At 48.6% G+C, this 138,870-nt stretch overlaps 9 protein-coding genes across 12 annotated transcripts; 4 read left to right on the plus strand and 5 right to left on the minus strand.

The window, feature by feature from the left end:
- Window positions 1-1,624: 1,624 nt before the first annotated feature.
- On the minus strand, window positions 1,625-28,122 carry LOC139158143 (excitatory amino acid transporter 5-like). The gene is given in 12 exon segments (XM_070735562.1): window positions 1,625-1,729; window positions 1,829-1,919; window positions 2,709-2,843; window positions 4,969-5,163; window positions 7,861-8,094; window positions 10,076-10,175; window positions 10,649-10,871; window positions 13,812-13,854; window positions 14,698-14,910; window positions 19,262-19,341; window positions 27,803-27,954; window positions 27,957-28,122. Coding segments are annotated over 12 exon segments (1,737 nt in total).
- A 4,187-nt stretch (window positions 28,123-32,309) lies between these two features.
- POLE4 (DNA polymerase epsilon 4, accessory subunit) lies at window positions 32,310-37,148 on the plus strand. Its single transcript, XM_070743216.1, has 4 exons — window positions 32,310-32,558; window positions 33,180-33,264; window positions 34,015-34,056; window positions 36,967-37,148. The coding sequence occupies exons 1-4, from the start codon at window positions 32,346-32,348 to the stop codon at window positions 36,978-36,980; spliced, it is 354 nt and encodes a 117-aa protein (XP_070599317.1). The 5' UTR covers window positions 32,310-32,345; the 3' UTR covers window positions 36,981-37,148.
- Window positions 37,149-38,711: 1,563 nt separating this feature from the next.
- Window positions 38,712-55,522, plus strand: LOC139158144 (uncharacterized). The gene is made up of 8 exons (XM_070735563.1): window positions 38,712-38,757; window positions 39,922-40,001; window positions 41,623-41,734; window positions 50,395-50,519; window positions 51,213-51,468; window positions 52,170-52,354; window positions 53,556-53,593; window positions 54,561-55,522. Exons 1-8 carry the CDS (start codon window positions 38,712-38,714, stop codon window positions 54,721-54,723), a joined length of 1,005 nt encoding a protein of 334 aa, XP_070591664.1. The 3' UTR covers window positions 54,724-55,522.
- Window positions 54,729-62,447, plus strand: LOC139158145 (bone morphogenetic protein 2-like). The gene is made up of 7 exons (XM_070735564.1): window positions 54,729-54,853; window positions 57,199-57,560; window positions 59,982-60,121; window positions 60,718-60,840; window positions 61,262-61,460; window positions 61,843-61,857; window positions 62,063-62,447. The coding sequence occupies exons 1-7, from the start codon at window positions 54,729-54,731 to the stop codon at window positions 62,443-62,445; spliced, it is 1,347 nt and encodes a 448-aa protein (XP_070591665.1). The 3' UTR covers window positions 62,446-62,447.
- A 2,252-nt stretch (window positions 62,448-64,699) lies between these two features.
- On the minus strand, window positions 64,700-69,553 carry LOC139162632 (potassium voltage-gated channel subfamily V member 2-like). Its single transcript, XM_070743228.1, has 2 exons — window positions 68,228-69,553; window positions 64,700-66,147 (listed from the first exon to the last, which is right to left on the minus strand). Exons 1-2 carry the CDS (start codon window positions 69,476-69,478, stop codon window positions 65,899-65,901), a joined length of 1,500 nt encoding a protein of 499 aa, XP_070599329.1. The 5' UTR covers window positions 69,479-69,553; the 3' UTR covers window positions 64,700-65,898.
- A 1,714-nt stretch (window positions 69,554-71,267) lies between these two features.
- CD320 (CD320 molecule) lies at window positions 71,268-80,158 on the minus strand. 3 transcript variants are annotated; one of them, XM_070743242.1, is made up of 6 exons: window positions 80,014-80,158; window positions 76,871-77,326; window positions 74,004-74,063; window positions 73,653-73,810; window positions 73,334-73,479; window positions 71,281-71,796 (listed from the first exon to the last, which is right to left on the minus strand). In XM_070743242.1, the coding sequence occupies exons 1-6, from the start codon at window positions 80,054-80,056 to the stop codon at window positions 71,340-71,342; spliced, it is 1,320 nt and encodes a 439-aa protein (XP_070599343.1). In that variant the 5' UTR covers window positions 80,057-80,158; the 3' UTR covers window positions 71,281-71,339. The 3 variants fall into 3 exon arrangements, with proteins under 3 accessions (XP_070599352.1, XP_070599343.1, XP_070599360.1); XM_070743251.1 differs by lacking the exon at window positions 76,871-77,326 and having other exon boundaries at window positions 71,268-71,796; window positions 80,014-80,142; XM_070743259.1 differs by lacking the exon at window positions 73,653-73,810 and having other exon boundaries at window positions 71,622-71,796; window positions 80,014-80,141.
- A 6,622-nt stretch (window positions 80,159-86,780) lies between these two features.
- NDUFA7 (NADH:ubiquinone oxidoreductase subunit A7) lies at window positions 86,781-98,728 on the minus strand. Of its 2 annotated transcripts, none has more exons than XM_070731749.1 (4): window positions 98,620-98,728; window positions 93,743-93,792; window positions 91,477-91,626; window positions 86,781-87,023 (listed from the first exon to the last, which is right to left on the minus strand). In XM_070731749.1, exons 1-4 carry the CDS (start codon window positions 98,668-98,670, stop codon window positions 86,927-86,929), a joined length of 348 nt encoding a protein of 115 aa, XP_070587850.1. In that variant the 5' UTR covers window positions 98,671-98,728; the 3' UTR covers window positions 86,781-86,926. The 2 variants fall into 2 exon arrangements, with proteins under 2 accessions (XP_070587850.1, XP_070587859.1); XM_070731758.1 differs by lacking the exon at window positions 98,620-98,728 and adding an exon at window positions 94,599-95,054 and having other exon boundaries at window positions 93,743-93,935.
- Window positions 98,729-101,862: 3,134 nt separating this feature from the next.
- Window positions 101,863-103,044, plus strand: RPS28 (ribosomal protein S28). The gene is made up of 3 exons (XM_070731771.1): window positions 101,863-101,992; window positions 102,079-102,210; window positions 102,952-103,044. Exons 1-2 carry the CDS (start codon window positions 101,906-101,908, stop codon window positions 102,199-102,201), a joined length of 210 nt encoding a protein of 69 aa, XP_070587872.1. The 5' UTR covers window positions 101,863-101,905; the 3' UTR covers window positions 102,202-102,210; window positions 102,952-103,044.
- A 5,489-nt stretch (window positions 103,045-108,533) lies between these two features.
- On the minus strand, window positions 108,534-127,443 carry KANK3 (KN motif and ankyrin repeat domains 3). The gene is given in 12 exon segments (XM_070743272.1): window positions 108,534-109,073; window positions 110,037-110,128; window positions 112,998-113,198; window positions 113,372-113,514; window positions 115,327-115,546; window positions 117,504-117,594; window positions 118,595-118,725; window positions 118,728-118,872; window positions 119,627-119,729; window positions 120,652-122,421; window positions 123,816-123,914; window positions 127,356-127,443. Coding segments are annotated over 11 exon segments (2,988 nt in total). The 5' UTR covers window positions 123,853-123,914; window positions 127,356-127,443; the 3' UTR covers window positions 108,534-109,018.
- Between the last annotated feature and the right edge of the window lie 11,427 nt (window positions 127,444-138,870).

Raw genomic sequence — 138,870 nt, forward strand, 5'->3', positions numbered from 1 at the left:
AACTGGTTTGGGTGGTGCTGATCCAAGGGTGCAGCCATCTCTTTCGAATTTTATTTTTTCTTCAAAGCCTGCACAGAAACTGAGCTCCTGGCACTCTGCGTGTCTCGCCACTTGGTTTTGGCTCTTTTATTAAAAAGATCCAACCCCCTGTTTGAGCAGGAGAGAGGCCCTCTGCCCTCCCAGACCAGCGGCTGTCCAGCCTCTCTTTTCTGTTCTAGCACCAAGCCCCCCCAGGAATCAAATACAGGCCCCCGAGTGTAGATGATAACGGGTTTACTTTGTACAAGGAATATATATATATATATTTACAAATAAAACTTTTGAATAAAGAAAAGTCTCTAAATGTCTTTGCTGTAATAGGAGCAGTATAATCAGCTGGCAAGAGTCCCAGAAAGAGAAAGAAGCACAATAATAATTACCGAGCTGTAAATAGTCAGAATAATAATAATAATAATAATAATAATAATAATAATAATAATAATAATTTATTAGATTTGCATGCTGCCCCTGAGACTTGGAGCGGCTCAGAGATGCATAGGAATAATCTTGAAGCCTGGAGTTTTTCTGAAAGCCAAGAATGTTCTTTCAGACACAAGATGGAAGATCACAAAACTAAAAGGCAGAATGAAACACACTGCTCTCTGCACGGGGGCATGGCTCTGTTCACTCTTAAATGACCCACAGCACTACTCCTGAGGGACTCTCCTCTTAGCCAACCATTCATGTCTCCTAAAGGCCCTGCGTACTCTGGCATCCAGAAAAGGCCCCTCCTCTTCTCCTGAGTCACTCAGCACAGGAAATGCAAAGTCATTCCTCACAGGCAATGCTGACTCACTCATCCCAGGAAGTGCAGCAGGCCCTGGCTGTTGTTCCGACCCTGACCCTCATTTTCTTCACTGTCAATCTCAGGTGCCAAGAACATAGGATGCCTGTGCCATGCCTCCACAGTCTCTGCGTCCTCTGAGTTCATGATTACTTGTGTAGGACACGAGCGAACCACAACCCATCCACAAATTCTGAAGAAAAATTGTCCCACTGATGGATTGTTCTCCATGGACTCACAACTCTCAGCCTCTGCTGCCAACTGCGTGTGTGTTTGTGCGAGCAGGCTGGTGCCATCAAGGACAAGCTAGAGAGAGAGGAGACTTGTAGGAAACACCTGGCAAGCCCACCTGGTGCCTGGAGCCCCGGAGGGTTGGTTGCCGTCTGTCTGCTGGCAAAGTTGTGTCCTCTTTTGTGTCATCTCTTCCCCCTGCTTAGAAAAAGACACGACTTAGATTTTAGATCCTGGTCGGCCTGTTTGGAGGCGGCTCAGGGATAAAGGAGTAAGAAAAGTGGACAATTTTCTTTTGCTTTGGTTATCAAAAATGTAAAATTAAAAAAAAAGGAGCCGACAGTCCAAATGACCTCCAAGCAATATTCAGTTTTCAGAAAGTCCCAAGGTCTCCATGCTGGTGGCCCCAGATCTTGGCTTCACCTAAAGAGATTTCGGGAGAGGGTGGGACTGAGCAGAGGGGGGGGCTCCTCACTGTCCCTTCGTGGGGGCCCTGAAGAGTCAACGGGAGCCAACAACCTCAGCACCGGACTCCTGGATGTTGTGGGCGATGGGAACCGTCCGTGGCCTTCACACCTCGCAGATGCAGTGACCGTTCTGTGCAGGCAGGGCCTCCTCCATTCCTTGCGCCCCGAGGTCCTGAGGGTGGGGACAGGCATCGTTGTTCACAGGGTCCTTTGTGGGGGGGGGGGGGGGGAGAAGGAGAAAATGAATAGAAGCTGCTCCCTCCCTCGGGGCTCCAGGAACGTCCACTCCAACCCTTTCCGGGGTTACCTTTGGGGCGAAGTCCTTCCGGAAGATGTGAGCGATGATCCCGGCAGCCAGCGCGTCACCCAGGACGTTGGTCATGGTGCGTAACCGGTCCCTGGGGTGGGGAAGCACAGAGGAATCGATTGGGGACCCCTCCCTCATAGCAGATCACAGGAGGCAGGGGATTGGCCCTAAGGGTCTCCTTCAGAGGGGCTCTTCATTCATTCATTTATTTATTATCGTGCAGCATTGTTTGCTGGGCTTCTCAGGTAGAGGAAGGAAAAGGAGGCCCAAAGACCCCTCCTCCAAGGCCCCATTAGGGAAGGGGCCTACATATATATGGAAATGAATAAATCCAGTATAGAGGGAAAGAAGGAAGATAGAAAGAGAGAGAGAGAAAGAAAAAGAGAAAGAAAGAAGGAAGAAAAGAGAGAGAAAGAAACAAAGAATGACAGAAAGTAAGAGGAACGAAGGAAGAAAGAGGAAGGTAGGAAGGAAGGAAGGAAGGAAGGAAAGAGAGAAAGGAAGAAAGAAAGAGAAAGAGAGAAAGAAAGAAAGAAAGAAAGAAAGAACCAATCCCCACCCACCTCTCACTCTACGGGAGAAGGGGGCTTAGCTTTCTTCATCCTGTAAAATTCACGCTTGTTTGTTTCCAGATGTTTCATTGCCCAACAACCTGTGACAATGCTCCCTGTGTGTATATGTGGGTTGCTGCCTGCTTAGACTGATGGCGTTACCTAGCCAGCTCATGAAACATCTGCAAGCAAACCTCCAGCCAAGAGAGAGTGCCAAGGCCCCCCACCCTGAGCTCTGCCTCTCTCTCCTTCATCCTTCCCTGCCTCTTGCAGCCACCAGAGACCCGCAGAAGGGTGGAAGGGGGGTGGGGGGTGGCAGGGAGACTCACAGGGCCCAGTCGATGGCGATGATGAGTGTGATGTCTTCCGTGGGGAGGCCGACGGAGGTGAGCACGATGACCATGGTGACGAGGCCCGACTGGGGAATCCCGGCAGCCCCGATGCTGGCGGCCGTGGCTGTGATGCTGTGGGCACAGAGAGAAGCCGATGGCTGGGCTGCGGCCGTGCACGTTGGACCTTCTACAATGATGCTCAGCTGTCGGCAGTTGACCCAGCCACAGCTGACCCCAAGGCACATGGAACATGACCCCAAATATCATCCTCTTCTTCTTTTAATGAGCCCACAACGGACGCAGACTCAACCCTGACAAGACAGAATGGCTGCGGATTCTGCCTCCCAAGGACACCTCCATCTGTCTGTCCATCACCCTGGGGGGGATTATTGACCCCCTCGGAGAGGGTCCGCAATTTATTCATTCATTCATTCATTCATTCATTCATTCATTCATTCGTTGTTAGAGTTGAAAGGGACCATGCAGGTCATCGAGTCCAACCCCCTGCCTGAGCAGGAAATCCTACAGCACCCCAGCCAAATGACAGTCCAATCTCTTCCTTAAAATGTCCAGAGTAGGGGAGTTCACAACATCCGCTGGAAGGCTGTTCCGCTGGTTGATCGCTCTGACGGTCAGGAAGTTCTTCCTAATTTCCAGGTTGAATCTCTCCTTGGTCAGCTTCCAGTTGTTCCTCGTCCGGCCCTCTGGTGCCCTGGAGAATAGAGTGACCCCCTCCTCTCTGTGGCAGCCCCTTATGTACCTGTAGACTGCTATCATGTCCCCTCTGACCCTCCTTTTCTCTAGGCTATCCATGCCCAGTTCCCGCAATCTCTCTTCGTAATTCTTGGTTTCTAGTCCCCTAATCATTTTGGTTGCTCTTTTCTGCACCTTCTCCAGAGTTTCTATGTCTCTTTTGAAGTGTGGTGACCAGAACTGAATGCAGTACTCCAGATGTGGTCTGACCAGGGTGTTGAAAATGTTGAAGAGCACTGAAAATGTTGAAGAGCACAGGGCCCAGGACAGAACCCTGTGGTACCCCACTGCCTACCTTCTTCCATGTGGATATGGAGTCGTTGAGGACAACTCGTTGGGTGTAGCTGGTCAGCCAATGTTAATCCATCTGCATGTGTTGTAATCTACCCCACTTTTTTCTAATTTGTGGATTAGGAGATTGTGGTCAACTTTATCAAAAGCTTTGCTGAAGTCTAAGTATATGAGGTCTACTACGTTGCACTGGTCTACTGATTTGGGCGTCTTCCTCGATCCACAGCTGACCTTGGAATATCATCTTTTGGCTGTGGCGAGGGGGGCGTTTGCCCAGGTCCACCTGGAGCACCACTATTTGGACAGAGGACCCTGGTTTGGACACAGCCATGACTAATCATGGAGGTTAAACATGCTGTCAAGCCGGTGCAGAATTTGTGATGAATTAATGGCTTGCCACCCTATCTATAGAAGACCTGATGTTTGTGGGAACTTGGGAGAGGGGATTTCAGGAGGGGGCAGGTGCAGCCACAAAGCATTATCTTGAGTGGTTCAAGGCCATCCTACGCTCACCCACCTGGGCAGAAGTGGAAGGAGAACTGGCTACGCTGGCACAACCTGAGTGGGCAACGTGACAGGGTTGTGGGTGGGGGACAAGGGACGTGAACTTTCACCTGGGTGGGAAATTCAGGTCCCCCAGTGTGGGTGCCAGGATGGCTCCAGTGATAAATTGGAAATTTTGAGGAGCACTTTGACTCGGACTCTGATCTAGTTCGGATGTGACCTGGAACCTTGACCCATGAGAAGAACGATGGCAGGAACTGGGCATGGCCGGTCTAGTGAAGAGAAGAACCAGGGGAGATGGGATAGCAGTCTTCCAATATTTGAGGGGCTGCTATAGAGAGGAGGGGGTTAAGCTATTCTCCAAAGCACCTGAGGGCCAGACAAGGAATAATGGGGGGAAACTGACCCAGGCGAGATTCAACCTGGAAATAAGGAGGAATTTTGACACAGTGAGAACAATTCATCAATGCAGCAGAAGTTGCTTTTGGAAGTTGTGGGAGCTCCACCCCTGGAGGCTTTCAAAAAGAGAATGGACTGCCATTTGTCAGAAATGGTGGAGGGTCCACTGCTTGGGCCAGGGTCGGGATTGGCCATCACTGTCCTACAAGGTCCCTTCCAACTCTTAAGACTAATCCTAACCAGGGCAGCAACACCTGAAATAGTCGGAGGGCTGAGCTGGCCGCAGGGCAGAGGAGAAGGTGACCCTTACCTGATGGTGATGAGCTGTCCCAGGTCGAGGTCGTACTCATTCACCTGGGCGATGAAGATGGCGGCCACGGCCTCGTAGAGCGCAGTCCCGTCCATGTTGATGGTCGCTCCGACCGGGAGGATGAACCGGACGATGCGCTTGTCGATCCGGTTGTTCTCCAGAAGACACCGCAGGGTGATGGGCAGCGTGGCTGAGCTGGGAGGCAGAGCCGAGGTGGCGGATATGGTTAGAGGGCAGCCCTGCAGGCTCCTTCAGCTAACTGCTATCTGTAGTTCAGTGGTTCAAATCTCACCACCGGCTCCAGGTTGACTCAGCCTTCCATCCTTCCAAGGTGGGTCAAATGAGGACCCAGATTGTTGGGGGCAAGAGGCTGATTCTGTCAACTGTTTAGAGAGGGCTCGGAAAGCACCGTGAAGTGGCATATAAGTCTAAATGCTATTGCTATTGTTACTTGTTAGGGGAAGCCCCCCCAGCACCCAGAGAGAGGGCAGGAGGGGGGACACACAACAGAAACAACCAGGGAGGAGAAGAAGCAGTGTCATCAACACAACTGTAGAAAACGTCTCTGTGTATCCACCCTCCGTCCTTGACACAAATTGTTGTGTTTCCTACGAATGTTTGGATGCCTTAAAGATGTGGGAACGGACTATGGGGAAATCCCCAGGCATGAAGTGGAAAGCCAAAAGATTCCCGTCTTTCCCCCACTTGAAATTCCTCTGCCAGAGCTCCAAGGGCTTGGAAGGACCAAGGTGGACTTCAATGGAAAGAAGAACTAGAGGTGACACGATAGGAGCATTCCAGTATCTGAGGGGCTGCCCCAAAGAAGAGGGGCTAGCGCCAGAAGGTGGGAGAAGAAACAATGGATGGAAACTACCATATTTTTTGGAATACAAGATACAGGCCGCCTCCTAAATGAGGATGAAAATTTGGGTGTGACTTCTATGCTGAATGTGGCACACACACACATACATCGGCCTCTGCCTCCCAGCAATTTACCTCCTTGCAGCAAACAGCGTGTTCCAGTTTCAGCTTCAGCACAACCTGATTAGCACAAGCAGCTGATTGTCGGTTGGAGGGGCCTCCCGATCATCAGCTGTTATGGGCTGCAGGGAGGCAGAGGCAGATCCCCCCCCCCTTGTGCTAATCAGGATTGCTGAAACTGAAAGGGGATGTTTGCTTTTTGCCGCAAGGAGGCAAATTGCAGAGAGGCAGAGGTAGAGGCGGGATTTTTTTTCTTGTTTTCCTCTCCCCAAAAATGTAGGTGTGGAGCATCTTATACTCCAAAAAATATGGTAATCAAGGAGAGAAGCAACCTGGAATTGAGGAGAAACTTCTGAATAAGGAAAACAATTAATACGTGGAACAGCTTGCCACCAGAAGTTGTGGTGCTTCATCACTGGAGGTTCCTACGAAGAGGCTGGACGGCCACTTGTCTGGCATGGGAGAAGGTCTCTTGTTCAAGCAGGGGGTTGGACTGGAAGACCTCCAAGGTCCCTTCCAACTTTGTTATTCTATTAAGACTGTACAGGGAGCTCCACTGGAGGAGACCAATGGGACCCAACCTGCTTCCTCACCATCTTGAAGTGTTGACTGAGATACTTCCTGGAAACAATCACATTTGTCCTCAGGATGTGGCTTTGACAGGTTAAACTGCCCCTGAACAGTGGAGCTTCATTTAATGACTGACATACAGATGAATGTCTATGGAGATTCTCAACCATCCAAGTCATGGTTGCTCCCAAGGTGCCTTTTTTCAAGAGGCAACTGGACTTTCTGGGTTTTCTTTTGAAGATGTTTCACTTCTTATCCTTCTTCAGCTCTAAACGAATGGTGGGGAATGGAAGCCTTTACCTTCCTTTTAGACCGCTGGTCATTTGCATCCTTTTGACAGGGTTGTTGAGGCTGCTCGGAGGTTTATCTGTGTCCTCAGGATTACTCGAGTAGTGCAAGAGGTTCTTGTAGTCTGCAGTTAGTCTGGAAATCCGAGATAAATTGCAGGCTACTCTTCTGTCTAGGCAAGAAGGGCCCCCCTCCCAAGAAATGACCCCCACACAACCAGATTACTCAATTTTCAGCATATATTATCAAAATAATTCAAAGCAGGAATAGTTAAATTTAGCAATAGATATTTGGGAACGCTGGCAAGCAGTCCATGGCAATTACTGGCCATTATCACAGTCTCAGGCCAGAAGCCAAAAGCTCGTTAAAATGTTTTCTTTGATGCCGTCTTTTAATCACCAATTACTCACAGGGCCTTGGCAGGAATCCCGGAAGGGCAAATTGCAGCTTACACATGCTTTATTTTAGCAGAAAAAGTTCTCGATCACTATGTCAAATCCATGTTCCTTTTGTCGAATGTTGACGATCACGCTGGCTCATCACAAGACACCTCCTTATATAGCCACAAGGCATGGCCAAGTGTTCTACAGAGCTAGTCACACACAGCCCTCTTCCCTCAATCCATTCTTGTCTGCCTAGGATACCAAAACACACCCGTCTCTTGGTCCTCGGAATCCGTGATCAGCTGAGCAGGATGTGGACGGGCCACAACAACTACAAGAACCATTTGCACCACTCTGGTGACACTGAGGACACAGATAAAAATCTCCAAGCAGCCTCAAGGGCTCTCTAAAAAGGCTGCAAATGACCAGCTGTCGGCAAGGAGTATCAATCCTTCCAAACATCTTCAAAGAAAAGCCCCTTTTGGATTGGGAGGAATGAGTAGCTTATTCTGGATCTCTCCGTTGGCTGCCCTTGGAGACATCAGAGGCTTCCTCAGCCAGTGGGTCCTTCAAGTGGGCAGCATCGTGCCCGCTGTGCCCCATGGGAAGCAGAAGGCAAAAGATGGACCCCCTCCCGCACCCCATTGACTGTCCCTTTGGGGTTTCCTACCTGGAGGAAGTAGCCAAGGCGATCAGCAGGGCTTGGAGGATCCCCCGGATGAAGGGGAAGGGGTTTTTCCGGGTCAGGATGAGGAAGAGGAGGGGCAGGAAGCAGAGGGCATGGATGGCCAGCCCGGTCACCACCGTCATGGCGTAGAGGCCCAGCTTCTTGCCCGTCAGCGCTGGGTTTTCCATCTCCAAGATCTTCCCAGCGATCAGGAAGACGATCCCAAAAGGGAAGTACCTGCACACACAGGAGGAAGCGGGATTGGCCCAGGGAGACTGCAAGGGTGGGTGGGAGCAGAGGGCAGGATGATGGGGGTGGGGAGGGGCTGGATGGAGAGGGGAAGGCTGGGCGCATCCAGGACACCGGATGGCCACCAAGAGACCTCGTAGCAGGGCAGAGGTCTCTATAGTGGCCAACCTGGGATGTCCAGGACAAGGGACGGAGCCCCAAATTTTCTTAGGAGGTTCTGCAAAGGATTTGCCCCCCTCCCACCCAGAGTCCCATGGGCTACTTGGCCCCACCAGTAATCTTGACAAATAGCCATAAGGACTTTCTTCTCTTCCTCCTCTCACCTCCTTTCCTGCCTTCTTCTTTTCCTCTTCTCTCCTTTCCTCTCTCTCTTTCTTTTCCTCCGCTCTCTCTTCCTCCTCTCACTTCCTTCCTTCTTCTTTCCCCCCTCTCCTTTCCTCCCTCTCCTTCTTCTTTTCCTCCTCTGTTAGAATGCTAAGGAGCGCACAGAATCGGGCTCCTCCGGGTCCCATTGACTAAACAATGCAGGTTGGCAGGACCAAGGGATAGGGCCTTCTCTGTTGCGGCCCCAACTTTATGGAATCAACTCCCCCCGAGGTCCGTACGGCCCCCACCCTGCTGGCTTTTTGTAAGGATACAAAGACCTGGCTATGCCCAGCAGGCCTGGGGGCCCTAAATCAACCACTTAGCGTGTCCATATATTTGAATTTGGTACGTGTGGCTGGTACGTGTGTTAATGAATTGTTTTTTAAGTTTTAATTAAAATTTTAGAAATCGCTCGGTTTTTTCTTTGACTTCTTTTTATCGCTATTGCTATTGTTATTCTAATTTTATACTGTTGTGAGATGCCCTGAGTCTTTCAGGATTGGGCGGCATATAACTCAAATTATTGTTATTGTTGTTGTTGTTGTTATTGTTATTAATAATAATAATAATAATAATAATAATAATAATAATAATAATAATAATGGTAGAGAAATTAGTGAAATACGAAGATCTAAAAATCGAGCTGCAATGACTCTGGCATAAGCCAGTGGAAGTGGTCCCAGTGGTCCTTGGCATGCTGGGCGCAGGGCCAAAGGATCTCAGTGGACATTTGAAAACCATCGGAATTGACAAAATCTCCACCTGTCAATTGCAAAAGGCCGCTTGACTGGGATTGGCAAACAGAATTCGCCGCTACATCACACAGTCCTAGGTGCTTGGGAAGCGCCCGACTGGTGATGAAATACGAAATCCAGCATAGTGATCTCGTTTGCTGTGTACTGACGTAATAATAATAATAATAATAATAATAATAATAATAATAATAATAATAATAATAATAATAATAATAATTATTATTATTATTATTATTATTAGATTTGCATGCCGCCCCTCTCTGAAGACTCTAAACAAATAGACTTGGCTCATCTGGTCCTGTTTCCTCTCTCGATCTCTTTGGGAATTTCCCAAGAATTCCCATAAATCACCCACCTGCCTTCCTGCCAGGTGTGTAAACACTACACCTGGGCACCAGCTCTAACAAGGACCTTCTCCCTCTCAAGCCAATCAACGGCTTGACCCACTATCTGTAGAAGGCCTGAGGTGGAGGGAGACTTGGGAGGGGGGATTTCCAGGAGAGAACGGATGCAGCCACAAACCCTCCTTTCTTTTGAGGGGTTCAAGGCTATCCCGTGCCCACCCACCTGGGCAGAAGCGGAAGGAGGGCTGGCCACAATGAAACAATCTGAGTGGGCAACGTGACATGTTTGTGGGTGGGGGAGGGACAAGGGAGGTGAAGTTTCACCGGGGTGGGATTCGTGGTGGCTGCGGCAATAAGTTGGGACTTTGAGGAGACTCGGACTCTGATTTAGTTCGGATGCTACCTGGAACCTTAACCCTCCCCTCTTTCAGGTCTGGGGCCGACACCCCTGATGTAACTGCGGAATTTGGGGGGGGGGGGCGGAAAAGGCAGGCTCGAACTTACCACGTTGCCATGGCCACGATCTTCATCACGGCCTCGTTCAGGCACTGGCAGACGTTAACCAGGGGGGCTCCACGCTCCCCCATCTTCCCCAGGAGGAGGCCTGGAAGGAGGAGAAGCCAGGTCAGGGCCACGTTATGGGGGGGTGGGGGAGCCCATCCATTCGTGACTGGGAGGCCACCAGGAGAGCCCGGCTGATGCTCAACGGAGAAGCGGAAAACCAGACCGTGAGGAATGGAAGGACGGCAATTCCCACAAAAACACCACGAAGCCTTGCAGAGATGAAGACCACTCAGAGAGCCCTTCTTCTGGGGTGGCACAGTGGTTAGAGTGCAGCGCTGCAGGCTACTTCGTGCACACACAGAAGCAAAAATATGGCCGAAATCTCACGTGCGCCTCCCCTCACAAGATTTTGCTTCCTGTGCAGCACACTGATAGCGGCAGGAGCACCAACCCCCGCCTGCTCATGATGTTTCTCTCAGGGGGGGGGATAAGAGAAGAGGGCAGCCCCCTTTCTCTCCCCAAGGGACCCCAGAGATGGGGGGCCGCCCTCCCCTGCTAGCGGTGACCACGTACCAACCGTGGCCGAGAAAAGGACGATGCCCAAGACGTTCATTTCGTTGTTGCTCCCAGGGAGGGCCTCGTAGATCATTTCCGGCGAGGGAGTGATCTCCAGCACAACGGGACGCTGGACCTCCGGGTTCCCAGGATCGGGCACCAAGTAGATGAAGCTGAAAGACGAGAGGGCCTTCTTTGGGACCTTGGGAGATTTCACGACAGGGACGAGGACGGTCCGATACTGGAAGGCAAAGCGAGCAGGGGGGTCGGTTGGGATTTCAGGTGGGGGAAATCTCCTCTTAGGGTTGCAGGCTCAGGACCCAAAGGTATCGGGTGCAGCCGAAAGGGTCCAGGGCAGGCCCCCCTCCTCCCTCCCTCCCTCACCCTCCACACCGATTTTGGCCCCAGCCCTTCATCGGGACCAGTATCGGGTTACTACCAGTACGGGCCACACCATAGGTGTAGTAGCAAAAATGGAGCAGTGCACGCAGCTCCACATAGCCAACGTGTGTGCGCTCATCTGAGCGAGATTTTGCTTCTGCACATGCACAGGGAACAAAATCTTGCGAGGGGATGCGCATGTGAGATTTTGGTGATTTTTTGCTTCTGCTCATGCGCAGAAGCAAAAGAAATTGCTGAAATCACTCACGCGTGTCCCTTCACAAGACTTTGCTCTCTGTGCATGTGCAGAAGCAAAATCTCACTCAGATGCACAAGCGTGCACACACCAGGCGCATGGAGCTCCATGGGAAGCACATCGGAAGCGGCAATAAGTAGCAATCCCCGCCTGATCGGGACCAATGATGAAGAAGAGGGAGAAGGTGGAGGAGGAGAGGGAGTGATAGGGCCCCTGTCAGGAAGAGGTTGTGTTCCCCCACAGAGGAGGGAGGTGGTCTACATCAGCGTTTCCCAATCGGTGTGCCGCGGCACACTAGTGTGCCGCGAGACATGGCCAGGTGTGCCGCCAAGCTCCAGCTGGGCGGGGTGCTGCCGGTACTTCCGTCCTGGGGCTCCCGCTCGCAGCTGTCCCCCGGCTCCTGCTCGATGCCGTGGTTTTTGGCGCTCTCCTGCTGGGCCCCAAAGAAGGAAGGCAGGAAGAAGGAGAGCTCCATTCTTCGCGCCTTTTTCCCGCCTTCCTTCTTTGGGGCCCAGCAGGAGAGCGCCGAAAACTGCGGCATCAAGCAGGAGCCGGTTGACAGCTGCGAGCGGGAGCCCCAGGACGGAAGTACCGGCAGCGCCCCGCCCAGCTGGAGCTTCTCTGGCGTCGACGGCAAGTGTCCTTTGTGGCCCGGCGGGAGGGCACTGGCGATGGGAGCGGGGTGGGGGGTGGGGGTGGCCGCAGCGGCCGCAGGCAGTCGTGGGGAGATGGTGGCGGCGAGAGGGAGTGCTCTCTCTCTCTCTCTCAGCTGACTGCAAGCGGGAGCCCTGACGGTGGCGGTTGGATGTCGTACATGCTGGTGCTGCGGGCCTGGCATATACGGTGTCCAGCAGCACGTCCAGCTGCCGCCGTCAGGGCTCCCGCTTGCAGTCAGCTGAGAGAGAGAGAGAAAGAAAGAGAGACATATAAGAGAGGCAGAGAGAGAGAGAAAGAGAGACATAGCAAGAGAGGCAGAGAAAGAGAGACAGAGCAAGAAAGAGAGGCAGAGAAAGAGAGATAGAGAAAGAGAGAGAGAAAGAGAGACATAGCAAGAGAGGCAGAGAGAGAGAGAAAAAAAGAGAGACATAGCAAGAGAAAAAGAGAGACTTAGCAAGAGAGGCAGAGAGAGAGAGAAAGAGAAAGAAAGAGAGACATAACAAGAAAGAAAGAGATAGCAAGAGAGGCAAAGAGAAAGAAAGAGACATATAGCAAGACAGTGAAAGAGAGAGAGAGAGAAAGAGAGAGAAAGAGAAAGAAAGAGAGACATAGCAAGAGAGACAGAGAGAGAGAAAGAGAAAGAGAAAGAGAAAGAAAGAGAGACATAGCAAGAGAGACAGAGAGAGAGAGAGAGCAAGGGAGAGAGAAAGACATAGAGGAAGGGAAGGAGGGAGAGAGAGAGCAAAAAAGAGAGAAAGAAAGAAAGAGGGATGGAGAGAGAGAAAGAAGGGAAGGAAGGAAAAGAGAGAAAGAGGGAGAAATAGAGCGAAAGGGAGGAAGAGAGAGGTTTTTTTGTCCAAACTTTTCTTTAGCCCGCCCCTCCCCCCCCTTTCAGTGTTCCCCAGGATTTTGAAAATATGAACAATGTGCCGCGGCTCAAAAAAGGTTGGGAAACATTGGTCTACATGACCTCTAGGGCCCCCCCTAAATCCGGGATCCTCTAGGAGACTGGCTGCTCCTTGGTGTGTCTGACTCTCGTTGTGGCAGTGTTTTGTCTCACCCGGAAGCTGGCCAGTAATTAGCCCCAGATTAAAACTCAAACACAAAAGTTTCAAAATGAACAAGAGTCTATTTACAATGGCTTTTGTTGGACTGCACAAACAAAGACCAAATAATCCCTTTAAACTGCCAAAATCCAGGCGGTGAGGCCAAATTGATAAGATAAATTCCCAAACAGTTGCTTCTTGAGCCAAAGTCTACTTATAAGAATATTAACCCTAGAAATGTCCAATACTGCAGCAAGGTTTATCAGGCAAAAACAACTCTTCGCATGCTCTTCTCCTCCGGAGCCATGAACGGTGGATTTTTGCAAAGAGCACCTTCCAACTGCTCCCCCTTACATACACTCTGGGGGTGCAGACTATGCCCAGGTGTGCTCACTTCCTTCTTCTGAGCCTCCGTAACTGCTCTTGCCTCCCCCATATCCTTCTTACCCGTACATTCAGGATTGGATCCCTTATCTCCTCTTCCTCCTCCTCAGACCCTGGCAAATCCCCAGTTGGGGGTTCTATAGCCTTTGCAGGCTCCTCATACCCAGACTCTCCCTCCTCCTCCTCACTGCCTGATTCCTCCAACAGCCACACGGGCCAGCCGTGCCCAGATGGCCCCAGTTCATCAGGCTCAAAGTCCATTGCCGGAGGGCCTGGCTGGGAGCCAACCCCAACAGGCAGGAGGCACAAACCAGCCCAAATTTGTTACTCAAATTCAGGGATGGGGAGGAGGAAGCCAGGTCACAGAATCCCCTCCCTACTGCCTCCCAAGGTGTAAGGGAGTAGCAGCAGGTGAGACCCCAGAGTGGAGAGAAGCCATTGTGGGCCAGGAGCTCACCTGTTGGAACGAAGCCTCCACCAGGTTGGAAGGGAACATATTTCTGCAGAAGACAACACAAAGAGGAACGGGGGTAAGAGAGGAGCAGGGAGGAAGAATTAAACGTGTCCTAAGCCTTTTGAGTCTCTTCGCGCCCACGAGAGATCTCAGTCCAGCCCACCTTGAATGCCTTCTACTCTTATCTCCTGCTCATTTCCCTTGACTGTTAGTTGGCCAGATTCTTGCAGAGAGATTAAGTTTGCAATAAGTCCTTATTCTCATTTCAACTGCCTGAATCTCCTGATTTCCCCCATGCACCAATGATCACATCAAACCAGAGGAAATCCTTCTACACACCAATTCTACTCGTGCCTTCTATAATTTTGTAAACAGTCAACTCAAATACTCAAAATCCATCCCATCCCTAAAAGGATCTAATGGTAATGACCGTAATGATGAAACCATTAGAGCCAACCTTTTAAACACATTCTTTGGTTCAGTCTTTGTAAAGAACAACGACTCAGGCCCAGAGGGGGCTGCTAAGGTGGAACGGTGGCTGTGCTTGCCCCTGTGGCTCTGAGGGCTAGCGGAGTCCAGCACAATCCTGCTACTGCACCTGGGCAGGAAGTAAAATCGCGTGCGGACACGCAGGTGCGCCCGTGGCCCAGGTGCAGTAGTGTAATTGTGCTGGACTCTGCTAGCCCTCAGAGCCACAGGGGCGAGCACCCGTCACCACTCGACCTTAGCAGTCACTGAATCTGCACCATAGATAAATCCTTTGGCCGTGTCCTGACGGGTGACACTGCAGCCTTAGCTGACCACTGCCCTCCCTGCCCTAAAGCTGAAGGAGCTGCCTCGAACCTGCTGCCCGTCCAGGGGCCGAGGGAGGCTGGCCGGGCATGTCTACCTGATGAGGTCCAGCAGGGCGTCGGCTGAGCTGAGCACCACTTTGCCCACCGAGTGCTCCTCCTTCTGGGCGGCGGCTCCTGGGTGGATGCAGAGCACCAGCACGATGCCGGTGGTGACGGCCATGAAGGTGGTCCAGAGGTAGTAGGTGATGGTCAGCAAGCCCATCTTGCCACAGACGTGGGAGTCCATGGTGGCCAAGCCGGACATCAGGCTGCAGGGGGGCAGACGAGCAGAGATTGGCATGGGGACGGGGGCGCAAGGTCAGCTGGGCTGGGAGGCGGTCATCCCCCTCCTCTATTTACATGGGAGCAGCAGGGGCTCAGGTTGTCAGTCAGGTGAGGTCAAAAAAGGCAAGATGGCGGCCACAGTGCAATAGCAATAGCATTTAGACTTCTATATGATTTCATAATGCTTTTCCAGCCCTTTCTAAGCAGTTGACAGAATCAGCCTCTTGCCCCCAACAATCTGGGTCCTCATTTGACCCACCTGGGAAGGAAGGAAGGAGGGAGGGAGGGAGGGAGGGAGGGAAGGAGGGAGGGAGGGAGGGAAGGAAGGAAGAAAGGAAGGACCTGGGTGGCACAGTGGTTAGAATGCAGGAAGGAGGGAGGGAGGGAGGGAGGGAAGCAAGGAAGGAAGGAAAGAAGGAAGGAAGGAAGGAGTGGCAATAGCATTTAGACTTATATACCACTCCATAGTGCTTTTCCAGCCCTCTCTAAGCAGTTTACAGAAGCCGCATATTTCCCCCAACAATCTGGGTCCCCATTTGCCACCTGGGAAGGAGGGAAGGCTGAGTCAACCCTGAGCCAGTCAGGATTAAACTCCTGGCAGTGGGCAGAGTCAGCCTGCAATACTGCATTCTGACCACTGGGGAGGGAGGGAGGGAGGGAGGAAGTGATAGTGCTAGACTCAGCCTCTTGCCCCCAAAAACCTGGGTCCTCATTCGAGCCACCTGGGAAGGAGGGAAGGCTGAGTCCACCTTCAGCCGGTGGTGAGATTTGAACTGCTGAACTACAGCTGAAGGAGCCTGCAGTGCTGCACTCTAACCAAGGCGCCACCAAGGCTCGAAATGGTCACAAATCCAGCTCTCAGTGTTTCTCATCATGTCCTGCAGACCCCTGTGTGTGTGTGTGTGTGTGTGTGTGTGTGTGTACAAGAATGAAACATAAATTCAAAATTTTAAACCCCAGTCCTCAGGGAGGGGTGGCATACAAATCTAATAAATTATTATTATTATTATTATTATTATTATTATTATTATTATTATTATTATTAATAATAATAATAATAATAATAATAATAATAATAATAATAAAAACATCCATCCATTGTTGCTGCTGGCTGGAGCAGAGTGGGTGAATGAATAAATGAACGAATGAATAAAGAAAGAAAGAAAAGAGGGAAGGGGAGGGTCTCCCTGGGCAGGCAAAGGGTCTAGGGTCTCCCCCAGAGAGGAACCCCCCCTCTTTTGGAAGCCTGGACGGGTGAGGCCTGATCCTGGTCACCTCGGCCGATCCGCCTTCGTCAGAGGGAAGGTCTAATCTCCGCAGGGGAGGCTGATCTCCTTAGCGGGAAGCGGGAGGGAGGGGAATCGAAAGAGGCTAAGTAGTGGGGGGGCTGTGGGGGGGGGAGGGAGGGGCTGCTGCACGTGGGCCCAGAGCCGGGGTGGCAGGTGGCAGACCCTGGCTGACCTCCAGCAGCTCTCTGGGCTCACAGAAGGGAAACTGGCCGAAGAAACAAGCCGGAGCGGAAGGGAAACGAACAGCTCTCGACCCAGGAGGTGGGGGAGATTGATAGGCAGTCTGGCCTAGTGGGGAAGGCTCCAGGCTAGAAACCGGGGGTTCGAGCCCCACCTCAGACAGGAAAAGTGCCTGGGGGCCTTTGGGCCAATCTGCAGGAGCAGGAGGGGGCTGCTACTTACTGACGTTACGGGTGCGATGCGCACGCAGCCGAGTGTCGCCAGTGTGCACATGTGCAGGGCCCAGCGAGATTTTGCTTCTCTGCATGCACAGGAATCAAAATCTTAGTGAGAGGACATTATTATTATTATTATTATTATTAATAATAATAATAATAATAATAATTTATTAGATTTGTATGTTGCCCCTCTCCGAAGACTCGTGCACATGTGAGGTATCAGCCATTTTTCCCTGCATGTGCAGAAGCGAAACGTTTCCCAAATCCCTCTCTCTCTCTCTCTCTCTCTCTCTCTCTTGAGCACGTCCGTCTACCTGTGCATGCGCAGAAGCAAAATCTCACTAGGCCGTGCATGTGCGCAGGCAGGCGATGTGCAGCTGCACACCCACCTCCATTTTCACTACCGGAATGCAGTGCCGGCTGGCGACCCAATACTGACCAGGAGGCGGGGAGTTCTAGCCCCGCCTTAAGCATGAAAAGTGGCTGGGTGACTTTGGACCAATCACCAGGAGATGGGGGAGTGCTAGTCCCGCCTTAGACACAAGGCCCGCCTGGCTGATTGGGGACAGTCCCTGCCTCTCATCTCAAACCCTCTTCAAAGGGTTGTTGTGCAGGAATATTAGGTACGTTCCCAACCCCCACCCTGAGTTTATAAAAACCATTTCGCTTCTGCACATGCACACGAAGCAAAAAATGCACAATATTGACTGCCACCGGAGTGGTTGTGTGCAAATTGCACAATCTGGCAGCGGCTACCAGTGCACAGTCTGCTAACTCACTGGTAGTAGCCGGGCCGTGAATCCGGACAAGAGCAGTGAGTCACAAGAGGGGCAGAGAGGGATAATAATAATAATAATAATAATAATAATAATAATAATAATAATAATAATAATAATTTATGAGATTTGTATGCCGCCCCTCTCTGAAGACTTGGGTTGTCGATTATGGCAAGGAAAAAAATAACAAGAAGAAACGTTAAACTTGGGAAATAGCCATGAAGGCTGAATCAGAGCTTTTAAGACTTTTAAGACACCTGGACCTCTGCTGCCAGAACTCCCCAGGCGGCTACGGAGGATGTAGTTGGCGTTTTCCGGAACTGCGAGGGTCATCCGGAAAGTCAGGTTACAAGGCCCGTGGTTCTCATGTTCACGGTGGAAGTGGGCGTTCCTCTCATGTGGCAGGAAGCCAGCGGAAGAGACCGAGCGGTGCCAGGGGTCAGGAGGTCGTCGACTGGCCTTGTGGGGAAGGGGGAGAGGAGCCTCCTCATCCCGTTTCCCCCCAAGGGCGAAGGGGGCGCTGTCACACACTGCCTGGGTGTGAGTGGCAGGACCACGGATGCGATGGGGCCCGAGATTTTTCTCACTGATTGCTGAGCTCTGAATCTTTTGGCTGAAGGAGAACGGGCATGGGGCCCCTGCATTGATTGACCTTTGCTCTCTGGAGACTGGTGATATTAAGGCCAAGTTTCATCTCCGGTCACTCTACAGCCGAGAAAACCCCTGCTTTCAATCTCGAAACGGTCAAGAATTCTCAGCCAGCACCGACTCTGTCCATTCTGTGCGCTTCAAATAAGCATCTCGGACCCCATCGCAGCAGCGTTCACGCCCTTCGCACTCAGGTAGCGTGTGACAGCACACACTTCGCACTTGGAGGGGAATGGAATGAGGATGGTCATCTCTAACCTTCCCCACAAGGCCAGTCGATGATCTACTGACCCCTGGCACCCTCCGTTCTCTTCCGCTGGCTTCCGGCTACACGATACTCACACCAACGTCCCCCGCGGACATTCCCCACGAGAGATCTACATGTCTTGTAACCTTACTTTCCGGATAATCCTCGTACCTGTAGAACTTAATTGAGGTTGGTTAATTGAGATCTGTATAGAAGCTGGTTGAAGACGTTCTCTAGGAGCCTACATAGTAGTTAGTTGAAGCTTTCTACGAGTTTATGTTGAAGTTAGTTGAATTTATTTATTTGAACTCCACACAGAAGTTAGATAAAGTTTTCTAGAAGTTTATGTAGCTACAGATACAGGTTATTAGAGTTGGAGAGGACCTTGTAGGTCATCTAGTCCAGCCCCCCGCTCAAGCAGGAGCCCCTACACCAGTTGTTATTGAAGCTAGTTGGTTAGTTGGAAGTCTAGAAGTCTAGATGTAGATGTTAGTGGAAGTTTTCTAAAAGTCTATGTTGAAGCTAGCTGAAGTCAATTTGTCTTAAAGTGGCCAGCTTGAGGGACACTGTATTGGACTACCAACTCCAGGATCTTAACTTGGGGTCACCAACTGCCCCCCACCAAGAGACCAGGGGTCAAACAATAGCCTTATGCCAGCAGCTTTGGGCCTGAAGAGTTTGCCCGGCCTCAGATCGAACTCTGAACTAAGTTTACTTTCTCTCCTTCCCACAGGATCAGAGTTGTGCTACACAAACAGAACCAGCTGCGCCCGGAGAAACTTCACAACCCTGCAATTCAAAAGTTTTGCTTGTTGTTGTGACTGGCGGCCCCAGCTGCCAAGCAGAGTTCACTCCCTCCTTCCACTCCCAAGTAGCAATTATTCCCGCCAGCCGGCCGGGCGACCGAAAGCCTCCGGGAGCCTCTGCGATCCGCCCCCTCCCACACCTGCCCACCCACCCCAGGGGGCTGCACTCACCTGGAGGTGATGAGGGGCAAAATGAGCATCTTCAGCATCCGCATCAGGAGCTCTCCCGGGAAGGAGAAGTATTGTTTCTCCTGAAGGAGGAAGACAAAGAGGTCAGGCTCCTCCGCGGGGAGAGAGAGGCAGCTGCCGCCCAAAACTTTCTCAGCAACTTCAGGAAAGTGAGAAAAAGAAGATCTCTTCTCATGTGCAATTCCAAGCACCCAAGCAGGGGGACGCTGCTGACCCTCCCTGGCTGTCCTGAGCGGGGGAAGCTCCCCAGGCCGCCCCCCTCCCCCACCTGGAGCCCACCCCCCGCATTCCCTTCAGCAATTTTCTCTCTGCTCTCCCGCCCTTTAGCCCTGGGCCTGGAGTCTGGGGCTTCCTGGGTGCACGCCAGCTTTCCTCTAAGTAACTCCCCGCAACTACACCAGCTTTGGCACTGTCTATCATTTGTCATTCATCATTTATTTATTTATTTTATTTATTATTAGAGTTGGAAGGGGCCTTGCGGGTCATCTAGTGCAACCCCCTGCTGGTGCAGGAGACCCTACATCATGCTAGTCCAGTTATTATTATTTATGATTATTTATTATTTCGACTTGGATGCCGCCCACTCCCAATGGGACTCAGGGCAACTCACAACAATATAAAAAACACAAATACAATAATAAAATGAAATCAAATATTAAACATTTAACAATAAAAACCCCAATGATAAAGCCCACATGGCAAGGAGTCCAATCAGCCCACGTGCGTCACACTCATACACAATTCGAATGTGATGGACGTAATATTCACCACCCCTGGTAAAACATCAGGGGGATTCCCCCTCGCACCCCTGGCCCATAATCTTAGTTGAGCAGCATCTATTTTTCAGAAAGGATGCAGTTGGACAACTATGCAGATGTTGGATAGAAACATAGAAGATTGACGGCAGAAAAAGACCTCCTGGTCCATCTAGTTTGCCCTTATACTATTTCCTGTATTTTATCTTCCAATGGATATATGTTTTATCCCAGGCATGTTTCAATTCAGTGATTTACCAACCACGTCTGCTGGGAGTTTGTTCCAAGCATCTACTACTCTTTCAGTCAAATAATATTTTGTCAGGTTGCTTCTGATCTTTCCTCCAACTAACTTCAGATTGTGCCCCCTGGTTCTTGTGTTCACTTTCCTATTAAAAACACTTCCCTCCTGGACCTTATTTAACCCTTTAACATATTTAAATGTTTTGATCCTGTCCCCCTTTTCCTTCTGTCCTCCAGACTATACAGATTGAGTTCATGAAGTCTTTCCTGATACGTTTTATGCTTGAGACCTTCCACCATTCTTGTAGCCCGTCTTTGGACCCCTTCAATTTTGTCAATCTCTTTTTGTAGGTGAGGTCTCCAGAACTGGACACAGCATTATTCCCAATGGGGTCTGACCAGCGCTCTATACAGGGGGACCACCATCTCCCTCTTCCTGCTTGTTAGACCTCTAATATAACCAAAGTGGGCAGATGTTGGATACCCATCTGTCTGAGGTGGTGCAGGGTTTCCTGCCTAAGCAGGGGGTTGGACTAGAAGACCTCCAAGGTCCCTTCCATCTCTGCTGCTGCTGCTGCTGTTGTTGTTATTAGTGATCCTAAGCAGGGATTTCTCTCTCCTTTGGATCGGGGTGGGAGGCATGGGGGGTTTGAGCCCTGTGCCCTGGAGGCTACTCCCAACGCTGGGATGAGACATTGGGGTGATGTTGCCCCCCTCCACTGCAGAGACCCCCAAATACCCACGTCCCCCTGCCGGCTATATGCACACCACTGGGCCTGAATTTACCCATGAACTGACATCGATCCTGCCCAAGTTGTGTGAATGGGATGCATGATAGTCAAACTGTGGGGTTTAACTGGGGTTTTATAGTTTTAGACTTTTAGATTTGACTGCCTTTCATTGTATTTGTATTTGTATTTCTCAGGTTCTTGTAAGCCGCCCTGAGTCCTTTGAGTTTGGGTGGCATAGACGTTGAATTAAATAAATAAATAAATAAATAAGTAAATGAATGAATGAATGAATGAATGAATAAAATAAATGTCAGGGAGTTCAGAAACCGCAGTACATCAAACCCACAAACTAACCAGAGTCTGGGTCCATCTCCATATTAAGAAATCTAGGGAGAGGGGCAGCATACAAATTTAATAGTACATAAATAAATAATAAATAAATCTGGGCATTTTGTGCATGTAAAGCAGTGGTTCTCCACCTTTCTAATGCTGCAACCCCTTCATGCAGTTCCTCATGTTGTGGTGACCCCCAACCATAAGTCTAGCACCCATTCTCCCAACAAAGCTTGAAGTTGATTGGCGTGAAGGTCAAAGGGACCCTCCCCCACTGTCAACGCCTGATTGGTCGGATTATAAAAATATGTTCCAAGGTGCCAGAAAAGAAGCTTTAGTTCCTAACACCTGGGGAAATTTGCCTTAGGCGACCCCTGTGGAATGGTTGTTTGACCCCCAAAGGGGTCCCGACCCCCAGGTTGAGAACAACTGATGTAAAGGGAGGGTGGCCCCATTGAGGGCTGCAAATAATAATAATAATAATAATAATAATAATAATAATAATAATAATAATTATTATTATTATTATTATTATTATTATTATTATTGTTATTATTATTATTATCATCATCATCCCATTTTTGCCATCCTCTGACTGGCATTCTTTGTCCCTTTGCCACAAACCAGGCTTGTTTTTAGATATATACACATATTTTTAAAATCCCATCTTTATTCTGGTTATGAAGAGGGGATAACATCTTTATAACAAGACTACACAAACATACCTAACCCTCGTCTCAAAGGGGCTTTTGTTGTAAAGGCAAATGGACTTTCTGGTTTTTGAATAATAATAACAACAGAGTTGGAAGGGACCTTGGAGGTCTTCTAGTCCAGCCCCCTGCTTAGGCAGGAAACCCTCCACCACTTCAGGCAGATGGTTATCCAACACCTTCTTAAAAACTTTCTGTGTTGGAGCATCCACAACTTCTGGAGGCAGGTAGTTCCACTGATCAACCATTCTGACTGTCAGGAAATTTCCCCTTAGTTCTTTTTTAAAAAAAATAGAGTTTTATTTATAAACATGTATATATATAACATACAAAACAAAACGAAGACATTTAAAAACATGGGACGTTTGTGTAGCAAATTTCTCCTCAGTTCTCTCCTTGTTTAGTTTCCACCCATTGCTTCTTGTTCTACCCTCAGGTGCTTTGGAGAATAGCTTGACTCCCTCTTCTTTGGGGCCACCCCTGAGATATTGGAAGGCTGCTCTCACGTCTCCCCTGGTTCTTTTAAACTAGCCAGGCCCAGTTCCTGCAACCGTTATTCCTGTGTTTTAGCCTGCAGTCCCCTAGTCCTTTTTGTGGCTCTTCTCTGCACTCTTTCTAGAGTCTCCACATCCTTTTTGCAGCGTGGAGACTAAAACTGAATGCAGTTATTTTTCCTTTTAAAGCTGTTTTGCTTCTCACCCAAGAAGCCTCTTCAGTTCTAGAGCATGAACTGAAATCCGAAGGTCCACCTGCCTTTACAATAAAAACCATCTTTGGGGTGAGCATCACCAATTCTGGGGGGTCCAGAGCCTCCCTTGACATGTCTCATCTTCCCTCCTTCCTCCTTCTATTTTGCCCAACAACCCTGTCGGGTGGGCTGGGCTCAGACCTCAGAGAGCGGCCCAAGCCCCCAAATCAGCTTTGATCTGAGATGGGGAGGTGGGCTTTCCAATGGTCTCCCGCCTGCTGTTCCTCTTGAACGGAGAAGCACGGGAGCTGCCCTCTCCCTCCACCCAAATTCATAATCAATGTCCCACCATCTGCTTTGCTGAGGGGGGGCATTTTTTTCCTGGGAGCTGCAGCCCCTCGCTGCCAGCACTGACCATTGCAATATGGTCACTGCTGACGTTACAAACCTCATCAATAAATGGATTCATTAAAAGAAAGCGGTGCCACGCATGCAAACAGAACAGGAATTGTTTAGATTTTTTAATGTTTTTTAGGATTGATGTTTCCTTCTTAGAATTTTAAAGCCCTGTAGAAGAGTGGCATAGAAATCTAAATAATAATAATAATAATAATAATAATAATAATAATAATAATAATAATAATAATAAGTTACTAATCGCTCCCTATATCCATCCATCCATCCATGGTCTTTTTTGGATATGGGCCTCAGTCTGGACTTGGATGGATGGATGTGGATGGCTATTTGGACTGGGTCAGAGGAAGGGAGGGAGGGGCTGGAGCACTTTCTGGGGAGGGGTCTCCAGGAGGGAGGGAGGGTCCTTGCAGAGTAGCCTCTTTCCATTCAAGGGGAGAGCAGTGGGCAAACTGGCAGGGGCTGCTTGGTCTGGCTCCCCCCTCTCCCCATTGGACCCAGCAGGACTCGCCAGCCATGAAGCAGGTGGGGGGGCCTGGGAGGAAGACCCCCGAGTGGAGTGGGATGCCCGCCCACCAGGGACAGTGGGGGGGGGAGGTGGGACTGCAAGGTGAGGCCAGGGCGCTGTGGGGCCAGAGGGGCCCGTAGGCCAAGGGGTCAGAAGGGAGAGCCAGTTGGGGTAGTGAAGGCCTCATGGTTTTATTTATTTTATTTATTTACTGGATTTGTCTGCTGCCCCCTCCGAAAACTCAGGGCGGCTCACAACTTATCAAAACAATAAACAATATGCATATCTTAAAAAATCCAATTCATAGACCTAAAAAACTTTAAAAACTCTTAATAGCATTTAAAACCATTCATTCCCATTCACAGGGCAAGACGTTCTTTGGTGCGGCCAGTGCGCCCTCGGTGCCCATTGCGGGTGTCTGCCCGGCCAGTGTGTAGACACCTGCGCCCCCTTCTGGATGCGAGATTGCGCTTCTGCACACACACAACAAGCAAAGTCCTGTGTGAAGACGGTCGCGCGGGAAACATTTAAGAAATTTCTGCTGATATTTTTGCTTCTGCGCACGTGGAGAAGCAAAAAATGGATGAAAATTGCCGAAATCTTTTTTGCCCGAGCATCTTCACACAGGACTTCACTGGTTGTGTGTGCGCAGAAGCATTGTTTGTTTGTTTGTTTGTTGCCATAAACTGGGGTGGCTTACAACATTTTGATAAAAACATACAATAAATGAAACATTTCTAAACCAGTTAATAGAATAGTTAATTTAAAAATTATCTTAAAAAACCTAAACATTTAAAATCAAAGAGTCACACACCTACTCTCACACCAGAGGGCAGATGCTGGGGTCTGATGACCCAAGGCCTGGCGACATAAATGTGTTTTTAGGCTCTTCTGGAAGGCGAGGAGGGTGGGGGCAGTGCGAATCTCGGGGGGGGGAGTTGATTCCAGAGGGCCGCCCCCCCCACAGAGAAGGCTTTTCCCCTAGGTCCCGCCAGCCGGCATTGTCTGGTCGACGGGACCCTGAGGAGACCCACTCTGTGGGACCTAACCAGTTGCTGGGATTCGTGCAACAGAAGGCGGTCCCTGAGATTATCTGGTCCGGTGCCATGAAGGGCTTTATAGGTCATAACCAACACTTTGAATTGTGACCAGAAACTGATTGGCAACCAATGCAGACTGCAGAGTGTTGGAGAGATGTGGGCATAATTTGGAAGGCCCAAAACTGCTCGTGCGGCTGCATTTTGGACGAGTTGAAGTTTCCAAACACTCTTCAAAGGTAGACCCACGTAGAGAGCATTGCAGTAGTCGAGCCTCGAGGTGATGAGGGCATGAGTGACTGTGAGCAGTGACTCCCGTTCCAAATAGGGCCGCAACTGGTGCACCAGGTGGACCCGGGCAAAGGCCCCCCTCGCCACAGCTGAGAGATGATGTTCTAAAGTCAGCTGTGGGTCGAGGACGATGCCCAAGTTGCGGACCCTCTCCAAGGGGGTCAAAAGTCCCCCCCTCAGGGTAATTTAATTTATTTTAATTTGCGTTCCGGCCACTCCGGGAGGACTGAGGCCAGCTTACAATAAGATAGTAAAAAGAAAACAATTAAAATCACATTAATGCAATCATACTATATATCATACATCCCTATCATATCCCATAGGGGCCGGGGATAAGCAATGTCCATTTCTCACGGGACCCCCAGGCCTGCTGGCAAAGGCAGGTTTTCGGTGGTTTCTGGAAGGCCAGGAAAGTGGGGACAGTACGGTAGTTGGTTCCAGAGAGCCGGGGCCACCACAGAGAAGCCCCTTCCCCGCTAGCTGACATTCACGAGTCGACGGGACCTGGAGAAACCGTTTCTCTGATTTGGAATAAAACTAGGGAGCCCTGCGTGCCCTCTGGGGGTGTGTGGCTTTCTTCCGGGCGTTTCATAGCCCATCTAAGGAACATCAACAGTGTTAGAAGGAAGGGGAGGTTTCAGGCAAGAGGAGAAGGAAGAGGGTCCTTGGTGCTTTCTGAGCTTGGTGCCTTTCTAGCAGGCGTTGTGTTACCAAACTAGCTGACATCATCAGTGCACCTCTGCCGACAGGCTTGGGAGTCATTGAAATTTTAACATCTACCCCGGCCTATGATCGAATGGATAACCTGTGCTAGTATGAAACGTGGGTGATTGGTTTTTTTTTAAATGAATTGAGTTTTTAGAATATGACTCTTGGTGGATTTTTACGTGATTCCAGATTTGATGTTTTTTTTTAGTATTTTAAATGTTAGATTTCTCGCATATTTTGTACTTGTCTTGCTGTAAGAAGGGCGGCACGGAAATATAATTAAAAATAGGCAACAACTGAGAGATTATTATCAAAGAAAATGAGGCCACCTGTGGTTGGGTGGGGCTGTGGTCATTAGTGAGGCTGCTATAAAGAGCAGCCTGTGGGTTTGGCCATTGTGGAGGATTATCTGATCCTTGTGTTTCGTGCCTGCTTTACTGACTTTGACTTTTTGTGTGCTGATTTTTGCCTGCTTTGAAACTAAACCAGAGCAAAGTGTGTTTCACTTTGTGAAAGAAGGACTTTGAATTGCCTCACAGCTGCAACCAGTTTGCTTGGAGACCAGTGCTCTTTGCTATACCAAAAGAGGGCTTGGTTTAAGTGAATTTTCATTATAAAGAACATTGTTTTGAATTTTCAAACGTGTGTGTGTCTGAAATTTGTACCTGTGAATTTTTGGGAGGATTCTACCAGAGAGCCCGACAGAACAAATAATAATAATAATAATAATAATAATAATAATAATAATAATAATTATTATTATTATTATTATTATTATTATTATTATTATTATTATTTAGATTTGTATGCCGCCCCTCTCCGAAAACTTGGAGCTGCTCACAACAACAAAACAGTACAAATCCAATGGTTAAAACAATTTAAAACCCTTACAATTTATTTATTTATTTATTTATTTATTTATTTATTTGTTTGTTTGTTTGTTTATTTATCTTTTTGATCTGACAACTCGGGGCAACTCACAACATATCAAACAATATACAGTGTACATATCCAAAAATCCAATTAATATTGCTAAAAACCTTTAAAACCTTTAATAACATAAAAAATCATTCATTCCCATTCATACTAGACATACACACTTGTCAGACAGGGGGCTAAGGTCTGATGGCCCCAGGTCTGGCAGCACAGATCAGTCTTTAAACTTTTACGAAAGGCGAGGAGGGTGGGGGCAGTCTGAATTTCCAGGGGGAGCTGATTCCAGAAGGCCGGGCCCCCCACAGAGAAGGCTTTTCCCCTTGGCCCCACCAAGCAACATTGTCTAGTTCAGGGGTCTCCAAAGCTGGCTGAGGAATTCTGGGAGTTGAAGTCCACAAGTCTTAAAGTTGCCAACGTTGGAGACCCCTGGTCTAGTTGACGGGACCTGGAGAAGGGCGACTTTGTGGGACCTGACCGGTCGCTGGGATTCATGTGGCAGAAGGCGGCCCCAAAATACAATAAATAAATAAAATATGGTAAACAAACAAACAAAGAAACATCTGCAGGGAAGCCACCAAACTCCTAGAGACCCTCCTCAACCCGTCTCCCTTCTCCACACTGACGACACTCCCTAGTAGGGTCACAAAACGTCTGCAAAGCAACGAACTACAGCTGTTTTTCCTCCGTGGGTCGAACGAGGCGGACTGGCATGGAGTGGAATTGTTGGGTCACCCTCTGTCTGAAGGGTTCCCCCTGATGCTGCAGAAAGGCAAGTGGACAGTTGCTGGAGTGACTTATTGATGTCTTTCGTGCCTTTGCATTATTTGTACTCATTCATTCATTCATTCATTCATTTATTTCGTCCAATGCACAGTAATACCCAATGAAGGTTATAGAGGTTATACTCGAGTAAAATATATTAGAGAAAGGATAGAAGTGAAAATTAAGGAATAGAATATATCAATTAGAGGATACATTATGAAAGTAGTATAAGAATAGAATAGTAGATGTGATATATGAGATATATGAGATATATACATACATATATATATATATGACTATATTGTTTGTTATTGTTTTTTAAAAATTAATAAAAATATTATTTACAAAAATACCGAGGGGCAGCCATCCTCACCCCCCCACCCAGGGCCCGGCAGACCCCCACCTACCAGATGGGAGAGTTCCAGCAAGCGGAGCAGGAAGCCCAGCAGGCAGCCGGTCACCACGGAGAGGATGGAGAGGGTCAGCAAGCCATTCTCGGCCCAGAAGGCCTTCAGCCTCTGCCAGGCCTGCCTCGGCTGCCCCCACATGCTGCCGCCCAGCCGGACCTCACCGAGGGCACCAGGAGGGACCCACGGCCAGGGCTGGGTGCATCCTCTCGGCCGGGAGGGTGGGCAGGAGGGGACCCTCCCAAGCACAGCCAGCGACCCGCCTGCCTCGCAGCCTGACCGAACGCGGCCTCTGCCTCCTCATGCCGTGGCCTCGTCATCTGTCGTAATCCGAGTCTAACTTTGGAAGTAAGGCGAGGTGGCTGGAGGGGGGCAGCCGAGGTCTAAAGGGCAGCCGGGTTCCTCCGGCCGCTGCAAAGACCGGGCGGATTAATAGACTGGCCAGCTGCCCAGAGACGCCCGTGGCAGCAAGCAGTCTGTGGCCTCCCCTGCAGCAGCACTCTGTACGTGCTCAGAGGACCTGGCACCCTGATAGGAAGAGCTTGCCATTTTCCCTTCCCACCAGGCCGTTTCTCAGCTCTCGGGAAGGGCAGCGTCTCTCGAACCCAGAGGTTCTTTCCTTTCCTTCCTTCCTTCTCTTTTTCTTCTTCTTTTCTTTCCTTTCTTCTTTATCTTTTACCTTTCTTTCTTTCTTTTTTTCTTTGTTCTTTCCTTTCTTTTTCCTCTTCTCTTCCATTTTTTTCTTTCCATTCTTTTCCTTTTTTAATCTTTCTTTTTTCCCCTCCTGTTTTCATTTTTCCTTTCCTTTCTTGTTTTCCTTTCCTTTTTTATCTTTCTGTTTTCTTTCTTCTGTTCTTTTTTCTCTTGATTTCCTGTTTCTTCCCTCTCCCCCCTCCCCCCCCCCCTTCTTCTCCCAGTGTTTCTCCATTGGAACCAAAGGCATCTAAGGAAGCCCTGGAAAAACCCCACCTGGCATTGCAGGGGGGCTCGGCCTCCAACTGTCGGTTTCAGGACCATTGAACGTTACAGCAGCACTTAAAAAGGGGAGTGACCACCGCTTTCTCACTCTGATGACAATTACAGTGACCCCAAAGGTCAAAAACTGGACCCTAGGCAACTGGGTCGCATTTATGATGGTTGCTGGGTCAGCGGATCCCTTATGTGTGACTGCCCTGGACGGCTTCTCACAAGCAAATTAATGGGCGGGGGGAGGAGCCAGGTTCACTTAATGACGATATGATTCACTTAACAACCAGGGCAAGAAAGATAAAGGTAAAATGGGGTCTCCTCCTCCTCCTCTCTCTATTCTCATTGTCAGGATTGCTATTTATTTACTTGGGTTGGAAGGGACCTTGTAGGTCATCTAGTCCAACCCACTGCTCAAGCAGGAGACCTCACACCACTTCGGACAAATGGCCGTCCAGTCTCCCCTTGAAAGTCCCAAGTGTTGGAGCTCTCACACAACCTCCATGGGCAACTTCCGTTCCACTGATTGACGGCTCTCACCAGCAGAAGGTTCCTCCTTATTCCCAGGTTGAATCTCTGCTTGGTCAGCCTCCCTCCATTGTTCCTTGTCTGGCCCTCTGGTCCTTCGGTAAACACCCTGACTCCCTCTTCTCTGGGGCAGCCCCTCAAGTACTGTATTGGAAGACTGCTGTCATTCATTCATTCATTCATTCATTCATTCGACTTCTATGCCCCCCAATCCCAAAGGACCCAGGGGGGCTTACAACAGTAATAAAAATACAATAGAAATAGATACAAGGGGATAAAAAAGAATTCGAACATTATCTGAAACTAAAACATTATCTAAAACTATCCTGTCCCCCCTGGTCCTTCTCTTCTCCAGACTGGCCATGCCCAGTTCCTGAAACCTTTTAGTTCACAGTCCCCAGATCAGTGATGGTGAACCTTTTTTTCCTTGGGTGTCGGAAGAACATAATTCAATGCCTGGGGAGGGCGAAAACAGCTTGCCCGGCCCCTCGGAGGCCCCTTGGAGGCTGGAAGCAGCCTGTTTCCCAGCTTCTGGTGGGCCCAGTAGACCGGTGTTTTACCCTCCACAGGCTCCAAAGGCTTCCCTGGACCTGGGGGAGGGTAAAAATGCCCTCCCCCACCCCCCCAGAGTCTCTGCGCAAGCCAAAATTCCGCTGGCCAGCACTCACAGGCCCTTTGGAGTTGAGCTAGGGCAAGGGCTCCTGTGCCAGCCGATAGGGCTCCATGTGCCACCTGTGGTATAGCCATAGGTTCGCCATGGCTGCCCCAGATCAGCCTGGTTGCTCTCTCCTGCACTTTTTCTGGAATTTCAATGTCTTTTTTTGTAGGGTGGTGACCAAAACTGTCCGCCTTGTGTCGTGGGCTGCAAGAAGCAGAGCTACAAACTGGAACTGTTTGAACAACAGGCAAATCCCTGAGATTTTTTTTCCATCCTATTTTTTTTAATGTTTTCTCCAACACAAAGTTAAGAAACATTACATAGTTTCCAACACAAAATCCATCTTATTGTCAAACATATTCATTTTTTTCCTTTTTACTTTGTAATCATTCAACGGAGGCTCTTGTGTCTCTTTCTTTCACAAAGTAACTATAAAAAGCTATCATATCTCAGATATTCAAAACCTCTTAAAGTATGGCTTTCCTCTCTCTCATATCAAACCATTACGCTCTGGGTTGACCCACAGGGCCTTAACCCATCCCCAGAGCAGAAGGAGCCCACCCAAATAGGAATCTTCCGAGTTTCCTTCCAAACCCCTTGGAGTTAACAGCTGAGGTCATGTCAACGTCTTTCCATTTATCTGGGCTTAACCAACTATATATATTCAACATGTAACCCAGGATGCCAGGTGCTTCCTGACACCTGCGAAAACAGCCCCAGCACCGTTGCCCGGGTGAGTTGGCAGCTTGTGCCAAGTTTTAATGTATTGAATGTGCACGTCTGCCCAACTCCAAATCCTGGATTAAACGGTGCTTAAGAGCCAGATCAGAACATGGGAAGTGTGAGGTAGGCAGCAGATTAGGAAAAACATTAACACAACCTAGAGGTGATGGGGGGCGGGCGGGGGGGCACTTTTAGGGCAGCAACGCCATTCATAGTGTTGGTTATGACCTATAAAGCCTTATATGGCATAGGACCAGATTATGTACAGGACCACCTCCTGCCGCATGAGTCCCAGCACCCACTCAGGTCCCAAAGTTGATGTTCTCCAGGGCCCGTCAACCAGACAATGTCATTGGGGGCGGGGGGGCTAAGAGGAGAGCCTTCTTGGTGGGGGTCCCGGCCCTCTGGAATCAACTCCCCTCTTGGGTGCCTAGATAAAACACATGTTTTGGGAATGCCCGGTAGTGCAGAATTTCTGGGGAAAAGTGCAAGAGGATATTAATAGGATGTTAAATATACGATGGATAAGGAAATGGCCCTTAGTCAAAAGCCACGAGATGGGAGAATTTAGAGAAATAAAACAAGCAGCCATAGAAAGCGCTCAGGCAGTTGGGAGGATGCGACAAAAAGGACAATGCAAAATTGGCACCGGTACACGGTGGATCACACTCAATTTGAGATTATGGATGAATTTGGTTCATGAAACTGACTTGCGACAACGGATGGGACGATGGGACAAGGTAAGACGATAGATGGCGAGTAGAATCCGAGACCAAGCTACGAGGAATAAATTGGAATCACTTTATAATATGTAAATAGATACTTTGCTCTGGGGTTAAAATGGTTTGTACAAGAAACACCCCCGATTTGGTGGTGGGCTGGGAATGTTTGTCTGGTGGTGGGCACCAATCACAAAGCACCTGTTTTATGTCGTGTGTGTGTGTTTATATTTGAAAAAACCAATACAATAATAATAATAATAATAATAATAATAATAATAATAATAATAATAATAAAGCTCTTCCGGAGATTCGCACCCCCCACCCTCCTCGCCTTCCCTAAGAGCCTGAAAACTCTTGGGTGCCACCAGGCTCGAGGCCATTACACTCCCAGCCCCCTGGACGACCAATGTTATGTATGTCTGTGGTTTGAGTGGGAATGCTTCACTTGTTCATAATTGGGGATTTTAGTTTAATTGGATTTATGACACTGGATGATATATTTTTTTCTTTTATGTGCTGCGAGGCCCCCTGAGCCCTTGGACAGGGGCCGCCTAGAAGTCCAAATAAACAAACAAACATGTTTGACTTTCTGCAAGAGTTTAGAGATTCTGGGCGTTGAAGTTTGCAGAGAACGGGAAGAAGCGGGATGTGTAGGATAAGGGGGGGCCGCTCTCCTTCTGGGCTCATCCAGGCCTCGGTGCATTTGCAGCCCCCGCCTCATTGCCAGTTCACACAAGCGCCCCCCCACCCCCTCCAGAATTCTTTGCGAGCCATTATTTCGCACATTCCGCCAAGTTCCGCGTTGGCCGCGTGGTGGCGCCCGCGGGCACCCACCCTTCCCCTCTCCTTCGCTTCCTCCCTCCTTCGCAAGGCGGCGCAGGGGGAGGGGCAAGCAAGCGATGGCGTCACGAAACGCAGGCGCAGTAGCAGCCCCGAGCTGGCCAAGATGGCGGCGCCCGTGGCGGCGGGAGCAAACGCCGCGGCGCCGGAGGAGATGGAAGCGCCGGTAGCGGCGGCGGCGGCAGGAACGACGCCGGCGGCGGCTGGGCCTTCGCGTCCGGCTCGGCTGCCGCTGTCTCGCGTGAAGGCGCTGGTGAAGGCCGACCCGGACGTCAGCCTGGCCAGCCAGGAGGCGGTCTTCATCTTGGCGCGCGCCGCGGTGAGTGGGCGGGGCGGCGCCTGCCCGGGCCAATCGGGAGCCGCGTTGTCTGCGTGAGGGGCGTGCTTTCCCTCTTGTTTCCCCCGTCGGACCGCCAGAGGGCGCAGTTATAGTCTCGCTCTCTCTGGGCAGCGAAAATGTTGGGATGGGGCACCACGCGGAGATTTTAATTTAATTTACTAAATCTATAAGCGCTCTGCTCAGGACTTGGGTTGGGTAACGAGGCTCCCGGCTCAGCAAGCGGTCAAAAGCCCTTGAGTGACACTCCGCCGGTGGTGCCTTCTTTGCCTCTCCTGCCTTGCAGGGAGGGAGCTGTGGTCGCCAAGGTTGGGGGCCAAGTCTGCAAAGTAGGGCCAAGAGGTGGGAGGTCCCTCGCAGGGAGGGAGACCCCTGTGCCCCCCCCCTCCAAGTGCCAGCTGGGGTGGGGTCTCTGGCCACTGCCCGGCTTCTCCCACTAGGGGCCATTGCCTTCAGCCCCTGCAGGGGAACCTCTCTGTGTCTCTTGGCTGATTGGCCTCCCTCCTTCGGAGTCTTCAGAGAGGGGCGGCATACAAGTCTAATAAATTATTTATTATTATTATTATTATTATTATTATTATTATCATTATTCTTCCTCCCCAGGAGTTGTTTGTGGAGACCATCTCCAAGGACGCCTTCATCCACACGCAGCACGGAAAGCGGAAGACCCTGCAGAGGAAGGACCTGGGTGGGTCAGCCTCCTCCTCCTCCCTCCCCCCTCCTCCTACCACCAATGGCCCCAGGCCGGCGGTTGACGGGTCAGGAGGACGTGTCATTTGGGGAGGGGGAAAGTGCCCTCCTGGAGGGGGGGGGTCATATATATCTCCATGCCCCCCCAGGCTTCCACGCTTCTCCAGGGTCCATCAACTGGGGCTTCACTTGTGCGTTGGTCATCTGTCCAGTCTCTGGGTGGCCTGGATCAGACCCATGGCAAAAAAACAAAAATAAAAATCACCTGGTGGTCACATTTCCAACCTGCTGCTCAGAAAAAGCTTGTGGCTTTTAATAAAATACATGGGCCGTAGAAGTTTCTTCATTTGTGCCGGCTCTTTAATATTGGGTGTTAAAACTCTGCTCTGTCCGTTCGGATGTTTGTGGTGTTGGATGAATCTTCAGACAAATGGTTTCTTCTAATGTTTTCGGGGTTTGGAGATTTTGTATTTGTTTTATTCTGTACGACACCCTGGGTTCATTGGAGATGGGCGGCTTAAAATGTGAGTGAGTGAGTAAGTAAGTAAATATAAATATTAAATAATATAAATATATATATATACTGTACTTTTGCTTACCACAAATATTTATTTATTTATTTGTGATTCCCCCTCCCCTCCCCATAGACTCCCCTGGAGTCAAAAAAACGATTCAACCGCCTGCTCACCAGCAACAAATCTTAATTTCAAACAAACAAACAAACGGGTGTCATTTTTTTCTCCCGCAGACCATGCCATCGAAGCCCTGGACGAGTTTGCGTTTCTGGAAGGTGAGTGGCCTGTTTGTGGACCTACCTGGCTGGAAATAAAGCTTTTCTTGTGCCCTGAGCAGCCAAAGAAGCCCACCTTCGGGATAACTGTGGTGATTGACAGCTTGATTAAGAAGCCTTTCTGGGACTTGCAGTGGGAGAGGTTCGGGGCTGGGACAAAAAGTAGCATAAGTAACATAACTGTTAGGTTTTCCAGCTCCGGCCACGGTTTCCTTTTCTAAGGAGTTTTTAAACTGTTTTAATATTGTTTTTAAATTGTTGTACGCCACCCTGAGTCCATAATGAGTTGGGTAGCATATAAATTTGATATGTAGGTAGGTAGGTAGGTAGAAAGAAAGAAAGAAAGAAAGGAAAGAAAGAAGGAAAGAAAGAAAGGAAATGAAGGAAGGAAAGAAAGAAAGAAAGGAAAGGAAGGAAGGAAAGAGAAAGAAGGAAAGAAAGAAAGGAAGGGAAGGAAGGAAGGAAAGAAAAGAAAGAAGGAAAGAAAGGAAGAAAGAAAAATAAAGGAAAGAAAGGAAATGAAGGAAGGAAAGAAAAAGAAAGAAGGAAAGAAAGAAAGGAAGGGAAGGAAGGAAAGAAAAGAAAGAAAGGAAGGAAAGGAAGGAAGGAAGGAAAGAAAGGAAAGAAGGAAAGAAAGAAAGGGAGGGAAGGAAAGAAAAGAAAGAAAGGAAATGAAGGAAGGAAAGAAAAAGAAAGAAGGAAAGAAAGGAAGGGAAGGAAGGAAAGAAAAGAAAGAAAGGAAGGAAGGAAAGAAAGGAAAGAAAAAGAAAGAAGGAAAGAAAGAAAGAAAGGAAAGGGAGGGAAGGAAAGAAAAGAAAGAAAGAAAGAAAAAGAAAGGAAAGCAAGGAAGAAGGAAAGGAATGAAGGAAAGGAAAGAAAAAGAAAGGGAAGAAAGAAAGAAAAAGAAAGAAAGAGAGAGAGAGGGAAAGAAAGAAAGAAAGGAAAGGGAGGGAAGGAAAGAAAAGAAAGAAAGGAAATGAAGGAAGGAAGGAAAGAAAGAAAGGAAATGAAGGAAGGAAGGAAAGAAAAAGAAAGAAGGAAAGAAAGAAAGGAAGAGAAGGAAGGAAAGAAAAGAAAGAAAGGAAGGAAAGGAAGGAAGGAAAGAAAGGAAAGAAAAAGAAAGAAGGAAAGAAAGAAAGGAAAGGGAGGGAAGGAAAGAAAAGAAAGAAAGAAAGAAAAAGAAAGGAAAGGAAGGAAAGGAAGAAGGAAAGGAAGGAAGGAAAGGAAAGAAAAAGAAAGGGAAGAAAGAAAAAGAAAGAAAGAAAGAGAGAGAGAGGGAAAGAAAGAAAGAAAGGAAAGGGAGGGAAGGAAAGAAAAGAAAGAAAGGAAATGAAGGAAGGAAGGAAAGAAAGAAAGGAAATGAAGGAAGGAAAGAAAAAGAAAGAGGGAAAGAAAGAAAGGAAGGGAAGGAAGGAAAGAAAAGAAAGAAAAGAAAGAAAGGAAGGAAAGAAAGAAAGAAAGGAAAGAAAAAGAAAGAAGGAAAGAAAGAAAGGAAAGGGAGGGAAGGAAAGAAAAGAAAGAAAGAAAAAGAAAGGAAAGAAAGGAAAGGAAGGAAGAAGGAAAGGAAGGAAGGAAAGGAAAGAAAAAGAAAGGGAAGAAAGAAAGAAAAAGAAAGAAAGAGAGGGAAAGAAAGAAAGAAAGAAAGGAAAGGGAGGGAAGGAAAGAAAAGAAAGAAAGGAAGGAAAGGAAGGAAGGAAAGAAAGGAAAGAAAAAGAAAGAAGGAAAGAAAGGAAAGGGAGGGAAGGAAAGAAAAGAAAGAAAGAAAGAAAAAGAAAGGAAAGGAAGGAAGAAGGAAAGGAAGGAAGGAAAGGAAAGAAAAAGAAAGGGAAGAAAGAAAGAAAAAGAAAGAAAGAGAGAGAGGGAAAGAAAGAAAGAAAGGAAAGGGAGGGAAGGAAAGAAAAGAAAGAAAGGAAATGAAGGAAGGAAGGAAAGAAAGGAAAGAAAGAAGGAAAGGAAGGAAGAAAGAAAAAGAAAGGAAAGAAAGAAAGGAAATGAAGGAAGGAAGGAAAGAAAGAAAGGAAAGGAAGGGAGGAAAGAAAAAGAAAGAAGGAAAGGAAGGGAAGGAAGGAAAGAAAGAAAATAAAGAAAGAAAAGAAAGGAAAGGAAGGAAGGAAAGGAAGGAAAGAAAAAGAAAGAAGGAAAGGAAAGAAAGGAAAGGGAGGGAAGGAAAGAAAAGAAAGAAAGAAAGGAAAGAAAGAAAGGAAAGGAAGGAAGAAGGAAAGGAAGGAAGGAAAGAAAGGAAAGAAAAAGAAAGGGAAGAAAGAAAGAAAAAGAAAGAGAGAGAGAGGGAAAGAAGGAAAGAAAGAAAGAAAAAGATTTCTGAAAATGTTTGGACAACTTCATAGTGGGTTGGAACTTGGGACCTTGTAGGTCATCTAGTCCAACCCCCAACTTCCGAAGGCAGCTTTTGTTCCATGGGTCGATCCTTCTCACCGTCCTCCTTATTTCCAGGTGGACCCTCTCCTTGGTCAGTTTCCACCCCTTCTTCCTGGTCTGGCCTTCAGGGGCTGTGGGAAGCAGCTGGACCCCTCAAATATCGGGAGGTGGCTGGACTAGAAATCCTCCAGGGTCCCCCCCAGCTCTATTCTCTATACAGAGGCTGGGTGGCGCAGTGGTTAGAGTACAGCACTGCCAGCCACTTCTGCTGATCACCGGCTGCCAGCAATAGGCTCCAGGTGGACTCAGCCTTCCGTCCTTCCGAGTGGGGGGGGGGGGGGGTCAAATGAGGACCCAGGTTGTTGGGGGCAAGAGGCAGATTCTGTGAAAGCACCAAAAAGCAGCACATGAATCTAAATGCTCCTAAATGTTCTGTTCTAAATAGCAAAGGGAAGAGAAATGAGATGAAATATTTTGCCCCTGGGATTCTCAAAAGTGTCTTGTGTCTTTTGGGGTGGGGGGGGTGTTATCCAGGAACCCTGGACTGACCCCTTTGGAAGACCCTGTGCCCAGAAGGACCCCCTTGGAGTGCTGCCCCCCCTCTTCGCCTGTCAAGAGACAACACCCCCCTCCGAACAATCCCTTTGTATAGAGCCCTGTTGTGTGATTTGTACATAGGCGCTGTGTTTCCTCTTAAATACATGTGTTTTTTGCCATATCCGTCTCGTGGGCTGGTTTTTACAGGGCTCCGAAGCACCTGCCTCTGGGGGGATTCACAAGGGGGGAGGCCGGGCCCCTCCTAACCCCCCAGGCCCACATCAAAAGGGAGGGGGATGAGATGGGGGTTTTGGGGGGGGGGCACGCAGCCCCTCTCTGCTTTCCTCCTCCTCCTCCACCCATTTCCCCTTTGGGTGCCAGTGGTCAACTTTGCTCTGCACTTGCTGGGTCTCTCCACGCTGCTGTGGCCTGTCTGAGGCTGGAGAGGGGTGGGGGCAATGGCAGATCCTGCAAGCTAGGCCCCCACCCCATTTACAGCCCACCTGGTAGCATCTTTTGCAGAGCCCCCTTTCCTGGAGGTAACTGGGATTCCACGAAGCACAAAACGTAATGGAGACATTGTAAAAATAAAAGAAAACACAAAATAAAATAACAAACAAAACAATATATAATACAAAATAAAATATATGATAAAATAATAGCCAATAATAATTGCATTTTTATATAGTTGTAAGCCACCCTGAGTCCCAAGGGCTTGGGCGGCATAGAAGTGAAATGAAAATAAAATAGATAGATTAGCGATGGATTTGCGAGGCCCAAAAGGTTCAGAATTCTTTGCAGTGGGACGGATGCTATCAATGGATTCGGCATAAGGAGAAACAGGAGCAGAAAGAGCTAAAATTGAAGCACATTATGTAAATATATATATACAGAAATGCACAACGTGTAAGTGTAAAAGTCTATAGAAGGGTACAGTGTGTAAGTATAGAAATATTTAGCGTAATAGTATAAAATATAAGCATATTATTCATTTTATCAAAATAAGATTTAAGTGTAGCACAATTAAATGTATATCAGTTTTAAAACTGTAACGAAGCCCGAAAGAAAAATATGCAAGAATGTAGCAATGCAGAATTACTTACTGTATCTATTATGATTTCGGGTTTTTTAAAATGAAAAATTAATAAACTTTATTTAAAAATAAAATAAAAATATAAAACAATACAACGCCACCCAGAGTCCTTCGGGAGTTGAACTAATAGATAATAATAAATAAATAATAAGTTTGAGTGAAAGGTTGGGGGGGGGGGGCGTTTCCTTTGGGTGGGTGGGGGGAGCTCCCCTTGCAGAACTGGGGAGGGGGCTGCTCCTGAACCCCTTGCCGGAGGGTCTGGGGCTGCAACCCCTTTCTTGGCCCACCTGCAGGGGCTCTTTGGGGCCATTGAAGTCCCTGCCTTGCTTCTCATCTTTTGGGTGATCAAAGAGACCCCTCCCCCGTTTCCCTTTCTTCTCCCAGACTTCAAAGGCAGCTGGGGGGGGGGGAGTCCAGGTGGAGCCAGGCCAGCCGCCCCCCTGGGGGGAATGCAGACCCCATCACCTGGGCAGCTTTGAAGTGGGGCTGGTGCCTCCTCCCCTGGGCCCAGCCATCCTCCCTCCTGCCTGGGGGTGTCCTGGCTCCAGAGGTGAACGACACCCCCTCCCCCATCCTCCTCAACGGGTCCCCAGTATAAATCCCCAGGACTGACCCTGGCACAAACCGGGAACCCTTCCTGGCTGGAACCATGCAGCTCCTAGCTTGGCTGACCTTCCTCCTCTCCGGCCTCCTGGGTAAGTCCTTGCCCCGTCCGTTTCCCCCCCCCCCCAGACCCATTTGAGAACCCCCAAAGGCCTCCCAAGGGCTACTGCAGAAGCTGGGAACAGGAAGATTGCAGGAGACCCCCCCCCCGCCCCCCTGAGCAAAGTTGGGACCCATCTGCCTTGCCCATGCTCCTCAACCAGCATGCCTGGGGATGATGGGAGATGCAGGTGACAGTGAGGAAGAGAGCCAGGGGAGTCCAGGGTTGCAAAACAATCAGGAGGGCCCCCTCCCACACCTATTCCTGGTCAATGTTTTCTCGGGGGGAGGATTTAACAGAAGAATGGAGTTGCAGGGGACCTTGGAGGTCTTCCAAGACGGGCTACAAGAATGGTGGAAGGTCTTAAGCATAAAACGTATCAGGAAAGACTTCATGAACTCAATCTGTATAGTCTGGAGGACAGAAGGGAAAGGGGGGACATGATCGAAACATTTAAATATATTAAAGGGTTAAATAAGGTCCAGGAGGGAAGTGTTTTTAATAGGAAAGTGAACATAAGAACAAGGGGACACAATCTGAAGTTAGTTGGGGGAAAGATCAAAAGCAACATGAGAAAATATTATTTTACTGAAAGAGTAGTAGATCCTTGGATCAAACTTCCAGCAGACGTGGTAGATAAATCCACAGTAACTGAATTTAAACATGCCTGGGATAAACATATATCCATCCTAAGATAAAATACAGAAAATAGTATAAGGGCAGACTAGATGGACCATGAGGTCTTTTTCTGCCGTCAGACTTCTATGTTTCTATGTTTCTATGTTTCTAGTCCAGCCCCCTACAGCCCTTCAGTCAGAGGGTCGTCCAACATTTTCTAGTGTTGGAGAATCCACAACTTCTGGAGGCAACTTCTGTTCCACTGATCAACCCTTCTGACTCTCAGGAAATTCCTCCTTAGTTCTAAGTTGCTTCTCTCCTTGTTTAATTTCCACCCGTTGCTTCTTGTCCTGCCCTCAGGGGCTTTGGAGAACAGCCTGGTTCCTTCTCCTTTGTGGCAGCCCCTTAATATAATAGCAGAGTTGGAAGAGACCTTGGACCAAGTCCAGAGTCACAGCTGAGATTAGAAGAAGACCTCTCAGCTGTGGCCAGGGGGACCTTTGCCCAGGTCTGCCTGATAAGGACTCTCTCCTCACAGTCACTCACGCCCTCGACACCTCACGGCCCGACTACTGCAACGTGCTCTACATGGGGCTGCCCTTGAAGAACGTTCGGAGAGTACAATTACTCCAGAACGTGGCCACTTGAGCTGTGGTGGGGGTGCCCAGGAGACCCCTGACTCCACCAGACGTAAAATACTACAATTAGACAAATTACAACTACGTGGCCTCCGATCTGATCTAAAATCATGACCCACTGACCAAACCTACACCACTGTTGATTCCCATCCACGTTTGAATGTTTGTTTCCTGGAGGACAAGCGGGTTTTGGGGGATGGCCTGTCCAGGACCCCCACAAACTTCAGAGGTTGTGGGTGCTTCCATTACTGGTAGCTTTTAAGGAGGGACTGGACAACCATTTGTTTGAAACGGCCGAGGGGAAGAAGTTGGACAACAAGACCTTCAAGACCCCTTCCAAATCTCTTTATTTTATGAGATTTGATGCATCCTGCTGCGACTGAGCCTCTCATCAGTGGAACAGCTTGCCTCATGACACGTGTGGATGCTCCATCGTTGGAAAATTTTCAAAAATAGACCGGGCAGCCATTTCAACCAGGATGGTGTTACGGCTCCTGCCTTCAGCCGGGGTGGCACAGTGGTCAGAGTGCAGCACTACAGGCTCCTTCAGCTGTAGTGAAGTTTATTTTATTTATTTTATTGGCTTATTTGTTTTGTCAAGTACATATTGGTGGTATACAGAGATATAATAATATTTATATACATGATATTAGTAATAGAGAAACATGAGGACAGGGGACGGAAGGCACGCTGGTGCACTTATGCATGGCCCTTGCTGACCTCTTAGGAATTGGGAGAGGTCAACAGTGGACAGTGTAAAGGTAAAGTTTTTGGGGTCAGGTGATACTACAGAGTCTGGTAGTGAGTTCCATGCATCAACTACTTGGTTACTAAAGTTGTATTTCTTGCAGTTCAGTTTAGAGCAGTTTATTTAAAGTTTGTATCTGTTGTGTGCTCGAGTGATGTTGTGGTTGAAGCTGAAGTAGTCATTGACAGGAAGGACGTTGTAGCAGATGATTTCATGGGTTATGCTTAGGTCGTGTTTAAGGCGACGTAGTTCTAAGCTTCCTAAACCTAGGATTGTAAGTCCAGTTGTGTAGGGGATTCTGTTGTGAGTGGAGGAGGGCTCTTCTCGTAAAGTAGCTCAGGACATTTTCTGGAGTGTTTATGTCCAAAATGCACTGTGGGTTCCAGACAGATCGAATCTCACCACCAGCTCCAGGTCGACTCAGCCTTCCCTCCTTCCCAGGTGGGTCAAATGAGGACCCAGATTGTTGGGGGCAAGAGGCTGATTCTGTAAACCACTTAGAGAGGGTTGTAAAAGCACTAGGAAGCAGTAGATAAGTCTAAATGCTATTGCTATTCCTTCCTTCCTTCCTTCCTTCCTTCCTTCCTTCCTCCCTCCCTTCCTTTCCTCCCTCCTTCCTTTGTGGGTCAAATGAGGACCCAGATTGTTGGGGGCAAGAGGCTGACTCTCTGTAAATCGCTTAGAGAGGCCTGTAAAAGCATTGTGAAGCAGTAGATAAGTCCAAATGCTGTGGCTAATGAGCAGGAGGTTGGACTAGATGACCTCCAAAGTCCCTTCCCACTCTGTCCTGTTCTGAGAAATTCTTCCTAGAGCTTCTGAACTGCTCTCCCCCTGCAGGCTATAAATCTGCCATTTCTGCCCCCCAGGTGCCGGAGTGACCGGCTGGCCACAAGGCGGCCGAAGAAACCTGCCGTCCGAGCGAGGCTGTTGCAAGAGGCAAAGGCGCCTGGTCTTCCTCGGACACGGTGAGTTGGGAGGGAGGAAGCCCCCCCTGATCAACTGAAATTCATCCTCAGTTTTTCTCCAGGGGGAAAATTCCTTTGCAAGCCCCCCCCCCCTCTCTCTCCTAGGAGATCAAAGGATTTCAAGAAGATCAAAAGATCAAAGGTGATTGAGGAAGAGAGACCGACCGGACAGCCATCTGTCTGAAAGGGTTGGCTGTCTCCTTCCTGGGTAGGGGAGTTGCTGGATGACCCCCGAGGGTCCCTTCCAGCTCTGTTCCGATTGAAGTGCAGAATCACCCTCCCCCCAAAATCACTGAATCCAGGAAGGCAGCGGAGAAATCTCTCTCTCTCTCTCTCTCTCTCTCTCTCTCTCTCTCTCTCTCTGGATGTTTGTTTATTTATTTATTACACTTGTCAAACAAGGATAGAATTATAGTTTGTATTAACGTAACAATGTATAAAGAAGTGATGAAAAGGGCAATAGGGCAGAAGGGCAGCTTGTGTGTGTGTGTGTGTGTGTGTTGCTTCCACAATACACAACTTTTCCTGCGTTTATTTTCTTCACCCAACTGAGAAAGAGTGAAAGAAAAATAACTCCAGATGAAGGTAGAGAAAGTTGTGTGTGTGTGTTTTATTCATCTGTCCATTTGACCTCATGGGTCAGCTGCAACTGAACCAATCTTGCAAATCTCCCTGCAAGATTTTGGAAAGGATGACCTTTGACCTCGCCCCAAATCCTCTCTCGCCCCCCACTATTCCCTCCTCCAGAGCCTCCACCTTTTTTTTCCAGGAGTCTTGCTGTAGGCTATTTTATTTATTTTTTAAAAAAATATTTTTTATGGGTATATAAACTTTAAAAAGAATGCAAAAAAGAAAAAATACATTATACTGTATATATTTATTTATTTATTTATTTATTGGATTTGTATGCTGCCCCTCTCTGGAGACTCGGGGCGGCTAACAAAAGTAATAAAACAATGTACAATAATAATCCAATAAATACTAAAAATGATTAAAAAACCCATTAATATAAAAAAACCAAACATACTTACAGACATACCACACATGAAATTGTAAAGGCCCAGGGGGAAAGAGCATCTCAATTCCCCCATGCCTGGCAGCAGAGGTGGGTTTTAAGGAGCTTGCGAAAGGCAAGAAGGATGGGGGCAGTTCTAATCTCTGGGGGGAGTTGGTTCCAGAGGGCCGGGGCCGCCACAGAGAAGGCTCTTCCCCCGGCTCCCACCAAGCGGCATTGTTTAGTTGACGGGACCCGGAGAAGACCCACTCTGTGGGACCTAACCGGTCGCTGGGATTCGTGCAGCAGAAGGCGGTCCCTGAGATATAAGATATACAGTGATCCCCCGCTCGTTGCGAGGGTTCCGTTCCAGGACCCCCCGCAACGAGCGGGTTTTCGCGAAGTAGCGCTGCGGAAGTAAAAACACCATCTGCGCATGTGCAGATGGTGTTTTAAACTTCCGCAGCGCTAGCGAGGAGCCGAAGATTGGGGGGCGGGGCGGCTGTTTTAAAACGTCGCCGCCGACAGGGGGGGCTCGCTAGCACCCCCCCGAACACCCAACCCGGGTTTGGGGGGGTGCTAGCAAGCCCCCCATGTCGGCGGGGATGTTTTAAAACACCCGCGCGGCTTTCCAATGAGTCCCGAAGACAAACGCAGAAGTTTGCCGTTTGTCTTTGGGACTCATTGGAAAGCTCCGATCGTTTTAAAACAGTTGCGCCGTTCTCCGCTGACTCCGGGCGAACTTCCCCGCTTTAGGAGTCAGCGGAAAACGGCGCGCCTGCTTGGCTTCGCTCGCCGCTGCAGCCAACGCGCGCTACGATCTTCCGGGCCAGCCAGGCTCAGTCACGGAAGGCAGCTGCTTGGCCCGGGATGCTGGGCCGAGAGGAGCCGGGCTTGATCCGCTGAGCCTGGCTGGCCCGGAAGATCGTAGCGCGCGTTGGCTGCAGCGGCGAGCGAAGCCAAGCCGGCAGCAATGTCGCCGCCGCTGCAGCCAACGCACGCTACGATCTTCCGGGCGAGCCAGGCTCAGTCACGGAAGGCAGCTGCTTGGCCCGGGATGCTGGGCCGAAAGGAGCCGGGCTTGAAGATCGCAGCGCGCGTTGGCTGCGGTGGCGAGGGCTTGCAATGGAGGGTGGAGGAAGCGGCCATGGGAGGGCGAGCTGCCTCAGGGAGGAGGATCGGGCGGGACCAGGTGGGGGCTGGAATTTCTCCACTGGGAAGAAGCGGCCAGGGCGAAGGGTGGGCGAGCGGCGAAGGGCGGGCGAGCAGGTGCTGGGGAGGGCTTCTCGCCCTCCCGCCAGCAAGAGGGGGAGCGAACGGCGTGGGCAGGCGAAGGGCGGGCGAGCGGCAGCGAGGAGTTTGCGTGGGCGGTGGGGAAACTCCTCGCTGACGCCAGCAAGAGGGGGAAGACCCAGGGAAGCCGCCCAGCAGCTGATCTCCCGGTTGCCATCTACGCATGCGTGCCCATAGAAAAAACGGGCACGCATGCGTAGATGGTATTTTGACTTCCGGGTTGAAAAATCGCGAAGTACCCTGTTCGCAATGGTTGGGGACGCAATAAACGGGGGATCACTGTATATATAAAAAACTAATATATAAGATATAAGATATATATATATAAAAACCAAACCAAAGAACCCACCAAAACATATACATACATTAATACCTTTTACGATGCATATATCTATTCTTATTTTATGCTTATTTGCTATTCTACTTCTATTATAGCTTTTATATCTCTAAGTAACTTAATTATAGCATCTACTGTAGTATATTTCTTCTACGTATTGATGTAATACAGTATTAGGTTCATTTGTCCTTACTATCCTGATATTAATAATAATGCATTTAACATATTTATCTCATTTCCTTCTTTCAAGCCACTCATGCAACAGGTTCCATGTTTTATACACTGCTCAAAAAAAATAAAGGGAACATTTAAAAAACAAAATATAACTTCAAGAAAATCAGACTCCTGGGAAATCAAACTGTCCACTTGGGAAGCAACACTGGTTGACAACTTCACTTTGTGGTCAGCACATTCAGCTTTGTACAGAACAAAGTATTTGAGAAACATTCACTCATTCAGAGCCAGGTTCTCTGAGGTTCCCTTTAGGATTTTTGAGCAGCATAATATTCCAAGCCTTCTTTTCCCTCCAATTCAATAATCAATTTATCCAGCTCTGCACAACCTAGGATCTGTTTTATAATTGTCTTTTCAGTAGGAACCCCTCCTTCTTTCCAACATTGTGCCAATACAATTCTTACAGCAGTTATGTAATATTATAAATGGATCATGGGCCCCTCCAGAGCCTCCATCCTTTTTGCAGGAGCCTGGCTGGAGGCAATTATTTTTTAAAAAATTCATTTATCAAAATTTATTTGCTGCCCATCTCACAATTCAAGGCAACTCTAAGCAGCTTGAGAATCCTTGGATTTTGGGGAGGGGGAGCGGAGACTGGGAGACCCCCAGAAAACCTCCCAGATTTCAATCAGAATGGAGCTGGAAGGGTCCTTAGACTTAGAGGTCTCCCAATCCAGCCCACTGCTCAAACAGGAGACCCTACACCAGCAGGGTGTCCCCTGTCCTAAAGTTTCTCTCTTGCTAGTTTAGTTTAGTTTAGTTTTATTGGCTTTGTATGCCGCCCTCTCCGGAGACTTGGGGCGGCTAACAGCAATCATAAAACAGTGTACAGTAATAATCCAATACTAAAAACGATTAAAAACCCCTTAATATAAAAACCCAAACATACATACAGACATACCATGCATAGAATTGTAAAGGCCTAGGGGGAAAGAGCATCTCAATTCCCCCAGGCCTGACGACAGAGGTGGATTTTAAGCAGCTTAGGAAAGGCAAGGAGGGTGGGGGCTATTCTAATCTCTGGGGGGAGTTGGTTCCAGAGGGACCAGAGTCAGTTGTCATGTATATAAACAGCATTATATCTTTATTTACCACTAATAGGTACTTACATAGAAACATAGAAGTCTGACGGCAGAAAAAGACCTCATGGTCCATCTAGTCTGCCCTTATACTATTTTCTGTATTTTATCTTAGGATGGATATATGTTTATCCCAGGCATGTTTAAATTCAGTTACTGTGGATTTATCTACCACATCTGCTGGAAGTTTGTTCCAAGGATCTACTACTCTTTCAGTAAAATAATATTTTCTCATGTTGCTTTTGATCTTTCCCCCAACTAACTTCAGATTGTGTCCCCTTGTTCTTGTGTTCACTTTCCTATTAAAAACACTTCCCTCCTGGACCTTATTTAACCCTTTAATATATTTAAATGTTTCGATCATGTCCCCCCTTTTCCTTCTGTCCTCCAGACTATACAGATTGAGTCCATGGAGTCTTTCCTGATACGTTTTATGCTTCAGACCTTCCACCATTCTTGTAGCCCGTCTTTGGACCCCTTCAATTTTGTCAATATCTTTTTGTAGGTGAGGTCTCCAGAACTGAACACAGTATTCCAAATGTGGTCTCACCAGCACTCTATATAGCGGGATCATAATCTCCCTCTTCCTGCTTGTTATACCTCTAGCTATGCAGCCAAGCATCCTACTTGCTTTCCCTACCGCCTGACTGCACTGTTCACCCATTTTGAGACTGTCAGAAATCACTACCCCTAAATCCTTTTCTTTTGAAGTATTTGCCAACACTGAACTGCCAATGCAATACTCAGATTGAGGATTCCTTTTCCCCAAGTGCATTATTTTACATTTGGAAACATTAAACTGCAGTTTCCATTGCTTAGACCATTTATCTAGTAAAGCTAAATCATTTACCATATTACAGACGCCTCCAGGAATATCAACCCTATTGCACACTTTAGAATCATCGGCAAATAGGCAAACCTTCCCTACCAGACCTTCCCCTATGTCACTCACAAATATATTAAAAAGAATAGGACCCAGAACAGACCCTTGTGGCACACCGCTTGTAACCTGACTCTGCTCAGAATACTCGCCATTAACAATAACTCTCTGATGTCTACGCTTCCGCCAGCTGCAAATCCATTGAACTATCCAGGAATTAAGTCCAATCTTCACTAATTTATCTATCAGCTCTTTATGTGGAACCGTATCAAAGGCTTTGCTGAAGTCCAGGTAGGCAATATCCACGGCACCACCTTCATCCAACACCTTTGTGACATAGTCAAAGAAATCAATGAGATTAGTCTGACATGATTTGCCTTCAGTAAAGCCATGCTGATTTGGGTCTTAACAAATCAGCTTACTTAACAAAACCATAAAATAAAAATAAATAAAATAAAAACATTGACCGCCTGCATCTGGCCAAGAGGTCTTCTGGGCCTTCCGCCTTGGCCGGAGAAGGCAGTGCCTTCTAAGAGAGCCAGGATGACCACTTGTTGGAGATGCTGGAGGGTTGGGCTAGATGACCTCTAGACCTCCCTCTTGCTCCCCCAAAGCATGGGCTCTGCACTGGAGAGGAATAAATTGCTTAGTCTTTAGGCTGAGAGAGTGCGCAAGGGATGACCCACAGTTGGGGGGGGGGCAGGAAAAGTGAACCCCAGATAGTCTTATAGTTACCTGCAATGGGGGGGAAGGGAGGGCAGAGCTGAAGGGGGCCAAGGTCTCTGCAGAGGGGCTGGGGTTGGATAAACCCTTTTGGAGGGTGAGAGACAGCAAACCAATTAGGGGGGGCTATTATTCCCTGCAGCTGTTTATCATTGTGCCAAGGACCCCCAAGGGTTGTATTGTTGCCATCCTTCCTGCCCCCCTCTGCCCCCCCCCCAATCTCCTCTGGGGCTGCCTCCTTCTCTCCCCCTCCTCCAGCCATGATTTTGTATATTGGCCCTTTGGCTGATAATGGCTCGTCTCTCTCCTGCCCCCCCCCCCCCCTGCTCCCCAGGTGCTAATGGAAGACACACACAGACACAGACACAGAAGACACCCACTTCCTTCCTTCCTGCATGGCATCTTTTCACCTGTCTTTTGATTCAGCCCAGCCTCTCCAGGTGGAAAGATCCATCCTAAGATAAAATACAGAAAACAGTATAAGGGCAGACGAGATGGACCATGAGGTCTTTTTCTGCCCTCAGACTTCTATGTTTCTATGTTTCTATGAAAGAGGCCCTTTGCCCTGCAAACCTCTCTCTCTCTCTCTCTTTTAGGGAGGGGTCTTTTATTCTAGGGCTTTGACATTGCTCTACTCTTCCCTATTGGGACAATATGAATGTAGCTTGTGCATTGCAACTCTCCCTTCCTCTTCCTCTTTCTCCTATGCATGTGCCAGGGAGATATTTATCTGTCTGTCTGTCCATCCATTCATGTGTCCGTCTATCCATCTGTCTGTCTGCCTGCCTGCCTGCCTGCCTGCCTATCTATCTATCTATCTATCTATCTATCTATCTATCTATCTATCTATCTATCTATCCATCCATCCATCTATCATCTATCTATCTATCTATCTATCTATCTATCTATCTATCTATCTATCTATCTATTCCACTCATCCATCCATCCATCCTCTATCTGTCTGTCTGTTTGTCTTATCATCTTCTGTGATTTAAAAAACTGATAGCAAAGTGGGATGGTGTTTTATCTTCTTCCTTTAGTATTTCAATGCTGATTGATCGATCACATTTAGACTATAGAATCCTAGGCTTGGAAGCGACCTTGGGGGTCTTCTAGCCCCCTGTTAAAGCAGGAAACCTTCCACCCTCCCTCACACAAAGGGAATCTTTATCTGGGTGGCATCCAAATAAAAGGTTAAAAACAGAAAAACTGGATATAAAAACTTAAAACGTAAGAGGCAAAGGAGAGTTAAAATTCAACGGTAAAGATTAATTAAAAGGTGGGGGGGGAGCATTAATCAGCCCACCTCCATTATGTGGGGCCAATGATGGTGTGATAATTGGTGCCATTAGCAATTGATAATGGATGGGATAATGGGATGAGACAGGAATAGTGATCAGTGCTCTGAGTCCTTTGCTGTCTGTGATTGAGGCCTTTGAGAGTCAATTTCCGAATGTCCATCCACCAGGAGGCTGTTTGGGAAAAGAGGAATCTCATCCTGTTATTCCCCTTAAGTGGGAGGCAGAAGGGGGGACCCAGCTGGGGGGGTCTGGGGATGCGGAGGAAGAGGAAGCCTTTTTTTTACAGACATTTTATTATATACATATTTACTATGGGAGCTACACAAGGGCTGGATTTTGCAAAGGGGCAAAATGCTAAATCAAGGGGGATCATTTCCGACTGTGGAACCAGGCAGCCTACCTTGCAGGGGTGTCTGTTTGCAAAGACAAAAACAACAAAACTAGGCAAGTAATTTTTGGAGAAAAAGAGGGATGAAAATTGGGATAATAACACCACTGTGGAGAAATGGAGAAGGTGGCAGGAGGAGAGGGAATCTCGGGGTCATATGCGAGTATAAAGCTTTCGTGTGACCAAACTGAGACTGCTGAATCAGGTTTTGGTCACCACACTATAAAAAAGATGTAGAGACTCTAGAAAAAGTGCAGAGAAGAGCCTCAAAGAGGACTAGGGGACTGGAGGCTAAAACATCCGAAGAACGGTTGCAGGAACTGGGCACGGCTACTTTAATGCAAAGAAGGACCAGGGGAGACATGATGGCAGCCTTCCAGTATCTCAGGGGTTGCCCCAAAGAAGAAGGAGTCAAGCTATTCTCCAAAGCTCCTGAGGGGAGGACAAAAAGCAATGGGTGGAAACTGACCAAGAAGAGGTTCAACCTGGAAATAAGGAGGAACTTTCTGACAGTGGGAAAAATCAAGAGAAACAGGAGCCAGCCGTGGGCAGCAGCTGCCAAAAAAGCCCCCAACCCAGTTCTAGGCTGCACAAGGGAGAGAATGAAGATCACGTGAAGGGTTAATGCCACTTTATAAGGCCTTGGTGAGGCCACACTTGGAATCCAGCATTCAGTTTTGGTCGACACAATGGAAAAAAAGGATGTTGAGACTCTATAAAAAGTGCAGAGAAGAGCCTCAAAGAGGACTAGGGGACTGGAGACTAAAACCTATGAAGAACGGTTGCAGGGACGTAGGAATCCAAGTGTGGTCTTATAAAGTGCTATTAACCCTTCGCATGATCTTGATTCCATCCCTCTCTTGATGCAGCTGTGTTGGGGGCTTTTTCGGCAGCTGCTGCCCACGGCTGGCTCCTGTTTACACGGTCGTCCGCCAGGACTCCAAGGTCCCTCTCACAGTTGCTTCTGTTGAGCCAGGTAGCCCATGGACTGCACCTGTGCATTTTGATTTTCTTGCCTTAGAACCTTTTTCCACCACTGAATTCCATTGTTGAAGTTTGTGAAGATCCTTCAGTATTTTGTGCCTGTCTTCTGCAGTGTGGATGAACTATCCAATCAAACCCACATACACAGAGAATCAGTTACAGGCCGGACGTGATGAGATGTTACATTCATGTCTCCACAACTCTGGACAGTCGGGTGGGAGCAGTACAGACAGCTGGTTCCATTAGGCCGGGGCAGCCACAGAGAAGGCCCTCCCCTGTGGGACCCCCAACTGCCTTGTTTAGTTGACGGGATCTGGAGGAGGCAACTCCTTGTGATCTGATCGGTCTCTGGGAGGGATGCGGCAGGAGACATGAATAGTCTGGTCCTGAGCCACGCAGGGCCTTATCGGTGATAGCCATAATGGTCCTGTGGGTTTTCCTCCGCAGATCTTTCGGGCAGCCCCGTGAGCGTTGACGTGGGGCTGTGCAGAAGCCTCTCTGCCAGGGGGCAATCGACCCCTTCGGGCCTTCCCAGAAAGCTTTCCCCGCTGGACTCCCACCGGACCCTCAAGGTGAGGCTTCCTTCCTCCCGTCCAGAGCCGGCCTTGAAGGCCCCCCTGGCACCTCTTTCCTTAGCCCCACCCTGGCCGGATGGGTGCAGAGCTTTCCATTTGGGGGTGGGCAGCCCAGTAGCCCCACACGGAGCAAGTTGAAGAGTTGGGGATGGGCAGGGGGCAGTTTGAATGTGGAGGAAAGAAGATGGAATGGAGGAGAAAGAAGGAGGAGGAAGGAAGAAAGAGGGAAAGAAAGAGAGAGAAAGGGAGGGAGGGAGGAAGATGGAAGGAAGGAAAAGGAGGAAGGCAGGGAAGGAGGAAGGGAAGGAGGAAGGAAAGGGAGCGAAGGAGGGATGGAGGAAGGAAGATGGATAGAAGGAGGGAGGAAGATGGAAGAGAAAGAAGGGAGAGAGAGAGAAGAAGAAGGACAAAGGCAAGGAAGGAAAAGGAGGAAAAGGAGGGAGGAAGAGAGGAAGGAACATGGAAGGGAGGAGAAAGAAGGGAGGAAGAAAGAAAAGAAGGAAGGAAAAAAGGAAGGAGTGGATGATCCTTGGGCCTCTCCCAAAGGCAGGAGGGAGGGTTGCATGGCCCCCCGTCCCCCCTCCCCCATTTCCAGAAAGGGGTCTTGGGGCAGGGAGGCCTGGGGGGGGCACCATGTGGTTTCCCTCTGACTCCCGCCTGGGCCTTCCCCTCCCTTCCCTGTGTTGGCAGGAGGGGCCCGGGGGAGACCCCCACCCGCAAGGCCGCTGCTGCCCACCCGGCTCCCGCTGCCAGCCCAGCCGCCTCCTGGTGCAGGACCGGTGGCTGCGCGAGGGCCCTCGACCGGTGGAGGTGGTGGACAGGTGCCAGTGCCAGGCCAGCCCCCAGGAGTGCGTCCGCTCGCCCGCCCTGAAGACCTTCTTCCCCGACTCCCCCCTGGAGCAGACCCTGGACGTGGGCAGCTGTGCCGGGGCCCCTCCCACCCGAGGTGAGCCAGACGGGCCTCCAGACGGGCCAAGATGGGTCCTGGCTGGGACGAGGAACCTGGGGGGGGGGGGGTGTTGCTTGGGGTCCCAAGGGGGGGAGGGTTGGCCTGCAAGGGCTGGAGAAGATGCCTTGGAATGGGGGGGCAGCTCTTTCCCCCTCCCCACAAGACCAGGCAGAGCTCTAGGCCTCACTCCCTACGCCAGGCTGGGTCTCCCATTGCAACCCAGTTCATGGAGTGGATAATTGATTGGTTATCAATTAATGAATTGATAAGATAGAAGATAAGATAGAAGATAAAGTAAGACAAAATAAGCTTTATTGTCATTTTTACTTTTTAATTGTAACTAACAAATGAATGAACAAATGAACAAACTGACGCACAAATGAACTAAATAACAAACTAACTAACGAATGAATGAACAAGTGAACAAATGAACGAAGGAACCAACTAACTAACGTACTAACTACTGAATAAACAAACTAATGAACTAACTAATTAACTAATGAATGAACAGAACAAGTAAGAAACTAAGTAACGAATGAACGAACAAATAAACGAATGAATGAACGAAGGAACGTAGCCAGTCTCCCAGGGGCAGCAGAGCAGAGAGGGGCCTGTCTATCTGTGCAGAAGGAGGCTCTGCCACCGAGCCCGGTGCAGCTGGTGTCCACTGGTGGGTGACTCTCTTGCCTCCCTGCCAGGTGGGCCGTTCTGCCGGCCAATGGGGTTCCACTCGGTCCTCCTGCAGGGCCCCAACGGGAAGCGCCTGGTCCGGACGCTGGAGGGCTGTCGGGCCCAAGGGACCCCTTGCCACCGACTGCCCCGCTGGGAACATTACTCGGAGGTGGTGCTGGACGCCGGAGGGAGGAGGAGAGAGCAGCGGAAGGTCTGTGCTTGGGTGCCCCCCCACCCGTTGCCCCCTCCCCAAGGGAATGGTGTCCCCCCCCCCCAAGTCACAGCAAAGGGCCCAGGAGTTAGTTTGTGGGGGGGGGGGAAAGCAAGAATCCAGGGGGATCCAAGCAGCATCTCTCCCACTGCAGTTTCTCCCAAGCAAAGACCCCCCCCCAAAAAATATGGTCGCAGCCTGGAATTCCTGCACCGACTATGACTGCTCCTTAGGGCAATTTTGGGTTTTCGGTTTTATTTAATAATAATAATTTAATAATAATTTATTAGATTTGTTTGCTGCCCCTCTCTGCAGACTCGGGGGGGGAGGGGGGGGCTTACAAAATATTTTATTTTTATTTATTTATTTGGATTCCTAGTCTGCCCTTCTCCAGTGGACTCAGAGCGGCTTACAAAACAATAGCAGTGAAAAATACAAAATACAAAATGTATGAAACCCAAGCATAAAACCTAAATTTTTGGTCATAATTTTTAAAAAATCTTTATTAAAGAAAAAAACACCAAGACAACAAAATATATATGTTTGCATATACACAGACCACAAAAATGTAATTTGAAAATGGGGAATGTGAAAACGAATACAAATATATGGTTTTTACATTAAACCTCTTTCACGATAGGTAGTTAGTGTCTTGGTTAAATAAAAAAGGGGAAAAAATTGCCATAATTTTTATTTACTTTAATTTTTCTTAATTTTCTTATATTTACGTCTCAAATCTTAAAACCACGGACATTTAAAACCAGGTCAAGCAAGTTTATTTATTATTTATTAGTTCTATCGTGATGCTTACAACACAAAGAAATTGTTCAAAAGAACCCCCCAAATGTCATTGCTCCTCGGCAGGGTTTGGGGCTGGGGGGAGGCCGAGGGCAGAGGGCCCGGAATCCGGGCACCTGGGCAGAGCTCAGCCTGACCCTCAAAAAAGGGGGGCTGGTAGCCATTTGGGGCCTTAAGAGGTGGGGTGAGGTAGAAGGGGGCCATGCCAGCCTCACCCATCCTCCACAGCCAAGAGTGCCCCTGTGAGAGAGAGGGGGGGGGGTGAGGGGAATTTGGGAATTGGGTGGGTTTTTTTAGAAAAGGACTCAACACCATTTATTTGGGGCTGGGGGAGAAAGACCAGCTCTTTGCAAAGGGAGCCCCCAGCCCCTTTCTCTTCTCTTTTGTCTTCCAAATCTTCCAGGAAATGGACCTGGGACGGTGCTCAGGAAGATGCCAAAGGTAAGGCAGCCCAGGTGGGGGTTGGGGGGGCAGGTACACACACACATAAACATACACCCCCAGCGAGTCCCCCCTTTCATTTCCTCCTGGTGTGTATTGGGGTCCTGGGCTTAGAGGCTGTGACAGACAGACAGGGAGGGAGGCTGCCCGCTTTGCTCCTGGTCTGGGGGGCAAGAGTAGAGCAAAGCCCCCCCCCCCCCAAGAGTGCAGGGAGGGATGTGAATTCTGAGAATTCAACATCTGGAGAGGAAGAGAGACAGAGAGAGAGAAAAGTGGGCATTGGCTCTGATTTCTCCCCCTCTCTCTGTCTCTCTCTCCTCCCCCCTCCCATCATTTCTCTCTTTCTGGTAAGGGGGGGGGGGCTGCTTTTTAGGTTCATCACTTGTAGCCTCATTTGCCTTGCTTGTATCTCTCTCGCTCTCCCCCTACCTACCTACCTACCTACCTATCCATCCCTCCATCCCTCCATCTAATCACATTTCTTCTGGGACTCAGGGAAGTTCAAAGTAAACAAGCAGAGAATGTAAAACAATCTAATATTAAAAATACCTTAAAATGTCAGTACTAAGACAAGTAAACATCTAAACATAAGTTACACTCTAAACACCCTAATATTTAAAAACTGACCATTCCCCTTCATTCCACCATTCTTCACTCATGGGCCAGGAGTGGGTGTAGAAACTTCAGTGCCTCCAAGCCTGTTGGCAGAGATGCATCTTCAATGCCTTATGGAAGGCCAGGAGGGGGAGGTACAAATCTCGGGGGGGGGGAGCTGATTCCAGAGGGCTGGGGCTGCCACAGAGAAGGCCCTTCCCCTGGGCCCTGCCAGATGGCATTGCCCGGCTGACGGGACCTGGAGAAGGCCGGCTCTGTGGGACTTAACCGGCCACTGGGATTCATAAGGCAGAAGACGGTTCGGTAGATAATTTTTCCTTCCTCACGGCCCCTGTCTCTCCCCCTCCCCTAGGGAGCCAGTGGGGACCAGAGCCGCTGCCCATCACTGCATCCCTGACAGTTACGAGACAAAGACTTTCCAAAGCCGGACCGGAGAGCTGCGCACCCTCTTTGTCATCCGGACGTGCAAGTGTGGACCCAAACCTTCGGGGGCCTCCATGCTACCCCACGTCTGAAGGAAATGAGGGCAACAGCCGTGCCCCCCTCCCACTTCTCTCCTCCTCAGAGCGACTGCAGCACCCTGGAAGAGGGAAGATGCGATGTAGAAATAAAAGCAATCCAGAACGGGAGGGTCCAGCTGGTGGGGTTGGCATCCAGGGTGATGGAGCAAAAGCTCCAGAGGGATTTTCATTGCAACTCCAACCAGGCTGCATTTTCTTCTTGGGGGGCTGGAAAGACTGAGGCTGGGGCTGGCTGGTTCTTGGGGGGGGAGTCATCCTTCATGGTGTGGGGGGGTGTAACTCAAGTCTAGCTATTCACGCAGAAGCTCTTTCTCCAGGTTTAATCCATTTGCGCAGTGACCCAAATGGGGCTCATTCTAACCAAGGGGGCCAGAATGCCCGATCGAAGCCCCCTGACCCATAAAGGCACCGCCTGGTTTAGGGATTTCTTGGATTTTGGGGAGCCTGAAGATTTTTTAAAACCTATGGGGAAATGGGCAGCCTCAAGACGGGCCCCATCTAACATAATAACATCAACAACAGAGCTGGGAGGGGCCTTGGAGGTCATCTAGTCCAGCCCCCTGCCTAGGCAGGAGACCCCACACGACTTCAGACAGAAGGGTATCCAACATTTTCTTATTTCAATCCATACATAAATCCATATACCTTCAAACATTATAACATTACAATAAATGCATCATTACACACTTCAATCAATCATAAATTATTCATAGATGTGACATTTTTCCCCAGGTTTATTTTTCCAAAGTTGTGCTTGTAAAAAAAAAGGAAAAAAATAAATCTAATTTTGTCATCTGGAGTAGCCATTACTTCAAAAAAATAATGATGCAGGGCCAAGGGATGTCTTCTGGGGGGGGGATGGATGCGGGGGGGCCTGGGAACTGCAGGTGTGGGGGTGAGGGGCTGGAATACACCCCTCCCCTTTGGAGGTCTGGACATGGGTCATGTGGCAACAAACAGGACAATAGATTGCAACAGGTCACATGTATAAGGCTGACCGTTCCAGAAGCCTACTGGGCCAAAAATCTAAAATTTTAAAAAGAACCACCTGTGAACAATAGTGGAGACAGGAGACCTTGGTCTCTAGTCTAGACCACAAGAGGAACCAGATGTGTCTCCCCCTGCAGCAACAGCAGCCTAAAGAGCGGATCCAATCCTTGGTTGCAGAAACAGAGGCAGAGAATCAGGATCACGTGAAGTCTTGGCAGCTGCTTTGTAAATCCTTAGTAAGGCCACACTTGGAATTCCGCATCCAAGTTTAGTCACCAGGATACAAAAAGGATGTGGAGACTCTGGAAAGAGTGCAGAGAAGAGCCACAAGGAGGACTAGGGGACTGGAGGCTCAGACACAGAACGAACGGTTGCAGGAACGGGGTTTATGTCCAGTTGAATGGAAAGAAGGACCAGGGGAGACGGGAGAGCAGCCGTCCAGGATCTCAGGGGCTGCCACAAAGAAGAGGGAGTCAAGCTCTTCTCCAAAGCCCCCGAGGGTGGAACAAGAAGCCATGGGTGGACATTAAACAAGGAGAGCAGCAACTTATTTATTTATTTAATTTTCCTTCCTTCCAATACACAATAATACACAATGAAGTTCATAGAAGATTCACTTGAGTAAAATACATTAGAGAAAGAAGAGAAGAGAAAATAGAGGAGTAAAATGTATCAATGAGAGAATGGAAGAAGAGATACAGGGATAGAGGAGAAGAGATAGGAGATATAGGAGAGACAATAGGACAGGGGGGGGGGCACTTATGCAGGCCCCTTACAACTAAGGACTTAGAACTAAGGAGGAATTTCCTGAAGGTTAGAACAATTAACCAGTGGGACTGCTTGCCACCAGAAGTTGTGGGTGCTTTGCTCCAGCCCTGGAGATTCTCCCGAGCAGATCGGAGGGCCCCCTGTCTGAAATACTGGAGGGGCAGAGGATCCTGTGGGGCTGGCTGGGAAGAGAGAGAGGGCTAAAGAGTTCTCAGGAATTAAGCCTGCTGGGAGAGGGGGCAGCACTGGTGATTGGGGGCTTCAGTGACCACCCATCTTTTTGGCCTCAATCTGTTTCTATGCTTCTATAAGGGACCCATTCGTGGTGAAGGGCACTGCCCCATGGAGGGCTCCCCCCTTTTGGCTGCTTCCCCCCCACTTTCCCCCCTAATTCCTGTCTGCAAATGGCCCCCCACCGCTGCCCATGAGATGCCCGTTAGCCCCCCGTGGAGAGGCAACTCACCTGGCTGGCAGCCTCCCACCCTCAATAAACTTTGGGGAGGCCTGTCTGTGTGTTTGGGGGGGGATTCTCCCCACTCCTTCCTGCCAACCCCAAGCACACAGTCAAGCCCCCCTCCCCCAAACTGGAAGGGTGTGTGTGTCCCTGCCAAGGAATCCACAGCCCTGGCAGGTGTGGACTGAGCTAATGGGGTGATTGGCACCTTGTTAGTGGGCCCATTCATCCCCTGCTCTGCCTTGATGGCCCATCAGCCCCTGCCCCTTTGGCTGGGGGGCTATAAAGGAGGCCTGGGCCGGCCCAGAGCAGCTAGTCCTCTTGAGGAACCCAGAAGCACCTGAGATGATGAAGCTCCTGTCCTTGCTGCTGCTCCTGCTCACCTGGGCCCCTGCCTTGCCCGCCAAGCCCACCTGGGGCTCCGAAGACACCCGGGACCAGGCCCTGAAGCAGCTGCTGGAGGTCTTTGGCATCGCGGAGCCCCCCCAGATCCCCCGAGAGGCCAAGGAGCCCCCGCAGTACATGGTGGACCTCTACAACACTGTGGCTGACGCTGATGGGGTCACCAAGGACCCCCACCTCCTGGAGGGCAACACCGTGCGCAGCTTCCTGGACCGGAGTGAGTGCCCGGAGTGGGCAGGGGGCTTTGCTGCAGGAAGAAGTGGGGGGAGAAGGAGAGGAGGGGGCAGGGGGGTTAATTCCAAGGCTGCTGCTTGAAGATTCAAGAATAACCCCCCCTTCTCCTGCTAGAGAGGGAGCAGTGGGACAGGCAAGAAAAGCCCCCCCCTCTTCCCCCCATCTCTTGAAGGGCTTCCATGCAGAAGTTGTGGGGAGAGCCATTGGTCTGACATGCTGTGCGTCCTCCCCAGGATGGACTAGAAGACCTCAAAGTCCCTTCTAGCTTTGTGATTCCTCACAGGGATGCCTAAGAGGTCATCTAGAAGAGCCTGAGTCTCCCCTCTTCTAACCTGCCCCCCCTTTCCCCTGATTCTTTCTTTCTTTCTTTTTCCTTCCTTCCTTTTCCTCTCTCACTTTGTGTCACTTTCTCTTTCTCTTTCCTTCCTTTCTCTCCCTCTCATGTTCCCTTCCTTCCTCTCTCTCTCACATCTCTCCCTCTCTCTCTCTCTCTTTCTCTTCCTTCCCTCCCTCCCTCTCTCTTTTCTCTTTCTTTCTTTTCCTATGCTGCCCAACTCCCTGGGGACTCAGGCCATCTTTAAACCAGGCTGACCACTCCAGGGCATCCTTGACCAGGGAGGGATGGGAACTGGAGTCCTTTCTGACAAACTGGAAGAGCTGGGGGCAAGGCCACCTCCTGCCCCTATTGCCATGGAGGGGGGGGGGGCTTCTGTTGTGCAGATGGGGGAGGGGCTTCTTTGCCCCCCCCCCCCCAGAGTTGGCAACTGACAATTTAATTTGATTTAATTAATTTGATTTATTGTATTTCTACGCCGCCCAACTCCCAAAGGACTCTGGGGGGCTTACAACGGGATATAGAAAATACACATTAAAAAATCATAAAAGATTAAAAAACAGTTTTTTAAAAAGCATCTCAAAATCCTGGAGCCCCCCCCGTTCTTTCTAACCCCCCCCCTCACTGTGTGCAGCAATTTCTCCTTCCACTCCAGGACTGAACCCCTTTCTGCCTTGAAATTGCCCTCTGCCCCCCCCTCAATTTGGCTAACAGGTGTGTCCCCCCACCCCCAAATCTCCCTCCAAGCCCCTGAGCATGAGCAGCGTTTGTGTCTGTTGGGGGGGGGTTGAATATTTGAACACTGGAAACAAGAGATCCAGCTTTCTCTTCCCTCTTTTGACCGTTATGGTCATTCCCAAAGATTGGGAGAAAGTTCTTAGTTCCGGCCCAGGGATGGTGGGAGGGGGGGGGCAGGGTCCCTCTACAGCTGTGTTTCCCCACCGTGGCCACTTGAAGAGATCTGGAGTTGCTGGGAGTTGAAGTCCAGATCTCTTCAAATGGTCAAGGTTGGGAAACACTGGTCTAAACTCTAAAGGGGTTTTATTAGTTGTTATAATTGATCATTCATTTGACCAGTTTCAATGGGGTTTCTTTATATTTGACTTTTTTCTATTGTAATCTTTTATTGATATAAGCCACCCTTTCTTTCTTTCTCCCTCTTTTTCTTTCTATCTATCTATCTTTCTTTCTATCTATCTTTCTTTCTATCTTTCTCCCTCTTTTTCTTTCTTTCTATCTTTCTTTCTCTTTTTCTTTCTATCCATCTATCTATCTTTCTATCTATCTTTCTCCCTCTTTTTCTATCTATCTATCTTTCTTTCTTTCTATCTTTCTCCCTCTTTTTCTTTCTTTCTTTCTATCTTTCTTTCTCTTTCTTTCTTTTCCCTTTCCCCTCACTTCTTTTCTTTCTTCTGTCCTCTTTTCTCTTCCTTTTGTGTTTTCTTTTTTTGCTTGTCCTTATAATTGTATTTGATTATTTCTTTTGTGTTTTTCCTATATGCAAATAACTAATAAAGATATATTTTTTTAAAAAAGAAGTAAGATAAAATAAAATAAAAAACGAAACAAAATGAAATAAATAAAGTTCTTTTTTTTAACCTCCCCTTCCTCAGTTGGGAATATTAGTTGAAGAAACATTTTCCCCATTGGTCAAGAATTGGGGAGGGGGCTTTTTGAAGTTGGGGGCAGCTCTGTAAATTGGTTTTGATGGGACACCTAAAGTTTTGGGAAAGGTTTGGTGCAGATCAGTCTCTGCCCCTTTTAAGGGTGGCAGGAAACTTTGGTGCTTTAAAGATGATTCATTTCCAGTGCTGTTTTTTTCACTCAGCCTTGGGGACTCCAACTCCCATCTGGTTGGGGAACTCTGGGAGTTGAAGTCCACCCCAAGTTCTCAAAGTTGAAAAAGAGTGATTGATAAGAGGGAGAGCCTGCCCCGGCTGAACCAATGAGGGACCCTTTGCAGACCCAGACCCAGTGGGGCGCATGGGCCCCGCTCCTCTTCCTTTCGCTCCACCTGGCAGGGCTGTCGTGGGCCTCTCGGTGCCAACCCCCCCCTTCCTTCCCTTTCAGCTCACGGTGACCAGATGCTGCTCTTCCTGGTGTCCAGCGTGGCCAAGAACGAGATTGTCCTCTCGGCCGAGCTGCACCTCTTCAAGCTGCGGGCCAGGGGGGGCGAGGGGGCCACCCTGCAGAGGCAGCACTACTGCCAGGTACGCTCAGAGGCCCCCTGGACGTCCAGCGGAGAGGCTGCCCACTGCCTGCAGGTCCAGCTGGGACACCCCCACCCCCACCCAATACCTCTAGTGCTGAAGCATCCCCCAGTGGCGCCCCCGCCCCAGAATTGGAGGGCAGCTGCTCCTTGGGGGCATCTTGGCCTCCTGGGGGGCAGGAACTGAGCTCTCCTGGCCCTCCGAGGTAGACTGACCCTGACAAGGGAGGCTCCTCTTTGCCCCTATGGTCTATTGGGGGAGCCCCTCCATCCCCACTGCCTTCTATTCCTCCCTCCTCTGCCTCCTCCCACTCCTCACCCCTCCTCCTTCTCCCCCTCCCCTCCCCCTTGCCCTCTTCCTTTTCCAAAAGCGGCCATCAAGCGGGGGCCACTGGGGATGATAGGAGATGTAGTCCCATCATATTTTGGGAGGTGACCAGGTTGCAAAAGGTGGGCTAAAAAAACTGACCGACAGCAGCCGGAGAAAGACCACCAGGTTAGGGGAGCATGTGCAGAGTCCCCTGAATCTCTGGGGGGGGGGGAAGGCCCCCCCACCTTAAGACTTCAGCTCATCCTACTCTCATTCTCCCCCCCCAGGTGAGCATTTACCAGGTGCTGGACAAGGACCACCCGGAAGCCCCCCAGGGGAGAAAGCTGCTCTCGGCCCGGCTGCTGGCCCTGCAGGGCTTCGGCTGGGAGGTTTTCTCCATCACCCAGGCGGTGAGTGCTGCCCTCCAGGGGGGGCCATGGGGAGGGGGCTTGGGTACCCTGGATTCCACATGCATCTGTGTGCTTGTATGGGGGGGCGTTTGCCTGGGGCTTGGCTCACTCACTCGACCGCTGCAGGACCCTCACTGATGCCCCCACCTGCATGTATGTGTTTGAGGGCTGAGAACAGGGGGGGGGGGGGGGTTGTCTGGGGCTTGGCTCACTCACTTGAGCCCTGCAAGATGCCCCCCACCTACATGTCTGTGTAGGGGGGGCTGAGAACAAGTGGGGTCAGGCATTAGGGAAAGCAGGTAGAATGCTTGGCTGCATAGCTAGAGGTATAACAAGCGGGAAGAGGGAGGTGACTGGGGGCTGGGCTCACTCCCTGGAGCTCAGCAGGGGGAGGCCAACCGATTGCCCCCCCCCTTTCCAGGTCCGTGACTGGGTGTCGGAAGAGAGCAGCAACCAGGGCCTGCTGGTGACGGTGCAGGGCCTCGGAGGGGCCGCCCTGGACCCCCACGCCGTGCAGTTCGCCTCCGGCAGGGACCACCACACCAGCAAGAAGCCCATGCTGGTCCTGTTCACGGACGACGGGCGGAGGGCACCAGCCCTGCCCAGTGGCGGCTTCCCCGGTGAGTCCCCCTCTTCCAAGTGATCAAAGCCATGGAGGCTGCAGTTGAGTGTTTCCAAGCGTAAAGTGATGGACTTGGGGGGAAGGAGTCCCCCCCCCAGTCTTCTGTGTTTCTTTCCTTTCTCTTCTTTGTTTGATGTGCAATTTTCTTTCTTTGTATTTTTATTATTTTTATTATTATTATTATATTAATTAGATTTCACAAGAAGAATTTTTAGTGGATAAAGTCTTTTTCTCTTGCAAGGGTTCTGGAGAATACATAAGGAGGGGGGGGGGTAGGCACAATGCCATACACCTGAATTAGTAAACGGATAGTGAATAATCGAAAAAGGCTTAAAGGGAATCAAAGTTGAATTCAATTAGAAGAAAATTAAGACATCTAGATGACAAAATCAGAGGTCAAGATTGAGGGGTTTGATGAATACCGGAGGTAATTAATTCGGAACTAATAATTTATCGAAAGGGGGAACTAACTCAATACTGCTTTTATTGTATTATGGAGTTATTTTGAAATGTATTGAAAAAGTTTGTATGGAGAAAAAAAAAATTACCTGGAAAAAAAATTAATTCTATTGCCCCCTTTGTGCCCCCCCTCACCTGCAGGCCTGCTGTCTGCCCCCGAGCCCCCCTCCAACCGCAGCCGCAGCCCCCGCTGGGCCGAGAGCCCCCTGCCCTGCCAGCGCTACCCGCTGCCGGTGGACTTTGACGAGATCGGCTGGACGGGCTGGGTGATCTCCCCGCGCGGCTACAACGCCTACCACTGCAAGGGCACCTGCCGCTTCCCGCTGGGCCAGAGCATGCGGCCCACCAACCACGCCACCGTCCAGTCCATCATGCACGCCCTGAAGCTCAGCCCGGAGGTCCAGCCGCCCTGCTGCGTCCCGGACAAGCTCTTCTCCATCAACCTGCTCTACTTCGACGACGACGAGACCGTGGTCCTCAAGCAGTACGACGGCATGGTGGCCGACAGCTGCGGCTGCCACTGAGGTCCCCAGGCAGCCCCCCTCCCTCCCTCCCTCCCTCCCCGGGCACTGTGTGTGTGTGTGGAGGGGTGGCTGGCACAGGGATGCCCCCTCCCACCTCCAAACCCGACCTTGGTCCCTCTGAACCTCCCTAGAGGAGATCCGACAGCCGGGACTTTTTCTCTGTAAACCCCAAAGGGTCCAACTTTTAAGACCGGCGGGACTTCAACCCCCAGAATTCCACAGCCAGTTACTCCCCCCTGCCCTAAATTTATTTATTCGACTTATTTATTATAGTATCCCGCCCAGTCCCGAAGGACTCAGGTGGCTTACAATAATAATATAAATACAAGTAGATACAGAATAATAATAATAATAATAATAAGTTGAATACAGTGATCCCTGGTTTTTCGCAGGGGTTGCATTCCAAGACCACCTGTGAAAAATGAATTTCCACAAAATAGAGGAAAGATGTTTTTAATGTGTTTAATGAGTATTTGGACTTTAAACCCTCCCTGTATTGTTAACAACGCACCGCTGGTGACCGCTGAGATTCTCTAAGGTACCACGCGGGGTGAAGGAGGACGCCCCCCTTCTTTCCCATTGAAAAACCCCGTGAAATAGCGAATCCGCGAAAGATGAATTGTGACGTAGCAAGGGATTCTGTATAACATCTATAACACCCCATAATAAAAAGAACCCATTCATTACAAAACAGTCATAATCCCATGCATACAGGTTGGCCATGGAAGTTGGACTATTCACGGCCCCCCTGCTGGCAAAGGCCTTCGTGGCCTTACAAAAGGCCAGTAGGGTGGGAGCAGTAGAAGTTGGTTCCATACAGCCGGGGCGGCCACAGAGAAGGCCCTCCCCCAACAACCTGCATTGCTTAGTCGACGGGACCTGGCAGAGGCTCTTATTGGTCTCTGGGAGGTGGGTGGCATTTACCCTAAATGGACAATAATGCATTATTTTTCTGAATTGTGGAGGGCACAAGTGATGAACCACTGAGTCTCTTGTGGTGCAAGTTCAATTCCTCCCCCTGGATTTCTAGAAATGTGGGTTGGGGAGTTGAGGGTGATAGTGGTGGGGGTCTTGCTTTGATCAGCCTCCCCTTATGCAGAGGAGGCGGCCTGGGTCCCCTCTGCCCACCTGTTGCTGGAAGAAGAAACAGACTAGCCACCCAGAGAGCAAGACGGAGCTTATGGAGCCTGTGGAACTGACTGCCACAAGAAAACTGTCCTGCTGGCTTTAAAATTGATTTAAAGGGGTGGTGGTGGTGGTGGCACGGCACATTCATGAGATTAGATAATTAAAAAAAGGAAGGAAATGTATTTAGGGTTCGCTGCAACTAGGCATCATAGGAAACCAGTCAAGCCTCCTTGTTCCTCAAAGGCCACCACGTTCTCCAGATTTGGGGGGCAGCAATAGACACACGTTCCTGGGAAACAGTTGCGTGTCCAAATTGAGCCCGACTCCAACTGCATCCAGTGAAATGTACCATACTGTAGATAGCCAAGCTCTTTTAATTTATATAAATATCTATAAATGTGTGTGTATGTATGTATATATATGTATATGTATATGAGAAACTTCCTCAGACTTGTAAATGTTTTTGTTCTTTAGGGTTTATGATTTCTGCCAAGTGCCTCCTTGCTTTTCCTCCGCATTAAACGCAAACTGCTTCCAAACGTCTGGTGGGGTCTTCTACTTTTTAGGGCCCGTTAGGGGGGCTGAGGAGGGGGCAGGTTGGTGTGACCCCCACAGGCCAGGCAGAATTGCAAAAAAGTCTCCCCAGCAATTTTGTTGCACAAAGTTTTGCAGGCTGTATGTTTTGCCTGTGGGCCTGCTCTGCTCTTTCTCCCCACCAGCCCTCCAATTAGCCAGGAAACAGGTGTAGTCCTGAAAAAGTCTCTGCGTCTCTGTGTGTGTGTGTCTCTTCCCTGTCCAGCAGCCTCATGCTGAATATTTCATCTGGACATGGACAGATGGGCAAATAATAATGGTGGGATAGAAAGAATATAGCAATAGCAATAGCACTTATATATCCTGCTTTCCCAGCCCCCTCTGAGCGGTTTACAGACTCAGCCTCTTGCCCCCAACAATTGGGGTCCTCATTTGACCCCCCCCCCCTCGGAAGGATGGAAGGCTGAGTCCACCTGGAGATGGTGGGGAGATTTGAACTGCTGAACTACTGCTAGCACTTGGTTGAAGGAGGGTGCCCTCTAACCACTGTGCCACCCCAACTCTTTTTCCTATCTATTTCTCTCTCTCTCTCTCTGTCTTTCTTTCTATCTATTTATCATCTACCACTTTCTCTCTCTCCATCCATCCATCTTTCCCTCTCTCTCATTTATCTATTACTTTCTATCACTATCACTCTAGCAACAGCATTTAAACTTATATTCCACTTCCTAGTGCTTCCAGAGTCAGCCTCTTGCCCCCAACGCCCTGGGCCCTCATTTGACCCCCCCCTCGGAGGGATGGAAGGCGGAGTCAACATTGAGCTGGTGGTGGGATTCGAACTACAGCTAGCCATTAGCCGTTAGTTGAAGGCGCCTGCAGTGCTGCCCTCTAACCACTGGGCTCTTTTCTCCATTTCTCTCTATTCCCCTCTCTCTCTTTCATCTATTACTTTCTCTCTCTCACTCTATCATTATAGCCATAGCACTTAGACTTACATGCCGCCCCGTAGGGCTTTTCCAGCCCTCTCTAAACAGTTCTTGCCCCCAACAATCGGGGTCCTCATTTGAGCCCCCTGGGAAGGACGGAGGGCGGAGTCCACCTGCAGCCGGTGGGGAGATCTGAACCGCTGAACTACAGCTGGCAGTCGGCTGAAGGAGCCTGTGTAGGGCTGCCCTCTAACCACTGCGCCCACGGGCTCAAGGCCTTCTGCCCAGCACAGGGGCTGAACTGCCTGCCACTGCCACCACCTCCCAGCTGGGTCTGAAGCTGGACCCTCCAGGGTGACCCAGAGCCCCCCAGTTACGACCACAGCCGAGCCCAGCCCTTATGCTGTTAAGTGGGGCTGCTTCCTTTTCACCGAGTGCCGCCTCCTTTTACAACTTTTCTTGCCGTGGCTGTTAAGAGAAACACCGTGTCCCTTTACACTGGGAGCCTGGTTGATTCAGCCAAGGGGGCTTCTGCCCAGGACGAATGTGGGTCAGCGGCCAAAGGGTCCAAATTTTGATTTTTTTCCCAAGAGACTTAACAGTGAAAAACGTTTTTCCTGGTGCCTTTCTAACTTTCAATGGTCACTAAGCAAACTCTTGTTAAGTCAAGGACCAGCTGCAGCTTCATGCCAGGTGGTTCAGCTCTAGACGGACAGGTTGGGGTGGGGGGGATCAGCCCTCTCTGCCCCCTCCCACATCTGCAAGGGAAAGGGGGGCGAGAAGGCTGGAGGGGTCCCAGGTGCGAGGAGGGCAGGGCTGGCAGGGGGGCAGGCCCTCTCTGCTGGGGGGTGGGGGCGGGGGGGGGCTAGCAGCACCCGTCCATCTTGGCCCGCAGCCTCTCCTTCAGGCTGTGCTCGCGGGGGGTCTTGAGGGCCACGGTGCTCTTGTCCTCGTGGGCCTTGAGGGTGGCGTAGTAGTCGGAGAACTTGTTGTAGAGGATGGAGATGGGCATCCCGTTCAGGATGATCCCGAAGGCGATGCAGCCAAAGGCCACGGCCCTGCCCAGGAAGGTGTCCGGCACCGTGTCCCCGTAGCCCACCGTGGAGAGGCTCACCTGGAGGAGGAGCAGGAGGGTGAAAAGGAAGAGGAGGAGGAAGAGGTATGAGGAAGAGGAGGAGGAAGATGAAGAGGGTAAAGGAGAGCAAGAGGAGGAGGAAGAGGCATAAGGAGAGAAAGAGGCAAGGAGGAGGCAGAGGCAAGAGGAGGAAGAAAAAGAAGAGGAGGAGGAGGAAGAGAAGGAGGAAGAGGAAGATGAGGTGGAAGAGGGAGGAGGAAGCAAGAGGAGAAGGAAAAAGAGGAAGAGGAGGAGGAAGAGGAGAAGGAAGAGGAGGAAGCAAGAGGAGAAGGAAGAAGAGGACGATGAGATGGAAGAGGAGGAAGAGGAGGAGGAAGAGAAGAGGAAGAGGGAGGAGGAAGCAAGAGGAGAAGGAGGAAGAGGAAGAGGAGGAGGAAGATGAGGTGGAAGAGGAAGAGGAGGAAGCAAGAGAAGGAAGAAGAGGAAGAGGAGGAAGCAAGAGGAGAAGGAAGAGGAGGAGGAAGAGAAGAGGAAGAGGAAGCAAGAGGAGAAGGAAGAGGAGGAGGAAGAGAAGAGGAAGAGGAAGCAAGAGGAGAAGGAAGAGGAGGAGGAAGAGGAGAAGGAAGAAGAGGAGAAGGAAGAGGAGGAAGAGGAGGAGAGAAGAAGAGCAAGTGATCCTCCTCAGCTGAAGCAAAGTCGCTTGCCAGACAGACCCTCTTGCCTTCACCCCAAAGATGATTCCAGATTTATTACGAGAGCTGGAAGGGGCCTTGCAGGTCATCTAGTCCAACCCCCCACTTCAAGCAGGAGCTCTTATACCAGTGGAGACAGATGGCCGTCCAATCTCCCCTTGAAGGTGGCGAGTGTTGGGGCTCCGGCCGCCTCCGCTGGCAACTTCTGTTCCCCTGGTTGATCACTCTGGCTGTCCAGAAAGTGATGATGAGGGGCTTGGGGGCTAAAGCAGATGAAGAAGACTTGGGGGGAGGGGGAATGTCTTTTCTAGCCAGGAGAACAATCTTCCGGGACTGGAGGGGGCTGAAGAAGGGGTCAGTCTATCCCCCAGGGCAGGACAAGAAGCAACGGATGGAATCTAACCAAGGAGGGAAGCCACCTGGAACGGAGAAGGAACTTCCTACTAGCGAGGACAATTAATCAGCGCAACAGAAGTGGCCTCCAGAAGTTGTGGGGCTCCATCACAGGGGGCTTCCAAGAAGAGACTGCACGGCTCCTTGTCTGGAGCGGTAAGAGGAGGGCTGGATGGAAAGACCTCCAAGGCCCCTCCCGGCTCTCCTGTGGTGACTACGACGGTTATCCAGAAAGTCAGGTTACAGGGCCCGTAGTTCTCTCACGGGGAATGTTTACGGGGGAAGTTGGCGTTACTATGGTGTGGCGGGAAGCCTGCAGAAAGGAACAAGCGGTGCCAGTGGTCAGGGGATCATCGAGTGGCGTTGTGGGGAAGGTTAGAGATGAGTGTCCTCATTCCGTCTCCCTCCAAGGGCGAAGGGGCCACTGTGCCTGAAAGCTGAGGGCAGGGACGCTGCTGCCATGGGGGCCCAAGATTCTTCTCAACGATTGCTGAATTTTGGGTTGTTTGGCTGAAGGAGAATGGGTGTGGCACCACTGCACTGATTGACGTTTGCTCTCTGGAGTAGAGTGATATTAAGCCCATGTTTCACCTCCGGTCACTGTGCAGTTGAGAAAAGCCTTTTGCCTTCAATCTCGAAACGGTCAAGAAATTCTCGGGCGGTACGGACTCTGCCGATGTTGTGCGCTTCAGTCAGCATCTTGGCCAACCATCGCAGCAGAGTTCACCTGCCCTTAGCATTCAGGTAGCGTACTAGAGCGCCCACTTCGCCCTTGGAGGGACTGACCACTGGCACAGCTCGTTTGTTTCCGCTGGCTTCCCGCTACATGATATTCATACCGACTTCCCCCACGAACATTCCTCGCGAGAGCTATAATTATTTATTTGACTTGTATGCCGCCCCTCTCCGAGGACCCAGAGCGGCTCACAACATGGGCCTTGTAGCCTTACTTTCCGGATAGCCCTCGTATTATTAGCTGATGATTGGGGCAGGGAGGGAGGGGGCGGTGTACGCGCGCGGAAGGGTCGACTTACGGCTGCCCACCACCAGGCGTCGGGGATGCTGGTGAAGTTGGTGCCCGGGACGTCGTGCTCGACGGAGTGCATGAGGGCGGAGAAGGTGAAGATGCCCATGGCGATGAAGAGCAGGAGGCAGCAGACCGGCTGGCAGCACTGCCGGAGGGTGAAGCCGAAGGCCCTGAGGCCCGTGGAGTGCCGGGCCAGCTTGAGGATGCGGAAGATGCGCATGAGCTTGATGAGCTTCAGGACCTTCCCCAGCTTCCCCACGTTGCGCATCTGGTGCAGCTCCTCGGTGTCCTCGGCGTCCTCCTCGCCCAGGTACTCGAAGACGACCTGGATGTAGAAGGGCAGGATGGAGACCAGGTCGATGGCGCTGAAGGCCGCCCGGAAGAACTGCTGCACGCTGGCGGTGGAGACCACCCGCATGAGGTACTCCAAGGTGAAGAAGATGGCGCAGGCCGTCTCCATCTGCTCCATGCACCGCTTGGTGGTCTTGCCCTGCATCTCCTTCACCGTGCCGAGGCTCATCCCCACCACCGAGAACAGGACGCACAGGCTGGACAGGATGGCGGTGACCTTGGCCAGGGTGGAGGAGTAGGGGTTCTCGATCAGGTTCCAGACGGCCTTCCGGAACTGGCCCAGGAACTTCCCCTCGAAGTGCTCTTCCTTCTCAAACGTCTCCAGTTCGGCCTCCAGCTCCCGCTGGACCTTCAGGTACTCCACCATCTCGTCGTGCTGCTCCTCGAAGAGGATCCGGCAGCACCGCTGAGTGTACTTCATGTGGACCCCCCAGTAGTCGATCTCCTCCAGGAAGTTGGCCGAGCAGAGCTCGGTCAGGACCCACATGACACCACTGCGGTAGAAATGGAAGACGTACTTGAAGACCAGAGGGTCCCGGTCAAAGAAGTACTCGTTCCTCAGCACTGAGTAGTCGTCGCAGAGCTCCAGCCTCTTCGCGGGATCCGCACAGGTGGCCAGTTGCCCGATCCTGGTGAGGGGGTACCTGGCCGCCGCTCGGACAGCGATGTGGAAGCGCTGGCCTCCGATGTTGAGGGACAAGAAACATGGATCCTGCGGGTGGGACGATGGGTCGATGCTGTCCTGGGCCCGCTCGGCCAAATTGTCCACGGAGCTCCACCGCTTGACCAGCTTCTCCTGAGAGAAGGGGATGAAGAGGTCCGCGCTGTGGGTCCGGCAGCACTTCTGACAGACCCCGAACTTCATGTTGGCCGAGAGGCTGGCCCTCCTTTGCGCGGTCGGCCTCATGGCAGTGGACGAGGGCTCCTCTCACGGTCACCACCCGTGGCCAAAGCCTTGAGGGGAACTGGGGTGGTGTTAAGTGCCGAGGACCATCCGGGTTGCTCTTTGCAGCTCTGTCCAAGCTCCATGTGCCAGCAACCAGCTGAGCCCCCCCCCCCCCCAAAGCCACTGAATCCCAGTTAGGGGACTGGATGGACCTGGAAGACGCTGCCTCTGAGCTCCTTACACTCTTAATCAGATAATGCTCTTAAAATGTCAACCCAAGCAGCTAATTCGGTCGGCTGGGTTGGGTTGGTCTGATCTCAAATTAGTTAGGGATTTTTTTTAAAAGATGTGGTATAAGGCACCCATGTCAATGCCATGACCTGTATGTGTTCACATGTGTGAACTGCGCTGGCTGGGGAATTCTGGGAGTTGGTCCACAGGTCATTAACTTTGACGGGACTGCCCATCCCTGCTTTAGATGGTCAAATAAGGCGGCACTTTTGCCTGGACTCACAAACTGCCCTAGTCAGACCTCGCCTGGAGTATTGCATTCAGTTCTGGTCACCACACTACAAAAGGGACATAGAGACTCTGGAGAAGGTGCGGACAAGGGCAACCAAAATGATAAGGGGACTAGAAGCCATGACATACGAAGAGAGGCTGCAGGGGCTGGGCATGGATAGCCCAGAGAAAAGAAGGGCCAGGGGGACATTGAATTTAAACATGCCTGGGATAAACATCACCATCATCATCATCATTGTTATTATTATTTAGACTTGTATGCCGGCCTTCTCTGAGGCCTCAGGGCAGCTAGATCCATCCTGAGATAAAATACAGGAAAGAGAATAAGGACAGACGAGATGGACCACGAGGTCTTTTTCTGCTATTAGTCTTCTATGATAGCAGTATACTTGAGGGGCTGCCCCAGAGAGGAGGGGGTCAGGCTGTTTTCCAGGGCACTGAAGGGCCAGACCAGGAGCAACGGATGGAAGCTGACCAAGGAGATTCAACCTGGAAATAAGGAGGAACTTCCTGACGGTCAAAGGGATCAACCAGTGGAATGTCCTGCCAGCAGAAGTTGGCTCCAGGTTGACTCAGTCCTCCATCCCTCCAAGAGGGTCAAATGGGGACACAGATGATTGGGGACAAGAGGCTGATAGTGGTATATACATCTAAACGCTATTGCTATAGTCTTCAGGGGTGGGTGGGTGGGTGGGTGGGTGTTGCAGGCCTTTGGCCTTTCTGCTTGGGGGTCCGTCTCAAGGCTGGTGGAAGGATGAGCTTTGGGATCCTGAGAGGAGGGGTCTGAAAGGGGGAGGGGTCTGAAGAAAGGGGTGGGGAGGGGGCCACTTTAATGAGTGGGCGGAGATTCCAAAAGAACAAGAGAAGCCAGCCCCCCATAAAGGTTGGGAAGTGAATTTTAATGTTCCCACTCAAGACAGGGGGGTCGATCCAAGCACTGCACAAGCAGGGACCCCAGGCTGGGCAGCACACCCACAAAATTATGGGGGGGGGAGCTTTCCTGCCCTAAAACAGCTCACATCCTCACCCACCACTTAATTGAAGGAAGACACAATCTCCACAACCGGGCAGTGTCCAGATGCAGATGGACACCCAACAGGAGAATATAAACCGGGGGGGGGGGGGGGGGGGCAGCCAAAACCCGTTTTTTGTCCTGTGGGGGAATCTGTCACCCTCCCCAAACCTCCAGAACTTGAGAATAACCGGATGAGCAGAGCCGGGAGGGGCCCTGGAGGTCCTCTAGACCAGGGTTTCCCAACCTTGGCATTCGCTGGCTGGGGAATTCTGGGAGTTGAAGTCCAGATATCTTCACATGGCCAAGGTTGGGAACCACTGCTCCAGACCAACCCCGTTGAATGCATTAAATTGAAAGCGTCCAGTGAGGGGAGCACCCACCACGACTCTTGTGCAACGCAGCCGGAGGGGCCAGACAGGGGAGAGTAACACCCACCCCCAGAAAGGAAGCTGCTCCCCCCCTGCCCCCACGTTCTGGAAGAATCCTAGCCCAGGGCCCGGTCCGAGGGAGGCCTTTCACCAGGCGATGCTTCTCGGCGTCTTCTTCTGCCGGGGTGGACCAGGCGGCACAGCCGCTGTGGAAGTAGGCGAGGGGCCCACGCGGGCAGCAAGAGACACGGGGAGAGGATTTAAGTAGGAAAGCTATTTTAATTCCCCCCAAGGGAGGAGGGCTTCTCTTCCTGCCAGGGGTCCCAGGGGGGCTGCCGGAGCCTCCCACATCCAGGGAGAGTTCGCCTGGGGCTCCTGGGCGGGTCAGGGGGCACGGAGGAGCCCCTCGCCGGAAGGGAGGAAAGAGCCACTTCCTGCAAGAGAGGAAACAAAGGCTGGAGGCTTCGAGGACTGAGAATCTTTGCGTGAGAAGCCAAAGGTTGGACGTGCCACCATTTCCCCCCAAAGGGAGGCTACGGCGTTATTTTTCCCCACCACCCGAAAAGCCTGAAACCCAGCCAAGCTCCTTGGGCTTCGCTTCCTGAAAGCCCCCCCCCCCCAAAACAGCTGGTCCGAGCTGGTCCAGGGCCGAGCTGGGACAGAGCCAGGGGGTCACGCGGGTGCAGAGGTTGGCGATGACTTCACAGGCTGGCCCCCCTCTCTGTAGGAGACCTCTGGTGTGGAAGGGGACTTGGGAGGGGGGGTTTCCAGGAGGGGGCAGATGCAGCCACAAAGCCTCCTTTCTTTCAAGAAGTTCAAGGCCATCCCGTGCTCACCCACCTGGGCGGAAGCGGAAGGAGGGCTGGCCACGCTGGCACAACCTGAGTGGGCAACGTGACAAAGTGTGTGTGTGTGTGACACACAAGAGATGTGAACTTTCTACTGGGTGAGAAGCTCAGATTCAGGTTTCTTCCCTTTTCTCCATCCCACAATCCTAGGACAAGGGGCCCCTCCCTCAAGCTCAGAGGTGAGAAAGTGAGGACCAATCAAGGGAGACATTTCTTCTTCCCCCAGAGGGTCCTTGGTGGATGGGACTCCCTTCCAGAAGGGGCCGTGACAGCTGGATGAGACAGATTCATGGGTGCCAAGTGTATCAGAGGTGGTGATTGAAAGGGAGGTGCATGTGCCTATGCCTCTGTGTGGGATGAGGCAGGCAGGGTTCCCTGGAGTCCCATTGGTTGGGGGTCAAGGGAAAGGGAGGGTTTTGCCTTGTCCTTCTGCTCAAGATCCCCAGGGACAATTGGTGGGCCACAGAAGGCTGGACGTGAGGGGCTTTGGCCTGATTCAGCCGGGCTCTTCTTATGTTCTTATGATGGCTCCGGCAACACATTGGGACTTTGAGGAGTGGACTCTGATTTAGTTTGGATGCTGCCTGGAACCTGGACACAAGTTCTCCCAGGGCCCACCTCAAGGAAACCTTGGCTTTTAACCTCGCTCTCTGTGGGGCCTGTTCCTGGCATTACGAGGGGGGGTGGGGAGGGCTGAGCATAGGCTGAATAACAGCTGAACATAACAAAAGGTAAAGGAAAGTTCTTCAGCCCCAAAGTCATGCAAACATCACAATTTACACCTGGGAGGGGAGAGGGATGGGGGGGGGGTAAGCAGGCACAGAAGGTGGAGAGCGAATGGGGTTCTCCGAGGGGTCCCTGGGTTGAAGGTTTCTAGGAACGGAAGTCCAGTTAAGTTCCAAGCATCTGCTGAAAGAGTCGTAGATGCTTGGAACAAACTCCCAGCAGACGTGGTTGGTCAATCCACAGGAACTGAATTTAAACATGCCTGGGATAAACACAGACCCATCCTAAGATAACATACAGGAAATAGTATAAGGGCAGACGGGAAGGACCATGAGGTCTTTTCCTGCCCTCAGTCTTCTAGGTTTCTAAGTCCCATCAAATCAGACTTGGGGCTCACCTGTCCGGACGGCCAATCTCAGGGCTCTTCGTGTAGGATGAGCTGCTTAATGGCCGCTTTGAGTGGCAGCCGGGCCAGGCGGGGCTTGGCTTTTCTCCAGACGCACAAAGTGAGGGCTGCTGCGGCCACCAGGCTGACCAGGAGCGCTAGGAGAAGAGAATCAGAGAAGGGAGAGGAGAGGGGAGCGTCGGAACCTCCCCTCCTCCCAACGTGGATCAGTTCTTTCCATTTTGACAACATCACAATAACTAAGCACAGACCTACACCCATTTTCTCCCATTGCCTCCTTCTGATAACGCACGTTACGTTTTATATTTACACAATTCTTGTTTTTCCTGTGACTTTTCACATTGCACCACCGTCCTTCAGTTTTGTTTCCAATCCAATTACGCCATTTGGCCCAAATTTCATCATATTCTGATTTATGAACCTTCATCTGCAATAGTCTCCATGGCCATCTTGTCCATTTCTGCACATCTATAAATTTTGTGTAGTTGTGTGTCCTGGCATCGAACTGCCAGTGAAGTGAGACAGAGCCCCCCTGGGCCCCCCCTGTCCTTCCGGCATTGCAAAGCGGGAGAATGGGAGCGGCTGGTTTCCCTGCTAATTTCCCCAGGTCTGTTTGGGGGGGTCGGGGGGGGGGAGAGATCACTCATCCAGTGTTACTCACCGACAATGGCAGTGATGGTCAAAGGCTCCAGGGCCGCAGTTTCTGGGAGAGGAGGGGGGCCTGAGAAAGAAAGAAGAAGGGGAAAAAGGGGAGGGGGGGGCAGATGTTAACAACAATCCCTGTGAGGAGACAAAAATAAATGAAAACTGAGTTTTATTCTGTAGGATGGGGCTAAGGGTGAATGGTTGAAAAAGCTGAAGAGACTGGCACGGAGGTGCATTGAAGTGTGTTGAGTTCATGACTTGTGTTCATTCCTTTTCTTTCTCTCTTTCTCCCTTCCTTCCTTCCTGTCTATCTGTCTATCTAATCTATCTATCTATCTAATCTACCTACCTACCTACCTATCATCCATATCTATTCATCTTCAATCAATCAACCAAATCAATCAATCCTTGCTGTATCTATTTCTCTGTCCATATCTCTCTACCTATCCTCTCTCTATCCGTCCATTCATCCATCGTCTCTATCATTGTTTCCCAGTTTAACCTGCCTATCTATCTCACCTGCCCTCTCAATAAAACTCTTATTCCTACAGCCTTTCACTTGGCCAGACAGCGGAGCAATGGGTTCCTCAAACGGGGGAACTTCCTGGAGAAGGAATGAGCCCTTTGGAAGAAGGAGAAACAGAGTTTGCAAAGCAATGTGGGGAGAAGGGCAGGAGGCAGAGAAGGGCTGAAACACGAGATAAAACCCACAAGTGCTGGTGGGAAGCATAACACAGGAAACAAAACAAACCAGAGCATCAGGATGCAACAAAAAACACACAAAACCCCCCAAGAGTTCTGAGATCTCATTGAGAGATCTCAGGAAACATCCTGGGAGGAACTCGGGACTGTTGCAAGTAAGTGATTTATGGGCTGGGAATGTTTGGGGGAGTCGGATCAGCTCAGGACGGTTTGTGCAAACCGGAATGGTTATTACGCAATTACAGGGGGAGGCCTTACATAGCCAGACCCTCCAAGGGAAGCCCCTGCCCTCTGGGTTCTTGGTCTCAGGCAGACGGGACAGACGGGCTGCGTCCACGAAAGGTCCTGGTGGGCTACCCAGACCTGGGGATGGAACCTTTAGATCAGGAGCGTCCAACCTTGGGCCCTATAAGACCTGCGGACGTCAACTCCCACAATTCCCCAATCACCAGCCAGCCAGGGAATTCTGGGACTTGCAGTCCACAGGTCTTAAAAGAGGCCAAGATTGGAGGCCCCTGCCTTAGATGCTGGTTCTGGTTCTGTCAGAACATTTTAGCCAAGGGACCCAGGCCTGAGAGGAGGCAGCCAGCGCATTTTAAGCCTCTGAAGGGAATAAGGCAGAGAGCTGGGTTAAGTCTCGGGTGGGAAAAACCTCCACAGGGATTCAATAGCATTGGATTCAGTTTTATTAGAATTTAATTTTTCAACGCTTATGAAAAGGCAGAACTTCGTTGAGCTGCAGCTCATTTTTAAATAAATGGAAAAAAAAGAGGCCAGAACAGGTGCTACCATTTATTCCTTAAATTCACTTGCTGCCCATCTGGTGACAGCTGAAGGCCGCACTTGGGAAGACGTCCAGCAGAGCATGTTTAAAGATGCACATAAGGGAACATGGGAGAAACGGGAGGGGTGAGGGGAAGACACGCCTGCCCGTTTGAACATATGTGGGACGAGTGGCATGTGGCACAGCAAGGGGGGTGGGTGGGGGGGGTGAGGAAATGAGGCCAAGAGATGACAAGTGTTGGGGGAGGGAACCCAGTCAAGTCCAATTGACACCCACACCAAGCTCAATAGACGACAGAGGTGGATTAAGAGTTTAAGGCATTAAGGTTGGGGAGATACTGAATTAAGCCTCCCAATTAATCAGAAGTCACTCCAAGGGAAGGGGGGAGGGTCAGAGCCATGCTCAGAGGGGCAAGCTCCCCACTGTGGGTCCCCTGGGAGGACCCTCTGGCCCCACCCACAGCCCCACAGTAGAGGCTGAAAATTCAGGGCGCACCCCCAGCCCCCCAACAGCAAAACACAGCAAGCTTTAGGTCTCAGCGATGAAATTTAATTCCCCCCCCCTCCTGGCAATCTCAAAATGAACCTGATTCAAAAGACAACAGATTATTTACAGAAGGGAAGAATTGATCCCAGATCAGCACCAAAGAGGAGAACGAGCAGAACCGAAGAGGCCCAAATGCTGCATTTATTTATTTATTTATTTATTGGATTTGTATGCCGCCCCTCTATTTTTCTTTATTTCACCAATATAAAACTGGAGCCAGGCTGGACACGCACCACTTTTTTGTGCTGTTAAGTGTTAAACAAAAACAAACCAAAAAAAGGATTTGGGAACCTCTGCAAACTCCTCCACAATACCTTGAAATTTCAGAGTAATTCTAAATCTACTGTATGTCCACCCAGTTGGCGGCCTGGACTCTTGTCCAGCTTCCTCCAGGAAATGCTGGACAGGGCACTGGGGCCTTCCATGTGCTTGGGACACAACTTTGCCCACTGCGGAGGGTGGGATTCTCAGGGGACCCTCTAAACTCCCTTAATCTCTCCAAATGATGCATAGGGCGGAAACATGGGCAGGAACAACAGGGCCCCATCCTGCTCATTTGTTTCTGGCTAAAAATAATGCAGAATGCAGGGGAAAAAGAGCAAAAATAATGTATATCTCTAATCCAGAGGCTCTTTCACCCAGGTGGATTGGGAGTTGCAAACAGCATATAATCCCAAGAGCCATTGCAGCGAAATACAAAATATGACTGAACAGAGAAGCAGGGAGCAGCTTCAGCAACAGGCAGACAAGGGCGAGAGCTCTTTCCTACAGAACGGAGATGCAATTCAAAGAGAGGCCGGCCAAGAGAAGGGCCGTTGGGCATTCCACAATCGGACCACAGCTCAGCCCACCTTTGGGGGTCACGTGTGGGGGGGCCCTTGGAGTCTCTGGCTGATCTGTGCCGCAGCCCTCTTCGTCCGCTCCGTCGTGACAGTCCGGGTGGCCGTCGCACTTGAAAGACAGCGGGAGGCACTCGGCCTCCAGGGAGCACTGGAACTCGTCGCTTTCGCAGTGGTCCTCCTCGAGCGGGCCCACCAGGGACAGGCAGAGGGACTCGGCCTCGTCCGAACCATCCGGGCAATCTGGGTGCTGGTCACAAAACTGCTCAAAGGGCAGGCAGGGGCCACTGCTGTTGCCACAGCGACAGGCGCGGTCCCTGCAAAGGCTTCTCGGCCGCTGGCACCCTTCACCTTCGCAGCCGGGCTGACCCTCGGACTCTAGGCACAGCGGCACCAAGCCCCCCTCCTGGCAATGGAAGCTCTCAAGGGGGCAGGAGGGGGAGGAGGAGGAGGACGATGACAACAACCCTGCAGGCGGAGAGAAAAGAGAGAGGGAACGGTGGGCGGTGGAGGCTGGTCAGAGGTGTTGGCTACTGCCTGTAAAGCCCTACATGGCTTTGGGCCGGACTGTTTACGGGGCCGTCTCCTGCCACATACCTCCCAGAGACCAATGGGATCGCACAGGGTCGGCCTCCTCCGGGTCCCACCGACTAAGCAATGCAGGTTGGTGGGGCTGCGAGGGAGGGCCTTCTCTGTGGCTGCCCCGACTCTGTGGAAACAACTCCCCCCCCATGTCTGTACTTCTCCCACCCTGCTGACCTTCCAAAAGGCTACGAAGACCTGGCTTTGCCGACAGGCCTGGGGGCCATGAATGGTACATTTTTCATGGTCATATCACATTGAATGGTATGTTGCGTTGATTGGATTGCTGAGTTGTGAGTTTTTACTGGGGTTATTGTTTTAATTTATACTGGACTTCATTATTATTATTATTATTATTATTATTATTATTATTATTATTATTATTATTATTATTTAGACTTGTAGACTCGGAGTGGCTATTATTAACTGCATTTTTATATTTTATTGTAAACTGCCCTGAGCCCTTCAAGATTGGGCGGCACAGGAGTCGAATGAATGAATGAATGATGGAAGCAGAGGAATAAAAAGGGATGGAGGGATGGAGCAAATTCAGCTCTATTATCCGCCTCCCCCCCCCTTAAAGCCCAGTGAGACTCACTCTTTACAGAGTAAGAGAGCTGGAAGGGACCCTGGAGGCTGAAAGAGGAGAATGGCGACGCCTGTACAACTGCCAGGCTTTGGCAGAAACACACCACGCGTCCCTTGAGAAAAGCCGCTCTTCAGGCTCTGACCTTGGGTCCTTGTGGGGGAAGTAATCATTAACTAGCCCCTATTTATTTTGGAGAGGGTGAAATGAAATAATTCTGTTTTGTGCACCAATCCAAATCACGGCCAGAGAGTGTGACTGTGCAAGAGGTTGTAGGGCCGTGTTTATTTAGGGAACTCCTACAACTGCCTTCTCCCACGAGGACCCTGGGCGGCAACTCACAAGCCTCAGTCTTCCCACGGGTCTAATCTGGGCTTTTAGTCCTGCGCTGGATCCCACAAGACATCACTGGCTCACCTGGAGACCCTCCTGGAGACGGTCCACCTGCTCGGCTGCTAAGAGGCAACGGAGAGCAACTTGATGGCACTCGGTCAATCAATGCAAAAGCCCAGCATCAATGGGGAAGGGGCGACGGAGATAAAAGTCTTGGAGACCATCTTTTTGGGCAGGAGGGGGCCACACAATCAATGCCTGCAAAGCTTTTGCAGCTACCAGACGGAAGGCTAAATTGCGCTCGCCACTGCGGCTCCTAAGTTCTTGCGGGGCCAGCGCGACTTTGCTGCTGCAGCTGTGGAGGCAGCAAAACCGCGCATGGAGCCGCAGGTGCGCCCGTGTTTCGGCATGCACGGAAGGAAAAAGCCTCGCCAAAACATGTGCGCAATTTTACTGCCTCCACAGGTGCAGCAGCAAAATCGCGCTGACCCCACAAGAACTTAGGAGCCGTGGTGGTGAGCGCAATTCAATGTTCCTGTTCGCAGCCCACCGCTGTTGGTCTCTAACTAGGTCCAGCTGCTAATTATCTTGCAGTAGCTTGACTGCTCTCTAGTGATGCTCTGGGGAGGGAAAAGCCTCTGGGGGGGGGGGTTGTCTAAGCAAGGGGGGAGTTAGTGCAGCTCCAGTCCCCTTGGACTGGGGGGGGGGCAGAGGGTGAACCCTCTGCACATGCTCAGAACGCTTTGCACATGGGCAGAGGGTAAAAGAACCCAAATGGCATCGTTTGGGTGGGTGGAGCCTTGAACTACCTTTGTGACCAATAGCCGACAGGCACGGGCAAACCAGGAGCATTTCATCCCTGGGGGGGTGGGGGGTGGGGCTATAAGCCAAGGTCCAAAGGGGACTCCCCAACCTAAGGACCCAGAGCCCATCATTATCTGCAGAAGATAATACAGAATTATTAAATTTTGCGGAAGGGATCTTGGGGGTCATCTAGTCCAACCCCCTGCTCATGCAGGAGAGCCCAGGCGGCCCTAGACTCTTCCCGGCAAATGCCTGAAATGCCAAGGGTCCAAGGGGACTCCTGGACTGAGATGGGCCCTGGCGAGGGCTTCTGGTTCTAGTCCAACCTTCCTGCAAGAGATTGAGGGCAAGATGGGCAAATATGTATTTATTATAAAAGATATTAAAATGTTAAAAATATGAATATATTTATAAATATTGCACAAATGCACTTGAAAGGGAAACTGTGGTTGGGGGGCGATGATACTACAGTACATCTCCCCCCCTTAGTATTTATGACTCCGAGATTTTGGGGGTCTTTAACTCGAGGAAGGCTCGCCTTCCCCCCTTGAGCAGGTAGGCCAGGTCGCCGTGGCAACGGCCTCACCTCTGACCTTGTAAGAGGGCGGGAGGGTACCGCGCAAGGGGACATCGGCGCACGTGCGCGCCGGGGGGCGTGGAAAGCGAGCCCAGAGGAGGTGTGGCGGGGCGGAACGGCAAGACAGCCAATGGCCGCCTGCTGGGCGGGGTCTAGGATGCCTCTCGACCAATCGGCGTCCGCGAGATATGTTTACGGGCATGAATGAGTTCATCGTGTGGAGACGGTACTCTCCTCCTGCCCCCCCTTCCCCTCCTTCCCCCCTCCACTCACCGGCCTCCCAATTCAGCAGCAAGAGCAGAAGAAGGCGCGTCATGGTGCCGCGGCCGCCGACCGCCCGACTGAACGCCCGGCAAGCATGAAACCCGCCGAAGAAGGAGCGCGCCTGCGCAAAGGCCAAGAAAGCGTTGGGGGAGGAGCCACGCCTTCGAGTCGCGCATGCGCGGGAATAATAAGCGAGGCTCGTGCCGAGGGAGGGGTTAAAGAAGCGGGCAGCCGGCTGGGAAAAGCGCATGCGCAGTCTCGCGTGGAAGATCTGCACGTGCTGGGGGTCTTTTGCAAGGCTGAGCGGAGGGGGGGGGCGATGGTTGCAAATGGGGACTGAGTGCCGGGGTGGGGGGGGGCTGAGGGGTGGGGGCTTGGGAGGGGTCTCCTCTGCAGGGAAGCAAACCCTCAGCTGCAGGGAGGGGCACCCTGGTCACTTGGGGCTGCCAGAAATATTTTATTTTATTGATTGATTGATTTTGTCCAATACACAATGAGGGTCTTAGTGGGTGCATATACACACACACACACACACAGAGTAAAATACATGATGAAGGCTATAGAGGAGATACTCATAGTAAAATATATCTAAGAAAGAATAGAAAAAAAGCAATAGTAATAGAACATATCAATGAAAGAATAGAAGAAGAGATATAGGAATAGAAGAAAGGTAGAGGAGATATAGGAGAGGCAATAGGACAGGGGACGGAAGGCACTCTAGTGCACTTGTACTCGCCCCTTACTGACCTCTTAGGGATCTGGAGAGGTCAACCGTGGATAGTCTAAGGCAGTGTTTCCCAACCTTGGCCATTTGAAGATATCTGGACTTCAATTCCCAGAATTCCCCAGCCAGCAAATGCTGGCTGGAGAATTTTGGGAGTTGAAGTCCAGATATCTTCAAGTGGCCAAGGTTGGGAAACACTGGTCTAAGGGTCAAGTGTTGGGGGTTTGGGGATGACACTATGGAGTCGGGTAATGAGTTCCACATTTTGACAACTTGGTTACTGAAGTCGTATTTTTTACAGTCAAGTTTGGAGCGGTCAATATTAAGTTTAAATCTGTTGTGTGCTCTTGTGTTGTTGTGGTTGAAGCTGAAGTAGTCGCCGACAGGCAGGACGTTGCAGCATATGATCCTGTGGGCAATATTTAGATCCTGTTTAAGGCGCCTTAGTTCTAGGCTTTCTAGGCCCAGGATTGAAAGTCCAGTCTCGTAGGGGATTCTGTTTCGGGTGGAGGAGTGAAATTGGGCCGCTTGCTTTTAGCAATAGCATTTGGATTTATAGACCACAGGGCTTTCCAGCCCCCTCTAAGCGGTTGACAGACTCAGCCTCTTGCCCCCAACAATCTGGGTCCTCATTTGACCCACCTGGGAAGGAAGGAAGGAAAGATAGGAAGGAAAGAGAAGACAAAGGACAAGGAGGGAGGAGAGAGGGAGGGAGGAAGGAAAGGAGGGAAGAAAGGAGGGAGGGAGAGAGAGGAAGGAAGGAATAGCAATAGCTCTTAGACTTTAGAGTGCTTTTACAGCCGTTTCTACGTGGTTTACATAATCAGCACGTTTCCCCCCAGCAATCTGGGCCCCCATTTGACCCACCTTGGAAGGCTGAGTTAACCTTGAGCCTACTGGGATTCGATCTGCCAAACTGCTAGCAGCCGGTGATCAGCAGAAGTAGCCTGCAGGACTGCACTGTAACCACTGCACCACTGAGACTCCATGGCTCCATATGTCACATGCTTTTGCTGAATTTGAAAATTAAGGGAGACTAGGATTGATCTATTTCGGCCTTGTTCTGGCCTCATCAGCTAGCCATACCCTCACTGGGACTTGAACTTGCAACCTTGGCCTTGTAAGGCAGAGAATTAACCTCTAGGCTACAGTATCCAATCCCTTCAGCTCTGTACCAGGTATATATATATATTGGGTCCATCCGCAAGACGTTTTGGGAAAATGTGTGTCTTATCTGTCTACTAACTGATCCATCCATCCATTATCTCTATTAAAACTATATGATCCACTTTATATCGATTTGTCTGTGCGTCTATATCTACCTACCTATCTCTTATCTCTTAATTATCTCTATCCATTCTAGAATAGAATTTTATTGGCCAAGTGACCATAAAAGATTTCATCAAGAATCATAAGCTGCAACACTTAATTGTTGTAGGTATAAATATAAATATTAGGAAACAGCCAATATAAATCATAAGAATACAAGCAACAAGTCACGGTTATGCAGCCATACTCCTACAGGGAGGAGATGGGTGATAGGAAGGAGGAGGAGATTAATGGTTTCTGGTAAGAGAGCCTGGGTGAATAGTTTGACAATCGTGAGAGAATTGTTTGTTTAGCAGAGTGATGGCGTTTGCAAAAAACCTGTTTTTGTGTGTACGTACTTGTCTTGGTGTGCGGTGCTCTGTAGCCTTGTTTTGAGGGTCGGAGTTGAAACAGTTTGTGTCCAGGATGTGAGGGGTCAGTAGATATGCCGCTCAAAAATAAATAAATAAAGGGAACACTCAAATAACACATCCTTCCTGGATCAGAATGAATTGTTCTCCTTGAATACTTGAACACTGTTCTGTACAAAGTTGAATGTGCACAACAGCAGGTGAAATTGATTGAATGGAATGATTGCCTTTTATGCTTTTTTAAAGATTATTAATTAATTGGATTCAAGATTTTGTATATTGTGTATTGTAGGTTGTGAGCCGCCCCGAGTCCTCGGAGAGGGGGGGGGGCATAGAAATCCAATTAATAAATAAATAATAAATTAGTGTTGCTTCCTAAATGGACAGTTTGATTTCACAGAAGTTTGATTTACATGGAGTTATATTGTGTTGTTTAAGTGTCCCCTTTATTTTTTTGAGCAGTGTATTTCCACAGCCCTGTTTTTGACCTGTGCAGGATACAGGTCCTCGATGGAAGGCAGGTTGGCAGCAACCAAAATGATTAGGGGACTAGAAACCAAGAAATACAAAGAGAGGTTGCAGGAACTGGGCACGGATAGCCTAGAGAAAAGGAGGCCAGAGGGGACATGATAGCAGTCTACAGGTACTTGAGATGTTGCCACAGAGAGGAGAGGGTCACACCAACAAAATGATGTTTAACATTGACAAGAGCAAAGTCCTTCACCTAGGCAGAAAAAACCCTGGACACACATACAACCTGGGAGAAACCCCTCTTAGCAGTAGCGACTGCGAAAGAGACCTCGGAGTCTTGGTGGACAATCAACTAAACATGAGCCAACAATCTGCAGCAGCAGCTAAAAAAGCCAACACAATCCTAAGCTGCATCAACAGGGGAATACACTCCAAGACCAGGGAAGTACTAATATCACTCTACTACGCCCTGGTCAGACCACACCTGGAGTACTGTGTTCAGTTCTGGTCACCACACTTCAAAAGAGACATAGAAACTCTGGAGAAGGTGCAGAAAAGAGCAACCAAGAAGATTAAGGGGTTGGAAACCAAGATTTACGAAGAGAGACTGAGGGAACTGGGCATGGACAGCCTAGAGAAAAGGAGGGCCAGAGCGGACAGGATAGCAGTCTACAGGTATACGAGGGGATGTCACAGAGAGGAGGGGATCACTTTGTTCTTCAGGGCACCAGAGGGCCGGAAGAAGGAACAACGGCTGGAAGCTGACCAAGGAGAGATTCAACATGGAGATAAGGAGGAACTTCCTGACGGTCAGAGCGATCAACCAATGGAACAACCTACCAGCGGACGTTGTGAACTCCAACACTCTGGACATTTTTAAGAGAAGATTGAACTGCCACTTGACTGGTGTGCTACAGGGTTCCTGCTTGGGCAGGGGGTTGAACTCGATGGCCTTCATGGTCCCTTTCAACTCTAACAATAAATAAATAAACACTGTTTTCCAGGGCACCAAGGGCCGGATGAGGAACAACGGCTGGGAGCTGACCAAGGAGAGATTCAACCTGGATATAAGGAGGAACTTCCTGACGGTCAAAGCGATCAACCAGTGGAATGTCCTGCCAGTGGAAGTTGTGAACGCCCCAACTCTATGTTTTCAAGAGGAGATTGGACTGCCATATCTGCCTGGGGAGGTGTAGGGTTTCCTGCTTGAGCAGGGGGTTGGACTAGATGACCTGCAGGGTCCCTTTCAACTCTAATAAATAAACAAAATAAATAGTTTTTATGCAGTTTATCTAATGCAGTGTTTCCCAACCTCGGCCACTTGAAGGTATCTGGACTTCAACTCCCAGAAGCATTTGCTGGCTGGGGAATTCTGGGAGTTGAAGTCCAGATACCTTCAAGTGGCCGAGGTTGGGAAACACTGGTCTAATGTATGATCCATGCATCCATCCATCATCTCTCTCTCAAAAGTTGTAGTTAGTCCTCAATTTACAACAGTGACTGTTCAAAGTCACAACAGCAGTGACAAACGACAGCCGCTTCAGCCTCCCCGTGGTTACGTGATCAACGTTTAGACGCCTGGCAACTGGTTCATACTTACGACCTTTGCTGCGTCCCAAGGTCACATGATCCCCTTTTACGACCTGACAGGCCAAGTTGATTCAGGAGGCCAGATTCACTTGGCAAACTTTAACAAACTGCCCTGACTCACTTAACAACAGGGGCTGGGAAGGTTGGGAAATGGGGCACAGCTCAGTTTAAGCAGGTATCTCGTAGGTTTTGGCCTCGGTTTTGCTCCTGAGATGAGGATTCCCCGTAACCTCTTCCTGTTCTGTTTCTCATTTATGCACCTATTTCAGAGCTGGGACAGGACAGACATTTAATACACAAATCCACTCTTAACCAATGTCTCCAGCCTTCATTTATTCTGGCTGTTATCTGAGTGAATAATAATAATAATGATAATAAATAATAATAATAATAATAATTTATTAAACTTGTATGCCGCCCCTCTCCTTGAAACCAAGACTTACGAAGAGAGATTGTGGGAACTGGGCATGGATAGCCTAGAGAAAAGGAGGGCCAGAGCGGACATGATAGCTGTAAGTAGGATGCTTGGCTGCATAGCTAGAGGTATAACAAGCAGGAAGAGGGAGATTGTGATCCCCTTATATAGAGCGCTGGTGAGACCACATTTGGAATACTGTGTCCAGTTCTGGAGACCTCACCTACAAAAAGATACTGACAAAATTGAAGGGGTCCAAAGACGGGCTACAAGAATGGTGGAAGGTCTTAAGCATAAAACGTATCAGGAAAGACTTCATGGACTCAATCTGTAGAGTCTGGAGGACAGAAGGAAAAGGGGGGACATGATCGAAACATTTAAATATGTTAAAGGGTTAAATAAGGTCCAGGAGGGAAGTGTTTTTAATAGGAAAGTGAACACAAGAACAAGGGACACAATCTGAAGTAAGTTGGGAGAAAGATCAAAAGCAACGTGAGGAAATATTATTTCACTGAAAGAATAGTAGATCCTTGGAACAAACTTCCAGCAGACGTGGTTGAATCCACAGTAACAGAATTTAAACCTGCCTGGGATAAACATATATCCATCCTAAGATAAAACACAGGAAATAGTATAAGGGCAGACTAGATGGACCATGAGGTCTTTTTCTGCCGTCAGTCTTCTATGTTTCTATGTTTCTATACAGGTATATGAGGGGCTGCCACAGAGAGGAGGGGGTCACTTTATTCTCCAGAGCACCAGAGGGCCGGACGAGGAACAACGGCTGGAAGCTGACCAAGGAGAGATTCAACCTGGAAATAAGGAAGAACTTCCTGACGGTCAGAGCGGTCAACCATTGGAACAACCTGCCAGGGGAGGTGGTGAACTCCCCAACTCTGGACACCTTCAAGAGGAGATTGGACTGCCATTTGGCTGGGGTGCTTTAGGATTTCCTGCCTAGGCAGGGGGTTGGACTTGATGACCTGCATGGTCCCTTTCAACTCTAACAATAAATAAATAAATAAATAAATAATTAATTAATTAATTAAATACATAAATAAATAAAATAATTAAATACATAAATAAATAATTAAATACATAAATTAAATACATAAATTAAATAATTAAATAAATGAATTTGGAGTCTTGGTGGACAATCAACTAAACATGAGTCAGCAATGTGCAGCAGCAGCCAAAAAAGCCAACTCAATCCTAAGCTGCATCAACAGAGGAATACGCTCCAAGACCAGGGAAGTACTAATACCACTCTACTATGCCCTGGTCAGACCCCAGTACTGCTGGAGTACTGCATCCAATTCTGGTCACCTCACTACAAAAAAGACATCGAAACTCTGGAGAAGGTGCAAAAAAGAGCAACCAAAATGATTAGGGGACTCGAAACCAAGACTTACGAAGAGAGACTGAGAGAACTGGGCATGGACAGCCTAGAAAAAGAAGGTCTAGAGGGGACATGATAGCAGTTTACAGATACTTGAGGGGTTGCCACGGTGAGGAGGGGGTCTCTTTATTCCCCAGGGCACCAGAGGACCGTAGGAGGAACAATGGTTGGAAGCTGACCAAGGAGAGATTCAACCTGGAAATAAGGAAGAACTTCCTGATGGTCAGAGCGATCAACCAATGGAACTGCCTGCCAGGGGAGGTGGTGAACTCCCCAACTCTGGACACCTTCAAGAGGAGATTGGACTTCCATTTGGCTGGGGTGCTGTAGGGTTTCCTGCTCAGGCAGGGGGTTGGACTCGATGACCTAGCGGTCCCTTTCAACTCTATTAATAAAATAAAATAAAAATAAAATAAAATAATTAAATAAATAAAATAAATAAAAAAATTCTATCTTCCCAGCCCAACCAGCCCCTTTAAATCATGTTCCACGCATGAGTGGCGTCATGGGTGGCATTTATTGAATCAGCCCAGGAGGAAGGGGGGCGGAAGGTCCTTCTGTCTTGTGCTGCTCCTCCTCCAGGCAAATCCCCCGGCCCCCCGGCTGCTCCACAGCGACCCTCCCCTGGAGCCTCGGGGGCGCTTTCACAAGTAGGGCTCGTCCTTGGAGAGTTCCCACTTCCGAGGGGGGGTGCCGGGGGTCACAGGCAGCTTCTCGGTCCCCGTGACGGAAGAGTCCGAGCTGTGGGTCAGAAACGGGAGCGTTAGAACATCTTTCCCAGCGAGGATGAAAAAGAGCTCGTTCGGTCTACATCAGTGGTTCTCAATCTGGGGGTCGGGACCCCTTGGGGGGGTCAAACGACCGTTTCACAGGGGCCGCCTAAGACCCTGGGGGGGAAAGACAACCCCCCCCCCCCGGTGTTAGGGACCAAAGCTTCTATTCTGGCACCTTGGAAGATACTTTTGCCATCCGACCAATCAGGCATTGGCAGTGGGCGTGTCCCTCTGACCTTCCTGCCAATCAGCTTCAAGCTCTGTTGGGAGAATTGGCGCTAGGCTTGTGGTTGGGGGTCAACACAACCTGAGGAACTGTATTAAGGGGTCGTGGCATTAGAAAGGTTGAGAACCACTGGTCTGTGAGTTCGAGCCCCGCCTAAGGCATGAAGGCCACCTGGGTGATTTTGGGCCATTCGCCCGGAGTGAGTTCCAGTCCCATTCTAGGCCTGAAAGGCTGACCAGGATCTCCATGTTGGGGGGAGATTTTATTTATTTATTTATTTATCTGGATTTCTCGGCCGTCCTTCTCCAGCGGACTCAAGACGGCTTACAAGATAAGGGGCAGTGTAGACATTTAATGAAAGAGTGGCCGGGCCAGTTCTCCGTCCTCTGTACTGCCCACTTCATCTGGTGGTTGGGGGGAAACAGGAGAAGGGAGGAGCGTTAGCTTACGTTATTTGCAACAACAACAACAACAACAACAACAACAACAATAATAATAATTTATTAGATTTGTATGCCACCCCTCTCCGAGGACTTGGGGTGGCTCACAACAATAATAACCATACAGTATACAGTGTTCCCTCGGTTTTTGTGGGGGATGCGTTCCGAGACCACCCGCGAAAGTCGAATTTCCGCGAAGTAAAGATGCGGAAGTAAATACACTACTTTTGGCTATGAACACTATCCCAAGCCTTCCCTTCACACTTTAAACCCCTGAATTGCAATTTCCCCCTCCCTTAGCAACCATTCAGATCATTACTCACCATGTTTATTTATTAAAGTTTATTAAAAAAATATTTATTAAAGGCAGACGAAAGTTTGGCGATGACATATGACGTCATTGGGCGGGAAAAACCGTGGTATAGGGGAAAAACCCCCGCAAAGTATTTTTTAATTAATATTTTTGACTATAGACTTTTCGCGAAGTTCGAACCCACGAAAATCGAGAGAACACCGGAATACAAGTCTAATATTAAAAAGTTAAAGCCCATTATTACTAAAAACAATCAATGCTTCACAATCACACCGCACTCAAATGCTACAAGTCAGAAGGGGGGGGGATTAGTCCCCCCATGCCTGGCAACATAAGTGAGTCTTGAACATCTTGCGGAGGGGGGGGGAGGGGGGCGTGTGAAGTGAAGGACAGGTAAGGTTGCCCACTTAAAGAGGAAGCCCCGCCCATCCCCTCCTCCGAGAGATGCACCCCCTCCCCGCGCCCCCCCCGTCTCCTAGGAGCTCAGCTGGGTGAGAAATAGACCCCCCTCAATTAAAGACTGCTGGGGTCCAGGAAAGGAGCCTCCTCTGCCCACGTTGCCCTGGGGAAGAGGTCCCCACCAGGTGTGTGTGTGTGTGTGTTTTTCCTCCTTACTGCCGCTACCGGTGCAAATGCGTGTGCAGATCTGGGTGACCAGTGGCCACGTGTGTGTGAGTGAGATTTGGCTTCTGCGCATGTGCAGGAAGTGAAATCTTGCAAGAGGATGCGCAACCATGCGAGATTTCAGCAATTTTTCCCTTCCACACATGTGCAAAGCCAAAAATAGTGAACATCCTACACTCTTGCAAGATCCCACTTCCTGCGCAAAGCTAAATCTTGCTCCGATGTGGCGGCGCTGGTCACCCGGAGCGGCGACAGCAGCTGTGTTTTCGCTATTGGTGCACAGTGTGGCACGGACCGTCCAGCACAGTGTTTCCCAACCTTGGCCCCTTGGAGATATTTGGACTTCAACTCCCAGAATTCCCCAGCCAGCGAATGGGAAACACTGGTCCAGCACCCCAGAGGTTGAGGCAGCCCCCCCCCCCCCAACTCTCCTGGCCTCTCCCGGCTCTGCAGCTGGTCTGGCCTGGACGCAGCCCCAAACCCTCCCCTCCACCTTCTTCTAGACCCTGTGCTTGAATCGTCCTTGGCTTCTCCTTCAATTTTCACTTTTACACATCTCCTTACGCAATCATTGTTTGATGGCTGTTTTGTGGGGCATCCCCTAAGGCCCTGCTTCTCAATTATTTTCTCTTACGCCCCCTGCAGGAAGAAGTAAACATTTTGCACACACACACAACTCTCTGTTGGATGATTGTTTGCGATATTCATCACGTTTTCGCTGAAAAAACTCAAGCGGCTTATCAGCATGATTGGGGTGCAATGTGTTTAAGCCGGTGCTTCCCAACCTTGGCCACTTGGAGATATCTGGACTTCAACTCCCAGAATTCCCCAGCCAAGCGAACGCTGGGAGTTGAAGTCCAGATATCTCCAAGTGGCCAAGGTTGGGAAGCACCGGTTTAAGGGAGGCCTTCATGTATTGGCTTCACGCTCTCCACTGCCCACATTTGTAGACATTTTAATCGTCTTGGCTTTCGGGGGTCTCATGGTCTCCCTCCCTCCTCTCTCGTCCCCCCTGTTCAATATGTTTCCACGGTGTCTCTTAAGGGCTTGTTACTGGCACTTCACATCTCCTGCTCTGTGCTGGGGGCTTTTGTTCGGTGCAACCCCCCCACCCACTCCCTGCAGCAAAATATCTCACCTTCCCTGGGGTCCTCACCCCCCCCCTGGGGGCTGTAGCATTCCTTGTGTAGGTTCCTTACCACATGTGGTTGCTTTGTCCCCTTATGTTGTTAGCATGAGTTTTGACCTCTAGGCTTTGCAACCCCAGAGCTCTGGGGAGCCCTCAAGGCCTGGGGAAGACTCTGCCCTGGGGGGATTCTAGCTTGTAGCAAAACGAAACAGGAGGGCATTTATTTATTTATTTATTAAATTTGTATGCCGCCCCTCTCCGTAGACTCGGGGCGGCTCACAGCAATAATAAACAATATATAACAAATCTAATAATTTAAAAGAAACACTAAAAGTCCCATTATTAAAAGCAAACATACACACAAGCATACCATGCATAATTGTATAGGCCCAGGGGAGATGTTTCAATTCCCCCATGCCTGACGGCAAAGGTGGGTTTTAAGGAGTTTACGAAAGGCCAGGAGGGTGGGGGCAGTTCTAATCTCTGGGGGGAGCTGGTTCCAGAGGGTCGGGGCTGCCACAGAGAAGGCTCTTCCCCTGGGGCCCGCCAAACGGCATTGTTTAGTTGACGGGACCCGGAGAAGGCCCACTCTGTGGGACCTAACCGGTCGCTGGGATTCGTGTGGCAGCTTTGACACCTCAAAGCTTACTGCCAATACAGGTAGTAACCAGGTTACCTCGTCCCCAACATACGACATTTCATTGTTAGGATGACCCAGGGACAGCTTCTGCGGTGGGCAGCGCCTTTGGAGACCCCATGGAGACCCCTCGCCCGAACAGAGGCGGCGGCAGCTTCAAGGGACCAACAGCCGGTCCTTCTCGGCGCTGCATTGCTGCCTCCGTTTGGGTGAGGGGTCTCCGTGGTGAACCGGATGCCTCCGTTCGTGTAAATCAGAATACAGTATTCCGACTTAGACGGAAATTCGGCTTACGACGCCCCGTAAGTCGGGGACTACCTGTACTTCCCCAGATTTGCCCCTGCATTTGGTAACATCGTGAATGCTCCTTGTTCTGTGCACTTGGATGATGGCATCATGTGAACTGCGCATGCACATAGGAAAAGTGGCATAGAGATAAGGCTCCTAGGAGAACGAGGACTGGGAAGAAGAAGAAGAAGTGGGAACTGCCTGGTGTCGTATGGTGTCGGATTGAAGGATTTGCTCAGAGACTTTTGATGCACTCACTCTTGGATTAAAGTGGACATCTCCCTCTCCTACCAAGGCCTCTGCTTATCTTTGAAACCCTTCCCCATGCAACATGGCATCACTCCACGCACCACCCCCACGGCCCCCACCCCACTATTTGAGAAACCCCGCCCTGCCCTGATGAATGAAAATAAATATAAGGCCTTCAAAAGGCCCCTGTGTCTCTCTCCCAGCAGGAGGGAGGAAGCCAAGCCTTTTCCCCTGGACTTCTTGGGAGGAGAGAAAACCGGACACATTTGGGAACCAGGCCAAGAGGGAAAATGGGAGGGGAAGGTCTTTAAGCCCACATACACCCCCCCACCCAAAGGATGTTCCTATTGCAAGAGGCTTTGGGTCATTTGTCCAGCAGCTGGAAATGGTGACGTCAAACAAGGATCTGTTTAGGCCGGGCTCCCACGAGGCTTCCCTAGGAAGGAAGTCTCCAGAAGGGAGGCCCTCTTTGGGCCCTTGAAGGCCGCAGGTGTCTCCGAAGGGGGGCTACCTACCTTCCTGCTTCCGCTCCGGGGGCCAACTTCTTCTGAGCCGACATGAGGACAATGGGCGGAAGGGCCTCCCGGCGCCCGTCTCTGGTGCAGTAGGAGTTGTTGGCGAGCTTGTGGCTGGGTCCCACGGGCAGGCGAGGGGGCGGCTGGGTCCTAACAAGCAGAGAATCAGGAGGAGACGGTCAGAAGGTGTGAAAGCGCAGAACGTCCACCAAAATTAAGAGGCCCTTGAAGGAACGTCCTGGCTTGACCGGGATGGAAGCGAGAGGCCGCATCCCCCCTGCAAAGGGTGGGCCACAATCCTTACCCAGCAGCCACAAAAGCTGCATCAACAGAGGGATAGAATCTAGAACCAGGAAGGGGCTAATGCCACTCTATAAGGCCTTAGTAAGACCACCTCTAGAGTCCTGCGTCCTGTTTTGGTCACCAGACTACAAAAAAGACTTTGAAACTCCAGAGAAAGTGCAGAAGAGAGCAACCAGGAGGATCAGGGGACTGGAAACTATAACATCCAAAGAGCAGTTGCAGGAACTGGGCCTGGACCCTCTAGCCAAGAGAAGGACCAGGGGAGACAGGAGAGCAGCCTTCCAATACTTGAGGGGCTGCCCCAGAGAGGGAGGAGGGGGCTCAGGGCGTTTTCCAAAGCACCAGGAGGCCGGACAAGGAACAACGGACGGAAGCTGACCAAGCAGAGATTCAACCTGGAAATAAGGAGGAACCTTCTGAGGGTGGGAGCCATCAACCAGTGGAACGGAAGTGGCCTGCAGAGGTTGTGTGAGAGCTCCAACACTTGGGACTTTCAAGGGGAGATTGGACGGCCATTTTTGTCTGAAATGGGGTAGACTCCCCTGCTTGGGCAAGGGGTTGGAGTAGATGACCGACAAGGCCCCTTCCAACTCTAATAAGATAAATAAATAGGTAAATGACTAACCATGCCCAGTTCCTGCAACCGTTCTTTCTAAGTTTTAGCCTCTAGCCCCTTAATCATCCTTGTTCTGCTGGCTGGGGAATTCTGGGAGTTGAAGTCCAAATATCTTCAAGTTGCCAAGGTTGGGAAACACTGATCTAAGGTTCCAATTGTGTGAATGACTGAGGGGCAACAGGCACCAGAACTACAAATGGTTCAAATCAGGACATTCTTTCTCCAGTAGCACCATAACCAGCCCACACACTTAGCAGAGGCGTTTATTTTATTTTATATTTTTTAATTTTATTTTATTATTAGAGTTGAAAGGGACCTTGTAGGTCATCTAGTCCAACCCCCTGCTCAAGCAGGATTCCTACACCTCTCCAGCCAGATGGCAGCCCAATTTCACTTTGAATGTGTCTAGTGATGGGGCGTTGACCACCTCCGCTGGCAGGCCGTTCCACTGGTCAATCGCTCTGACCATCAGGAAGTTCTTCCTTATTTCCAGGTTGAATTTCTCCTTGGTCAGTTTCCATCCATTGCGCCTGGTCTGGCCCTTCAGTGCCCTGGAAAATAGTGTGACCCCCCTCCTCTCTGTGGCAGCCCCTCAAATACCTCCCTTATGAGACCAGGTTGCAAGGCCTTGGTCTCTTCAGCCTTGAGAGACGGAAGCGTTGAAGGGGGGGATTGATGGAAGGGGATAAAATCCTGCATGGGACAGAAAAGGTGGATGGAGAAAAATTCTCTTCTCTACCACACAACACTAGGACGAGGGGACCCTCCCTGAAGCTCACAGGTGAGAAAGTGGGGACAAATCAAGGGAAATATTTCTTCTTCACCCAGAGGGTCCTTGGTTGGTGGAATTCCCTTCCAGAAGAGGTCGTGACAGCTGTCAGCCTGGAGAGCTTCAAGGCAGGATGAGACAGATTCATGGGTGCCAAGCATATAGATGGTTATTGACACGGATGTCCAAGTGCCACCTCTATGTTGGTTGATGCAGGCAGGGTTCCCTTGAGTACCACTTGTTGGGGGTCAAGGGAAAGGGAGGGTTTTGCCTTCTTTCTGCTCAAGATCCCCATGGACAATTGGGGGCCCACTGTGGGCCACAGAATGCTGGACTCGATGGGCTTTGGCCTGATTCAGCAGGGCTCTTCATAGGTTCTTAGGTTCTTGTCTGTGTACTGCTATCCTTTTTTCTAGACTATCCATGTCCAGTTCCAGCAACAACTCTTCATATGTCTGGCTTCCAGTCCCTTTATCCTTCTGGTGTCTAAACTGTCCTGATCTGCAGCTGCTCCCTGGTGGAGGCTTGAGCCACGGCTGAAGTCCAGAGCTTTTCCCCACCGTCCTGCCCAGAATTACCTCTTGGAGATTTCTGTGTAGCGCAGCTGCAGCGTAGCCTGGACATCTCGCTGGAGGGAGAGAGGAAGAGAGAAGCTGTTCATCTTAAGTGCCATATGTCCAATGCAACCCCCCCCAACCCCCCCCTCTGCTGATACAGTTCCACAAAGGACTGGAACAATCTGGAACCGAACACACTCAAAACCCTAGAACGCTCTCTACGTGGGGCTACCCTTCAAAAGTGTTGGGAAACTTCAGATCGTGCAGAATGCAGCTGCAAGAGCAGTCATGGGCTCCTCTAAATATGCCCATGTCACACCAACACTCCGCAGTCTGCATTGGTTGCCAGTCAGTTTCCGGTCACAATTCAAAGTGTTGGTTATGACCTATAAAGCCCTTCATGGCATCGGACCAGAATATATCCGGGACCGCCTTCTGCTGCATGAATCCCAGCGACCGGTTAGGTCCCACAGAGTGGGTCTTCTCTGGGTCCCATCAACTAAACAATGCCGCTTGGCAGGACCCAGGGGAAGAGCCTTCTCTGTGGTGGCCCCGGCCTTCTGGAACCAACTCCCCCCCGAGATCAGAATTGCCCCCACCCTCCTTGCCTTTCGTAAGCTCCTTAAAACCCACCTCTGCCGCCAGGCATGGGGGAATTGAGGTGCTCTTTCCCCCTAGGCCTTTACAATTTTATGCATGGTATGTCTGTATGTCTGTTTGGTTTTTTATATTAATGGTTTTTTAATCATTTTTAGTATTGGATTATTATTGTACACTGTCTTATTATTGCTGTTAGCCGCCCCGAGTCTCCGGAGAGGGGCGGCATACAAATCCAATAAATGAATAAATGAATGAATAAATAAATAAATAAATAAACTGGTGGTAGACTTTAGGAGAAACCCTCCCAACCTTCAACCTCTCACAATACTAGACAACACAGTGTCAACAGTGGAGACCTTCAGATTTCTAGGTTCTGTCACATCTCAAGTTTAAAACAGTCACCTAAAACATCATTAAAAAAGCACAACAAATAATGTTCTTTCTGCGCCAGCTCAGGAAGCTCCAACTGCCCCAGGAGCTGTTGATCCAGTTCTACAGAGGAATCACTGAGTCTCTCATCTGCACCTCTATAACCGTCTGGTTCCGTGCTGCAACCCAACAGGACCAACACAGACTTCAGAGGAGAATCAGAACTGCAGAAGAAACAATGGCTGCCCACCTGCCTCCCACTGAGGACCTGTAGACTGCACGAGTCAAAAAGAGGGTGGTGAAAATATTGACTGGACACAAACTGTTTCAACTCCTACCGTAACATGCGTCACCGTCATTAAATGTTGGTTATGACCTTTAAAGCCCTTCATGGCATCGGACCAGAATATCTCCGAGACCGCCTCCTGCCGCACGAATCCCAGCGACCGATTAGGTCCCACAGAGTGGGCCTTCTCCGGGTCCCGTCAACTAAACAATGTCGGTTGGCGGGCCCCAGGGGAAGAGCCTTCTCTGTGGCGGCCCCGGCCCTCTGGAACCAACTCCCCCCGGAGATTAGGACTGCCCCTACTCTTCCTGCCTTCCGTAAACTCCTTAAAACCCACCTTTGCCGTCAGGCATGGGGGAACTGAAACATCTCCCCCTGGGCACGTTTAATTTATGCATGGTATGTCTGTGTGTGTGACTGTTAGCATATGGGGTTTTTTAAATATTTAAATATTTTAAATTTATCTGATTGCTTATGATTTGTTTTTTACATGTTGTGAGCCGCCCCGAGTCTTCGGAGAGGGGCGGCATACAAATCTAAGTAATAAATAAATAAATAAATAAATAAATGCATCCTTAGGGCTAAGAGGGTCATCGTCACCAAGCGAGACCTTTCTGGCTCCGTATCTTGTTCAGACTTTCCTCCCTGGATACTGACGGAAAATGATCCACTCTAAGGGGATCACTGTCACTAACTGGATCACCGTCACTAAGTGACCCATGTCAGAACTTCCAAGGTCTTCTTCTGACCCCATGTCTTGTTCGGATTCTCCTCCCTGAACACTGACACCTTCAGAAACTAATCCATCCTCATTAAATGCATTATCATCACTAAGGGGAACACGGTCACTGAGTGGGTCACCGTTGCTAAGTGACCCATTTCAGAAGTCTTGAGCCCTGAGGGCCTGATACCTCGTTCAGTTTCTCCTACCCGAACATTGGCACCTTTGGACAATGATCCACCACCATTAAGTGAGTTATAGTCACTAAGTGGACCTCCGTCACTAAGTGGCAGAATCGTAAATTCTGTGACAAATCTGCCCAGTCTTTGAAATCACAATCCTTTTCCTGCCATCACTAAGGCGAGATCCCTTTAAGTCTGGTTCAGAGCCCACAAATTTCTAGCTTTTTGGGGTAGTTATAACAAAACACACGCACCTTGAAATATATCAATAAAATACATACACATTTTCAATGTTTCATAAGCCAAGACCTTATTTTGCACCTTTTCCAACTCTTAATTCCTCAGTCTGACCCAACACTCCCCTCTCTTGACTTTCATCCCCTCTTCCTGCTTTCTCACTCCTTTCCTCCCCATTTTCCTTCCTTCCACCCATCATCTCTCTTTTATCTCTGTTTTCTACTTCTTTCCACTCCTCTACCTTCCCTTTCTACTCCCTCTTCCTCCCCCTGATACAGTTCCTAAGTGTCTCTCATTCTCACTCAACTTATATTTGACTGTTGTAATCATAGGTTTTTAAGCACTGAAACTTGGAAATAAAATATTGCTGGAGAGTGATGTTTTAAACCTAAATTATGTGCTGAATAAACTCTTTCTCTATGGAAAGGCAGGCAGCAAAGTCCAGGCTGAGCAAGCATCCTGCAGAATCATGGTAAGGAAATATATGCCTTACACATTCCTTTGCTAATCACCAGTAAACACACAATCTGGGGAAAAGGCAAGGAATGTAGCTTCCGTTAATTATCTATAGGGAAGCCACAAGAGAAGTTTGCTTTATATGGTGCTGGCTTAATGTATGTGGTGTTCGCGAATTGGTTATTCTGTACCACATGTCAGAACTGTGAATACACAATAAATAGGAGAGATCTTGATGCATTCAAGGTCGTCCTCCCATCGAGAAAACTTTCTCTCTGTCATTTCATTCTGATGTGGCAATTATGGCATGCTGTGCCTCCCTAGAGGGCGACCCACCGGGGGAGGTCGGAATGCTTTCATTTGACCAATTAGGTCCGATAGAGTTGGCCTTTTATGCGTCCCGTCGACCAAACAATGTCGTCTGGCGGGACCCAGGGGAAGAGCCTTCTCTGTGGCAGCCCCGACCCTCTGGAATCAACTCCCCCTGGAGATCAGGACTGCCCCCACCCTCCTTGCCTTTCTCAAACTCCTTAAAACCCACCTCTGCCATCAGGCATGGGGAAATTGATTCCCCCTGGCCGTTCAGTTTTATGTATGGTTTGTTTGGGATGTATGACTGTTTTTATATTACGGATTTAACCCTTTTAATTATTGGATTTGTATTGTGCTTTGCTGTTGTGAGCTGCTCCGAGTCTTCGGAGAGGGGTGGCATACACATCTAATAAATAATAATAATAATAATAATAATAATAATAATAATATTTGGCAGACTGATATTATGTTCTTTATTTTTATACTAGCGGTGCCATTTCTCAAATAATTATTTATAATTAATTAATTATTTTTGTTTCATTTTTATGTTTATAATTTCTATAACCTTGGCATATGATACACCACTCGAATGACACCTAATCCCAAAGTTTTGTCTGGGTCAATCACCAATTCAATTTTTATTCTTAAAATATTGCTATGACTCAATTTTACTATTATTATTTCTCGTGCCTCTTAATTTTAGGCCTTATTGCTTCCTCCCTTCCTAACACCTTAGGCTAATATCTCCCTCCTTCCTTCCCTCCTGAATAGACCTTGAAAGGCATAAAGCAGCTCTTGGCACCTTCCCTCCACTTCTCATCTCTCATCCAACTTTTAGAAATGTCTTAGAACTGAAGAAGCTTCTCCGAGAAGCCAAAACAGCTTCAAGGAAAAACCAGAAACTCCAGTTGCCTCTGGAAAAGAACCCCCCCCCCCCGCCCCTTTGGGACCATTTAGAAATGTTTACACATAAATAAGTTCCTCAAACTTTGAAGACTGTGGACTTCAACTCCCAGAATCCCCCAGCCAGCAGGGCCCAGAAGTTGTGCAAGTGGGCAGGATGCAAATCTTGCAAATAAATAGAAATTGCATACAAACCATAGAAATCGTATAGAAAAATATAAATCAAATAATTAAATAACTAAATAACTAAGAATGTAAATAACTAAATATCCCAAAATATCCCAAACCCCAAATTTGGAACATTTTACGACTATGTTTTTAATATATTGGATTGTGACATTGTATTTTGTTGTGAGCCGCTCCGACTCCTCGGAGAGGGGCGGCATACAAATCCAATAAATAATAATAATAATAACAACAACAACAACAGAATAACCAGAGTTGGAAGGGACCCTGTGGTCATTTAGTCCAACCCCCACAAGTATTTCTTGAAAGGCAGCCATTTGTAAGGGAGGTGGACTTCAATTCCCAGCATCCATCACCTGGCCACTAAGGGAAAGCCCCAAGCTAACTGAGGGATTCTGGGAGTTGAAGTCTTTGTAGGTCACTGCTTTGTTGGCCCAGCCGGAAGGCTTTTGCCGCGGGGAAACTACAGACCCCAGAAGCCCTCGCGCGGGGAAGGGCGGGGTTAAGGCGCCAGGCCCCGCCCCGCGCTCAGGGTCATTTGGGAGATACGCCCGGCAGGGACGGTCCGGCACTCGTCCGACCTTCCGAGGAGGCGAAATTGGGGAATCCGGCCGGCCGGCGCGCTTCCCCGCCCGCTCGCTCTTACCCCGGCCAGAAAATTGCGGATAAGGCGGACGATGCCAGTGGCCGACGCCATCTTGGCTTGAAGGTTTGCGCGGTACGCCGAGCACGCCGGGGCCCCGCCCCCGATGGGAGGAGCTACGCGGCACGCCGGGGAGAAGGGCGGAAGATCCTCGCGCGGCCTCACGCGGTGCATTCTGGGAGGAGGGAAGAATGGAAGGGAAGAAAGAAAGCCTGGCAAAAGGCACAAACTGTTTTTTTCCTTAATATACCGGTGATTTTCTTTCTCTTTTTAAAATGTTAATTTTTTTTAAAAAAAGTTCCAAACTCCTAGCCCTGTTTTTCATCCTGCACAATGGGGAGACGGGTGGACTCCGCTTCCCAGAATTCCCCATTTGCTGTGATGCCCAGAATTCACTGCAACCAACGCAGACACAGCGGCCCCTCCACTTAAGACAGAGGCCTTCAACTGGGCAACTTCAAGACTGGTGGACTGGAGAATTCTGGGAGTTGAAGTCCACAAGTCTTAAAGTTGCCAAGTTTGAGGACTTAAGAACTTCATTCGTTCCGTAAGTAGAAAAGTTCTTAAGTAGAAGCAAATTTCCCCATAGGAATCAATGTAAAGGCAAATGATGCCTGCAAACCCCTCAGGAAAGAAATAAAAGCTCGGGATTTGGGTGGGAGAAGGAGGAAGAAGAGGAGGAGGACAGTCGCTCCGAAGGAAGAAGGGGAGGTGGGGGGAATCAAAAAAGTCCAAAACTTTAAAGCTTAAAAAAAAAAAGGGACTGAGGTGGCGAGGAGGAGCATGGCTGCCGATCGGTTTCCGGTCACAATTCAAAGTGTTGGTCATGACCTTTAAAGCCCTTCATGGCATTGGGCCAGAATACATCCGGAACCGCCTTCTACCGCACAAATCCCAGCGGCCGATAAGGTCCCACAGAATTGGTCTTCTCCGGGTCCCGTCGACCAAACAATGTCGTCTGGCAGGACCCAGGGGAAGAGCCTTCTCTGTGGCGGCCCGGGCCCTCTGGAATCAACTCCCCCTGGAGATTAGAACGGCCCCCACCCTCCTTGTCTTTCGCAAATTACTCAAGACCCACCCTTGTCGGCAGGCATGGGGGAGTTAGGATATTCCTTCCCCTAGGCCATTACAAGTTATGCATGGTATGTTTGGTTTTTATAATAAGGGTTTTTAGTTGTTTTATTAAATTGGATTGTTACATGTTGTTTTTTATCATTGTTGTTAGCCGCCCTGAGTCTGCAGAGAGGGGTAGCATACAAATCCAATTAATAATAATAATAATAATAATAATAATAATAATAATAATAATAATCAGGCACCTCCCATACACTGGCTGCTGCTACTCTACCTGCTTCCTCTTCCTTCCCATGCTGAAGGGCTCCCTCTCCTCTCACTCGCTCGCTTTGTAGCCGGTGCCTTTCCTTCACTGTGGTGACTCCTCTGTTTGGCTGAAGCTGACTTGATCTGGCCGGGGCGAAGGGCCCTCTTTTGCCTTTCCGCGCCCAGACGCTCTGAGAGGCAGCCTCTGGCCGGGTGTGTGCAAGGCAGCGCGAAGGAGTCACCACAGTGAAGTGGTCCATTCCCTCTCCAAGCGCCCAGAGAAAGGAAAACGCTCTGTTTGCTCTGGGCTGCCAAAGCCTCCTTAAGCACCACCGAAAGGCTCCTCTGGCAGCCCAGAAAAGCCCGAGGCGGGTGGGATTCAAGGGGGAATTGAAGGAAACTGGCCGGGCCTTCGTGCTGCTCTCAAATTTCCTGGGAAATTTTTCCAGGCTTGGGTTCTTAAGTACAAAATGGTTCTTAAGAAGAGGGAAATTTTTTTTTGAATACCTGGTTCTTATCTAGAAAAGTTCTTAAGTAGAGGCCTTCTTAGGTAAAGGTCCCACTGTAAATTCAGGCAATGCCAATGTTCATTTGGCATTCTTTCATTTACCTTCATTTCAAGGAAGCTGGTTCAGGGCCACTAGCAACTTTCCTTCCTTCCTTCCTTCCTTCCTTCCTTCCTTCCTTCCTTCCTTCCTTCCTTCCTTCCTTCCTTCCTTCCTTCCTTCCTTCCTTCCTTCCTTCCATGCCACCCAATTCCCGAAGGAGACTGGGTGGCTTACAACAAGGAGAATTTAAAAAACAGTTTAAAAGAACAATTTAAACCCCCCTTGGAGCACCTGCACCAACACACTTGGCCAATAAAGAATTATATTATAAAACATTCATAGCCTTTGTGGCTGCATATAAAAGATGTCTCATTTGTTCAACTATGAATGAATGAAAACTCACAATGGTTTGCTTAGTGACAGTTTAAAGTTACAACTTAAGTGACTGTTTCTCACACTTATGGGTTGCAAGCATCCCCCAGGGTCACAGGACAAAAATGTGGATGCTTGCTTGGCCACTGACGTATGACAGGGTGGCCGTGTCCCTGGGGTCACATGACCCCCTTTTGCAACCTGACAAAGGAAAATCAATGGGGAAGGTAGAATTATTTCACAGGCAACTCAACAAATGTGGCCGAGGAAAGTCATGAAATGGGGCAAAAGCCAACTTTTTCAATTTGCAACATAAATACTGGGCTCAGTTGTGGTGGAAAGGTCAAGGTCTAGTTGCAAAATTTGAAAAATGTGAATGAATAAAATAAAAGCCTGGGAATGCCCTGGAATGGCTAAATAAAAATGAAGTAAAATAATAATTATTTTAATTATTAATTTTAATTAATTAATTAATAATTATTTCAATAAAATAACAATTATTCTAATTGTTTCCTCATTGCTTATTTGACCCCTATGACAATCATTAAGTGTTGCACCTCATGATTCTTGACCAATATATCTTTTTATTTTATGTACGCTGAGAGCATCTGCCCCAAAGACAAATTCCTGGTGTGTCCATTCACACTCGGCCAATGAAAGAATTCTAATTAAAAAATTTAAACATTCGAGTCGCGGGAATAAACGCTCTGTCTGCCTCTCTGTTGTCCCCTGCGGTCGTGAGCGGCAGGGCAGCCCGTATCCGCGCGAGTAGGGGCGGGCCCCAACAATCAGCCCCGCCTCTGCAAAGAAAGCCACAGGGCAGAGCAGGGGTAGGCCAAGTGGGCTCTTCTAGGCCTTGTGGACTTCAACTCCCAGAATTCTTGAGCCTGTCACGCTAACTCAGGAACTCTGGGAGTTGAAGTCCGCATGTCATAGAAGAGCATAGGGGAAAAGACCTCTCGCGAGATTTCCAGCCGAGGCTATATAAAGGACCCGCCCGAGCGCGGGGATCTTCTTCCGCTTCCGCCGCCGCCGCCGCCTGAGCAGCCATGGACACCAGCCGCGTGCAGCCCATCAAGCTGGCCCGCGTGACCAAAGTGCTCGGCCGGACGGGCTCGCAGGGGCAGTGCACGCAGGTGGGGGCGGCGAAGGGGAGGGGAGGGGGCCGGGCGGGTTGGGGGGAGCGGGGCGTCTCCAACCTCCCTCTCTGTCTCCCCCTCAGGTGCGCGTGGAGTTCATGGACGACACCAGCCGCTCCATCATCCGCAACGTCAAGGGCCCCGTCCGCGAGGGAGACGTCCTGACGCTGCTCGAGTCGGAGAGGGAGGCCCGCAGGCTGCGCTGAGCGGGGAGGGTGAGAGGGGGAGGGGGTCTTAAGAGGGGGAGGGGGAGGGTCCTGAGGGGGAAGAGGGGGAGGGGTAAAAAGAGCATTGGGGTGGGGTGGGGGCTGCCCCGTGGAGATGGAGGGGGTGTCTGGGGGATGGCCAAGGGCTGGGGGGGGGAAGGAGGTGAGGGTGAGAGGGATAATAAGGGTGTGTGTGTGGGGGGGGCAGGGGGCAGTGTTAAGAGGGTAGAGAGGGAGAGGGTGGGGGGGGCAGGATAATAGGGGAGGGGGCGAGATTTGGGGATAATGTAGGATGAGAGGAGGCCCTGTGGGGGGGAGAGAGGTTGGGGGTGAAGGAGGAGGGGTGTGCAGGGTTATAAGGCAGGGGTGGGAGGGGGCCCCAGGGTTTTCAACAGGGGTGTTTTCAAAAGGGTGGAGAGGCAGGTGGGAGGGGGTCATAAGGGAGGGGTAAGGGTGGGGGAGATGGGAGAGGGCCCTGCAGGGATGGGGGGGTCTATTCAGGGGGTGGGGGGCAAAGGAGGAGGGGGCAAGAGGGGTCATAAGGTGGAGATGTGAAGGGAGATGAGAGGGGGCTCCAGGGGTGTTGAGGGGGGTGTTAAGAGGGTGGAGAGGCAGGGGGTAGGGGGGATCAAAGGGGGGTGAGGGGTTTCTTCATGGGGGTGGGGGCAAGGAGGAGGGGATGCCAGAAGTGTTTGTGTTACAATGGTGGAGAACCATGCCTGATTGCCCCCCCCTCTCTCCCCCCCACAGGTTGAAGGATGACGCGACCCCCCTTCTTCTTCCCCCCACCTGGCCGACCAGCCACGACCCAACAAACGTGGAAATAAAAGGTTTTTGACTCTGTCTCGGGTGGATTTTTTCCCCTTTGCTTGAAGATCCCCCTCCGCCCCCTTTTTCCTGGGAGGGGGAGTCCCCCACACAGACCCACCCACCCGCCTTCAGTGGCAGAGGGAATAACGGAGGGGACCTCGGAGGTCTTCTAGTCCAACCCCCTGCTAAAGCGTGAAAGCCCACACCATTTCAGACAGGTGGCTGCCTGGCTGCCTTTTCAAAACCTGCAGGGTTGGAGCCCCCACAACCTCTAGTGGCATGGAGTCCCATGGGTTAATTGTGCTGGATGCATGGAAATCTCTCATCTCTAGCTTGGTTTCTCTCCCTGATCAGTCAGAATAGAGCTGTGAAGGACCCTGGAGGTTGTCTAGTCCAACCCCCCCCCCCCCCATTCAAGCAGGAGACCCTGTACTTGGCTGGCCAGTCTCTTTAAAACCTGTGGGGATGGAGCACTCACAACTTCTGGTGGCAAGCTGTTCCACTGGTTAACTATTAGGAAGTTTCTCCTTCATTCTACATTGCTTCTTCCCTCCTTGAGATGAATCAGAATAGCAGAGTTGGAAGAGACCTTGGGGGTCTTCTAGTCCAACCCTCTGCAAAAGCAGGGGACCCTAATTCATTTCAGACAAAGAAACCCACCATCCACAGCTCCTGGTGGCAGGTTGTTCCATTGGTTAATCTCACTGAGGGAATTTCTCCTTATTGCTAGGCTGGTTCCTTGATCCAATTGGAATAGAGTTGGAAAGTCCAGCGGTCCTCAACCTGTGGGGTGCGACCCCTTGGGGGGGAAGACATATTTCCTCTGAATTTAGGAACTAAGATCCTCCTGGTGGCCCCACCCACATGCAAATAGACTGCAATATATATTGCAAATATTACACGGGGCAAAACCCGAACTCAGAACAATCTACATACATACATACATACGTCACATATTTTTTTTTGCTGAATTTGAAAATTAAGGGAGACTAGGATAGATCTATTTCGGCCTCATCAGCTAGCCGTACCCACTGGGACTTGAACCTGCAACCTTTGCCTTGTAAGGCAGAGAATTATCCTCTAGGCTACAGTATCCAATCCAATATACATACTGCTAAAAAAAATGAAGGGGACCCTCCAAGAACCCACCCTAGATCTGAAGGAATGAAATATTCTCATTGAATCCTTTGTTCTGTACAAAGTTGAATGTGCTGACAACTTGTGCAATTGATGGTCAATCAGTGTTGCTTCCTAAGTGGACAGATTGATTTCACAGGAGTTTGACTTGGGGTTATATTGTGTTTTAAGTGTTCCCTTTATTTTTTTGAGCAGTGTATATAAACCAATAATATGTGTTATAACTGAGCTATGTCTGTTTAGCTGAGGTGTTGCAGACTGCCACAAGAGGGAGCTAGAGTTCATAGCTTATTTATTATTATTATTTATTAAATTTGTATGCCGCCCTTCTCCGTAGACTCGGGGTGGCTCACAGCAATAGTAAGAAACAATGTAAAATATTATTTCTGTGAGCCAGCCTCTCTGTTTCTCTTTGGATACTCGTTGTTGATGGATACTGTTAGATTGGCTCTGCAGTCTCTCTATTGTAGTTACGTGTATCGGCTAAAATGTGTTTAGCCTTGATACCTTTGTTTACTGGTTATGGCAAAGACAACGGGTAAGAAAGACTCTGCACTTGGTGATATTTGGATTGTTCTGACATGCATATGACTTTAGATCTTTCTTTTTTATTTTATTTATTAATTAGACTTCTGTGCTGCCCTTCTCGAAGTGACTCAGGGTTGCGATGTTGTTTCTTAAAGTAAACTTTAATTCCAGTTAGTGTGTCTGTGTGGCTGATCACAGCTAATCTCAATCTAAACATTTCTCTGTGTGCACAATCTTGGTAAGAAAGGCCCACTCTGCCCACACCTTAACCCCATCCAGAGAGGCAGGGGGTGGAGTGAGCTGGGGAGCCTGGAGGTGGGCAGGGAAAGGCTTCCAAGAGGGGGTCTGGGCCATCCAAAGGAGAAATAGGGGAGGGTCCCTCACTGGGCTCCTGATTGGAGGGTGCCAGCAACCCCTCAGCTGGGGAGGATGGATACATTGCTTCAGGGGGGTCTTCCATGGTGAGGGCTGCTTGCTGATTGGCCCATTGGGTTCTCCCCCCCCCTGCAGCTCCGTGTCTCCCGTTGTGTGGGCAGCCTGGTGGGAATGTTTTTGCCTGCTTTGGCAAGAGCACCGTGGGGAGAATCTGCTGGTGCTAAAACGTCTGTTTAAGAGCAGCCTCCCTTAGGGGCTTGGGGCTTCTTCACCTCCACCTCTCAAGGGGGACTTCAGTGGCCCAGCGCAGGGAGTTCGGCTAGAGGATCTTTGGAGTCATTCTCCATCCCCCTGCTTTCTACTATTTGTTCGAATTTGTCACCAAATTTCATCCGTTTAATTAATCTTATCACAGTCTTCGGAGAGGGGCGGCATACAAATCTAAATAATAAATAAAATAAATAAATATTTATTTATTAATGTATTTATTAATTGGATTTCTATGCCGCCCCTCTCCGAGGATTCAGGGCGGCTCACAACATATTGCCAATTTACGTAGTCAAACGCCTTTTGCGCATCCAGAAAGACTCCTGCAACCTGTCCTGGATGCGCTTCATACTACTGTGTTCTGTAGTGCTCCTTGTGTAGGTGAAAGGCCATCTTGATGGGCAAGCCCAGATGTGACCTGAAACCGCACATGGGTGCTTGGTTGTGCTCAGGCTTTGTAGTGACGGATTTCTGGGTAGGCCTGTAATGTCCAGGGAAGGTTCATGTTCTCCGGAACGGTGAGATCACCGAAGGGATGAGTGTGCTGGCTGGTGCCATCCGGTGCCTTCCTTTGCCTGCTTTCCCACAGGTCTCCTGCAAACTCCTCTTTTTATACCTGCAGCGTTATCTATGATGGCATCTTTATGAATTAGAGCATCGTGTGGAACTGTGCATGTGTTTAGCTGGATTGGGTCATAGAGAATTGATAAAAGGGAGGTCTGTGAAATAAGTTAGGATAAGGTGCTTCCTGGCCTTTTCCACTAATAAACTTAGTCCTTGGCTTTTTTCACTCCTGCAATGATCCTAGTTGAATTCTTCCCAACACAACAGTATCCAATTACCGTATTTTTCGGTGTATAAGACGCACTTAGATTTTAGAGGAGGAAAACAAGGAAAAAAATATTCTGAACCAAATGGTGCGGCATTAAATAGTAATCTCCAGCCATTTGTGGCATTAAATAGTAATCTCCAGCCATTTGTGGATGAGTTTGTGGCTCCTGGTGTTTTCTGTGGGAAACGTTTCCCTTCTTTTCTTCCCTCCTTCCCCTCCCCTTCTCTCTTGCCCTTTTCTTTCTTTCTCTCCACTTCTCTTTTTCCCCCTCTCTCATTGTCTCCATCTCTCTCTCATTTCTTTGTACCTCTCCCCCTCTCCTCTCATTTGTTTCTCCCCCTTTTTGCTCTCATTTCTCTTTCATTTCTGTTTTTCTCTCTCTTTCCTCTCCCTTTCTCTCTCATTTGTTTCCCTCTTCTCCCTCTCTCTCAATCTTTCTCTCATTTCTCTCCCTTCTCTCTCATTTTCCTCTATTTCCTCTGCCTCATTCTTTCCCTCCGTCATTTCCTCATTTCTCTCATTCCCTGTCACTCCCACCCTCTCTTTTTCCATCCCTGTCTCCTTCCCCCTTGTGTGTGTGTGTGTATTCACTCTTGAACCATTTCCCAAAACAGGTGAGTTTTTGACGCACTTTTTTGAAGTAAAAAGTTGCATCTTATACACCAAAAATACAGTATATTTAATATAATTTTGGCTTCTAGAAGCCCAGTTGGATGGCGGAGCCAATATGGAAAAATTGGGTAAGGGACTAAACTGAGCCAGCACAGGGAGCTGTTTCCTGACCGACTGGCAGTCCTGGCCACATCTGGACTTCTGCCCTTGGTCTTCATTCTCCTTTTTTTAAAAACAGCTGTTGCATTCCCTGGCAACAAGCCTTGTCCGGGCAGGGGACTGGCCCTTTCAAACTAAGTCCCGAGTGACCAAAGGATCATTTAGTACCATATAAAGGAGACTGTTTGCAGCTCAGGAGGGAACTGAGGGGGGGGGTCCCTGGTGGTCTCTGAGGGTGCTGTGGTTTTCTTGAAGACGTTTCATGACCCAACTCGATGATAACATTAATAAAACCATTGTTTGCAATGAGGCATTTTTGCAAAAAAAAAGAAAAAAAAAGAAAATGCCCATTTTCAGCAGAAAAAAAAGTCATAAACTGAGGTCATGTGGTGTGGGATGTTGCAAATGGGGGGCAGCTGCTGAGCCCCCAAAATGTGGCCAGGTGACCGCAAGGTATTGGTGGCACCCCTGGCCATCAGATCTTTGCAAACCTGTCTTGTATGTTTGGGAGTCTGTTGTAATTTCGATAGATTGCACGTCAAGGGCCACTTGTTAAAAGTTCCCTTTCATGCTGTCAGTGCTACGTACATAACTAGCTGGGTTTGGCAATGTATAGAATAAACCAACCATGTATGCTTAGATGTATTGGAACACTATTGCTTTAAGAGCTAGTGTTACGGATGGCCACAAGGGGGAGCCAAAAACGTGAACCACTCTGTCTCTGGTCTACAGTGGAACCTTGACATACGAGCAGCTCTACTTATGAGCTACTCGAGATAAGAGCTGGGAGGGGAGCGACATTTTTGTTCGCCTCCTGAGCTCACATTCGGGATACGAGCGCCAAGGAGCTGTCTCCTGAAGCCGAACACTAACTTCCGCGTTCGGCTTCAGGAGACAGCTCCTTGGAGCTCATATCCCGCGCGCCGCTTCGCAGCTGTCTCCTGAAGCCGAACGCTAACTTCCGCGTTTGGCGGCAGCGGTTTTTTTTTGTTGTTGCACGGATTAATTGACTTTACATAGTTTCCTATGGGAAACAATGTTTCGTCATACGAGCATTCTGACTTACGAGCCTCCTTCCGGAACCAATTAGTCTCGTAAGTCGGGGTTCTACTGTATTTCCGTTTTGTCTTTGTGCCTATGCTGTAGTGTTGAAATGGATGGTTTGTGTATTTGTAAGCTGGAGAAGTAAGTTTATAATATTCTGTATTTATTGAGATGAATTGACTGATTTAACTCTGCATGGTTAGGACTGTTCTTGAGTTGCCAAAGTAAATAATATTCTATAATATAATATAATATTCTTAATGTATCTGGCTTGTATGACTGAACCATTATTTGTATCTCTGGGCTCTCAGCTGGACATCTGTAAGACCTCCACCTTTCCTCTGTGTCCGTGCAGCTTTGTGGTCACTCCGAGGTCACTCTGCACACTCCTTCACACAAGCCCTCCAACGTACCTCATTGGGGAATTGCTCCCGTGGCCCCCCATTCTCCTTTCTGCTTCTTTGGGGTCTCAATGGGACCATCTTTAAAAACAAGACCCACACAACTTTTTTCACAGCAAACGGCCTGTGAGAGTTTGACTCGACCATTGCTGGAATCGCGTGAGGTAGAGGAGTAAAACGTTACGGGGGTTTTATTCTAGCGAGATAAAAGTTCAGATAAGTCCTTTCTAGTGGACCACTCAACCCAGTCTTGATTACGGTTGGAGAGTTGCCTGGTGGACGCTTCCCCCCTGTCGCTTGGGGGGGGAGGCCTTGGATGGCACCCACCCCCCTGCGGTCCGACTTCTCTCCGTGCGTGTGGAGCAAGGAATTTTGCACGCGGCAAATCTTTTTTGTGCGGTAAAACCGCACTGGTTTTCCCTGATGACGTCCTGTTGGTGGGACTGAGGATGCGGTCAGATTATCAGGTGGGGCCCCAAGATGGTGAAGCCGGCCGAGGGTGGGCCTCACCCCAGAGGGATCCCAAGCGCTGGCCAGAGCATTTGCACGGAGAGTTTTGTAGTGGTGGCAGGAAACCTCTGGAGTGGTGGTGGTCTTTCTCTTTGGTCGCGGGTCCTCTTGGCCAGAGGGAGGCGGTTGCAGGAGGGACGGTTCAGGAGGGGCCAAGACTGCCGAGGGTCGCGGCCGAATCTTCTCGTGGGCCCGTCCTGTGAAGGGAGACAAGGAGAATTGCTGAAGAGGCAGGACAACCCTTGAGTTCACCTGGGACGGCAGATCTCCGGGAGACATCGAGTGATTGTCCAGTTATACGCACAGGTCCGTTAAAGTGAAAGCCCTATTTGGATCAGGACTCACTACTCACAGTCACTCATGCCCTCATCACCTCGATGCTCGACTACTGTAACACTCTCTACATGGGGCTACCTTTGAAAAGTGTTTGGAAACTCCAGATCGTGCAGAATGCAGCTGCGAGAGCAATCATGGGCTTCCCCAAATATGCCCATGTCACACCAACACTCCGCAGTCTGCATTGGTTGCCGATCAGTTTCCGGTCACAATTCAAAGTGTTGGTTATGACCTATAAAGCCCTACATGGCACCGGGCCAGGTTATCTCTGGGACCGCCTTCTGCCGCACGAATCCCAGTGACCAATTAGGTCTCACAGAGTGGGTCTTCTCCGGGTCCCGTCAACTAAACAATGTCGTTTGGCGGGACCCAGGGGAAGAGCCTTCTCTGTGGTGGCCCCGGCCCTCTGGAACCAACTCCCCCCAGAGATTAGAATAGCCCCCACCCTTCTTGCCTTTCGCAAGCTTCTTAAAACCCACCTCTGTCGTCAGGCATGGGGGAATTGACATGTTCCCTCCCTCTAGGCTTCTACAATTTATGAATGGTACGTTTGTATGTATGATTGGTTTTAAAATAAGGGTTTTTAGCTGTTTTAGTATTGGATTGTCACACGTTGTTTTTATTACTGTTGTTAGCCGCCCCGAGTCTACGGAGAGGGACGGCATACAAATCCAATAAAATGAAATGAAATGAATGAAATAAACGAAGGGCTCTCGGCCGCATCCTCCCCAGTGGCCAAGATTTTTCCACGAACCCCAAATCCTCGCTCCAGAGGACCGTCTGTCTGTCTGGCTGGTGGAGAGAGACCAAGGGGGGAACCTCACCTGCCGGCCGACTGTATCAGGTGGGCGGATATCAGAGCCGCAAGATGGTCGTGTCCAGCCTCCAAGGCGATGGCCACAGCATCGTTGCCATCCTGTAAAGAGAGAGTGCGGAAAGTGGACGTGGTGCCTGGACCGCAAGAGGCAGAGCTGGGCCCCCAAAATTAAAACAAATAAATGAACAAATACATCAACCAGTCTGGTGCAGGAGTTGGGTTGCTACCAGAACGGTGAAGGGTGCCGCACCAATTCAGCTGCGCATGTAGCATTGCTTCTCCTGCATGTGCGCGTGTCCTGTTGTGTTTGTGCTTCTGTGCATGTGGGGACATACAGGTGTGTGAGATTTTGATGGGGTTTTTTTGCTTCTGCGCATGCATGGAAGGAAAAAACCACTGAAATCTCTTGTGCGTGCGCATGTCCCCTCGTGAGATTATGTTTCCTGTGCCGGCACAGAAGCAAAACCATGCTGGGGTGCGCACACAGAAGCAAAGCTGCACACACAGCACACTGGGAGTGGCAGGAATGGGAATCCACACGCACACACACGGTCTGGGGGTGATGAATTTTAATGAAAATGCTGAGTGTTTTTAATCTCTCGGATTCGGCGCCTTGATGTTTGAATTTGGAATGAGGAGTGACCGAAGCTTTCATGACTTTCAGCCCCTTGGGGTGATTCTTCCATCTCCTCCTCAACTTGTGAGATGGGAGAGGGGATTAAATGTCTTCCACAGGTGGGGCAGAAACAGGTGGGGAGGGGCTCCCGAAATACCTGAACAGGAAACGCTCGACGTGGCTTCACAATGGAGCCTCTGAGCATCCACTCAATTTTAGGACCCTTTCTGGGGCGGCTCTAAGGCCACCGCTCTGGTTGTGAAGGGAGCGCCATAGTTTCGTACATAAAGCCGCTCTTCACTATGAGTTGGTTTTGCTGAAAATTGGAATTTTTTAATTTAATTTTATATTTTATATTATTTTATATACAGTGTTCCCTCGATTTCCGCGGGGGATGCGTTCCGAGACCGCCTGCGAAAGTCGAATTTCCGCGAAGTAGAGATGCGGAAGTAAATACACCATTTTTGGCTATGAACAGTGTCACCAGCCTTCCCTTAACTCTTTTAACCCCTAAATTACAATTTCCCATTCCCTTAGCAACCATTTAGATTATTACTCACCATGTTTATTTCTTAAAGTTTATTTAAAAAATATTAAAGGCAGACGAAAGTTTGGCGATGACATATGATGTCATTGGGTGGGAAAAACTGTGATATAGGGAAAAACCCCGCGAAGTATTTTTTAATTAATATTTTTAAAAAACTGGTATAGACTTTTTGCGAAGTTCGAACCCGCGAAAATTGAGGGAACACTGTATTTTTTAAATTTTATTTTATATATATATATTTTTATTTGTTTATTTATATGCTGCCCAACTCCCAAAGGTGGCTAAATGGCGGCACAATGCCACTTTGTTTGGCAAAAACACATTCAAATGCGGCTGCCAGAGCTGGGAGCGTCCCAAGAGAAAGTGAAGAAGTGGGTCGTGGGTTCCCCTGGAGAGGCCTTGGCGGAGCTCCGAATGGCCACTAAGTAATGGGTCCTAAATCAAGAATCTTGATGTCCATTCACCTAAGAAATTGTGGCTGGAGTTGAGTGGCAACGTCGGGGCAACGTCGGTTGTGGGCAGGATGAAAAGCTGCTGCAAGTTCTCAGTTCCCAGAACTTTAAAAGGAGGAAAAAGCAGAATTTTGGGTTTTTTTTCCTTTTATTTGCAAGAGCTCAGCTTGGCCAAAATGGGGAACTGGGGAGGAAGGAAGGACATAGATGAAGAATTATATTTTGTTTTACAAAAGGGAATCCTTTCAATGCTTTTCCTATCAGCTCTCTCTCTAATCTTTCCGCTTCTGTGGGTGGGTGGCAGGAGAGGGGATGGTTCCGCGTGGCCCCCGAGTGGACTTTGTGCAGGGGAAGGAGTCTTGGGTCGCAGTCTAAGGGTAGTGGACCCCTGATGTAGCTCAGAGGATGATGCAAAGAAAAAAATTCTACAGAGGGAGAAATTAGGATCTTAAGGTATAAACAAATCAACCACACACTCTTCCTTAAGCACATTGTGTACAAAGGGAAAAAACAACAAAATATATATATTTAAAAAGTTTGATTTCAAATTGGCACCTACAAAGAGTCAGAGTTTACTGATGGGCTCCTATACGGGTACGGTCAGGTCCACAGAACCGGTAGCAAAATTTCGATTCCCCCTCCCTCTTTTCCCCCTTCTGGGCTCTGGGGATGTTTTTCCTATCGCAATAATTTTAGAAGAGCTGTGTGTGTGTGTGTGTGTACATACACAAGCAGTTTCTATGCACTGCTCAAAAAGATCAAGGGACCCTTGACCACATCCTAGATCTGAATGGATGAATATTCTCATTGAATACTTTATTCTGTAGAGAGTTGAATGGGCAGAACAGCAGGTGAGATTGATGGTCAGTCCGTGTTGCTTCCTAAGTGGACAGTTGGATTTCACAGAAGTTTGATTTACTTGGGAGTTATGTTGTGTTGTTGAAATGTTCCCTTTATTTTTTTGAGCAGTATAGTAGATAATGTATGTTTTTGTGTGGCTGTGTGTAATATGTACTGTATATACATATATGGCATATATACATAGAATTAAAGAGTATATTTTGACGTCCAGTGATAATAAATTAAGAGGGGAATTATATCTCTGAGGCGAGGAGAGGCCAAGCACCCTAACCCAAACCCTTGATGTGAGTAACCCCAAGTTGGCCGCCTTTAAACCAATCACATGACCTTTAAGCCACTCCCACCTGGTCACATGGCCAGCAAGCCACACCCACAAAATAAGCCACACCCACAGTGTGATAGTAAAATTTTTTGCAGCCCTTCCCAGGTTTGTTAGATTTGGGGTCGCTGCCATACTGAGGACTAGCAGCTTGAAACAAGGGCCCAACTTACATTGTCGGCGATGGAGGCGTCACAGGCCGGCTGCGACAACAGCAGCTGCACGGTTTCTGGCCGGCCGTGCTCGCAGGCGCACATGAGCGCGGTGGAGCCCTCCTCGTCCTGCAGGTTGACGTCTGCCCCGCATGCCAGGAGGGCCTCGACCATCTCCTGCCTCCCGTGGCTGACCGCCAGCATCAGCGCCGTCTGGCCGGCCTGCAACCCCAAGGGAGACGGGTGCGTGGGCTTTGCTTTTGCAGAGAGGGAGGGGGCTCCTGAGCATACCCAGAGCGCCCTGCTTCCTACTGAGCTCTGCCCAGCCCCAGAGAGAGAGAGACAGGGGGCAAGGGGAGGGGGAGGCCTGCCTTGCCCCCTTTGGAGATACCTACTTGACTGGCCTTGGCGTTGACGTTGCCCAGGTCGAAGAGGCGCCGGACTACGGCCATGTCGTCCTGCCGCTCCATGGTTGCCAGCGCCGCCAACATGAGGGCCGTGTAGCCTGCTTTGTTCTGGTGGTTGATGTTGCAGACACCTTATTTGAGGGGGGGGGGTGGGGGAGAGAAATTGACTATTGCAATGCGCTCTACGTGGGGTTGCCCTTGGAGAGCGTTCGGAGAGTGCAATAACGGATGTGCCCAGGTACGGCTGCATGACTACAACTTTACGCAAGCTGCACTGGTTACCAGTCGGTCTCTGAACACTATCATCTCTCTCCCTCTCCCTCCCTCTCTCTCTCTCTCTCCTATCTATCTATCTATCTATCTATCTATCTATCTATCTATCTATCTATCTATCTATCTATCTATCTATCTATCTATTTTTGGAGTTGGAAGGGACCTTGGAGACCATCTAGTCCAACCCCCCGCTGGTGCAGGAGACCCTACATCAGTGATGGTGAACCTTTTCCCCCTCGGGTGCCACAAAAGAGTGCGCGCATGGGCCATTGCAAATGCGTGAGTGCCCACATCCATCATTCAATGCCTGGGGAGGTCGAAAACAGCTTCCCCCCCCTCTGGAGGCCCCCTGGAGGCTGGAAATGGCCTGTTCCCCAACTTCTAGTGGGCCCAATAGGCTCGTGTTTCGCCCTCCACAGGCTCCAAAGGCTTTGCCCTCTGCCATCTCCCCAGAGGCTCCCTGGAAGCCAGAAACGCCCTCCCTCCCAGAACCTCTGCGTGGGCCAAAAACCAGCTGGCCGGCACAGACCTGCCCATTGGAGGTCACAGGTTCGCCATCACTGCCCTACATCATGCTAGTCCACTCTTTTCTTGAAGGTCTGCAGTGTTTGTTTATTTTATTTATTCATTAGATTTGTATACCGCCCCTCCCCCAAGACTCGGAACAGCTCCCAACAAACAATACAGTCTACAAATCCAATGTCAAAAAGCAGAACAATTAAGGAACCCTTATTAAGAACAATCGCACAACTCAACATACCATACATAAAGCGGGACAGCCGGGGGAAGCAATTTCACCAGGCCTGGCAACATAGGTGTGTTTTCAGGAGTTTATGAAAGGCAAGGAGGGTGGGGGCAGTTCTAATCTCTGGGGGGAGTTGGTTCCAGAGGGCTGGGGCCACCACAGAGAAGGCTCTTCCCCTGGGTCCCGCCAAACTACATTGTTTTGTCGATGGAACCTGGAGAAGGCCGACTCTGTGGGACCTGATCAGCCACTGGGATTCGTGCGGTAGAAGGCGGTCCTGGAGGTATTCTGCTCCGATGCCATGAAGGGCTTTATAGGTCATGACCAACACTTTGAATTGTGACCGGAAACTGATCGGCAACCAATGCAGGCCACGGAGTGTTGGAGAGACGTGGGCAAATCTAGGAAGCCCCATGATTGCTCTCGCGGCTGCATTCTGCACGATCTGGAGTTTCCGAACACTTTTCAAAGGTAGCCCCATGTAGAGAGCGTTACAGTAGTCGAGTCTCGAGGTGATGAGGGCGTGACTGTGACTGTGACTGGCTGACCGGCACACACATGCATCTTGGAGCTGAGCTAGGACAACAGTTCGCGTGCCAGCAGATATGGCTCCACATGCCCCCTGTGGCACCCACAGCATAGGTTCGCCATCCCTGCCCTACATCACGCTAGTCCACTCGCAGTCCAGTCTTTTCTTGAAGGTCTCCAGTGCTGGAGCTTTCACCCCCTCTGCGGGCAAGGAGTTCCGCTGGTCGATCGCTCTCACTGTTTTTATTCTTTTATATCATACATTTCCCTTCTCTGTGTTGAGCAGAGGGCTCTCTACGTGTCCCAAGATGTTAACGTGTGAACGTCCAAACACCGACTATAGTCCTATGCAACATGCAATAACAACTACAGGGAGGGAGGGAGGGGGGGTGGTCACCTGTGTCCAGGAGGAGCCGGACGATGTCAAAGTTGGAGTGGGAGACGCTGTAGTGGAGCGCCATGTTCCCGTTGCCGTCGGAGAGGTTGATGACGTGGGCCAGGAGTGCTGGGCTGAGCTCATCCAAGGCCTGCAGGTACCTGGCCACCTTGCTGGCCCGGGAGGTCTTCTGGCTGGACACCCGGAACCATTCCTGCAGGACCAGGCTGCTGCTGGACAGCTGGGTTGGGGGCAAGCGGAGCAGAGGTCAAAGTGCGCTGCGCGGACCCCCAACCTTGCAGGAGGTTTATGCAAAAAGGGAAATCTACCACTCCTGCAAGATTGTGTCCAGCCGTGGGGGCCAAGCAGCCTTGGGGTGCCCAACACAAATTGCCTCCCCCCCCCAAATTGGAAAAGCAGATCAATTAATTCGGGTCACTTGTGCAATAGCCATGGCCTTTAGACTTATCTACCGCTTCCTAGTGCTCTTCCAGCCCTCTCTACAGAAGCAGCATATTTCCCCTAACAATCTGGGTCCCCGTTTGACCCACAGGGGAAGAGGAGGGAAGGCTGAGTCAAACCTAAACCAGTCAGGATCAAACTCCTGACGGTGGGCAGAGTCAGCCTGCAATACTGCATTCTGACCACTGGGAAGGGAGGGAGAGAGAGGGGGATAGTGCTAGAATCAGCCTCTTGCCCCCAACAATCTGGGTCCCCATTTGACCAACCTCGGAAGGAGGGAAGGAAGAAAGAGAGAGAGAGAGAGAGAGAGAGAGAGAGAGAGAGAGAGAGAAGAGCTAACCAGAGAGAGAGATGATAGAGAAAGAAAAAGATAGTTAGCTAAGTAGATATAGATAGATATTTAGATGGATAGACAGACAGACAGATATGGATGGCTAGAATAGCAATAGCATTTAGACTTATATACCGCTTCCTAGTGCTTTGACAGCCCTTGACGTCAGTTTACAGAGTGAGTCTATTGCCCCCAACAATCTGGGTCCTCATTTAACCCACCTTGGATGGGAGGCTGAGTCCACCTTGAGCCGGTGGGGAGATTTGAACTGCTGAACTGCAGCTAGTAATAGATGAAAGAGAGAGAGGGAGAGAGTGAAAGAAAGAACTAAGGAGAGAGAGGGAGAGAGAGAGAGATGATAAAGAAAGAGAAAAACAAAGAGATGGTTAGCTAACTAGATATAGATTTGGATGGATAGAAGACAGACAGACAGACAGACAGATATGGATGGATAAAATAGCAATAGCATTTAGACTTATGTAATACTTCCTAGTGCTTTATAGCAGAGGTCCCCAACCTTTTTTGCACCAGGGACCGGCTTTAAGCTAGACCAGTTTTCCACGGCCCGGTTGGGGGGGGGGGGCTTTGGTCAAATGGGGGTGGGGTTATGGAGGGGTGGAGCTTAGTGACGCAGCCCTCCACACTTCTCCACAGGGCGGGGAGAATCAGGAGGCTCCTTTGGCGGCTGGGGGCTGCCTGGCTTTGTGATTTTGGCTGGGGGGGGGGAGTTAGGAAGGTCCTACTTCTCCCCCCCCAGCCAAAAATTCAAAGCCTATCTGCTGGATACGGGCGATGAGTGGGACAGAGCGGCGCGGAAGCCTCTTGCAGCAGCTGCCACAGCCACCGGCTTCGGCGCCGCTCGTCCCGCTCATCGCCCGTATCCAGCAGATAGGCTTTGAGTTTTTGGCTGGGGGGGGAGAAGTAGGACCTTCCTAACTCCCCCCCAGCCAAAATCACAAAGCCAGGCAGCCCCCAGCCGCCAAAGGAGCCTCCTGATTCGCCCTGCCCGACGCCCCACCCTGTCCTGCATAATGTCCTCTGCCGGGAGGGCAGCGCCGCCGCGGACCGGCTGGAAAACCCCAACGGCCCGGTCCCGGTCCACGGACCGGCGGTTGGGGACCTCTGCTTTATAGGGTCACCCTCTTGCCCCCCACCATCTGGCTCCTCCATTGACCCACCTGGGAAGGAGAGAAGGCTGGGTCAACTTTGAACCTACTGAGATTTGACCTGCCAATCTGTGGTCAGCAGAGGCAGCTTGCAGGACTGCACTCTAACCACTGTGCCACTGAGGCTCTTAAACATGCAAGGCTGTGGGGTCTCTTTTGCCGGACAGGGAGTCAAGCCCCCCCCCCGCCAGCTCTCCCGCCTCCCCCAAGGCCAAGGGCCGGCTCCTGCGGCTACTCACCAGCTCTTTGCTCTTTGGGGCCCCTCTGCCCTGGCCCAGATGGGTCCGCACCACCAGGCAGGCCTCTCTCATCCAGGGGCTCAGCTCAAACCTGTCGGAGAAGCTGATTGGGGTCAGCAGGCTGAGTGACCCCTTGGGGGGGGACACAACCAGCACATCCAGTATTGGTGCAAGAAAACTGACCTCAAGATGGACTCACAAAGGCAGTAGTGGCCATTTCCAGCTTTGTGGGGGGGGGGGGGGGGGGGGGGGGGTTCTGATTTGGACCCGTCTCTGCCAAATCTCCGAACCCCCCTGATTGGGTCTTTTTGGGGGGGAGGGGAGAGGGGGCCTCCTCCCTCCTTTTCTGATCTCCCAAAAGCCAGGGGCTTCCTCTTCGACTTTGGAAAGATGTTAAGGCTTGTGATTGGCTGGCGTGGCCTGCTCTCTGGGATTTAGTTCCACTTATTTTAGATTTTAAAGTTTCTCCAGATCCACAGCAGGACCTACTTCTGTTTTTCCAGACAGCCTTTCAAACCGAAAGGATTGGAAGCGATTTTTCTATTCTCCCGTCCAATATTTTTCCATCTCGGGGGTGTTCAACTCCCAGAATCCCCCTGGCAGCTGGCTGTGGAAATGGAGCTGGGCCCGCAGCTCCTGGTGACCGGCAGGTGGGCGCATACATCAGAGGGAGATTTGGCTTCTGCTGATACGCTTATGCCCACACCCCATAATTCAATGCCTACTGGGCCCACCATTTCCCAACTTCTGCTGGGCCCAGTAGGCTCGTGTTTCGCCCTCCCCAGGGGCCAAAACGCCCTCCCCCACCCCCTGGAGTCACTCCGGAAGCCCAAAACGCCCTCCCACAGCCTCTGCGTGAGCCAAGAATCAGCTGGCTGGCCTTGGAGCTGAGCTAGGGCAATGGGTCGCATGCCAGCAGATATGGGTCCACCGCTACTTGTGGCCCCCATGCCATAGGTTTGCCATCACTCGTCCAAGACCTCTGGAAGACGTCTAGGATAACAGAGTTGGAAGGGACCTTAAAGGACATCTAGTCCAACCCCCTGTTTAGGCAGGAAAGCCCTATGGGTTTTGAGGGTCACCACTCCTACCTCTCTTTGACCTTGGGAGTCATTCCTGCACGTCCAGAAGGATCTTCGGGATCAGAGCTCAGCCGTGGGTGGCCTGTCGTGGCCTCTGTGCCCGAGCTCCCTTCCTCATCCTCGCTACTGTCGCTGATATCCGGGCTGGCTACAACATCGCCTTCCACGCCACCGCCGGCGGTCTCACTGAAGGAGCTGTGGGAGATCCCTCTCCTGGGGACCCCTGCTCCTCTTCCTCCTCTTCTTCTTCCTCCTCTTCTTCTTCCTCACTAGAGGTGCTCTCATACCTGCCGTGAGAGGGGACGTCAGAGGAGGGCCAGGTTCACAGGGGCCTTGGATACCTGCCATGCCTCCAGGTGTGACCCTGGGCTCCTAGCTGCCTTCCTGATCCTTCTTCTCCACCCCTCTGCAATTTTATCAAGACCCCCAATAAAATAGCACTTAGACTTATATCCCACTTCCTAGGGCTTTTGCAGCCGTCTCCAAGCGGTTTACAGAATCAGCCTCTTGCCCCCAACAATCTGGGTTCTCATTTGACCCACCTGGGAAGGACGGAAGGCTGAGTCAACCTGGAGCCAGTGGGGAGATTTGAACCGCTGAACTGCAGCTAGCAGTCAGCAGAAGTAGCCTGCAACGCTGCATTGTGCCACCCTGGTCCTTCCTTCCTTCCTTCCTTCCTTCCTTCCTTCCTTCCTTCCTTCCTTCCTTCCTTCCTTCCTTCCCTCCCTCCCTCCCTCCCCTCCCTCCCCCCTCTTCTTTCCTCTTTCCTTTCCTTCTCTTTCCTTCTCTCTCCCTCCCTCCCCCCTCTCTTGCAATAGCATTTAGACTTATATACCACTTCATGGTGCTTTTACAGCCTCCCTAAGCAGTTTACAGAATCAGCCTCTTGACCCGATACTGGTCCAAGGAGTCGGGAGCAATATTGAGCAAGGGGACCATTGGCCACATCCTCCCTCTCCCTTCCAGGTTGTGGTGGGGCCCCCTGCAATTGCTCCATCCCTTGGCTGCTCCCCCCCCCCAAAGAAGAGGAGATGTCCGTACTCGCCATTCAGGAGGCCCACAAACTGGAGGGTCTTCTTTCCACTGGCCCCTGGCTCTGCCTTGGCCGGGCTGTCCATCCGCTTCATGATGGACTTCAGAGCACCTGCAAAGGGAGGAGGGGAAGGGTGGGTGAGTGGAGGATGGGGAGGGGAGGACCCCTAGAAGATCACTAGACTGATACCCTGGCTTTACGTGTTTCTCCAAAAATAAGACTCCAAAAGACACATTAGGTCTTATTTTCCAGGTAGGTCTTATTTTGGGGGGAAATACGGTACTAAAGGCTTCTATCTGGCAGGTGATCTTCACTGGGGTTTATTTTGGGGGGGGGGGGATTGGGTTTATCATTATCCAGAAAAGATACCTATAGTAAAAAAAAGTCTGTGTGTGTGTGTGTGTATGGTTTGGGGGTCTCTGTGTGGGGAGGAAAGTTTTTCTACATTTCCAGGGGCAGCAACAAAAGGTAGAGAAAAGGTGGTAGTACTATGTACATGACCGACTGGGTTTGGCAATACTGTATATAAAACAAGCCAATGTATGTTTAAATGTACTGAAACAGTATTGTTTTAAGAGTTAATGTTACGGATGGCCACTAGAGGGAGCCAGAAGTGTAGTTCTCTCTCTCTCTGCTCTTTCTATTATGTTCTCTTTGACTGCTGTAGTAAGAACTGTGTGTTCAAATGATGGTTTATGTATTTGTAAGCTGAACAAGTAAGACTTATAGTTTTGTATATGTATGGACTGATTTAACTGTGTATGATTAGGGATGTTCTCGACTACTTTCCGCATTTAATGTATCTGGCTTGTAGCTCCGAACCATCCCTCCTATCTGGGCTACCAGCTGGATATCTCCTAGAACTCTGTGTTTCCTGTGTGTGTGTGTATCTTTGACAACTCAGAGATCACTCTGCACACTCCTTAACAAAAGCTGCATGGTGAACGTGCGTCTTCAGAGACCCTCGACTGATTTAGGGTAGGATTGAGTGAGTGGGGGCCCTTCAGCTTGGACCTGTGATTTTGGCACTCACCAGTCCCCGAGACCCCCTCTGCCCCACAGGGCTCATGACTGCCCATCCCCGGGGGCAACGTTGGGCCGGCATCTGGTTCGTCCTCCGTGGCCTGCTGGGCCGATGATGTCCCTTCCTTGCCACTGGTGGGCTGCCTGGCATCTTCTGTGCTGGATCCCTCCCCAGCCGTTCCGTGATCTGGCGTTTCTGCTGTGGATTCAAGGTGAGCTTTCTGCTCCTCGTGTTCTGTCTCCACGGGGATCGGCGATGTTTCCCCTGGTGAGTCTTTGGTGGGCTTCGCTTCTGCGTTTGATTGTCCTTGCAAGTTGCAACTGACCGCAACATGCGACACTTGCGGAGAACTCTGAACACCAGCCTCCACCGTTTCGACGTGGCTGCCCACGGCCTGGCACCGGGTGGGCGTCACGGCCTCCACGCAGGCTTCAGCCATCTCTGGGCAGGCCAAGGTCGCCTGGCTGACCCTGCTGCCTGGCCTGCGGGAGCAAACCTCCACCCTCAACTCTTCCAGTTCCTCGGTGGCCTCCTTGAGGTGCCCCTCCAACATGGCGATGATGGCCTGTTGATGCTGGACTTTTTGCTGCACCAGCTGCATCTCCTCCTCTGCAGCCGAGAAGACCCCAAGGAAGGACTCCATCACCCACACCTCTGCGTCACGGGTCTCTGTCTCGCACCCAACAGCCACTTCCTCACACGGTCTTTGGCTCCGGTAGTAGCAAACAACTTCCCTCATGTCCACTTCCTCTCCGACTCCGATGGACCTCTGACCGGGCTGCTCTGGTTTTGAGGGCCGGCCCCCTCCTCTGCTCTTCCCGGCCCTCTCTGGACCGGTCAGCCGCTCAGTCAGTTTCTTCAGCTCTGCAATCTTACTTGTCCTTCCTTTGGCCATCTCTCCGTCGCTCTCAGGTTGGGGCCCTCCTGTGTCCAGACCAGCAGCGCCATCTTTGAGGGCTTGTCTTGGGGGGAAGACCCCCGACTCATCCATTTTGGCCTCCCCCTTCTCCCCCAAGCCAGTCACCAGCTGCTCCTTCTCCCACTTCAGCTGACAGATGTGCTCCTCCAGGAGTGGAATCACCTTCACTTGCTCCTCCAGCTCCTTCAGCTGTTTAAGGGCCGCCACCATCTGCTCCCGGACGTGATGGAGGTGCGCGGGGCTCACTGTCGGAACTGGGGTGCTCCTTCCTGAATTAGGGGGGCTTGTCTTCACGGACTCCGACTGGCTGTCGCCGCACAGAGAGGACGCAGAGTTGGGGGGACACGTGCTGTTTTTGGAAGGGCCGTCTGTCCTCTTGGGTCCCACAGTCCCCACGCCGGTCAGCAAACCCAGCTGCGCCTCCTCCAGCCTCCTGCTGGTCTCCAGCAAAGTGGTCTCCACCCGGCTGCCTCTCCCCACTGAATCGGGGGAAGCGGGAGGGAGAAGCCGGGCAGCAGGCACAGGAGACATCGGGAAGGAGCCGCAGAGGTCTTTGGTTCCGTAGGAAGCGGTTCGGGGCCGTGGGGAGAAGGCGGGCTTCCCGTCCTCGCTGGCAGTGGAGGAAAGGGACTCGGTGGAGGCCCAGCCCCCCATTTGACTGCGGGCGAAGCTCTGCGCTTGCTTGGCTCCCTTGACTTTGCGATGGAGGGTCAGCTTCCGGAGGGTCTGGCCTCTCTCGATGTCGTCCACGTACTTGAGGAAGTCCAGATCCAGCAGGAAGCCGTAGGGGGTTTCCACCGAGTAGGGCATCTTCTCCCGGCCCTGGTCCTGGTCCGGGTACAAGAAAGGGCGGGCCACGCCTGGAAGACAAACGGAGACAAGCGTGTGTGAATGCTTGGGGAGAACCTGTGCATCGTTCTTGGGGAAAGGACCCCTGTCCTAGGAGGACTCCAGACCCTTCAAAAAATGGACACAGCCATGTCACTGAAACCCTGCATGGGGTCTCCCATATATGCTCAGGCAGGGGGTGGACTAGAAGACCTCCAAGGTGTCAAGCCTCAGTGCAGACGTTGGTGATAAATTAATGGGCTTGCCACACTACCTGTAGAAGGGCCTGATGTTGGTGGGGACTTGGGAGGGGGGGTTTCCAGGAAGGAGCAGATACAACCACAAAGCCTCCTTTCTTTGAGGGGTTCGAGGCCATCCTAGCCCCACCCCCCCTCTCCCTTCCTCTTCCTCCTCCCTCCTCCCTCCCCTCCCTCCCTCTCCACTCACTCCTTCCTTCCTTCTTTCTTCACTCCCTCTTCCCCTCCCCTCCCTTCCCTTCCCACTCCTTCCTTCCTTCCATCCATCTTTCCTTCCTTCCTTCCATCCATCCATCTTTCCTTCCATCCATCCATCCATCCATCTTTCCTTCCTTCCTTCCTTCCTTCCTTCCTTCCTTCCTTCCTTCCTTCCATCTTTCCTCCCTCCCTCCCTCTCCCACTCCCCCTCTCTCTTTCCGCCCATCTCCCAAGGACTTTCCCACCTACCATTTTGGAAGAAGACCCCATTGGATGGGATGAACAGCAGGTGACCGCACAACCCCTCCCTGCCCCTGACAGGCCCCCACCCGGCCCCTGCTCTGCCCGGTCTCCAGGAGGGGGTCTTCCCAGGGACATGAACTGGGGCCAGCAAGGCCAAAGTCCGGCCCTCGGCTACTGTCCACCTGCCCATTCCCCCTTCCTCTTGACTGAGTCCAGACAAGGCAGCAGGCAAAGCCCCCCTCCAAGGCCTGTCCAGAATTGTTGCCAGATTCCACGTTTTGGGAGCCGCTGTTAATTTTTCCCCTTTTCAAACCTTCCTTTTCACCATCTCTCCTTCCTTCCTTCCTTCCTTCCCTCCCCCCTTCCTTCCTTCCCTCCTTCCTTCCTTCCCCCTTCCTTCCTTCCCCCTTCCTTCCTTCCTTCCCCCTTCCCTCCTTCCTTCCTTCCCCCCTTCCTTCCCTCCTTCCCCCTTCCTTCCTTCCCTCCTTCCTTCCTTCCCCCCTTCCTTCCTTCCCCCTTCCTTCCTTCCTTCCCCCCTTCCTTCCTTCCTTCCCCCCTTCCTTCCTTCCTTCCCCCCTTCCTTCCTTACTTCCTCCCTCCCTCCCTCCCTCCATCACTCCCTTCCTTCCTTCCTTCCCCCCTTCCTTCCTTCCTTACTTCCTCCCTCCCTCCCTTCCTTCCTTCCCCCTTCCTTCCTTCCTTCCTTCCTTACTTCCTTCCTTCCTTACCTGTAGAGCCCTGGTCAAGGTGGGGCACCCGGGCCATTCCTGCTTCCGGGGTCCCCAAAGCCCAGATCTCCCCAAGGGGGTGGGGGTGGGGGTGTCAACCTGCAAACGAAAAAACAGTGGAGTTGAAAGAAATCAGACTGGTCACGTGATCACCTGCTTAATGGCCGACATGATTTACAACCAGAAATCTGGGTTGCATTATGGTGGTTAAGTTGAGGCTCCAACATTCAGAACGGAGGAACCGGTTGGTCAGCAGCTGAATGGGCGTCAGCAGGCCCACCAAGAGCTATTTAAAGAACAGAAGGACGGAGCTGGAAGGGACCTTGGGAGCTCATCCAGACCCCACCCTGCTGAGGCAGGAGGCCCTAGGGTCACTCTAGGTCACGGGTAGGTCAAGTCGGCTCTTCTGTGACTTGTCAACTCCCAGAATTCCTGAGCCCATCATGCTAACTCAGGAATTCTGGGAATTGAAGTCCACATGCCATAGAAGTGCCGACTTGGCCTACCCCTGATCTAGGCGATGTCTGTCCACTAGTCTCTTCTTAAAAGCCCCCAGTGATGCAGTCAAGAGCCCTGGTGGGTCAAAGGGAGGAGGGACAACCTCCCCTCAGAGAACTTGGAGGGCGGGGGTTGGACTGGATGGCCTCAAGGGCCCCCCAGCCATAGCTTCTCAGCAGAAAAGGACTCTCTGGGGAGGGAAAGTGGCCACGGTGGGTTTAACAAGCCTCAGCCAGGACTTTGGGCCACCAGGGACCCCCACTAAGAGGCTGGGTATTTATTTTTCTGTGTTTGCACAATGGATCGGTTGTGTGGGGTAACTCTAAGGGGCTTCTAATCTTAAAAAGATGGACTCAATTGATCTTGCAATGTTAGGTTATGTTAATTATATGCGATTGATATCAATGAGATAAGATGACATGATGACATAATGATGACATTATACTACACTACACTATACTATATATTATAATATAATGTAATATAATGTAACAATGATCCTTGGAACAAACTTCCAGCAGACGTGGTAGGTAAATCCACAGTAACTGAATGTAAACATGCCTGGGATAAACATAGATCCATTGTAAGATAAAATACAGGAAATAGTATAAGGGCAGACTAGATGGACCATGAGGTCTTTTTCTGCAGTCAGTCTTCTATGTTTCTATAATATATAATATAGTTATACTGTAGTTAGTTATAGTTTATTAGATTTGTATGCCGCCCCTCTCCAAAGACTATTTATTATTTATTATTTATTATTTATTATTTATTATTTATTATTTATTATTTATTATTTATTATTTATTATTTATTATTTATTATTTATTATTTATTATTTATTATTTATTATTTATTATTTATTATTTATTATTTATTATTTATTATTTATTATTTATTATTTATTATTTATTATTTATTATTTATTATTTATTATTTATTATTTATTATTTATTATTTATTATTTATTATTTATTATTTATTATTTATTATTTATTATTTATTATTTATTATTTATTATTTATTATTTATTATTTATTATTTATTATTATTATTATGATTATGATTATTATGATTATTACTATTATTATGATTATGATTATTATGATTATGATTATTATTATGATTATTATTATTATTATTATTATTATTATTATTATTATTATTATTATTATTATTATTAAGATTTGTATGCCACCACTGCAGAAAAAACAATTGCTGCCAACCTGCCTTCCATGGAGGACTGTAGACTGCAGGAGTCCAAAAGAGGGCTGGGAAAATATCTACTGACCTCTTGCATACTGGACATAAATTATTTCAACTCTGACCCTCAAAACATCGCTACAGAGCCCTGCACACCAAGACAACTAGACACAAGGACATTCTTTCCCAAATGCCCTCACTCTGCTAAACAAATAATATCCTCCACACTGTCAAACTGTTTACTAAGTCTGCACTACTATTACAGTACTACTAGTTTTTTCTCATTGTTCCCATCACCCATCTCCTCCCACTTAGGACTGTGTGATTGTAACTTGTTGCTTGTATCCTTAAGATTTTTATTAATATTGTTTCCTCATTGCTTATTTGACCCCTACGACCATAATTAAGTGTTGGACCTCCTGAATCTTGACCAATGTCTCTTTTTCTCTTATGTCCACTGAGAGCATCTGTACCAAAGACAAATCCCTTGTGTGTCCACTCACACTTGGCCAATAAAGGATCCTATTCTCTTCTCTTCTCCATGGGATGTGCAGAGGGCCCCCCTCCCTGTGGAAACAGCTGGAAGGCAGCTCAGCGGTTGCCAGGAGTGGTGGTGGGGGCTGGCGGGGTCCAGGCGAGGAGCCCGCGGAGTCCCCCCCCCAACAGGGTGCCCAGGCGGCGCCCCCGAAGGAGCGGCCGGAGGAAGGAGTGGCCGGAGGAAGGCGGGGGCGAGGACGCAGGACAGCGGCAGAGTCTCCCCCCCCACTGCCCCCTCCTGCCTTGAAAGGAGCCCATACAAAGGCAGGAAGCGGCCGGGGAAATGCCAACTGCTGGAAAGGACACACACACACACACACTCACCCAGCCCACTCCCCCCGCGCGTGCAGAGCGGAACCTGCCCCCCCGCCTCCCCCCTTCCACTAAGGGACACAGGGAAGCGCTTCCAAATTTGGGCCACTCCGCCCTGGTGAGTCAGGCAGCCGTCGCCCACACAACCCAGGAGGGGGAGGAGGGGGGGGACCCCCACGCCGCCGCCCACCCCGCCCGGAAAGCGAGAGTTGGGCAAGTCCCGCCGGACTCCTGATCCCAAGCGCGGGTGGACACCCCCCCCCCCCCACGCACACCGCCCGGAGACAAATGGGGGGGGGGGCGTTGCTGGGTGATCCTGTCAAGTCCCGTTTTGCAGGTCCTCAATCCGGGCTTGGCTGGCTGTCAGACGCCCCCCCCCCCTTTCGCAAGCCTAGCCCCCCACCCCGACTGCACGCCAGCTTTTTTTTGGGGGGGACTACCAGGTCCCCTCCCCCGAGCAACTCGGCTTCTTCTCCCGTCTGTCCCCGAGAGGCTCCACGCGGACCCTTCCTCCTCTTCCCCAGATGCCGACAGGTGTCCAGAGGACTAGGAACTTGGCTTTTGGCTCCTTCGAGAGGACTAGGAGCTTGACTTTTGGTTCCCTCGAGACAAGTGGAAAGTGCGGAGACTCTCCTCCCGGAGCCCCCTACTCCCCCCGCATTCCTCGGAGGCGCATTTAAATCTCATAAGTAATAGTAATAGTAGTAGTAGTAGCAGTAATAACAACAAGTTCCTCGAGAGGACTAGGAACTTGGCTTTTAACTCCCTGGAGAGGACTAGGAACTTGACTTTTAGTTCCCTCGGAAGGATTAGGAACTTGACTTTTAGCTCCCTCGGAAGGACTAAGAACTTGGCTTTTCGCTCCCCCGTCTCCCTGTCCTTACTGCCTGCCTGCCCCCTCCCCCGCATCCCTCGGCGTCTCTCCCGCGCCCCTTCTCCCGCCTCTGAGCCTGTACAGAGTGCCTCCCGCACCCCACCCCCGCGACTTGCCTGCGGGCTCGTGTGCGGCGGGCGGCGGGCTCGCTTTCTGCCGGTGCCCAGCGAAGCAGGTCGGGGCTGCGGTCGGTCGGTCGGGCGGTCGGGCGCGCCCCTTCCCTTCTGGCGGGGACGGCGGCGTGAGTCAGGGCCGAGGGATGCGCTTCTCAGCTGGGCGGGCGGGGGAGGGACGCTCGGGGAGGGGAGGGGTCCGCCTCCCGCCCTCCCCCCCGCTGGAGCCTGCCCGGCAGCGCTTTCCCACCCCCGTCCAAGCGTTTTACCGAGAGTCAGCCTCCCCCCCCCAAACAATCTGGGCCCTCTTTTGACCCCCCTGGGCAGGATGAGTCAACCTTGAGAGCCTAGGGGGATTTGAACTGCCAAACTGCTGGCAGCCAGTGAGAAAGATCCCGGTTAGAGGTTGCTTCTTGCAAACTGACCCCCCCCCAAAGAGAATTGACCTGCAAATTGAGGAGAAACTTCCTGCCAGTGACTGAGGACCATCAACCAGGGAAACTACTTGCCACCAGAAGTTGTGGCTGCTCCATCGCTGGAGGTTTTTAAAGAAGGGGCTTGGACTGCCCTTGGTCAGAAATGCTCTAGTGGTCACCTGCTTGAGCAAGGGGGTGGACTAGAAGACCTTCAAGGTCCCTTAGCAATAGCACTTAGACTTATATCGGGCCACATTACCTACTAGGGGACCCCCTTCTGCCGTATGAATCCCAGCGGCCGATCACGTTCCCCAGAGTCAGCCTTATCCAGGTCCCCTCAACTAAATGTCATTTGGGGTCTAGGGGAAGAGCCTTCTCTGTGGGGGCTCCGGCCCTCTGGAATCAGCTCCCCCCCCAGAGATTCCCAGTGCCCCCACCCCCTCCCCTTTCACAAGAGTCTTAAGACCCCTTTATGTCGCCAGGCTTGGGGCGATTAGATCAGGGGCCCCTGGCGGGTGAATGTTATGTGTGGCTGAGGTCTGAATGGGTACGATGGGTTTTTTAAATATTGGGGATTTCAGGTTAGTTATTTAATTAACTGGATTTACCATTGTATTTTATTGTTTTTGTTATATGTTGTAAGCCGTCCCGAGTCTTCGGAGAGGTGTGGCATAGAAATCCAATAATAATAATAATAATAATAATAATAATAATAATAATAATAATAATAATAATTTATTAGACTTGTATGCTGCCCCCTCCAAGGACTCAGAGCAGCTCACAACAAATAATACAAATACAAATCTCATATTAAAAACAGTTATAAAAAACCCATTATTAAAAAAAAGAGAGCAGCATACATCCAGACAAACCATGCATAAAATAAGACAGCTAGGGGAATATCAATGTCCCCAAGCCTGGCGACATGGGTGGGTTTTTAAGAGCTTGCGGAAGGCAAGGAGGGTGGGGGCAGTCCTAATCTCTCGGGGGAGTTGATTCCAGAGGGCCAGGGCCACCACAGAGAAGGCTCTTTCCCTGAGTCCCGCCAGACGGCATTGTTTCGTCAATGGGACCCGGAGAAGGCCCACTCTGAGGGACCTTATTGGCCGCTGGGATTCGTGCAGGAGAAGCCGTCCCAAAGGTATTAACTCACTCACTCACTCACTCACTCACTCACTCACTCACTCACTCACTCAACCAACCAACCAACCAACCAACCAACCAACCAACCAACCAACCAACCAACCAACCAACCAACCAACCAACCAACCCACTTCCTCGTGCTTTTCCAGCCCTCTCCAAGCCCCCAACAATCCGGGTCCTCATTTGACCCGCCTGGGAAGGACGGAAGGCTGAGTCAACCTGGAGCCGGTGGTGGGATTTGAACTGCTGAACTACAGCTGGCAGTTAGCTGAAGGAGCCTGCAGAGCAGTACTGTAACCATTGCTGCACCTGGCTCATGCGTGAGCAGAGGGCTGGACTAGATGACCTCAAGGAAAAGCTTTGCAAGTCTCAGACCCCGGAGGATTTCTAGAGGTGAGAGGAGAAGTTTTCAGGAAGAACGTTGGGTGGCCATTTGCTTGGATGGACCAGAATTCCTGCCCAGGACAGGAGGTTGATGTAGAATGGGCAGCACATAAATTCAATGAAATAAATTCTCCCTTCCACCTTCTTCATCTTATAAAGTTGCAACAGAGTTTTAAAGACTTCAGGACTAATTTTTCTCTGCTCTAGAAAGAATCGAGTCAAAGAAATTAACACAAACGGAGCATTTCATGCTTCTGGGTAATATTTGCTTTTTTGTTTAAAGCTAAAAGAAACAAACAAAAAAGTTGTTTTAAAATGCAAACCATAAAACTTTCTAAGAAACATTCAGGCGGCAAGAAACCAGGTGAGGCTGGCTTGGTCCTGGGCTAACAGCCAGTGAAATTCTTTTGCTAAACAATATTTCAAGCAAGAAATGGAGAAAGGTAAGGATGACTTTATATCTCTTTAAAAATATAAATAAATATCTTAGGTCTGCAAACTTGGCAACTTTAAGACTTGTGAACTTCAGTTCCCAGAATGCTCCAGCCAACGAGTCCACAAGTCTTAAAAATTGCCAAGATTGCTGGAATTGAGGAATTCTGGGAGTTAAAGTCTACAAGTCTTTTTAAAAAATAATCTTTATATGTATGTACCTGAAGAGAGAGAGAGAGAGAGAGAGAGAGAGAGAGAGAGAGAGAGAGAGAGAGAGAGAGAGAGAGAATAAAATCAACAAACACGTAAATACATATAGCATTATATAAGCACAAATTTATACATATCTATGGATGAGTATTTGAATAGAGAACAACTTTCCTATTTCCTACAGCCTATCAATAGCATATTTTAAATATCCTACATGAATAAATATAACTATCTTTTACATTTGCAAGCTCGTTAACTTGTTTACTTTTGTCAAAGTATTTATATTAGCACTATCTTCAAATAATCTTTATTTTCATTCATTCATTCATTTACTTATTATGTATCAATTTAACAACGATTCATTTGTTCATTTCAAACTATAAGCTGAAAGACTTGTAAAATTTCATATAATCACTTTTTTATTCCAGACCATAAAGAAAGGTAAACAATTGTTGTTGCTGTATTAGTTTATGCTATATAGTATATTTTTTAAAAATATATTTTTAGGGATTTGTATACATTAGAACAATACCAAAGGAAAGAAAAACAAAGCAAAAACAATACAATTGAAACAGCAACAAAAACACATGTAAATTGTTAAATTTTAAATATTTTTAAACAGTAATTTAGATTTGTTGTACATTGTTTTTTCACTTTGTTGTGAGCCGCCCCAAGTCTGCGGAGAGGGGCGGCATACAAATCTAAATAATAAATAAATAAATAAAACATCACATCATTAATTAATATATAAATATTTTACATTTTATCCCATTGGGGTTTTTTTTAACGGTTCTTTCTATCAACATGTTAATTACTGTGGTTATTTATCTTAGATATATTCTTGTTTTACTTTTTTCTGCCTTACTGTAACCATTTTTGAAATTATTGAGTTAATCCAAATCATACTTTCTATTAAGTACCTCTTTAAAGAAATTCTTTATTAGACAAAGTCAATGTCATAACTTTTATAATTAATGTTATTAATATGCTCTAGGTTTTTCCCCCCTTAGTTCCAACCATTCATAAAATATATTCCACATTTTATAATATTCCGAGTCTTCTTTGTTGTTTAATTTAATTTTTCTAATCAGCCTATCTTTGTCCTGTATCTCCTTTGGTTTCCAATTTTGTGCAATGGTGATTCTGGCAGCTGTTAATATATGTAACATTATATAATAATATTATTTTTCCATTTTCTGATCTATTATTCCCAGTTTAAAAAGTTTCTGGCTTTTTATTTCTTTCCAATTTTAGGTTAGGTTTAGGTTTATTGGATTTATATGCCGCCCCTCTCCGCAAACTCGGGGCGGCTCACAACAATAATAAAAAACAGTACAATTTTATAATTTCTTTTAACCTTTATATAGTTATTGCTATTTTTGATGTTTTGTTTTGATTGAGCCAATTATGCCAAGTGTCCCAGGTTTTATAAAACTCTGTTCTGTCTTTGTCTTGTGGTTCCAAGGTCTTGTCTTGAAGTCCACAAGTCTTAAAAGGACAGTTCTAAAACTCAGCCTGTCCCAGTGGAAAAACCACCTCTTTGCAGCAAAGAGGCCCGTGAGAACCTCAGGAAACGAACCCAAGCGGCAGGAAGCGACGGCAGGGCGTTGACGGCTGAAGCTGACCTCGGCGTGGCCTGAGCAGGCTTGACCTGGGTCTGGCTCCATCTCTCCTGTTAGGAAGGGTGGGAAAATTCCCAGCGGAGAATTTGGAAATGGGTTCAAGCCGGGAAGGGGGTTACGGAGAGACGCCACAGTGCTCACTCCATGCCCAGTGAGGGTGCCCACAGAGGTTAGACCACGGAATAACAGCCTTGGAGGTCATCTGGTTCCAGGACAAGGGGCTGTCCGCTCTCTTCTTAAAAACGTCCAGAGATACTTCACCAGAAGAGCCCTTCACTCCACCACTCGAAACAGAAGACCCTACGAAAACAGACTAACAATCCTGGGTCTAGAAAGCTTAGAACTGTGGCGCCTAAAACACAATTTAAGTATTGCCCACAAAATCATATGCTGCAACGTCCTGCCTGTCAATGACGACTTCAGCTTCAACCGCAACAACACAAGAGCACGTAACAGATTCAAACTTAATATTAACCGCTCCAAACTTGACTGTAAAAAATATGACTTTAGCAATCGATTTGTTGAAGCGTGGAACTCATTACTGGACTCCGTAGTGTCAGCCCCTAACCCCCAACATTTCTCCCTTAGACTATCCACAATTGACCTCTCCAGGTTCCTAAGAGGTCAGTAAGGGGCGATCATAAGTGCACCAGTGTGCCTTCCGTCCCCTGTCCAATTGTCTCTCCATTATCTCATATATCTTTTCTTCCTTTCATATATCTTCTCCTCTATTTTTATATCTTTTCTTCTGTCCTTTTCTTTATATATATTACTTTATATATATTACTACATGTAGTCTTCGGAGAGGGGCGGCATACAAATCTAATAAATTGAATTGAATTGAATACGTGATAATTCTCTTCAATGTGTATTGTGTATTGGACAAAATAAATAAATAAATAAATAAAATAAATAAATAAATAAAAACTGTTGGAGCTCCCATAACTTCTGGAGTCAAGTCCTATAGGACAGGGGATGGAAGGCACACTGGTGCACTTATGCACGCCCCTTACTGACCTCTAAGGAACCTGGAGAGGTGAATCGTGGAGAGTCTAAGGGAGAAATGTTGGGGGTCAGGGGTTGACATGACAGAGTCCAGTAATGAGTTCCACGCTTTGACAACTCAATTGCTGAAGTCATATTTTTTATAGTCAGGTTTGGAATCGGCCGTTCTTGTGAGAGTGGGCTATATAGGTTGAGCCTTGACCATCAAACGTTGCAGAGATGTTCTTGTCCAGACAAACGGACATTTCCTGTGTGTTTCCTCTGGTCAAGGGATGTGATTCTTTCATCCACTGCCTGCTGCTCTCCAGGAAACCGTCCGTCCCATGTCCTTGGTTTGCGGTGGGGCAGGACAATGGACGCCTCCCCAGGGAAGGCAGGCAGCCGGTCGGCGCTCTCGTCCCTTCCTTCCCATCAGGAAGTCCAGCCAGGAGGCTGCCCACCTCTGACCCTGAGACAGGATGGGCTGATTGTCTTGGAGGTGGGCGGCCGTCCCTGGATCCCAGCTGGAGATCCCCTTTCAGTTCTCGGCCAACTTGACCCAAAAGGCAAAAACATCCCCAAACCCCAGTCGTTAAGGCAAGAAACGACAAGACCTAACAAGAGCAAGAAAATGCAAGATTTAGCAAAAGGCAAAAGATTTATAGGATCTGAAGAGAAGCCAGAGTTTGATGAGACATAGAATAATAGAAACAGAGAAGATTGACAGCAGAAAAATACCTCCTGGTCCACCTAGTCTACCCTTATACTATTTCCTGTATTCTATCTTAGGATGGATCTAGGTTTATCCCAGGCATGTTTAAATTCAGTTCCTGTGGATTGACCAACCACGTCTGCTGGAAGTTTGTTCCAAGGATCTACAACTCTTTCAGTCAAACAATATTTTCTCACATTGCTTCTGATCTTTCCCCCAACTAACCTCAGATTGTGTCCCCTTGTCCTTGTGTTCACTTTCCTATTGAAAACACTTCCCTCCTGGACCTTATTTAACCCTTTAACATATTTAAATTGGTATAAATGGATTGAGGATAGAAACAAGGTAGCATGAAACAGTGTGTTAGTGCACACAAAAACAGATAAATACATAAACTTGATATAGATAATGCTTAAGGGAACACAAAATCAGATGGATAAGTAGACAAAGCCATCTTCATATCTACTTCTCTGTCTACTTTATTTATTGATATCTTCATACAGAGGTACCTCTAGTTACAAACTTAATTCGTTCTGTGAACAGATTCTTAAAGAGAAAAGTTTGTAAGGAGAAGCAATTTTTTCCCTTAGGAATCAATGTAAAAGCAAATAATGTGTGTGATTGGAGAAACCACAGATCACAGAACCAGTAAATGCCGCCTCTGACTGGCCCCACCACCGTCTATTTTATGTCTCCTGAGTTCCAGCTGATTGGGACCAAATTGGGATTTTAATTTAATTTATTAAATTAATTTAATTAAATGTATAGGTTGGCCAACTCCTGACGGACTTTTGCAATAATGTTCCTCTGGAGTGGGTAGGGAATGGAGATTTCTGGCCAAAGCAGCTGTGAGGGAGGGGCCAGCCATCTAAATTCTAAATTCTAAATTCTAAATTCTAAATTCTAAATTCTAAATTCTAAATTCTAAATTCTAAATTCTAAATTCTAAATTCTAAATTCTAAATTCTAAATTCTAAATTCTAAATTCTAAATTCTAAATTCTAAATTCTAAATTCTAAATTCTAAATTCTAAATTCTAAATTCTAAATTCTAAATTCTAAATTCTAAATTCTAAATTCTAAATTCTAAATTCTAAATTCTAAATTCTAAATTCTAAATTCTAAATTCTAAATTCTAAATTCTAAATTCTAAATTCTAAATTCTAAATTCTAAATTCTAAATTCTAAATTCTAAATTCTAAATTCTAAATTCTAAATTCTAAATTCTAAATTCTAAATTCTAAATTCTAAATTCTAAATTCTAAATTCTAAATTCTAAATTCTAAATTCTAAATTCTAAATTCTAAATTCTAAATTCTAAATTCTAAATTCTAAATTCTAAATTCTAAATTCTAAATTCTAAATTCTAAATTCTAAATTCTAAATTCTAAATTCTAAATTCTAAATTCTAAATTCTAAATTCTTCTAAATTCTTCTAAATTCTTCTAAATTCTTCTAAATTCTTCTAAATTCTTCTAAATTCTTCTAAATTCTTCTAAATTCTTCTAAATTCTTCTAAATTCTTCTAAATTCTTCTAAATTCTTCTAAATTATTCTAAATTATTCTAAATTCTAAGTTCTAAGTTCTAAATTCTAAATGCTAAGTTCTAAGTTCTAAATTCTAAATTCTGAATTCTGAATTCTGAATTCTAAATTCTAAATTCTAAATTCTAAATTCTAAGTTCTAAGTTCTAAGTTCTAAATTCTAAATTCTAAGTTCTAAGTTCTAAGTTTTAAATTCTAAATTATTCTAAATTCTAAATTCTAAATTCTAAATTCTAAATTCTAAATTCTAAATCTAAATTCTAAATTCTAAATTCTAAATTCTAAATTATTCTAAATTCTAAGTTCTAAATTCTAAATTCTAAGTTCTAAGTTCTAAATTCTAAATTCTAAATTATTCTAAATTCTAAATTATTCTAAATTATTCTAAATTATTCTAAATTATTCTAAATTATTCTAAATTATTCTAAATTATTCTAAATTATTCTAAATTATTCTAAATTATTCTAAATTCTAAATTCTAAATTCTAAATTCTAAATTCTAAGTTCTAAATTCTAAATGCTAAGTTCTAAGTTCTAAATTCTAAATTCTAAATTATTCTAAATTCTAAATTCTAAGTTCTAAGTTCTAAGTTCTAAGTTCTAAATTCTAAATTCTAAGTTCTAAGTTCTAAGTTTTAAATTCTAAATTATTCTAAATTCTAAATTCTAAATTCTAAATTCTAAATTCTAAGTTCTAAATTCTAAATTCTAAGTTCTAAGTTCTAAATTCTAAATTCTAAATTCTAAATTATTCTAAATTATTCTAAATTATTCTAAATTATTCTAAATTATTCTAAATTATTCTAAATTATTCTAAGTTCTGAGTTCTGAGTTCTGAGTTCTGAGTTCTGAGTTCTGAGTTCTGAGTTCTGAGTTCTGAGTTCTGAGTTCTGAGTTCTGAGTTCTGAGTTCTGAGTTCTAAGTTCTAAATTCTAAATTCTAAATTCTAAATTCTAAATTCTAAATTCTAAATTATTCTAAATTCTAAATTCTAAATTATTCTAAATTATTCTAAATTATTCTAAATTATTCTAAATTATTCTAAATTATTCTAAATTATTCTAAATTATTCTAAATTATTCTAAATTCTAAGTTCTAAGTTCTAAGTTCTAAGTTCTAAATTCTAAATGCTAAGTTCTAAGTTCTAAATTCTAAATTCTAAGTTCTAAGTTCTAAATTCTAAATTCTAAATTCTAAATTCTAAATTATTCTAAATTCTAAATTCTAAATTATTCTAAATTATAAATTCTAAATTCTGAATTCTGAATTCTAAATTCTAAATTCTAAATTCTAAATTCTAAGTTCTAAGTTCTAAATTCTAAATTCTAAGTTCTAAGTTCTAAGTTTTAAATTCTAAATTATTCTAAATTCTAAATTTTAAATTCTAAATTCTAAGTTCTAAATTCTAAATTCTAAGTTCTAAATTCTAAATTCTAAATTATTCTAAATTATTCTAAATTATTCTAAATTATTCTAAATTATTCTAAATTATTCTAAATTATTCTAAATTCTAAATTCTAAATTCTAAATTCTAAATTCTAAGTTCTAAGTTCTAAGTTCTAAATTCTAAATTCTGAGTTCTGAGTTCTGAGTTCTGAGTTCTAAATTCTAAATTCTAAATTCTAAATTCTAAATTCTAAATTCTAAATTCTAAATTCTAAATTCTAAATTCTAAATTCTAAATTCTAAATTCTAAATTCTAAATTCTAAATTCTAAATTCTAAATTCTAAATTCTAAATTCTAAATTCTAAATTCTAAATTCTAAATTCTAAATTCTAAATTCTAAATTCTAAATTCTAAATTCTAAATTCTAAATTCTAAATTCTAAATTCTAAATTCTAAATTCTAAATTCTAAATTCTAAATTCTAAATTCTAAATTCTAAATTCTAAATTCTAAATTCTAAATTCTAAATTCTAAATTCTAAATTCTAAATTCTAAATTCTAAATTCTAAATTCTAAATTCTAAATTCTAAATTCTAAATTCTAAATTCTAAATTCTAAATTCTAAATTCTAAATTCTAAATTCTAAATTCTAAATTCTAAATTCTAAATTCTAAATTCTTCTAAATTCTAAGTTCTAAGTTCTAAGTTCTAAGTTCTAAGTTCTAAGTTCTAAATTCTAAATTATTCTAAATTCTAAATTTTAAATTCTAAGTTCTAAATTCTAAGTTCTAAGTTCTAAATTCTAAATTCTAAATTATTCTAAATTCTAAATTATTCTAAATTATTCTAAATTATTCTAAATTATTCTAAATTATTCTAAATTATTCTAAATTATTCTAAATTATTCTAAATTATTCTAAATTATTCTAAATTATTCTAAATTATTCTAAATTATTCTAAATTATTCTAAATTCTAAATTCTAAATTCTAAGTTCTAAGTTCTAAGTTCTAAATTCTAAATGCTAAATTATTCTAAATTCTAAATTCTAAATTCTAAATTCTAAATTCTGAATTCTGAATTCTGAATTCTGAATTCTGAATTCTGAATTCTGAATTCTGAATTCTAAATTCTAAATTCTAAGTTCTAAGTTCTAAGTTCTAAGTTTTAAATTCTAAATTATTCTAAATTCTAAATTTTAAATTCTAAATTCTAAATTCTAAATTCTAAGTTCTAAATTCTAAATTATTCTAAATTATTCTAAATTATTCTAAATTATTCTAAATTATTCTAAATTATTCTAAATTATTCTAAATTATTCTAAATTATTCTAAATTATTCTAAATTCTAAATTCTAAATTCTGAGTTCTGAGTTCTGAGTTCTAAATTCTAAATTCTAAATTCTAAGTTCTAAGTTCTAAGTTCTAAATTCTAAATTCTAAATTCTAAATTATTGTAAATTCTAAATTCTAAATTCTAAATTCTAAATTCTAAATTCTAAATTCTAAATTCTAAATTCTAAATTCTAAATTCTAAATTCTAAATTCTAAATTCTAAATTCTAAATTCTAAATTCTAAATTCTAAATTCTAAATTCTAAATTCTAAATTCTAAATTCTAAATTCTAAATTCTAAATTCTAAATTCTAAATTCTAAATTCTAAATTCTAAAAAGTTCTAAATTATTCTAAATTCTAAATTCTAAATTCTAAGTTCTAAGTTCTAAATTCTAAGTTCTAAGTTCTAAATTCTAAATGCTAAATTATTCTAAATTCTAAATTCTAAATTCTGAATTCTGAATTCTGAATTCTGAATTCTGAATTCTAAATTCTAAATTCTAAATTCTAAGTTCTAAATTCTAAATTCTAAATTATTCTAAATTATTCTAAATTATTCTAAATTATTCTAAATTATTCTAAATTATTCTAAATTATTCTAAATTATTCTAAATTATTCTAAATTCTAAATTCTGAGTTCTGAGTTCTGAGTTCTAAATTCTAAATTCTAAGTTCTAAGTTCTAAGTTCTAAATTCTAAATTCTAAATTATTGTAAATTCTAAATTATTGTAAATTCTAAATTCTAAATTCTAAATTCTAAATTCTAAATTCTAAATTCTAAATTCTAAATTCTAAATTCTAAATTCTAAATTCTAAATTCTAAATTCTAACTTCTAACTTCTAAATTCTAAATTCTAAATTCTAAATTCTAAATTCTAAATTCTAAATTCTAAATTCTAAATTCTAAATTCTAAATTCTAAATTCTAAATTCTAAATTCTAAATTCTAAATTCTAAATTCTAAATTCTAAATTCTAAATTCTAAATTCTAAATTCTAAATTCTAAATTCTAAATTCTAAATTCTAAAAAGTTCTAAATTATTCTAAATTCTAAATTCTAAGTTCTAAGTTCTAAATTCTAAGTTCTAAGTTCTAAGTTCTAAGTTCTAAATTCTAAATTCTAAGTTCTGTTCTAAATTCTAAATTCTAAATTCTAAATTCTAAATGCTGAATGCTAAATGCTAAATGCTAAATGCTAAGTTCTGTTCTGTCTGGGTTCCCCCAGACCTCAACACCAATTGGAAAAAACAGCCAGACACTCTGGTAAAAGCCAAAAGTATTTTATAACTGGAAAAAATAAGCACAGAGGAAAACCTGTTCTTCCCAACAGACAGGATATAATACGGTACAGC

Source organism: Erythrolamprus reginae, chromosome 1, assembly GCF_031021105.1.
Source record: "Erythrolamprus reginae isolate rEryReg1 chromosome 1, rEryReg1.hap1, whole genome shotgun sequence".
Classification (NCBI taxonomy): Eukaryota; Metazoa; Chordata; class Lepidosauria; order Squamata; family Dipsadidae; genus Erythrolamprus; species Erythrolamprus reginae.

Bases quoted from the DNA above. Each gene is read 5' to 3' on its own strand.
- POLE4 (XM_070743216.1), top strand. From the start codon at position 32,346: ATGGCGGCGCCCGTGGCGGCGGGAGCAAACGCCGCGGCGCCGGAGGAG. The intron at 32,559-33,179 runs GTGAGTGGGCGG...CTTCCTCCCCAG, and splicing joins TCATCTTGGCGCGCGCCGCG to GAGTTGTTTGTGGAGACCAT. The intron at 33,265-34,014 runs GTGGGTCAGCCT...TTTCTCCCGCAG, and splicing joins CCTGCAGAGGAAGGACCTGG to ACCATGCCATCGAAGCCCTG.
- LOC139158144 (XM_070735563.1), top strand. From the start codon at position 38,712: ATGCAGCTCCTAGCTTGGCTGACCTTCCTCCTCTCCGGCCTCCTGG. The intron at 38,758-39,921 runs GTAAGTCCTTGC...CTCTCCTCACAG, and splicing joins CCTCCTCTCCGGCCTCCTGG to TCACTCACGCCCTCGACACC. The intron at 52,355-53,555 runs GTCTGTGCTTGG...CAAATCTTCCAG, and splicing joins GGAGGAGAGAGCAGCGGAAG to GAAATGGACCTGGGACGGTG.
- LOC139158145 (XM_070735564.1), top strand. From the start codon at position 54,729: ATGAGGGCAACAGCCGTGCCCCCCTCCCACTTCTCTCCTCCTCAGAGC. The intron at 60,122-60,717 runs GTACGCTCAGAG...CTCCCCCCCCAG, and splicing joins AGAGGCAGCACTACTGCCAG to GTGAGCATTTACCAGGTGCT. The intron at 60,841-61,261 runs GTGAGTGCTGCC...CCCCCTTTCCAG, and splicing joins TTTTCTCCATCACCCAGGCG to GTCCGTGACTGGGTGTCGGA.
- LOC139162632 (XM_070743228.1), bottom strand. From the start codon at position 69,478: ATGAGGCCGACCGCGCAAAGGAGGGCCAGCCTCTCGGCCAACATGAAG. The intron at 66,148-68,227 runs GTAAGTCGACCC...CTCCTCCTCCAG, and splicing joins ACGCCTGGTGGTGGGCAGCC to GTGAGCCTCTCCACGGTGGG.
- CD320 (XM_070743242.1), bottom strand. From the start codon at position 80,056: ATGACGCGCCTTCTTCTGCTCTTGCTGCTGAATTGGGAGGCCG. The intron at 74,064-76,870 runs GTGGGCTGAGCT...TTTCTTTCTCAG, and splicing joins CCCACACGTGACCCCCAAAG to GCCCCCCTCCTCTCCCAGAA. The intron at 73,480-73,652 runs GTAAATATAAAA...CTCTTCTCCTAG, and splicing joins ACAGGAAAAACAAGAATTGT to CGCTCCTGGTCAGCCTGGTG.
- NDUFA7 (XM_070731749.1), bottom strand. From the start codon at position 98,670: ATGGCGTCGGCCACTGGCATCGTCCGCCTTATCCGCAATTTTCTGGCC. The intron at 91,627-93,742 runs GTAATTCTGGGC...TCTGCTTGTTAG, and splicing joins TACACAGAAATCTCCAAGAG to GACCCAGCCGCCCCCTCGCC. The intron at 87,024-91,476 runs GTAGGTAGCCCC...TCTGACCCACAG, and splicing joins CCCGGAGCGGAAGCAGGAAG to CTCGGACTCTTCCGTCACGG.
- RPS28 (XM_070731771.1), top strand. From the start codon at position 101,906: ATGGACACCAGCCGCGTGCAGCCCATCAAGCTGGCCCGCGTGACCAAA. The intron at 101,993-102,078 runs GTGGGGGCGGCG...TCTCCCCCTCAG, and splicing joins CGCAGGGGCAGTGCACGCAG to GTGCGCGTGGAGTTCATGGA.